Source organism: Brachypodium distachyon, chromosome 1 (genome assembly GCF_000005505.3).
Source record: "Brachypodium distachyon strain Bd21 chromosome 1, Brachypodium_distachyon_v3.0, whole genome shotgun sequence".
Classification (NCBI taxonomy): Eukaryota; Viridiplantae; Streptophyta; class Magnoliopsida; order Poales; family Poaceae; genus Brachypodium; species Brachypodium distachyon.
In genome coordinates this window covers 9,687,221-9,808,955 of record NC_016131.3, presented here as the reverse complement: position 1 = coordinate 9,808,955, position 121,735 = coordinate 9,687,221, and the positions used below count along the sequence as shown (strand labels likewise).

General features: G+C 44.5%; 14 protein-coding genes, 1 long non-coding RNA gene and 1 pseudogene across 17 annotated transcripts; 9 read left to right on the top strand and 7 right to left on the bottom strand.

Moving 5' to 3' along the window:
* The first annotated feature begins 1,409 nt into the window (after positions 1-1,409).
* On the top strand, positions 1,410-6,491 carry LOC100841601. The gene is made up of 6 exons (XM_003561432.4): positions 1,410-1,755; positions 1,860-1,976; positions 2,611-2,718; positions 2,846-2,944; positions 5,665-5,790; positions 6,237-6,491. Exons 1-6 carry the CDS (start codon positions 1,623-1,625, stop codon positions 6,368-6,370), a joined length of 717 nt encoding a protein of 238 aa, XP_003561480.1. The 5' UTR covers positions 1,410-1,622; the 3' UTR covers positions 6,371-6,491.
* Positions 6,492-8,419: 1,928 nt separating this feature from the next.
* LOC100840992 (ARF guanine-nucleotide exchange factor GNOM) lies at positions 8,420-15,289 on the top strand. Its single transcript, XM_003561430.4, has 2 exons — positions 8,420-9,277; positions 11,443-15,289. Exons 1-2 carry the CDS (start codon positions 8,564-8,566, stop codon positions 14,950-14,952), a joined length of 4,224 nt encoding a protein of 1,407 aa, XP_003561478.1. The 5' UTR covers positions 8,420-8,563; the 3' UTR covers positions 14,953-15,289.
* A 355-nt stretch (positions 15,290-15,644) lies between these two features.
* LOC100838255 (switch-associated protein 70) lies at positions 15,645-20,432 on the bottom strand. Its single transcript, XM_003561424.4, has 10 exons — positions 20,236-20,432; positions 20,038-20,142; positions 19,351-19,412; positions 19,179-19,262; positions 19,053-19,084; positions 18,868-18,949; positions 17,840-18,071; positions 16,777-17,004; positions 16,400-16,692; positions 15,645-16,265 (listed from the first exon to the last, which is right to left on the bottom strand). Exons 1-10 carry the CDS (start codon positions 20,257-20,259, stop codon positions 15,905-15,907), a joined length of 1,503 nt encoding a protein of 500 aa, XP_003561472.1. The 5' UTR covers positions 20,260-20,432; the 3' UTR covers positions 15,645-15,904.
* Positions 20,433-32,421: 11,989 nt separating this feature from the next.
* On the bottom strand, positions 32,422-34,296 carry LOC104581985 (trihelix transcription factor ASR3). The gene is made up of 2 exons (XM_010231214.3): positions 33,305-34,296; positions 32,422-33,185 (listed from the first exon to the last, which is right to left on the bottom strand). The coding sequence occupies exons 1-2, from the start codon at positions 33,906-33,908 to the stop codon at positions 32,764-32,766; spliced, it is 1,026 nt and encodes a 341-aa protein (XP_010229516.1). The 5' UTR covers positions 33,909-34,296; the 3' UTR covers positions 32,422-32,763.
* Positions 34,297-35,928: 1,632 nt separating this feature from the next.
* LOC100835493 (ras-related protein RABF2a) lies at positions 35,929-40,209 on the top strand. The gene is made up of 7 exons (XM_003561418.4): positions 35,929-36,086; positions 36,658-36,735; positions 36,819-36,986; positions 37,774-37,822; positions 38,311-38,384; positions 39,463-39,556; positions 39,767-40,209. The coding sequence occupies exons 1-7, from the start codon at positions 36,045-36,047 to the stop codon at positions 39,871-39,873; spliced, it is 612 nt and encodes a 203-aa protein (XP_003561466.1). The 5' UTR covers positions 35,929-36,044; the 3' UTR covers positions 39,874-40,209.
* Positions 40,210-40,606: 397 nt separating this feature from the next.
* Positions 40,607-44,319, bottom strand: LOC100838233 (transmembrane protein 56). Of its 2 annotated transcripts, none has more exons than XM_024458120.1 (9): positions 43,966-44,319; positions 43,202-43,333; positions 42,419-42,507; positions 42,179-42,314; positions 41,992-42,066; positions 41,699-41,820; positions 41,523-41,598; positions 41,195-41,254; positions 40,607-41,086 (listed from the first exon to the last, which is right to left on the bottom strand). In XM_024458120.1, the coding sequence occupies exons 1-9, from the start codon at positions 44,302-44,304 to the stop codon at positions 40,958-40,960; spliced, it is 1,158 nt and encodes a 385-aa protein (XP_024313888.1). In that variant the 5' UTR covers positions 44,305-44,319; the 3' UTR covers positions 40,607-40,957. The 2 variants fall into 2 exon arrangements, with proteins under 2 accessions (XP_024313888.1, XP_010231719.1); XM_010233417.3 differs by having other exon boundaries at positions 43,767-44,190.
* A 5,299-nt stretch (positions 44,320-49,618) lies between these two features.
* LOC100832726 (BTB/POZ domain and ankyrin repeat-containing protein NPR3) lies at positions 49,619-53,549 on the bottom strand. 2 transcript variants are annotated; one of them, XM_003561413.4, is made up of 5 exons: positions 53,340-53,549; positions 52,479-53,197; positions 51,510-52,278; positions 50,606-50,776; positions 49,619-50,131 (listed from the first exon to the last, which is right to left on the bottom strand). In XM_003561413.4, the coding sequence occupies exons 2-5, from the start codon at positions 53,016-53,018 to the stop codon at positions 49,857-49,859; spliced, it is 1,755 nt and encodes a 584-aa protein (XP_003561461.1). In that variant the 5' UTR covers positions 53,019-53,197; positions 53,340-53,549; the 3' UTR covers positions 49,619-49,856. The 2 variants fall into 2 exon arrangements, with proteins under 2 accessions (XP_003561461.1, XP_014752290.1); XM_014896804.2 differs by having other exon boundaries at positions 52,479-53,127.
* Positions 53,550-56,608: 3,059 nt separating this feature from the next.
* Positions 56,609-59,794, bottom strand: LOC100830895 (fe(2+) transport protein 1). The gene is made up of 2 exons (XM_014896530.2): positions 58,973-59,794; positions 56,609-57,180 (listed from the first exon to the last, which is right to left on the bottom strand). The coding sequence occupies exons 1-2, from the start codon at positions 59,618-59,620 to the stop codon at positions 56,725-56,727; spliced, it is 1,104 nt and encodes a 367-aa protein (XP_014752016.1). The 5' UTR covers positions 59,621-59,794; the 3' UTR covers positions 56,609-56,724.
* A 5,012-nt stretch (positions 59,795-64,806) lies between these two features.
* Positions 64,807-66,065, top strand: LOC112270217. Its single transcript, XM_024458132.1, has 2 exons — positions 64,807-65,335; positions 65,448-66,065. Exons 1-2 carry the CDS (start codon positions 65,172-65,174, stop codon positions 66,025-66,027), a joined length of 744 nt encoding a protein of 247 aa, XP_024313900.1. The 5' UTR covers positions 64,807-65,171; the 3' UTR covers positions 66,028-66,065.
* A 10,085-nt stretch (positions 66,066-76,150) lies between these two features.
* On the top strand, positions 76,151-77,516 carry LOC100837621 (annotated as a pseudogene).
* A 1,869-nt stretch (positions 77,517-79,385) lies between these two features.
* Positions 79,386-81,917, top strand: LOC106866274. The gene is made up of 2 exons (XR_002962568.1): positions 79,386-79,864; positions 81,551-81,917. It is a non-coding gene; the product is annotated as an uncharacterized LOC106866274 (long non-coding RNA).
* An 11,670-nt stretch (positions 81,918-93,587) lies between these two features.
* Positions 93,588-95,118, top strand: LOC100837320 (probable BOI-related E3 ubiquitin-protein ligase 3). The gene is made up of 2 exons (XM_010233403.3): positions 93,588-94,233; positions 94,341-95,118. Exons 1-2 carry the CDS (start codon positions 93,778-93,780, stop codon positions 94,878-94,880), a joined length of 996 nt encoding a protein of 331 aa, XP_010231705.2. The 5' UTR covers positions 93,588-93,777; the 3' UTR covers positions 94,881-95,118.
* A 4,853-nt stretch (positions 95,119-99,971) lies between these two features.
* Positions 99,972-102,554, top strand: LOC100825997 (acidic leucine-rich nuclear phosphoprotein 32-related protein 2). The gene is made up of 2 exons (XM_003561397.4): positions 99,972-100,791; positions 102,137-102,554. The coding sequence occupies exons 1-2, from the start codon at positions 100,114-100,116 to the stop codon at positions 102,290-102,292; spliced, it is 834 nt and encodes a 277-aa protein (XP_003561445.1). The 5' UTR covers positions 99,972-100,113; the 3' UTR covers positions 102,293-102,554.
* A 1,929-nt stretch (positions 102,555-104,483) lies between these two features.
* LOC100837014 (deoxyuridine 5'-triphosphate nucleotidohydrolase) lies at positions 104,484-105,657 on the top strand. Its single transcript, XM_010233394.3, is given in 4 exon segments — positions 104,484-104,668; positions 104,671-104,939; positions 105,023-105,114; positions 105,223-105,657. Coding segments are annotated over 4 exon segments (651 nt in total). The 5' UTR covers positions 104,484-104,623; the 3' UTR covers positions 105,468-105,657.
* Positions 105,658-106,525: 868 nt separating this feature from the next.
* LOC100823844 (guanine nucleotide-binding protein subunit beta) lies at positions 106,526-113,825 on the bottom strand. Its single transcript, XM_003561394.4, has 6 exons — positions 113,470-113,825; positions 113,292-113,386; positions 110,313-110,737; positions 109,057-109,420; positions 107,861-107,974; positions 106,526-106,893 (listed from the first exon to the last, which is right to left on the bottom strand). Exons 1-6 carry the CDS (start codon positions 113,576-113,578, stop codon positions 106,858-106,860), a joined length of 1,143 nt encoding a protein of 380 aa, XP_003561442.1. The 5' UTR covers positions 113,579-113,825; the 3' UTR covers positions 106,526-106,857.
* A 3,918-nt stretch (positions 113,826-117,743) lies between these two features.
* Positions 117,744-121,171, bottom strand: LOC100822299 (glucan endo-1,3-beta-glucosidase 7). The gene is made up of 3 exons (XM_003561390.4): positions 120,660-121,171; positions 119,195-120,481; positions 117,744-118,222 (listed from the first exon to the last, which is right to left on the bottom strand). The coding sequence occupies exons 1-3, from the start codon at positions 120,727-120,729 to the stop codon at positions 118,188-118,190; spliced, it is 1,392 nt and encodes a 463-aa protein (XP_003561438.1). The 5' UTR covers positions 120,730-121,171; the 3' UTR covers positions 117,744-118,187.
* Between the last annotated feature and the right edge of the window lie 564 nt (positions 121,172-121,735).

Sequence of the window (121,735 nt, the reverse complement as noted above, 5' to 3'; positions counted from 1 at the left end):
ACCGAGTCGAGCTCTAAACGAGCCGAGCACTTAACGAGTCGAACTGCTCACCGAATACCGAGTAAAATGTTCCGGCCTACAAGTAATTGGTCTTTCCCTCTAGCTTTTGAAGGAGGCACTCCCATTGTATTCATCTATTTATTTTTTATTTATTTTGAGCAAAATACTCCTCTAAATTAGGATTTAACATATTGTGAAACAAACGCAAAAAGGCTAATCTCATGTCCAGCCCAACAAGAAGAACCATCTCGCAAAGGCCTAAACAAAGTCCGGCCCAACAAGAAGAACCATCTCGCGAAGGCCTAAATGAATCTAAGAAGCCAAAATTATCGCCTCTTCTTATCTTCTGAAGCCGTCGGCCCACTAGGCCCAAGATGCCCCCACAACACCAACTCACCATGCCGAGGCTCTCGCAAGTCGCGCTCCGCCGCCTCCTGTCGCCGCCGTCCGCCGAGGCAACCTCTCGCCTGACTGCGCCGATAGCTGCGGAGGCAGTATGTTGAGGAGGAACTCCCATACTACGCCGCGGCAGTGGCACCGGGGTAAGCTCTCGGATCTTCTTATGATTTGGGGCTTTTGGCTCCAAGTTTCCTCACTCGTCAAGCGGTTGGAGTCATGGACGAAGCACAAAAATACGCGGAGGTTGGCCGAATTCGTATATAACACAGATAACATTAAATGTTTATTTTATGATTGAAAAAATGTATTCTAATGTGTTTAGTTTGTATATTTTAATAATTATTTACATTCAATATTTGTATGTGTCGATTTTCTTTGTTTTTTGGGATCCACTTTGATATTTGAAATAATTTTACATTCAATATTTGCACTATCCGAACTCATGCAAGTACAATGTCACATTGCATATAAGTATATATTGTCAAATGTGTAATAATCTTGATGCTATATATATCTTTCTAATAATCTAATGTTTTCCGGAATGATAAAACACATGGCGGTGGATTATCAAATTAGTTCTTTATAAGAGTAAATATATAGTTGTATTTTTTTATTTCCAAAAACATCTCCATACTTACATATTAAGAAAAGATATTCGGGTTTGCTATATCTAAATCACATGACTTTAGTTAGGGATAAGTTGATTGTTCAGTCGTTGGATGTACATTTTTTTTAAGATTAACAAAAGAGAAGGAAGTGACTCTGATACTATCGACTAAGAAGAAAACATGTTGTTTAAAAAATCAACCACTTGAGATATGGACACATCCGTAGATATTTGACACCATGGTCATCAGGTCGGAGGAACGGGGAGGGGTCAACCCAAGAGGGTCAGGAAGACTTCGAGACCTCAGACGGTCTTTGCCGGTGACGCTGAGAGGGAGGGACATGCTAGAAGAGGTGACTGTCGACAAAAACGGTTGCTGACGGCAGCCACACTAGCAGAGAAGAAGAGAGATGTGAGGTTCACGGAGGAAAAAAAAACAATGTTGGCCTGTGGTTGCTGGCGGCGACGGCACCAGAGGAGGGTAGAAGAACATGACCATCAAGAAAATCGTCGCCACAGCAAGAAAATCGTCGCCACATGGATGATCTGGAGTCGGGGTGGGGAGAACAAGATGTGACCGTGTGAAGTTCGGACGAGGTCAGACAGACTTGGAAACATGAGCCGCGTCGCTTGTCTTCGTCTTCGAGCGAGCGCCGCCACCCCTCCCTTCCCATCCCGCTGCCTAGCAGCGCCCCAGCCTCCTCGCTCCGTCTCTCGTCTTCCTCCTCGTGCGAGCGACTCCACCGCAGGTATCTATATCCCCTCGTTTCTCTCGCTCCCGTCACCCCACGAACAGATCCCGCCCTTTAGCTCCCCGTTTCATCTCCTTAATATTCGCCAATTCGTAACTCAGGCAAAAATCAAGGTAGGGCGACCGCCCTACCTTGCCCTACCGGGTCCTCCGCCCTCGGTTGGAGTGGCGAATCGGGGCTCCGCCTGTACCGCAGGTTCTGCACCTACGACGAGAGAGGTATAGCCAGTTCCCAGTGGGTTCTTTTCAGGTTTCACTGCCTCAAATCACTACTGTTTTCTGTTCATGGGACGCCTTCATGGAATGAAGTAGTTACTTCGATTATCTAGATTCGCAAGAAACGGTCCTTGAATTATCCTGTGTTATCCGCTGTGGATGGTGAATTTTTTTTATTGCTGTATGAATTTCATGCATGTGGATCAGACAATCAGTGAATGTAAGCTTGGTTTATAGGAGGTGAATACGGAAGTGGATGTAATCATTTCTCTCTGTCTCACGGTTATAATTTCTCTAAGAAATTGCATGTTAACAGTGCGATCTGATTGCGCTGCTCTCCTACCGGTTCTCTCTGAGAACAACCTGCAGTTGTAGGCTTTAAATTCACCATGTCAGACTGGTTGTGGCGCCTGTGGAATTGCCTTACTGGATCACTATGACATGGCAAGTTCTGCTTCCATAGATTATGCTTTATCTCCGCGTACTGTTATGTCACCATAGAGCTATGCCTTGCGCCCATTATAACGTATGTTGAAAGTAATTGGTGAACAAGAACATGTGAACTTCCATTATTTTGATATTCTGTGAACAGTTTTCCGAGTGAAATCCTGATATAGACTTGTGAAATGATGTACAGATGACAGGGCACTTGAGGAAGAATTTGAGAGAAAATTTGGATGGATGTTAAAGATATTCTTCCTAGGAACCGCTGGCCTTGTTGGTTGGCAATTCTTTCCTTACATGGGTATGATTAAGACTTAATGATCTGCAAATTGAGATGTTTTTAGATATTTGACTCGTACTATCAACTTAGGACATTAGTCTGGCAAGTGGCAAACCTGAAAATGTTGTTATGTCTGACAAGTTTTCAGGGGATAACCTACTTCAGCAATCCATTTCGCTTTTGCATGTCAAAGATCCCTTGTTCAAGCGGATGGGAGCTTCACGATTAGCTCGTTTTGCAGTTGATGGTAACCAATTTTATCTAAGCATTTTTTTAATTTCTTATGTGATTTCTCTGTAAGATTCACCTGTTTAGAGAGCAACATTTAGACTTGCCACATATTACTTCTTGAATTCTTGTTAAAGTTGTCGCTACACTGAGGATGGTTTAGTTTCTTTCAAGAAGGCGTTCCCTGGATTGCTTTACTAGTTCGTAACAACATGAATAGGGGAGCTGTTAATTATTTAAGTCTTTTGATCACTGTTGTACTGTAATCACAGATTTATTTTCTTTGCTGAAAATCTGGACAGTCCAACTATTTGTGGCATTTTTTCTATTATGAAATTAAGAACCTTGTTAATCAAGAACCCTTCGAAGCTGCATTTTTGCTTTTTGCTTTGGACTTGAAAATTGTACTCCCTCCAATTCATAATAAGTGATGCTGATTTAGAACAAAGTTGTACTAAATCAGAGACACTTATTTTAACAGATTTCCTTAAGGCATGATGATGATATGTCATATATTTTCGGTCAAAAAAAATGATATGTCATATATTGATAAGAGGAATAGAAAGAAAAAAATTAGTGTTGAAGCACTGTAGCATAACTGAATATGCTACCAAGTTCTGTCTGGATGCTTAGAGTCAGGTGGCAGAGTTAACTGATGAAGAATGTTTAATTCAAAAGAGCTGAAGTTAACTGTCATGTACTACTAATGTTATAGGCCACCAAGTTCTGTATGATAGGCAACTCAATGCTGTAACTCTGCTACCTGACTCTAAGCATCCAGACAGAACTTGGTAGCATATTCAGTTATGCTGCAGTACTTCAATCATGAGTTTTGATTCCATTAGAGCTTTCAATATGCTCCTTTCTCCAGTTACTTTTCATGCTTTGGTCTGGTTTCTCACTTTAATTGAACTATTGTTGTCCAATGGCCTACAAAGATATACCACTTTGACAAGAGCACCCAAAGTAATCAAAGGTTTTGGAACGGGCACCATAGTGTCCACAAATAGTGCTTCATTGATTCTCTTTCACTTGTTCCTCTTGAAAATATTAATACGGATGCTATGAATCTCCTCCAAGATGATCTAAAAAAAATGAAGCCTCCTCCAAAAAAGGGTGTTAGTTTCTCTAGCTTCCAGCAGGGTAATCCTGTCAATGCCGTTTTCATACGAAGTCTGCAAGAATTAACATGACTGAAGTTAAAGGTTGGAGGTAGTTACTTGACATCTAGTTGCCTCGGTCGTGTTTCCCCACCAAGTTATCGTCCTCACATAACCTGCGGTAACCTACCTGTACATCTTGCCAGTTACTTGGACTCCTACAACGTGGGAGATGTTGATTGATGAGCTTCTTGACAAGTTGCTATCACTTACCAGAAATTCTCAAACCTCAAAGACCACTGCTAGTCTATAACATGTGCCATTGACCTATTGCGGATTGATATCTATGTGGTGTATGGTGTAGAAGTCGCTAGAGTTCATCAGTGAACGTGCCATGTGGGTTGGTCACCCACGTGCTGGGCCCAGCCGGCCCTAGCTGGTTCCAGTTTTGGAATATAATCCATGTTATCTTTAAGTTAGGAATATTTAATTGAAATTAGCAAGTTATCAATGTAAGATAGGTTATCCTTAGCTTGGCTTAAGCCAATTAGAGATAGGATATTTCCTTAGATTTAAGTTTTGCCCAGATTTGGTTGTTAGGCCAGTTCTGTGTGAAGATGCTCGGTGTATCTTTTTCCTTGAGAGAGACGAAGTACGATCTCTCCTCTCTACTTCATCCTTCTAGTCACTAATTTGACCCTCTCTCCAATCAGTCGTGCTGCCCTCCCTAACCCTAGTTCACAGCAGAAGGATCTATGTGTTACAAATGCAGGTCATGTCTAAAAGGTTTGAGTAAATTTCACAGAACCACACTTTTTTGTGGCGGCTGTCTCACAAAACCACGGTTGTTTGTAATAGTCTCACAAAACCACAACTTTTGAGGAAGTTGGTCTCAGAAAACCTAATCTCGATAATTAAGCTAGTTGATGGTGTTTCCGACAACCTGGGGCCACCAGTCAGATGCCACGTCACCTTTCCCGACTCGTTTTGGACGCCACGTCAGTTTCTACCCAATCCAAGACATCACCAGCTGTCACTAGAGCAAAGGCAGCTGACGTGGCATCGAAAACGGGCATTGAAAACGGGTTGGTGAAGATGACGTGGCATCTGACTGGTGGCCCCGGGTTGTCGGGAACACCATCAACCAGCTTAATTATCGAGATTAGGGTTTTCTGAGACCAACTGCCCTAAAAGTTGTGGTTTTGTGAATTGTGAGACTATTGCAAACAACCGTGGTTTTGTGAGACAACTGCCACAAAAAGTGTGGTTCTGTGAAATTTACTCAAAAGGTTTTGAGCTGATGGCCAGTAGCTGCAGAACATAATCTGAGTGCCAACCCTTTCTAAAACATATGGAGTCTTGTAGTAACTAAATCACCCATAGTGTCATTCCTACTCCTAAAACATTAGTAGTACATCACAGTTAACTTCATCTCTTTTGTATTAAACCTTCTTCATCAGTTAATTATATTTCTTTTTTACTCTATGAATGTTCTTCCTCCGTCCAACAAAAGATGTCTCAAGTTTGTCAAAATTTGGATGTATCTAGACATGACTTAGTGTATAGATGCATTCGAATTTGGTCAAAGTTGAGACATCCTTTGTTGGGCGGAGGGAGTACTAATTTCCCATGGGCACAGATGAAAGGAGAATGAAAGTGGTAGAGATGGGGGGAGCTCAAGAAATCCTGAATGTGTTGGAAGGTGCTAAAGATGATAAAACACGTAAAGAAGCTCTGAAGGCTCTCGTGGCACTCTCAAAGTCTGGTGAGTAAAATATTACTAGTTATTTCCTTTTATCATTGCGAGTTAATGTTATCTACAAGTTCCACCTCATGGTTTAAGTTAACGTTAGTTCTAGAGAATACACACCGTCAAGAAGGGAATAGCATGTATGTAGTATCAAGCTGCCATTAATTGCTGGAATTCATCCATTTCGATTTCCAACTGTGGTCTCTAACTGATTATGTGACAGGATCACAGGAAGGCATGCTAGAAAGGAAGCTCTCTGTTAGACCCATCATACCCGATGACTGTAGGAGTTGATAAACTTATGTTGCTAATCTCACACTGTTACGTGTTACGTACTAGCTACAGCACGTCCCATGTCCAAGCTGTTGTGCTTATTTCTTGCATCTCTGCACTTATGTCAGTTGAGTTCTTGTTTCACATATGATTCCCTGAAGATTGAGCATCTTTCTTCTGATGTACAGATAAAGCTGCGGGGTTTTTGGACAAGGCAGGCGCCTACGCCATCGTCAGTTCCACTCCGAACTCCCCTGAATATGCCGAGATCGAGGCTTGCAAGACTAGACTTCTCAAAGCGTTTGATCAGCTGAAGTCATGATGGTAGATGGCACCGAGTAAATTGAATCCTTCATCTATATGTTTTCTCTAGACGGAGACTTTGATGGAATCATTTCTTTTTAATGAAACAAGAGAATCCAGCTCAGCACACCCTTTTTGAATTTCTGAAGGTACCCAACTTTCCTTGTAAGGTCAATATGGCCATTTGAACATGATCAAAGCCGTTGGACCTTCTCAGAATGGTAGAATGACTTCTCATACGAGTAACTATTTTCAGTGGTGTTCTAACGATTGGCAACCTTGCCATAGTATTCACAATTATCCCAAAAAAGTATGAGAGAGAAAGAGAGGCGCGAAATATGGTTGCACGCCAATTGCTTCTTGGCATCACGTGGAGCATTTAATTTGTATAAATTTCTATTTCGGACTAAATAATAAAGCTCTTTCTTGAAAAAAGTTGTTACTACTTTATGCATTTTAAAAACAAATTTGTTTTCTGTTTCTTTGTAAAAGCTAATTTGCAAACTTGTACCATATGGAAGGTCTCGATAGATGTCTCACTTATTTTAAACTAGGTGATTCTTGGCGTGTTGCTGCGAAAAATTCTACTCTTTCTGTTCTTAAAAAATAGGTGTATTTTGTTTCATTTGACCGAACATTTGACCAAGCAATATTCCGTCAACACGTGACTTATGTGATAATAACCATGAACAAGTACTTTTGAATACGAATTCAACTATTTTATTTCTTCTGAAAGCCTCGGTGCATTTTCTCGCTATATCTCTCCTTTCTTGCTCCAACCAAGTATCACCTAATCTCACCAATAATGTGTTTTCTCTATGTGACATCCAAGTACCTTATTTGTTTGATTCAAGGAATGGAGAAAAAAACACGGGATTTCTACAATCCACTTGGACCATTTTTTTTAATTCAGTTGCATGAAGAATAGACAATTGTATTTGTGGCCTCTTCATTTCATACGAAACCATAGTAATGTGGATTATTGTTTCCCTTTGACGGCACTATTCACCCGTTTAATTCAAATGAATGAAGCAAAGAAAAAATACATGATTTTTTCCTTTTTTTATTAGTTTCAAGGAAAAACATGGATTTTTCACAATCCACTAGACTTTAAAAAAAAATCTATTGCAAGAACAATGACACGATGGTATTTATTATTGGCATGTGAACATTACAACTTTACTTTCAGTTGTGGTTTGACCATGTTTATGAGGATTTTGATACTTTCCTATTTGTAGGAATCAAGCACAGCCATCTATAAAATTCTTGTGTTTTTTTTAAAAAGAACTATTTTATATATCATCATATTCGTAAGTCAAAGATGTCCTCGAGCAATTCAGTGCTTTTGATTCCCGTGGTATTTATATCACTTCATTTTAATCATACGTTTCTCGTATTCCCGTGTTTGTGTTTTTGGATTCCAGTGAGCAGAGAAACACTCAAGCCATCGAGCATCGGCATGCCGAAGTCTCTCCCTGTGTTAAGACTTGCGCTTGCGTAGCCTTACACACTCAAGGTCCAATCATTCAATTCAGCGTGGCTGTCGCATTTACACGCATGCGTGTTCATTGATAAACTGTGTGTACCACAATCCATGAGGTGCAGGATACACCGTTGCCTGGGTGTGGTGGCGGGATTGTTATGTGAAACCAAAATTGTGGTTAGTGATAGAAAAATTGGTACGATTAGTTTTTTTTAGCCTTTTTGGACTGCACTATGTGACCTAGCTTAGGTTTTTGAATATCTCGCTGCACGAATATTTGAAAAATACGAGCCGCATAACCGTAAACTCAGTCCTAGAGTCCTGGGTCTTGGGCGAGGATTAGGAAGCGAGGCGTTAACAACTTGGCACCAAGTAAGCACGAAACACGGGCTTGACGTTCAAGTCCACCGCGACTACGCGAGTTCCCCCTCCCCCTGCTTTCTCTTCCGATCTCCTCTGCTTTCTCTTCCCCAACAACGCACACGGCGCTACCTCTCCGACGCGACGCCAGCCAGCCAGCCAGCCAGCGCGGGCGAGCGGAAAGAAAATTAAAGCCAACACGAGAAGGGAAAAAGGCAAGCAGGCACGCACGAACTCCCACTCCCCACTCTCCCCTTCCTCGCCCTCGCCGTCCACCACTCCGCCACTCCCCAGATCCACCTCCCATGCCGCCTCCCCACCTCCAACCCTAGCCACTCCTGAGCTGCCTCGGGTCCGCCACCGCGCAAAATGGGACGCCCCAGGCTGCTCAACGCGGGCGGCATCGACCCCATCGCCGAGGAGCCGCACCCTCCCCGCGCCGATGCCGACCCCGGCGGCCTCGCCTGCGCGATCTCCGCCGAGGCCAGCGCCGTGCTCGCCGTCATGCGCCGCAGCCTACGCCACCCGCGCGCGGCCGCCGACGACGCGGCCGCCGACCACCCGCTCGTCTCGTCCCTCAAGGCCCTGCGCCGCCTCGTCTTCTCCCCCGCCGCCGCGGCCTCGCCCTCGCTCCCGGCCGCATCGCTGCGGCCCTTCCTCGACGCCGTGCGCTCCGAGGACGCAGGCGCCGCCGTCACCTCGGCCTCGCTCGCCGCGCTCCACGAGGTCATGGCGCTCACGGGGCCGTCCCTCCCGGGCTCCGCGCTGCGGGAGGTCGTGGACGCCGTCGCCAGCTGCCGGTTCGAGGCGGGGGCGGAGGCCGCCGCCGAGGAGGCCGTCCTGATGCGGATGCTGCAGGCGCTGCTCGCGTGCCTGCGCGCCCCTGCCGCCCCCGCGCTGGGGGACCAGCACGTCTGCACCGCTGTCAACACGTGTTTCCGTGTGGTACACCAGGCCGCCGCCAAGGGCGAGCTCCTGCAGCGGTTCTCGCGCTACGCTATGCATGAGCTCGTCCGATATATCTTTGCCCGCCTCCCTCAGATAGGCAGCGATGATGGAGCTGATGGTACAGCCATACCAGAGGTATTTGGTTCGCAATGTGCACTTCTGCTTTCGCTATTATTAGGATCAGTCATGCACCAGTTTACAAATGCCATTTTCATCTCTCCTGAAAATAGCTTTTGAACTTTATGTACTCCGTATTTTTTTTTTTGCTGTATCCAAGAATTCAATAGCATTGCGCACAGCAAATGCTATTGTAGTATACTCCGTACTTAAGAAGCTAAGTAGATTGTTCAGCAATGTGGTGAACCAGAGATATGGTTATACCATGTCGGTTCAAACTGAGGCTGTAAAATATGAAACACAAGATGGCAAGAGCCTTTATTGGAGTTAATTATGTTAAAGTGCCAGCATGGAGGGTTAGAAGTTGGAACATTGAGACACATACATTAATAAACCTCAATCGACCATGCTGTACTGGTCCAGATCAAGTGATACTCGGTAGAACCCAGCGGGTAGGCCTGAGAGGCAGTGAAGTTGATTAATTTTCATATTTCTTGAAATATATAATGTAAATACTGAATGCCATGATATTGTTGTGTTTGTGGCTACTGCAATTGATGTTTGAGCGACCAGTTTTTAGCCATTTACAGCTGAAACCGGTTTAAAGTCGGATGCTTGTTTGTGGAACTTTAAATTCATGCTTGCTGGTTAGTGGTTACTTCAAAGAGTATCTATATTCTTTTAAATTCTGTTTGTCAAGGGTATAATTGTAGAAATTTTGACACAATTATCCTTTGATTCTGTGTGCCACATGAGTTGGTTTTGCACACCTCAGAGTTCACCTTTAATATGTGCAAGAGTATAGGTCTACCATATGAAATCTAACAAGCAGAAGATTATATGTTTAATTTTATTTTATGCCTAAATGCATAAGAGAATGATCCTAACATATTTATGTACGTTGTTGTGAGATGTTCTTTTTAGAGCAGTAAGCCCATATTATTCATTTAAATACACCACAGCTCCACCCTAAGGGCCTTGGATCTTTTGCTAACATCGTTCACAACCTCCCAACACATTTGCCAGTGTCCAATCTATGTGGCTTTGCTGCAACACTATTCTATTGGACTGTTGGTTACTTTGCATCTTCTAGCTTAACTGCTGTAGCCTGCAGTAGTGTTGACAGTGCAAATCATGCAATTTACCACTCCGCTGCTAATTAGGGTGTTTTGGTTTACCACCAACGGTGACCTTGCCGAAAAGTTGGCTAGCCCATGGTATTTGGCAGCTGTTTGGATTGGCGCTGAAATTTTGGCTCAGCCATGATGCCCTGGCAGTCTGGCACACCCAGTGTTGTTCTCGCTAAAATATGGGTGAACTATGGCGCAAAACGCTCCGCTAATAAATCGGTACCGTGGCTCAGCTGCTCTTACCTGCATTTTCTCGCACACAGGCACAGACAACTGCTTGGAAGCCTTCTGGCATCAAACTTAATCAGACCACCTCCTCTGAAGTGAATTGGTGGGCATGGTGAAATATATGCTACTGGTTTGTGTTCTTTGTCATTCGGCATTTTGTAGTTAATTAAGATTGGCGTGGAACTGAATTGAAATCAAACCGACTAACTGAGTACTAGCTGATTCAAGTTACCAGATACTCCCTCCGATCCTAAATTGTTGTCGAAATATTACATGTATCTAGACGCTTTTTAAGAATAGATACATCCATATTGGGCAAATTTGAGTCAAGAATTTAGGATCAGAGGGAGTATTAATTAAGTTAGTTGGTTGCAAACCAAAGGCACGCCGGCTGTAATCTAAACATCAATAACTTCTAACACAATATTGGTTCAAACCAAACACATCCTAAGCCAGTGTTTGAAGCTGCGAGTGAGCAAAACAAGGTCATGCAGGTGCAGTCTTTTCGGATCTTCCAACCATTTGCTTCAGAAGGTTATTGATCATAAAGATTACATTACAATGTGTATGTTAGTTTTAAGAGTATGCATAAAAAAGCTTCGGCCCAACAAGTGTTTGCATTTACAGTAAGGTAATGAAACCCGCCATTTTACATGAGTGAATCATTCTGTTTTACCCTTTGAGTAAAATGGAGTACTAAAGGTTTCCTTGTGAAGTTTGGTTAGCTCCTGGGCATTTATTTCCATACCGTTTACCTTTTACCAGATAGCATTTTTGCTCCATGGCACAGTTAATGATCTGCTTTTTGTATTGTACTCTCTGTAGATGGGTGGCATGGATAAGAACCATCCATTTGGGATCAGGGAAATGGAAAATGGAAATGGAAACTATGCACCTGAGGCAGGTACATCTGATGAAAATTCTGTAGATGGTAGTGGCCTCATCGTGGAGCCTTATGGAATCCCTTGCATGGTGGAGATTTTCCATTTCCTGTGCTCTCTCCTCAATGTTGTCGAGCAGATTGGGTTTGATGAAGATCTACCTTTATTTGCCCTAAAGTTGATCAATTCAGCGATCGAGCTTGGTGGGTCTGCAATTGGGAAGCATCCGAAGCTGCTGTCATTAGTGCAAGATGAGCTTTTCCGGAACCTAATGCAGTTTGGATTATCAATAAGCCCACTTATTCTTTCAATGGTGTGCAGCATTGTGTTAAATCTTTATCATCACCTCCGAACTGAACTCAAGATGCAGCTTGAGGCCTTCTTTTGTTGTATAATTCTGAGGCTTGCACAACCCCGATTTGGAGCAACATATCATCAACAGGAGGTTGCAATGGAAGCTCTTGTAGACTTCTGTCGACAGAAGAATTTTATGGTGGAGATGTATGCCAATCTGGACTGTGACATAACCTGCAGGAATGTTTTTGAGGAGCTTGCAAATCTTCTATCAAAGAGTGCATTTCCTATTAACTGCCCCTTGTCTTCTATGCACATTCTTGCTCTGGAAGGCTTGATTGCTGTGATTCAGGGAATGGCTGATCGGATTGGGAATGCAACCTCTCGCCCTGAACTCAGGCCTGTAGAACTTGATGAATATGCCCCTTTCTGGACAGTTAAATGCGAGAACTTTTTGGATCCTCAACATTGGGTGAGATTTGTCCGTCAGAGGAAGTATGTCAAGAGGAGGCTAATGATCGGTGCTGATCACTTTAACAGGGACCCAAAGAAAGGTCTGGAGTTCCTTCAAGGCAATCATCTGTTGCCTGAGAAGCTTGATCCTCAGAGTGTAGCTTGTTTTTTCCGCTACACAGCTGGTCTTGATAAGAATCTTGTAGGAGATTTTCTGGGCAATCATGATGAGTTTTGTGTTCAGGTACTTCATGAGTTTGCACAGACCTTTGACTTCCAGGAGATGAACTTGGATACAGCTCTGAGGCTATTTTTGGAGACATTTCGGCTGCCTGGAGAATCTCAGAAGATACAGAGGGTCCTTGAGGCCTTCTCAGATAGATACTATGAGCAGGCCCCACAAGCTTTTGCAAATAAGGACACTGCTTTGCTGCTGTCTTACTCAATTATAATGCTGAACACTGATCAGCATAACATGCAGGTGAAGAAGAAGATGACTGAGGAGGATTTCATCAAGAATAACAGGAACATAAATGGTGGTAGTGACCTTCCGCGTGAGATGTTGTCTGAGCTATACCATGCGATCTGCCGAAATGAGATCAAGACCACGCCTGAGCAGGGTATGGGATATTTAGAAATGTCTCCCAGTCGCTGGATAGATCTAATGCGGAAGTCCAAGTCAACATCCCCATATATTGTTGGTGATTCTCAGCCTTTCCTCGACCACGATATGTTTGCTATCATGTCTGGCCCTACTATTGCTGCCATTGCTGTGGTATTTGATCATTCGGAACATGAAGAAGTTCTGTTGACCTGTGTGGATGGCTTCTTGGGTATTGCAAAGATCTCAGCATTTCATCATCTTGAAGACGTTTTGGATGATCTTGTTGTTTCTCTCTGCAAATTCACCACTCTTTTGAATACCTCGTTGGTTGAGGAGCCAGTTACTGCCTTTGGAGATGACCTGAAGGCTAGATTGGCAACTGAAACATTGTTTACTATAGCTAATAGATATGGGGATTACATACGTACTGGCTGGAGGAATGTATTGGATTGCATCCTGAGACTGCATAAGCTAGGGCTTCTTCCTGCCCGTGTTGCTAGTGATGCAGCTGATGATTCAGAAGTTTATACTGAAACTGTCCAAGGAAAGCCTGCCCCTAGCTCAATTTCCACATCTCATATCCCAGTGATGGGTACGCCTCGGAAATCCTCTGGACTTATGGGAAGATTTAGTCAGCTACTCTCACTTGACAGTGAAGAACCAAGATCACAACCAACTGAGCAGCAACTCGCTGCCCACCAGAGGACTCTTCAGACAATCCAGAAATGCCGCATTGATAGTATATTTACAGAGAGCAAATTCTTGCAGCCTGATTCACTATTGCAACTTGCTAGAGCATTAATATGGGCTGCAGGCCGGCCTCAAAAGGTGGCCAGCTCGCCAGATGATGAGGACACAGCAGTATTCTGCTTGGAACTGCTGATTGCCATTACACTTAACAACCGAGATCGAATTGTGCTCCTCTGGCAAGGTGTATATGAGCATATTGCCAACATAGTTCAGTCCACAGTCATGCCATGTGCTCTTGTGGAGAAAGCTATTTTTGGACTTCTGCGGATATGCCAGAGGTTACTTCCATACAAAGAGAACCTTGCTGATGAGTTGCTGAGGTCATTGCAATTAGTTCTCAAGCTCGATGCACGAGTAGCAGATGCATACTGTGAGAACATTACACAGGAGGTTGCACGCCTTGTCAAAGCAAATGCTGGACACATAAAATCACAGATGGGTTGGAGAACTGTAGTGTTGCTGCTCTCCATTACAGCTCGCCACCCTGATGCTTCAGGAGTAGGCTTCGAGGCTATCATGTTTATCATGTCAGAGGGGCACCTTTCAAAATCAAATTATGCCATCTGCATTGAAGCGTCACGACAGTTTGCTGAATCCAGGGTTGGTCTGACAGACAGATCCATCCGTGCCCTAGATTTGATGGCTGACTCTGCCATTAATCTTGCCCGGTGGTCACAAGATACGAAAGGGTCAGGTGAGGAAGCTGATAAAGGATCGGAAGCAATCAGGGAGATGTGGCTCAAACTGCTGCAAGCACTGAAAAAGTTGAGCTTGGATCAGAGGGAGGAAGTGCGAAATCATGCATTAATTTCACTCCAGCGATGCCTCACAGCAACTGAAGGGATATGCCTCCAGTCCACCACATGGTCACATGCTTTCGATCTTGTCATATTTGCCTTGCTGGATGACTTGCTGGAAATTGGCCAGAATCACTCGCAAAAGGATTACAGGAACATGGAAGGATCCCTTGTGCTTGGCATGAAACTAGTAGTGAAGGTCTATCTTCAACTATTACCGGATCTCTTCGGACTGAGCAGCTTCTGCAAATTGTGGCTTGGAGTCCTTAGTCGAATGGAGAAGTACATCAAGATCAAGGTCCGAGGTAAGCGAAGTGACAAACTTCAAGAACTGATTCCGGATCTTCTCAGGAGCATCCTAGCTGCGATGAAGAGCCAGGGAATCCTTGCGAAGAGGAGTACAATAGGGGGTGACAGCTTGTGGGAGCTGACATGGCTTCATGTGAATAACATCTCGACTGGCTTGCAGTCTGAAGTTTTCCCAAGCCAGGAGTATGAGCAGCCGAACAATGTTGGTAGCCCGAGAGGGCTCAACGATGCTGAGACTAAGAACTAGAGGTTCAGGTGTTTTTGTCTAATAGTCCGGTGTGCTGTGGCATGTGAAAGTTTGACCTGCGTGTTTGCTAATCCATTGAAACGTAAGGTTTTGATATTGTAACTGCATTTCGCCTCCATTGTAAGTTTTTATTGTATGTATTTATTCTGGCGAGCTCAAAGACCAGTCAGTCCTTGCTCAGAGTTGCTGTCGTTCTGTAAAACTGTGACAGCAATGTGACCAGATTGACATGTCCGAACCGCTAACCTGTGGAGTTGTCATTTTTTTCATACACGTATCCAGCACTAAAATGCTGTTGTTTCGCAAGAGAAGGATTCATATTACTATTATTTCGAGAACAGACAGTATGACCTGCGTTTTGCAGAAGGTTTAGTGTGCTGGTTTAGTTGTGTTTGGCCCCATTTTCTAATTTAGGACTTGTTTGGATCAATTGATTCTTAGAGCTGTTTCAGATATTTGAAATCATATAGGAATGAAGTCTTTTGATTGTAGGATCTGTATCACAAATTCGTATTATATTATGAAGGATTTCAAACATCGACTCAAATATCAATACCTCATATTTTCTTTTGATGTAGTCCGAAGGCAGATTCACCAGGAGCATATAAAGGACACTTTTAACAACTTCTACGTTTTTAGCCCGACCCAGGTATTCCATCTCATGTGTTCTTTGTATCATGTGGTTTCTAAAGTTTAACGTTCAAAACAGTTTCTATCATTAACAGAAGTTGAAAAGTCTGACAAAAAGAGCTGAAGTGAATAATTTACAATCACACAACCAAACACTACCATCTTTTATTGAGTTGCATATTTAAATACAATGGACACACAACCCGGAAGCAGTGCAAATGCCTGCAACACCAATTCTCGAGAGGATTCAAATCCCTGCAAGTCTCCTCAATAATCACAACCACCCAAGAAAGTATTTGGCAAAAGGAAGACATTCAGGCCTTCAGGGATGTGTTGCCCCTCCCTGAATACAATCATTGACCGGTGGGGGATTGACCACAGGAATATCCAAGCTGCTGCCTTCTGCTTCTGGGGAAACCTCCCGCACGTCGGCGATCAACGCTTCTGACTGCTGGAAGCCACCCCACTCCGCATCACCAATCGGACGAATGTCCACCCCATCCACGGCCAGTTGAACTTCAGTGCTATCATTGGAAACCAGGACTGATCTTGAATCACTTACACAGGCTTTGTCCACGTCGTCATCTGATGCATCCACGTGCTTGGTCAATGGAGGGGAGTTGTCGGCACCAGAGCATGATTCAGATCTCTCTTCACATACTTGTTTTGTGCTGCTTTGCTCTCTGCATCAATACAATTTACCATTTAATCATCACCAATTATGCATAATGTAAAATTCATGTCAATAAATAGGTAGATATTCCATGCAGATTTCACTTTAAACTTGTATGTACAAGGAATGGGATGAGACAAAAACCTCTGCACTTGTGATTGGAGAACACCAATAAGGGCTAGAAGTTCCTCCTTTTCTTTCTCGACAGCATACAAATTTTCAGCAGCTTCCTTTATCCGAACTGTTGCATCTGCTTCACACACCCTTACCTTCTCCTCTGCTCGGGCAATAGTTGCTTCCTGTATCACCGCTTGCTCTCTAGCTTTCCCTAGTTCAGTGCGCCACATATGAGCCTCCTGGAATGCAGCGTCTCTTTCCTTGAGCAATTGGTCCTTCTCTTTGCTCAGGCTAATTACCTTCTCTTCAGATAGTCTTAGCTGCCATATAACCATTAATCATATTTAGCATTGAAGTTCAGAGCACTTAAAATCCAAAATTATATAAAAAATAATAATATTAACCTTAAGCATAGATTGTTCCATTTGTGTTTCCATTGCTTTTTTCAGGCGCTCGATCTCTGAACATAGAAGACGTCTCTGTTCATCCATTGTATGAGCTGCAGAAGCTGCTGCTTCTGCTGCCTCTGCAGTCTCTGTTAATTTGTCTGCTATTTCCTGAATTGTAGCATCCCGAGCACGAATGTCCTTAGCCAAATGCTGCAACTCCTCATCTTTCACTCGGAGAGTCTCCTGTGGAACATAATCACAGTACAGGACTATCAAATCAATGCTCACGTATATAATAACAAGGATACCGAATCATGTACCTACTATTGCACACCATATAATTATTGGCCAAAGATGTAACCATCTACTCCCTCCGTCCCATATTAAGTGACGAAATATTACATGTATCTAAATGCTTTTTGTGTATAGATACATCCATATTTGGGCAAATTTGAGTCAATATGGGACGGAGGGAGTATTACGTTTAGCGATGGTGGTAATCGTTCAAAAGATTATGCTGACCAGTACAGAGTCGGAAGGACGCCATGGCATAAGATAAAGTGGTAATTTTAGCCACAAAAGAAGGCAAGTCGCAATTAAATATAATAAGCAAGGAGCGTTATGTTCTTCTACCTATGAATATGCTCCAAATTTATGGAGAATATATTAGTGGCCTAAGGCAACCGAGCTAAAATTATTACCAAAAACTGAGAGCAACGACACATTTGTAGTTTATGATACTAATATAAGCACAAGCCATTAGAGAGACCACTAACACACACTATCATTGACTGCGGTTTGCAACATGTATGAAATTATTGCTAGTGTGCAAAGTGAAGTGGGTTTGATCCGTAAGGTAGGAATATGCACATCTGTACATCTGTTGCAGCACCCCATTTAAAACATGAATATTTTAAATAACAAAATTAATGTTATCAACAAGTAACTCATAATAGATCAAAAATGACGAATCATGCAGATTATATGGTCACACAGCACCACTTATTAACAGTATGTGGCAAGAGATCCAGATGACGTAATTGTTTATCTAGGGCTAGGCAGAGGAACAGATCGATACCTTCATGATGGTTAAATCATCAAGTTGACCCTCATTCAAATTATTGGTACCCAACCCAAAAGCTGCCCTCATTGAAACCTTCAATGCTGCTTCTATCTCCTTCATGGCCTCCAAAGCAGTTGCATTAGCATTAGCAACTGCAGTAGCAACCGTGCCTAATGTAGAAGGAGAACCATTTCCAGCCAGAGAATTTACTGCCTCTTTATGTGCTTGTAGTACTAACTGAGTTGCACTGATAATTATAGATATCATTAGTACCAAAAAGTTCGAGTATATATGAACTCAGATTATATCAGAGGACATAATCCCAAAGTTGAAAGCAGTTCATGGCGACATATAACTCTTGAATTCATTCAAAAGCTTTATCTTCTAGCTGTGCCTTACTAGAATAAACAATTCAAAAGGGATCATATCTAGTGCAAACATCACGAGCTGTTCTATGAATCTGGGAATGCACCACGTCGCTTATATCTGCATCACAGGAGTGCTAGCTTATACTGGGATAGTAGCGCTACTAGCATCCCATGATCAAATATAAGTGGTAATTCTCCATCACACTGTTTGGATGGATCAGATTGGGATTTGTGAGTTTGTGCTGAATTGATCGTTTGCACTAGATACTAATATAAAATAATTATAGAAGCATAAAAATAAATCTGCAAACATCTGTACAGAGCATATCCTTGACGGAACTTCCCTTTCATTCTTCCTCTCATACGGCTCGAGAAAATGATTTCTGTTTATGTCTATAATAATAGAAATTAGACTATGGCGTGCATTAATTTCCTTGCAGAATTGTTTTTTTACATTTATACTCATGGCTCAAGTTGGCTAATTTTGACTAATAGACTTCAAAGGTAAAATCCTTCTAAATGATTTGAGTCGTCTCTAACCTCTCTTTTTTTGTCTCATTTCGAACGAATTGACTGTTACTCCTTATTCTGATCTAATTCTGTTGTTGGGACAATTATTTCGAGATTTCCTTTTTTTTTCCTTATATTGGACAAGTAGTGGATGAGAAAACTTACTGCAATGTAGATACCCAAGCTTTGGCAGCACCAGGAGTTTCAGCGCAAAGAAAATAATCCTTTTTCTGAGGAGTTCCAATGTCTACTAGAGTAAAGGAATACAAAAACTAGAAGTGCACACTTAGCTTGTGAAATAACATAAAGACTTAAAGCTATTTGAGAATCATGAGACATATATAGGATACAGAAACAGCAGCCGTCATACTTTGGCATACCTCTGCAAGAAAAAAGTGGTAGTTAATTCTAGACATACAACCATTAAACTTCAGAAGAACATTCCAAAATAGTATATGTTCAGAGAATAATCTTACTGAAAATTTACAGGAGACAAAGTGATGGTACTTGAAGCATCAAATAGAATGGTTCCCTTAATGGCAGTTTCATTCCTCCGAAGTCTGCAACAAGAAAAAAAAAACTAAATAACGAGACGGCTGCAGGAATTTACCTGGCCTTCTCATTTGCAAAACACACAAAGTTTTATACTTGTATTCCATCTTTCCAGATGTTGGGTCCAGTATTATCCATCTTTCGTTCCATTTCCGTAGCTGTTTCAAGGAAGACAATAGTCATTCAAAACTCAAATTAGTAGATAAGTTTTCACAGGCTGGCTATCAAATTGTATGCTCTAGGTATGTCGCAAGTACGTGAAGGCCAAAGAAATTCCTCCCTTGTATGGTAGGTCTCCCTAACAGTCTGCCCCTTCTATCACTATCATCTCACGGTACATCTCATAATACCATAACAAGCATTTCCATCAGTTTCACCTACGACAGAAAACGTCCTTGTACACATGGAATAAGGTCCAGTTTCTCTCCCTGCTTGAATCTAATACAACAACACACTAATTGATGCATAAGGATACAGCGCATTAGCGCAATGCAGTACTCCTAGCTGCTACTCTCAAATCTCATAGTATAATCCAAATAGTATATCAATCAAATTATATTGGGAATTTGAACAGATAAGACACTCTGCTCATCAGACCAAGAACAAATTAAATCAACCACTTACCCTAACATTAAATTGAACGACTTACCGGTTACCCTAACATTAAATTGAGTTTTGACGCCTAAACCCTACACTAGACCGAATCTATCACCGAAATCGAACATTTACACGCCTAAGTGACCCCCATATAACCCATCACCCCAAAGATGATCGGGGAAGTACCGTCTCAGATCGCTTCAGCAGGGGCCCCTGGAGCAGGTACCTCCCGGACCCCGACGACAGCTGCCGCTTCACCTTCTCCAGGCTGCTCTCCGTGTCCCTAACCCTCTGCACAATCCCGCAGGGAAATCATCAGAAAAATCACCAAGTCAGGAAAAATCCAGAAATATCTGGACAGGGTTGAGAGGCCCGTTGGCGTACCGGGGAGCTGCCGTTGGTGGCCATGGCGGGGAGCGGCGGTGTGGGTGGCAGGGCTAGGGTTTTGGGGTGTGGAGGGAGGCTGGAGACGACGGCGGCGAAGGGGCCGGTAGGTGAAGACGGGGAGGGGAGGGGCGCTCGACCGGCCGGTGGGGGCGTTCAGATCGATGGAAAACTTCGGTGGCGGAAATGCTTCTGCTACTCTGCACGAGGCTACCCCGCGAGCTGTTGGCGTGGGCCCGCCGCTGCTGCCGTGGGGGTCAGTGGACAGCTTCTTGCCTTGTGTGCGAAATCTTCATTTTTGTTTTCCGTAAACCTGATGGTTTTCTCCGGTTTTCACCCGTAGAAACAGCAGACGAGGATTCCATTTCTCGGATTATTGTGAGACCTCAGCTCGTAGTAGTAGTCCATATGTAATCCGGAATCGACATAGCGTGATTTTTTTTGACGCAATCACGGAGGGAAAATATTCTCCACCCGAATATATTACTTCTTCAAGAGCAAGAGTTTACAAAAAGAGAAGGATAGCCACGTCACAAGTCACCTTTTATCAAAGCGTATCAATCTAAATGCATATATCTTTCAAAACATCCTGCAATTGGAGACAAATGGCGGACACCACGCGGTTAACAGTAGAAAACCTCAAGTTATCATCAAATTAGGAGTCGCAGCTCATCGGTCTCGCACCCTCTAATACCCACCACCGGAAAGACGATATAATTCTGAAAAAAGTGACGAAAGTACAAAAAGTCAAGAGAAGACTCCGGCTCTTCAATCGTGCACAAGAAGAATACACAACTTCTCCAATGGAAAGACGATAGAATCCTGAGGGAAAGTGGGAAAAAGAAGCATGAAAAAGGTGACATGATCTAAAAGAGCACCACTGATAGACTTACCTCTACCAACAAAGAGATTTGAGCCCTACGGAGAGTGTAAAAGAAGGGCACCACACAACAAGGAGCCGAATAAAACAGAAGCAACCAAGCAACGGTAAGGTGGACACAGCATCATTAGTTGCCGATGATCAGAACATTCGGCAGACGATAAGCAATATTTCACGAGGCAGAATGTGTTTCTTTTGTGCTAAATGCGGAATTGTGTGCTTTAACATTGCTCTATAATGTCATGGCCTGCTCAATTTAGACAATTCATCTGAAAATCATTTGTACTGGTCATAAGCCTCACCAAATAAAACATAAAGAGTCAATAACCAATTAAAACATAGAAACATAAGCCTTGAATAACTGATTTTGAGATGAGAACACCGAATTGAGCAATGTTATAATGACCTTATGTATAAAGCGAATGTTAGAGGAATGAATCCGCTAAATACTATACAATGGTGATGGTCGGGAAATACATAAAAGAAAATCTCCTATTGTATTTTACTATTATTGTTACCATATATCTATTGTATTCACTAACACCCGTGTCCTTGTTGGGAGACCCACCCAGCATCATTTTTCAAAGCAAACTAAAGGCCTAACAGAAAAACTACGTGTGCGACAATTTAGTGTACAAAAAGTTTAAGATGAAAAAAAAAAGTGTATGATGGTGTGGTCAATGGTGGCTCGTGTTGCAAAAGATTGTTATGAACGGTTGATATATTGAGTGTATAAAAATTGTACACAAATTGTAGTACATGAAGCACCGAGCATACATAGACTCCACCGGTTATTTGGTTCGTTTATAATACGAGTGGTGCTATGCGTACGATGCTTCCACGTCCGATTTTTGTACGATGCCTCAAAACCATTGTTGGTTTGCATCATCTTTTTCATCCATGCAGCTAAGAGTAGTATCGTACCCCAATGGTACAACAATGTGTCGTACGCACAGTTGTTTCGTTATAATACTTTTATTACCACGTTAATTTGAATGACAGCATACTGGTAACCTGATCTTTTCTAATAATTTTAGAACATACTCGTTAGCCTGGATAGCAAGATAGCAATATGATTTACCAAATTTTAATGACAATATTTATTTGATTCTTGTAATAGTTAAACCAAAATATATTTCAAGTATCTTTAAGCTGCTTGCTCGTGTCCTTTTAAGCACTTGAATGATTGACTTTCTCTTACTTGATTGGTCCACTTGCAATGTCAACTCATTCCCAATTAAGTTAAGGTAAGGAGTTCCCGGTACTACGTCATAAAGTCACTCCGGTGCATCATATCTTAAAAATCGCATCTTAAATATTAGGTGTTGAGATATAACTCCGCTAATGCACTGTATCTTGTTCTCCTATCTTAAGAGCCCATACCAATTACGTTTGGATCCTTTTTCTCTCCTTAAAGTCCTTTTCTTGACTAGTGGACTTGTTGATCGGTCTAGGTTTCTCGATCTAAACTCATTGGAAGCCTGACCGGATGAACAATGTACTCCCTTCGATCCACAATAAGTGTCAGAGATTTAGTACAAAATTGTACCAACTTTGTACTGAATCACGGCACTATTAAGGACCGGAGTAAGTAGTTGACATAGTCTTCGCCACATAGAATTTATGGGTCAGCCGATATAATGATTTATTCTAGGCCAAAACCAATATTATAATTTACTCTATGGCAACACTTGCATTCTTTTTTTCTATGTCTTTGATCCCTTCGTCGTATGGCCCATATTTGACCGAAACTTGGATTGTTGCCTTTTTTTACCAATCTTTGCTGTCTTGACCCTTTCTAATTGACATCTTAAGTTCACCTCCAAGGTTAACACTCTTGTAGCAAAGCTCCAATGAGGTCGGGTGGACGGTGGGTGCCTAGGGTCTCCCGGAATTACTCTAGGAAATCATTGCACCGTTTGCGAAGTACACTCTTCGGCGTCCTATTCCAATTTTTATTTAAGATGATCCTAGACACATGGATCGTGCTTAATTGATTACATATACTCCCTCTGTTACATATTAGGTGACTCAAATTTGATCAAATAATGATGTATCTATATCCAAAAAGCGTCTAGAAACATGTCATATTTCGTCACTTAATATGAGGCGGAAGGAGTATGTTTTTAAGTTTACTAGGTTGTACCACGTTTCAACAACCTTTTTTTCATATGATCATTTTCACATTCTGTTGGGCCATATCGATTTCGTAGTGGCCAAAACCATACGTGGTGAATAAAATAGTAGCAAGGTAGGCTAAGATCCGGTAATGTACATCACATGTCTCCTGGTCCCACACACACCGTTCTATGAGGCTACATGAAACGATTTCAATACATAGAAGTGGCAAATTATGAAGTGTTTACTTCTAAAGCAGCGGAACGGAATGGAACAGTTTTATTCTTATAAGAATGGAATGTAATGAAACGTTTTTAGTTTATGTATTCCAGGGACCAAAAACTAATCACTAGTTTCACTTAGAGTCAACAGATTTCTATTTTTTTTAAATGAGATGATTAGACATATTGAGTGAATATTTTTCTTTTAAGGATTTCATTCCAATTTTTCATGTTAAAGAAACCAAACACACGAATCATTTCACTTTTTAAAACCGTTTCATTACATTCTGTTACGTGACCTCAACCAAACACTTTAGGGTCGGAAAGTACTGAACCTGTTTAATTATTTTTTTAAAGTGCTAACTTCGGCAAATGTATTTTGATCTTCACTAAACAAGGTCGTCGTACTTTGAAGTTGCGAGTAACCAAATATTAGCCCGAACCGAAACACACATGTCGACTCGTCGGGCACGGGCGGCTACAGCCTACGGCTGCACGCCTACACAGCAATGCAACAGCAAAACAGAACCCCAAAGATTCCAACCGCTGTCACGGCCCTGTTGTACGCGCACGCCACAGAGCGGAGAGAGCTAGCTAGCATCCGTCGTCAAGCTGCTGCGGCTGCTGATCGACCCACGTCAAGGAATCGCCGGGAGTTCTTTTGAGTTTTCCTTTTGGCGAGAAGGATCGCAGGAGAGAGACACGACGACGACGACGACGTGCGCCGCTTTGGACGCGAGCGCGCACAGCACAGCTAGCCTTGACGAGCTCCAGCTAGCTCTGGTAGTGGTGGACGTGCCATTTGCCATTGCTGAGGCGCAGCAGCAAGCCAGAGCTAGCTCTAGGAACGCAGCTGCGTGCACTGTCTACCTAGCTAGCCAGCTACGGGATCAGATTCCTTTGACCACTCCCCAGTCTTCATCTGCCTGGTGGCTCTGTGCCCTGCCATTGCGCCAAGTACTCCCCTCTGCCCCTCTTGCATCATCATCATCACCACCCACAGCCCACAGGCATCCTCCCCTCCCTCTCGCTCTTTCATCAAAGAGTTCTTTTTTCTTTCTTTCTCTCTGCTCTGCTTCTGGTTCCCCAGCATGGATGCCAGCGGCGCATTGTGCAGCATGCGTGATTGTGTGTGTGGTAACTTTTTCCAACCCCTTCACATTTCCATGATGCTGCCGCTGCCACTCCCTGGGCTTCTCCAGTTGTCACTGGCCGGTAAGTGGTAACAATTTTGTCCGGCCTCTGACCAACGAACTTGGACGAAAAAAAACTTGCTAGTGCTCCTGACGCCCTGATGGCTCCGGTCAGTTGTTGCAACCCATGTTGGCCGACTCTTTGGTCTCTTCCCCTTGGACGGAGTGCTTGGAAAAGATGGGACTGTTTTTACTCTTCGAATATGTTCCTTTTCTTCCTGACTCTAGCTTAGTTACTCTATCCGATTCTAAATTGTTGTTCAAATATTGCATGTATGTAAAAGCTTTTTAAGAATAATTACATTCATATTTAGACAAATTTAAGTTAAGAATTAGAATCAGAGTACCTTAATTTGTTTATGATTCCTCGCTTATCTGACCTAATTCGTTCGGCAGATTAGATGGCAGAAATGACGTCTGAACGTATGTCCTTTTGCATCCGTAAATAATTAATGTAATGTTGGAATTTTTTTTCAAATAATTAGTGTGTGGAGACAAGTTACATCTACGCTGCTATATAATTTCAACTCAAAATTCTATTCACATGAACCATGAGAAAAAAAAGAGAGGAAAAGGTCAATCGTTAATAGTAGCAGGAGGTTGAAATTTGATAGACTATTCATGGTTGGGTTTCTTTTGTTGTTTCTTAGTGAATGAATTAAATTTGGAGCTGTATTTTTAAGTGATCTAGATATATCTTGTGACAATCTATTTTAATATTTTCATAACTATTGGCTTGTGCTATGTTGACGCGGGTGCACGTGGAAAAAATACCATACGACCCCTCTCCGAAGACCCACGGTTTGACCTTTGCATTGACCGCACGATCTAGACCGATGGAGCCAACAAGTGCAGTTGGGATTCGAGTGCAATTAAATTGGATGATCCAACGGTGAGAAGTTTGATCCACACACACTAGGTCAGTCATGCAAGAGTCGTGTTAAACAGATGATTAGAGGGAACTGGCTCAACCCTCTAGGGGTGGCCTATCACATATATTTATAGAGGTACCAAAGGTACGTTTACATGATACACGTATAGGTACAAGTACAGATGCTATACATGTCTAACACCCTCCCTCAATCTTAGCCACTTCCTAAAGAGTCTAGAAGGGTAAGATTGCGCCTACAAGCCTCGAATTGTGGTAGAGACAAAGGCTTAGTGAAGATGTCTGCAAGTTGATCCTTTGAAGAGATGAACTTGATTTGTAGTAGCTTCTGAGAAACACGTTCCCTTACAAAGTGATAGTCAACTTCGATGTGTTTTGTTCGGGCGTGAAATATTGGATTCGCCGAGAGGTTTGTAGCACCAATGTTGTCACACAAAAGTATAGGAGGCTGCGGTTGGGAGATTCCCAATTCCTGAAGCAAAGACTGTACCCAGATAAGCTCTGCAATGGCATTGGCCACAGCCCTGTATTCCGCTTCAGTGCTGCTACGTGATACAGTAGCCTGTTTCTAAGCACTCCAGGCGATCAAGTTGGAGCCAAAGAACATAGCATAACCCCCCATGGATCGCATGTCATCTGGACTACCGGCCCAGTCCGTATCAGAGTATGCCGAGAGGACCCCAGAGGGGTTCGGCCGAAGGTGCAGCCCGTGAGACACGGTGAGTTGAATGTAGCGCAGAATGCGCTTGATAGCAGACCAATGAGTGTCGCGAGGCGCGTGAAGATACTGACAAACTCTGTTGACAGCAAAGGAAATATCTGGTCGCGTGATTGTCAGGTACTGAATCCCACCAACAATACTCCGGTACTCTGTAACATCCTCAGAGGACAGAAGCTCACCATCAACATCAGTGATCTTGTCAGTGGTAGACATAGGCGTGGTGGTCGTCTTGCACTTAAGCATCCTAGCTCGCTGCAACAGATCCAAAGAATACTTCTTTTGTGTCATAACCAGACCATCATCACGATGGGCAACCTCCAAACCCAGAAAGAAGTGGAGTTTACCAAGGTCTTTGACAGCAAAATCAGCACCAAGAGCACGAACAAGAGTGTCTGCAGCCAATGGAGACGAACTTACAAGGATTATATCATCTACATAGACCAACAAGTACATAGTAACCTCAGGCTTCTGTAGAAGAAATAGTGATGAATCAGCAGTGGAGGGTGCAAAACCATGAGCACGGAGGGCAGTAGCAAGACGAGCATGCCAGGCACGAGGAGCTTGCTTCAGACCATAAAGCGCTTTGGTGAGACGACAGAGATAATCTGAACGATCAAGATCAGCAAAACCAGGCGGCTGCCGCATATAAACGTCCTCCTCCAATAAGCCATGAAGAAAGGCATTTTGCACGTCAAGCTGACGAAGAGACCAACCTCGAGTAACTGCAAGAGAGAGATGAAGTCTGCTAGTTGTAGGCTTGACCACTGGACTGAAGGTATCTTCATAATCAAGGCCAGAACGCTGCCTAAATCCCCTGGCAACAAGACGCGCTTTGTAGCGCTCAATAGACTCATCAGAATTCTTCTTCACTTTAAACACCCACTTTGAATTGATGAGATTGACTCGTGGTGGTGGAGGAACAAGTGTCCACGTCTCATTGCGAATAAGAGCGTGATACTCATGTTCCATGGCTTCTCTCCAGTGAGGAATACTCATCATAGCTTGGTACATGCTCGACTCAGAAGAGGGATCCGCAAGAGCTGCTGCCATGCAGGCAGCATACCAGGCAACGGTCCCATCAGTACGCACGAGGGCAGAAAATGCCACTGCGGCTGCGTGTGTGCGGACGCAGAGCCACTGGAGACGTTGATGGCGAAGGAGCAGCTGGCTAGGGCCTGGGTGACGGCCCAGTCGGCGAGGGACTGGACATCATAGACGGCCCAGCCGATGAGGGGCTGGTCGTTGTGCTGAGGCCGGGCCGCGCGGGCGACGGGGAGACAACCTCCGGCCGCAGAAGCGGCGAGAGCGAGACGGGAGACGTGGGCGACACGTAGTCTCCCGACTGCGCGGTTGAAGACAACGGCAGCGTCGTGGGCCTCGAGTGGCAGGCCGGTAAGACGGATTCCACGGCCGGCCCAGGCGCAGAAGCAGTCGGCACTGCATGAGCGACGTGCTCTGGCGGCAGTGACGAGAGAGAGTCTGACTCGAGCAGCTCTAAACGTGCACCGCGCCCAGTGTCTGCACCATGGTTAGGTAACAACACAGGAGAGTATGCAACATCTTCAAATTGGTCAGCAATAAGGGAGGATGAATGCATAGGTGGGGACTCAGTGTTGGACACAGGTAATTTGGCGAAAAGAAAAACATGCTCATCAAACATGACATCCCGAGATATGTAGACACGATTAGTGGTGACATGAAGACATTTATAACCTTTATGAAGAGAACTATAGCCAAGAAAGACGCACTTTTTGGATCGAAATTCCAGCTTACGTTTGTTGTAGGGGCGTAAATGTGGCCAACAAGGACACCCAAACACCTTAAAGAAAGTATAGTCAGGTAATTCATGAAGGAGAAGTTCAATGGGAGTCTTCATGTCTAGAGCACGAGTGGGAGTACGGTTGATGAGAAAACATGCAGTGGTGAAGGCATCACTCCAAAATCTAAAAGGAACAGATGCATGGGCCAAAAGAGTGAGACCAGTTTCGACAATATGACGATGCTTACGTTCAGCAGAGCCATTCTGCTGATGTGTAAGTGGACATGCTAAACGATGCGCGATCCCAAGCTGCTGGAAGAAGAAGTTGAGGTTGCGATACTCGCCACCCCAATCCGACTGAACATAAACAATTTTGTGCTTGAGAAGGCGTTCAACATGTTTTTGAAACTGAACAAACATATCGAACACATCAAATTTGCGTTTAATAAGATAAAGCCAAGTAAAGCGACTATACGCATCAATGAAACTGACATAATAATTATGGCCAGTGACTGAGGTCTGAGCAGGACCCCAAACATCTGAAAACACAAGTTCTAGAGGATGTTTAACTTCACGATGAGACTCAAAAAAAGGAAGTTGATGACTCTTCCCCTGCTGACAAGCATCACACACTGCTACATCTTTATTGCTAGGCATGCTGGGAAGCTCATGACGACGCAAAACATGGCGGACGATAGGAGTGGCTCGATGACCAAGACGAGCATGCCACTGGGACGACGAAGCGCGAACTCCACTGAAAACCCGAGAAACTCCAGGCGACTCCAAGCGATAGAGACCATGACAAAGGCGTCCACTAAGGAGCACATCTCTAGTGGCCCGATCCTTAATAAAAAGATCAAATGGGTGAAACTCAAAAAGCACATTATTATCATAAGTGATCTTAGGAACTGAAAGGAGGTTACGAGTCACAAGTCACAGATGGAACTCTAAGAACATTGCGAAGCTGAAGACTCCTAGTGGCATGACTAGTGAGAAGAGATGCTTGACCAACATGAGAGATATGCATACCTGCTCCATTGACAGTGTGAACCTTGTCGGGACCATGATAAGCCTCATGGGTGTGAAGCTTGCCCAGCTCACTCGTCAGATGATCCGTGGCCCCAGTATCCATTACCAGTGAGGGTCGACGAAGTAGGACTGAGTATGTCCCTGCTGATCCTCCAGCGCCGGGCGGTCAGCCATGGGGGCTTGACATTCCTTGTTCCTCGTGTCCTTTCCATCGTTGTTGAGGCCGAGGAAGCTCTTCTGGAAGCAGCGATGACACTTGGAAGCCCAGTGGACTTCGCGCCCACAGAGCTGGCACACACGAGGCGGGCGGCCTCCCCCAGATGAGCTCGAAGACGAGGGGATGGCCGAAGGTGGCTGAGGTGGCGCAGCAGAACCCTTGGCACTAGAGGGGCCGCGGCCCCCTCTGTGAGCGACGTGCGCCAAGGGGGTGACGTGACCACGCTGAGCACGGCGCGCCTCCTCGCGCTGCTCGGTGAGAAGGAGGCGCGAGTAAAGCTCGTGTGCTATCATCGGAGTCTTGCGCTCGTTGACGACCTCCACCAAACCATCGTACTCCTCGTCGAGGCCGTTGAGGATGTAGGAGGTGAACTCGGTGTCGGTGAGAGGCTGGGCGATGGAGGCCAGTGTGTCGGCGAGCGACTTGACCTTGTTGTAGAAGGCAGTCACCATCGTGTCGAGCTTCTCACACTCACCAAGCTGACGACGGAGGGTGCTGGAGCGGGCCTGCGACTGCGACTGCGACGCAAAGAAGCGCTCCAGGATGGTCCAGGCCTCATGGGAGGTCTTGGCGAAGACAATCATCCCGGCAACCTCAGGAGTGAGCGACCCCTGGATGGACGAGAGGATGGCCTGGTCCTGCCCCGTCCAGACACGGTGCGCCGGATTGTAGACCGGACCGTTCACGCTGTCCACCAGCGCGGGGGGGGGGGGGGGCAAGGCAGGGTGCCATCGACGTAGCCAAGCAGCTAATGGCTCCCAAGGAGCAGAAGAACCTGCGCACGCCAGAAAATATAGTTATCCGGCGACAGCTTGACGGTGATGAGGTTGCCGATGTGGAACGGCGCCGGCAGAGAGCCAGACGTGAAGACCGCCGGATCGGCTTATGCTGCAGAGGCCGGGGCCGCCGGCTCAATGGCCAAGGATGGAGCAGCAGCAGTGGCCGAGGAGGCGGCAGTAGACGGGACTGACGCCGACGACGCCGGCCACGGATAGGAGTGCATCGAGCCCACCGACAGCGTACCGATCTGTGGCGTCGTCAGGGCGGCGCGATCGAGCGGAACGTTTAGGAGGGTAGCGAGGGAGGCCGGAAGATACCCAGCTTGGTGAGGCCGGCGGAGGCGGCGCTCGTCATGGCAGCGGCGGCGGCGGCCAAAGAAGGTTCAGCGGTGGCAGCTGCGGCAGTAGAGGGCGGAAGCATGGAGTTGGCGGCGGCCAGGGCGGCGGCGACCAGATGGTGGGTGGAGCTGGGTGGATCGGTGGGAGAGAAGGCGGCGGCGGCAGCCAGGGGTAAAACCCTAGGCGGCGGCGGCTGGGGCTTCTTAACCTAATCTGATACCATGTTAAACAGATGATTAGAGGGAACTTGCTCAACCCTCTAGGGGTGGCCTATCACATATATTTATAGAGATACCAAAGATACGTTTACATGATACACGTATAGATACAAGTACAGATGCTATACATGTCTAACAAGTCGTATAAGATTTATCTCCCTAGAGCACGTTGCAGTAGCTCCCAAACAATGGAGCACTTAGATGTTTGCATGAATTCTACTAGGATTTCATATGAAACGACAGCTAAATCTCTTTCATGAATCTCGAAAAGTCACATATGTTCCAACCAGGGCATTAATTAGCTTTTTAATAATCTCAGCTTGATATCTTGCAAATCCATAAGCCCGTCACGAGTGATACTTCAAACCTTCTTCGTGTTCAGATTTGACCTTTCTACACGGATAAATGGATTTGTGATCAAGGCATGCAGGGTAATGCATGGCTGAACTCTTCACAGTCTCTGTAGTCCTTAGCGCTACAATGCTTTAGTTCCTGGCCACATGCACGATCAAAATGGTCAGTTTGCCACAGATCTTACATGGGATAAAAGATGGACCATGCATGCCTGGTGTGGACTGTCAGGCGTATATACGTGCAGTCGATCTTTACTTTGAGTTCACACGCGGTGTTTTGTGGTAAAATAATTCTACGCGCTACCTAGGTTGCTAGCTATAGTACCGATCACGGCCGCACTGCTTTTACAGCTTCAGGTCAGGACAGCACGTACATGCATGCATGCATGCAAGCACTTTTTTGTTCTCTTATGCCACGAAAAGCTCTGCTCAGTTTAGTTCACTGGTTTGGACCCACGTGCCAGTGGGACTTATGGTGAGCGACTAATTCTTGAAAGCTAAAAGATGGAGTTGAAAGTTATTAATCCTGATCTTCTGCCTGCTTTTTAAAGTACCACGAAATACCCACTTTTGTCCTTTTTTTAGATTGCAATTTATAGTTTTGCAAGTTACACAAAGTGGCCGAACTGAAATTACATTCCTCATTTTCCCCTTTTAATGTTGCGCGGGGAAGGCGGATCATTTAAGCAAGGGCAAACAATGGCATTTTATTGCAACGTTATATCAAACCAGTTCACAAATCATGGGTTGCACAAAGTAATAATGTCTTTCTCGTGAGTTAAAAAATAGAATCCCAAAAAATGCAAAATACTCTCTCCATTTCGAAATGTAATGTGTATAACATTTGTTGATTATCAAGCTTTTTAAACTTTGAGCAAACTTATGACAAAAAAAAACATACGTAGTGTCAAACCAAGATATTATAAAAATGTATTTCACAATAAATCTAATGATCTTTATCTGATACCTAGATGTTAATATATTTTGCCAGGTAACAAAATTTGTATGCTCTAAATATTGGAACGGAGGGAGCATGGTTGAGTTATCATCTCTCAAGGTTACGCTGGCGCAAACCTCCGGTTTCATTGACTGCACACGATCTCACTGGCGATCAAAATCTAAATCTGCCACTCGATCCGTGCATGTGTCTCCTGGGGGCAGCAGAATTGATATCTTTTGTCCTCGAGCTCGCGAGAGTCCAAACTTCGGAATGATAAAGGGTCTGCATGTTGCAATTCATAACTGTACATACACACATACCTCTGACCCGATACATATCAACGAGCTAGTTGTGATTCATGTAAGACGCTAGACCGTTCTCCCAACTGTTTCAGTCTAGTACCTGTTCTACGCATCAAATCCAGAAAAAACGCACTTTCTGACACTGAGAATTCATGCACTTTACGTCGACAGTCTCAAAAGATACGTATTTGAGACGCGTTATAAAGCCCTTTGCGCATGCGCTCGATCGATCAAAGAACCATAGATCCTGCATTTATGCATGGCATTCAGACATAAATAATCCAAACGATCGATTAGCACATGAACAAATTAAGCTAGCTGCCCTCTACGCCGATCCTAGCTAGCGACACCTGTCGATCACATGCACACAGCTCCGGCGTCTCGATCGGGCTCGCCGATCGATCCTAGCTAGCGCGCACGCACCGATCTCGATATGCATGCATGGCACACTCGATCACTGCACGCGCGCGGCATCATCGTGCAGAGATCCCCCGTTGGATTATTGGTCTTCTCTCGACTACTCTCTCCCTCCTGGCTCCTGGTCCTGGCCGGGGGAGCTTTGTTTTTGTCTCACTTGGGCGCGGCGGGGCCCTTGCGCTTGGCGGCGAGCGCGAACATGGAGCCGGCGAGCTGGCTCACGGCAGCGGCCAGCCCGGCCACGCACTGCTCCCCGGCCTCGCGCCGCGCCTGCCGTGCCACGCTCCGCCGCTCCTCCACGGCCATCAGCTCCCTGTGCCGCCGCTCCTCCGCGGCCTCCCGGCTCTCCAGCGCCCCCGACAGGATGGCCGCGCCCCGCCCGATCGCCCCGCCCAGGGCGTCTTCGTCCTCGCCCGAGCTCTCGTCGTCTTCCTGCAGGGGCTGGGCTTCTTGATGGTGTATTCCTGCCGATGCCGATGCCGCTGCCGGCGTGCTGCTCCGGGGCTGCCCGTCCAGCGACTGCCGCAGCCTCTTCCTCTCCGGCGACTCGGACGCGCTGCAGTGCGTTCCTTGCTCTTGCAATATTGGCCAAGAAATTAACCATCCAACCATCAGCACACGGAGACCGAGAACTCGTGATCAAGAAGAGAAAAACGCATGCAAGGAGATTGCAGACAGACGGAAGGGCGCGTACCGAAAGGCCGGGGCGGCGGGACTTGGGCGAGCGGGGAGGCCTGCATGGCGGGGATGTCGGCGCCGACGTTGGTGGCAGTCAAGGGCGCCCCCAAGAACAAAACGCCGGAGCCGGAGCCGGAGCCGCCGTAGCAGCTCAACCTCCGCCGGCTCTCGACGATCTCGCCCATGGCCTCGTAGATCTCGCGCAGGAGGTTGGAAGGGAGGCAGCGCTCCTTGCGCTCCGCCCTGGCCATGGCCCAGTAGGAGCTCGCGGCGGCGTGCTGCTGCTCGTGGGCGCGCACCTTCTTGTAGTCCCTCATGAGGTTGTCCCAGCGGTCGTTGCACTGGTTCTGGCTCCGGCGGCACCCGGCGCGCCAGCAGTAGTCCTCCACCCAGCGCCACCGGGCCAGGCCCTGGTCCGCCGGGTGCCGCTCCGAGTGCACACGCTTCTTCGCCTCGATCAGCACCATCGTCTCCGGCAGCGTCCAGTTGCCCCTCCGGTACTCCCTCACTGTTGCCAGCGTCATGGCGCCAGCCGCGCTCAGGTTCCTGCCCGCGTCCTGATCTCCTTGCTGGCCTGATCGCTCCATGACGCCGGCGGATCCCTGCTGCTTCATGTCCATGCCTGGCTCGGCTGCTTGTGGAGTGTGGTGCTTTAGCAGACTGAGTGACTCACTCACTGTGCTGGAGGGCTAGTCAGCTCTCAGCTGGAGGCATATTATTTGATGGTGATGGCATGGTGAGATCTCTCAATTCAAGAGAGGGTGGACCGGTACTACATATCAGTCACACAGTCATGCAGTTAAGTGATGGTTTTGTAGTGGGAGGCTAGCTATATAATGGTGGCTGCATGAAGGCAACTTGTGCTACTAATAACTACCTCATGCATGTAGGATCACAGAACTGGCTGGCATTAAGAAAATAGCATGACATGATATGAAGAGAAAAAGGGGGCATGAGCTCACATTGATCTGTTTGGCTCTTTATGCATATGCCTTTTCATCACCTCACACTCTCACTCTAACTCACACCAGAGCCTTTTGTGGGCTTTTTTGACTTGGATTATGGGGGTCTGTTAGGGTTTGACTATCTTGCTCCCTGTCCCTAATTAATGCATCTGACGAGTTTAAGGTTCAGAAAATGGGTAGGGACTTGGCTAGCTAGGGTTGCATGCATCATGTGATTTGTCTAATATCTGCTCCTCCCTTCTCAAGAAAATTTGGTACATATGTATAGTTAACAACACCCCTCATGAAAGATCATCTCTTTTTGGGAGAATGAGGCAGAGCCAGCAACAGCTAATCATTTGGTCAGACAGTGAGTGTTATCATGTATGAGCATGCAAGCCCCCCATGTTAACACATAAGTGGCATCTATCTTTGGTAATGTTGGTCAATGTGTAGAAGGGTCTTGGGGGGAGCAAAAAATGCGTACAACAGGTTGATCAGAGGCATCACATGGAGGCCGTGGTGGCAGCAAAAAGTCTGGGAGAGAAAGGATGAAGGAGCAGTCTGGGTGTAGAGTGCAGACAGCTAGCTACCTCATGTGGAATTAGGTGCATGTGATCAAGTAGAAAGATGTGCTTCGACTGACACGCAAGATGGTCTTCAGCCCCCGGAAAGGTAGTAAAATTGTACTCCGTAGATGCTGATTTTTCAAGTTATTGCTTGCATGTTAGATTTGACTTGAACATCGATCCATGTATATCGATTTAGGAACAATGTAATTGATCAGTTTAGTGGTGTGCTGGACGGGTTATCCCTTCTTGCGTGTCGGGTTTGATCTTCTAAAACGAACCCTCACGATGTGCAGTGGCATCGATGAAGATCGCTGCAGCCGCAGTACAAAACCACAAGGTCCTGCGCCGCTGCAGGGATGCTGCATGCATGACTGCATCCATCACCAAGAAGTTACCAACTCACCACCCGTGCGTCAGAAACACGTGAAAAAACTGAGAGGGCACAAACCACAAAATGTTTTTACCAAGGCATATAACATTTGTTGCATAGGAGGACAACGAATCGAGCGAAAACTCAATGCAAACTTGCAAACTAACCACTCGTCATTGAGTTTAAGTGGTTGGTGGGACTTCAACTTTTTATTAGAGCAGTGCATTTTTTATCTAATCGCCTACAATGAGATACGTCATCTTCTAAGTATATGGTCGTAGGGACGAACGTCTTTTCTTAAGCGATCCAAGTCAATTCCAAAACATAATAAAACAAGTTGCGTAATAAATTACCCCTTTCTTGTTATCAATACATACATTGATACTAAAATTTATAATGGTTGTAATTCCTTTAGTTAAGAGAAATCAAACATCTTCTTTCATTTTTCTCCTATCAAAGTCGACGATTATCATACACAACACTCCTAGATAAATCCATTGTATACGCCTAATAGTCGTAGGATCTGATCACTTCTTTTTTTAGAGGATCGGATTTGGCAACTGAGATTCATGCAAGTACAAAGTGACAAGAAGATCGCCATCACATGACCTAACTATTTCTATGTGTTTGAGAAAGAGCAACTGGAGTGATATAATAATGGCAGGCTCTCTTTTTTGGAGAAGAAAAAACAGTGCTACGGTATTATGCAATTATGTAGCTCTACAAGGGTTAGAGTGAAAAATAATTTTTAAGACAAAAAATTTAAAGAATTACATTATTCCACACGCGGAAGCGAACAACTACAATTCCCCAATTCGCTTCCTTGCGTGCGATTTGATCTCGTCCAAGGTTCCGCGGCCGCCGAATTCGATGGCAGCCAACGCCGGCAACAAGATCCGCAACGCCAAAGTGGTGCGAATTCTAATCTCTAGTATTCAACCGCAGTTATTGATCGAATCGCCTGGACTGGATCTTGATCGCTAGCAGTATTTGGCTAATTTTGGTGTTACCTCGTGGGAGTGGTACCAGTCATATTTTTGTGTTGAATCCTCTTGATGGTTGAGTGAATTATGATTGGTCCAGTCCAATGGTGTCACCGCTATTATTACTCCTAAGATACATATTTACGGGGGAATTCTCCATTAGTGGTTTCTGCGCCAGTAGCCAGACTTCTTAAATTTTTGCCAGCTTAGCGACGCAGCTATTGTTTCTTGAATGCTAACTCGTGTCTTGGCGATGCAAAATGTATGCCAGTGAGTAATTTTTGTCAGACTTTAAATGTTTCGCAAGCACCTGTGTATATAGTATGCTTTTGAGCTCATAAGTCACAACTGATTCCAAGGTCATGTCTGACTTCAATTTTGGCACAGTCAATTTTACAGTGAATCACTCATTTATGCCGTAAATATTTCAAAATTCAGTGTTATATTAGAATCTCGTTGGTTTTGAAATGCTATTTTTATTATCGTGCTTGGATTGTCAGGTTCTTCTTGGTGATGTGGGTGCTGGCAAATCCAGCTTGGTTCTTCGGTTTGTAAAAGGACAGTTTGTTGAATTCCAGGCAAGTCTTCTGATATATTCCTTTTGTTCAACTCCAGGCAGTTTTGTGCTGAATGATTATTATGTCTGTCTATCTGTCTGCAGGAGTCGACAATTGGTGCGGCTTTCTTCTCACAAACCTTGGCGGTTAGTGACGAGACTGTGAAGTTTGAAATCTGGGATACCGCTGGGCAGGAGAGGTATCATAGCTTGGCCCCCATGTACTATAGGGGTGCCGCTGCTGCGATAGTTGTCTATGACATCTCAAATCAGGTTAGTAGAATGGAATTGGTTTACCTGTGATAGTGATAAATTGTAGGTCTTGATGATACAAGCTCGTGATTTGCATGTTGTCTCCTTTGGCGCATGAACAATGGTTATGACTCCTTATGGTAGTGTTACTGAGTTGTAAGTTCGATTTGGGAAATAAGAGGGAACCAAGAGGTAAAATTTGATGCTGGTCAAATTCTTGGTATACTTGCGAGCCATAAGCTGTTCTTGGTGGGAACATGAATACATGATACAAATATCTAGTAGCTTCTTTGCATTCTATGGAAAGTGCTGAGCTTTTAATACACTTGAGCACTAGAGTTTGTACGTGGTTACTAGTGGTGGATCACATAGAATATTCTTTGTTGCACATGAGTCCCATAATCCATAGTTGAAATACAGTGATAGATAATACTTCGTCAAAACTAATATACTGCGTTCCTCCAAATAGTTCTGCACTATGGGCGCATGACTGTAATTTGTTTGCTCTAGTACTGTTTGAACAGGTTTATTATTATTATTATCATCATCACATGATCTGTATTTGAATGTCGTATATTCTAGCATATTCATACCGTGTATGCAATTATCCATGTTTGCTAAGTATACAGCTTCCATATTGGCATTCAATGGTTGAAATATGTCTACCTTAATTTTGAAGCAGTATAGCTACCATCCTGGTTAAGAGTGATCAGTAGTCGTTTTATCTCTCGTCCCCGTCTTAAGTGAAACTGCACAGAGAGGGATGCTCCAGTTCAAATTCTTTTAACTTTGTCATTCCTACCTTTAGGCATCCTTCATACGTGCGAAGAAATGGGTTCAAGAACTTCAGGCTCAAGGTACTCCACTATGATTTGAGGACATGACATCGTTCTGATGCTTTATATGTCTGTTCAGCCTTCTTTCATCACATGACTAACCAGCTCCTTAAATTGTTGGTTTGTGTGAAATCCATCTTGTATGTCCTCTGCATTTCTGGATATGGTGATGAGATTAATAAACAGTTTAAATAACTTCATATTTATGTTTTCCACAGGGTTATTCAGTTAATTTATGCATTGTTTAATTTTCCCCATTGACTTCATTTAGTTGTACTAGACTACTAGTTCTTCTATTCTGGGTATGTTTTTGTGAATTGACTTCTTATTCGCATTTGACTTCCTTACTCATTTCATGTTTGTGTTACTGGATCTTCATGTTTTTGGAATATTCATATTTATAAATCTGATTAATGGTGGTGCAAATATGAATAATCAACATTATCAAACCATATGAAGGTTATGTACCTCGTTTAAACAAATGTAACAAATTTATCCCTTTGATGTAGGAAACCCAAATACAGTAGTTGCTCTTGCTGGCAACAAAGCCGATTTGCTAGAGACAAGGCAGGTTCAAATAGAGGTATGCAATTTCTCTTCTTCCCGATTTCTCAGAACTTTCCTGCTTTGCATGCAGTACTGTGTCTATGTTTCACTATTTACATTTACAGAGGTATAAATTGTCTTATTTTAAAACTGATATAGTGTAGTCAACTAGTGATTTAAGTTTCTGCCTTTTCAGACTATAATATATACTACCAGCATCACAACAGATCATTCTTAGGGTACGAAAGTTGAATACACAGAAAATACTTCAGTAAGGGGATTAAATGCACCTTGCATAAATTAATCTGTTGGTTAGTTTGACAATGAACTTTATAATTGGGAGAAAATACTTTGATGATATTACACATTCGAATTGGTTTTATTGTTCAATACTCCCTACTGTAGCACATCCTGATGCACATGTCTGCTTTGTTTGTTGAAGATGTTATACCACCAGTTAATCTTGAATGCGCTTTAGTCATGACAGGGACTGATATCACCTGTCGTTGCTGCAGCATCTGAATAAAGTGTAAAAAAATTGCAGATTGTAAAGATACTATTTAGTATACGCGCCCATGCTGTCTGAATCTGTGTTGCTTTGAGGAATTTCTCTTGTAGCAATCCCTTATAATTTAATGGCGCTCCTCCCATTTAAAGTTAAGGCATATAATTTTCTCCAATTCTTCTCACAATAAAAGGCATGTTATCTGAATGTATTGATATTTTCTTGTTTTTTCATTTACCACATCTCTCATGCAATTGTAAGAAACACTCCCGCTAACAATCCCTTCGATTCCCAAGGTATCTAACTATCTATGCAAGGCTAACCTTTTATTTTCAGAAACAAACAAGGATAGCTTGGTCATTTTCTCTTTTTTTCCCCATGATTTTATAGCATTGTTAACTCTTGTGCCCACTTGGATTATGCCTTGGTGTTACAATTTGCCATGGAGGTATTAAAGACCTGAGCAGGCGACTCGAAGCTATGACATGAGAATGCACTGCTTCATTTTGCTTGTAGCATTTTGTTTGCTTTGGGTGTTTCTATCACCTGAGCTAATTGCTATCTATATATGTATATGCCTGAGTCCTGACATGATGTTAATTTTCTGCAGGAAGCTAAGACATATGCTCAGGAGAATGGCCTCTTCTTCATGGAAACATCTGCTAAAACTGCAACCAATGTGAATGACATATTTTATGAGATTGGTGAGTTTTACTTCCATACTGTTTGTGGGTTGCATGGTTGATGGTCTGAAAATATGTGCACAGTTTATATAGGTAGATCTCTAAGCTGTAGCACAACCTACCATGACCTCGCTCTACTTTTCCTCGCTTACCAACGCTAGATGATCTTGTTTGCATTTAAGCCATGATATCAGGTGTAACATTTTTGGCTTTCATGTATTTCCGTTGCAGCAAAGAGATTGCTTCAAGGGCAACCGGCTCAGAACCCGCAGGCAGGGATGGTTCTCTCCCAGAGACCCAATGAGAGAGTGGTCAGCTCTGCTTCGTGCTGCTCCTGAAGCATAGTCTCAACCTCATATGTTCGTGTGAAATCTAGGAGCGGAATTTCGGCAAAAAAAAATCCTGAAAGGCCATCGATTGGGCTGCCTTCATGGCTGATCTGATACACTCTGAGAGCTTTTCTCTTCATTTTCTTTCATGCGTTTGTGATGTAAATGCCCATGCTAGAATGCTACTGCAGAGATTCGCAAGGATTAATGAAGTGTAAACATTTGCTGGTCCCTACGTTGAGTTTTCAGATTTGCATGCTAGCAGAGATGCAAACTGTGGTTACTGTACAGAAGTACTCTCGCTCCATTCATAATATAAGATGTTCTAACTTTGTTCTATTCAAATTCTTAAGGTTTGACCAAATGTATAGAAAAAATTGCCAACAACCACAACTCTAACTTAGTTTCATTACGTCCGTCATGATATATATTTTCGTAATATACTTATTTGGTATTGTAAATACTAATATATTTATCTATGAACTTGAATAAGTTTGACAGATAAAGCTAGAATGTCTTATATTTAGGAACTACCTGCGAGCAGAAAATTCAGAGGAAAGGTATTTACTTCTCTTAGGTTACAATAAAAATTTATTGCCAAATATTAGGGGTAAGAATGGAAGCTACAAAACAGCCAGAAATGTGTGTTCACTGGAGGGGAAATCATAATCCAAGTCCACATGAAGTTTGGAGTAAGAAACTCGTAAAACATTTCATCCAAAATTACGATCAATTACCAATATAAAGAACTGCTAAGGTATTGTCACAAATCAGATTTTCGAATTAGCATCGGAAGTCTTACTGTGGATAAGAGATGCACTGGAATTTTTACTGGTATACACAAGACTTAAGGATGGGAAAATGAAGTACGGAACAGCATGCTGGAACTACAGTACATGCCAAAGTGGCTAGGAAATTCCAGCTCACTGAAAAATAGCACAATTTTACCTAATAATCTAACTTGTTTACTACTAGTATTTTACATATTCACTTTCCCTAGTTATGCTTATATTCTTAACTTTACACATCGAGAGCTCACGCAGCACCAGCGGAACACCAAGGTGGATAGTTCTGGTCTGAAGCCCCCAACTGATCATGACCATTTTGCCAGTGTTTTCTTCACCCCTTTCAATATCTTCATAAACCACATTGCGTTCATGATGAAGAGCACAGATGGCACAGTCAATGTCAAGTAGTATCCGAATGCATGCATCTGCGTTATCTATGAAGTCAATTGTAAAAGAATATCAGTAAGAATGTGCCAGGCTGATAGGGATGGTGTGTACTAAGGACAACAGAATAAATGCATTTACAATGAAGGCCGTATTACCTGACTGTAGTGCAAATAGATGTGGTAAAACACGTACACAAACAAAAATATCCTTGCCACCTGGAATAAGAGGTAGACCAATTCTATGATCAAAAGGAAAGCTCCACTACCAAATAGTATTGTCGGCTCCATAATGCTATATAGATTATTCACAAACTTCTGAACACAAAGCAACTTTTCTATGAATTCTACTGATCTGATTCCTTTATTACACATTTTACTGAAATGCTAAAACTTTGCATTTTCTTTCTACAGAACATTGAGCACAGTTCAAAGAAACGCTGTGTTTTAAGTTAGTCAATGCTGTATATAATCAGATCGAACTCACCAGCCATACAACAAATATCATAATGCCATTAACCAGGTAGGCGCTTGACTTTTTCAGTCCAGCAGTGTCAAGGAACCTTCAAATAAAGCAGACCAACAATGCATTACAATCAATAATACTGTAGACCATGAATAACTTGTGAGGAAAACAAAACTGAAATTTCTTCAATTGCTTACCATCTCATGTTGATTTCAGGGGTGGTTGTTTCTGAAATAAGAATCATGTATGTGTAAAACTGTCCCTCCCCTGACAGCATTGTGTAAGCTATTGCAACTAGAGAAAGAGTATGGTGGAGGACCTGAAATGGCAACAGACAACTATAAGCTAATGCTAGGCAGACACCAGTTGACAACTTTCTAGATTGTTGCAAATTATAACATGTGAATTATTTCTAACCAGACTAGATTGAAGTAAAATCAAATTCACTAGCAATTTTCTCAGCGCAAATATGCAAAAGTTGAGCACCTACATATTCCATTCCACCAAGGGAAGGATACAACCAGAAGATCATTGCAAGATCGGTGATGAAGTAACCCACAGAGACCTGACAATCATATAACCAGGACACACATGTTAATTGAAAAATGGAACAGAAGTCTAGAAGGAAAATTAGGAAATCAACAGTAAATGGTTTACGGTTGAGCTTTATCCAGTACCCCTAATGCAGAAGTGGAGACGACAGAATTACGGTATGTAATAGGCCCCTTAAGGCGATCAGAGAAAAGATCTGTTGACACAACAAGATATAATGATATAGCTGCAATAAAGATCGCATGTGCACTGGACATACCCCTGAAACAGGTTAATTTCCTGTCAGTTTGCATCTATAAAATTTATTGGAAACAAAATATCAGGACCAGAGCAATGTAGATATAGTAGCTAGCTCTAAGACTGACCTGTTGTTCCATTCAACACGCTGTATCTTTGTCAACGAAGAATAGCCCTTGAAGTAAAATGAGCTTAATATCCGTGTGAGATCATAAGCCTACAAGGATAAAAAAAATACCATTTATCACAGGAAGAAACTAGAAATATGCTCACACATAATCACGAACTGGTTTATGTGATGTAAAAAGTGGTTGATGCTGGTCCAAAACTCCAAATTGATATGGATAGAAGCCAGCAAATACTGATGAAAATTGTGTTGCATCTGAAAGTTCTGAGAAGATTGTATTGTCATTGACAAAGACAGAACAAACAAAATCTGGTTGAAGGTTATATGACATAACTACTCAAACTCCAAATACCATCTTTGTCTTGTTCTGTGCCCTTAAATGGACACACGTTCATTCACCTTGAGATTAACAAAATGGATTTATGGTGTTTAAGCTTTAGCAAACTTATTTAAACAGTCACTTGTTAAAATTTAGTTGAATGATAAATTGCAATGATATTCAGAATAGGTGGAACGAACGGGAAACCGGTATATTCAACAGTACATACCTGTACCCGATCACTCTAAAAAGGTAGTGATTTTTTATTTTGCATACACAGTTGATCTCTGTTTCTGCTATTTGTGGTGAAGTCAATTGAAAAAGAACATTGTGTTGCCAAATCCCTAAAATGAAACTCTTATTCTCATTAATCGATAAGTAAGAAATACGGATCGCCGGTTACAAGCAGTACGTCAATGCAGTCACCAATCCCAACTTGGAAATCAGAAAGATGGATAAAATTACCATCTTGCACAAGAAAACTCCAATGAGCACCGAGGTGTACGGAACGAGTGGATCAGCTAGCAAGTAGTCCCTCATCATCGCCTGAGCATGATACTTGTAGGCCGTCATCGCCATCCTTGCGGCTTGAGACACCTACATGGATAGGCATATGTTTAGATGAACCTACATACAAAGAACATCGCACAAAACACAAAAGAATCGTGCGGTGGCTTGGCAACATAGATCATGGCACAAAGACATTCTAGACAGTGTTTCTCCCTGATGCCAGAAATAACCCCCCTAATAAATCAGTGTCGATCAAAAGGTGTAAGAACCCAAAACCAAGGTATTAAGCTCTGTCTATGAGCAACCACATTGAGAAACTCCTATCGCGTAAATACTACAGATAGTCAACAGGGCGGCGCTGTGTCGGTGCCACAAGCGGATCTCCATGAACGGGAGCACTACACGCAAAGCAAGTCCAGGGGCGGATCTACATGGCGTGCCGTGTGAGCACCCAAAAAATTGCGGATGCTAATTGGTTTGGATTCAAGTAATCACTAGATGAAGAAGAAAAAGCTCATACCTCGAAAACCAATGCCCTTGCGGACGGGGTGGAGAAAGCAGGGGGGCACGAGCACGAGCACGATGTGATAGAACGGGATCAGCAACGCGCGTAAGAGGTTTGAGGCGGCGGCGGCGGCTTGGGAGGATTGGAGGTTGGGTAGGTCAGAGCACAGGAGGCAGGCGAGGAGGAGGAGAAGAAGAAGAGGGGATTGCCGCACCTGGTAAAGAAGGGAGGGAGTCAGGGAGGAGAAGCCGCGCAGTGAGGGAGGGGAAGCGTGGCTGCCGCTACACGCGCGGCGCAGGGACGGGCAAGGAGAAGGCGGCGGGGAGGAAGGGAAGGCGCGGCGGCTCCATTTCTCTCCCGGTGGTGCGTTGCGCTGGCGCTGTTCCGGGTTGGCGGTGAGCACCAAGGCAACGCAAGGCAAGCCAAGGGGGGAGTGGGGCAGCAGTAACCAGCAAAGAAAGTTTCTTCCTTGAACAAGGAAAAGCTCGGTGCCACCAGACCGTCCGGCCCCGCCCGCCCCGTGCTCCGGCTTCCACATTTGTAACAACCGCATTCATTCGCTGATTTGATGCGATGAAACCATCGTGTCATGTCATCATCCAGTGAGATTAACTGGTAATACTACTGCTTTGTTTGGTCGAGGGTGCCGTGCTGAGCTAATCATTGGGTGCGCCGAAAAGTCTGGTGCCGAGAAGGGGGCAAAATGGTCATTTTCAGATGACGATGCGGGGCACCTGTTAGCTGCGTTTCGCCATTTGATTTCGCCGTATCGCTAAAAAACCGTGCAGTGCAGCAAAATTACCACAGTACCCAGCGAATCTCCTGTGACCAGCTCACTGATGTGCTAGCCCACGACTCCAGGTCGACTCGAACCACTCTGGCCATAAAGAACTCATCCAATAATCGAAGAGCCGAGGGTTTCATGCGCCATGCACCACAGGAAATCCTTGATCGAAGAAAAACAAGATGAAAGAAGGGGCCGAGTGCTCTCTGTGATGTGAGCCGATACCAACGTACTTGTACTAGCTAGCAGTCTCGCTCTCACTCCTTGGCTCTTGCTCTCGGGTACCAATTGTTTCCGGGCCCCTCGAAAAGTACTTGCAAAATACGAGACCACCCCATCCTGCTTGTTCCCTGCCGCTACTCTTGCTCGTCGTTGTTGGGACCGTTCCAATCAAGACCACATGCGCTTTTGCCACGATCCACGCAAAGCCGGTGGATTGGATTAGACTCCGCATCAGGTTACGTGGAGGCGACGGGATGGGGCACCCCTCATCGGTGCTTTTCTGCGACGGGTGGTGGCCTGCGCTTCCTCTGGAGCCCTGGTCCATAAATCCGGGGAGGGGGATCCATTCCACTGTGCATAGTGTGAGCTGAACTCGCCTGAAAAAGTCCGTGACTCCACTATGTGCCTGCCTGCCGTGGCACGTACTCGTGTTTGCGTGTCGGTGGACATCCCTCCAAATTTGATCTTGCTTTTTTATTTTTATTTTTGCCTTGGTTTGTTTGCAGTTGGATTATGGGTTTCAGCGTCGTTCTGGCATTATAAAAGTGGGTTCAGCGACAGAGTGGTGGTAACGTCGGTGAATCAGCCATTGCAAGGGAATTGTCTTTGCCGCATGTTCCTCTTTTCTATCTTGGGCAGGTTTGCAGAAGGAAGGGGATCTGAAGAGCTGCGTGCTGACGCCAAGCAGCTTATTCATAATGCAAAGGACATGATGCGTTAGCTGGGGGAGGGCGCGAGGGCTGTTGCTGGACCAACTGATGTGCTCTCAGCGCTGCGGATCGCTGAAGCTTAGTCATGCCTGCCGGTGGATGCTTTTGAGATGCTTGCTGTTGGTAGATAGATTGTTGTGGTGCTTGTTGTTGGTCTGTAAGACTTAATGCTGTTTTGCTACATTGAACTCTCGGTTGCTAGTAGGGCTAGATCTTAGGGAGTAGATTTTTGTCTCGTAGTCAGTCCTCGATTGATAGGGCTGGTCAGCGAGTTTCTTACTCCATGTAGTTTCCTGCGTGTTCTTCTCCCCTCCTTTCGAACTTCCTCTACACTTCTCTGTAAATGGTGGGGTGGACGGCGTATTTCCATTTGAATGAATGGAAAGGTGAGAGATCCCAGGTTGAAAAAAAGATAGAGATGGCGACTATCTTCAAAGAAAAAAAAATGTTGACTAAACCAGCTTCTTAAGACCTTTTAACTGTATAAAAACGTTATAAAATAAGAACCGGTGCATGCGGCCTCTCTGCATCGATTACTATCAAATAATTAGATCATTTTGTGTCTAGTCATACCCGTACTGTGTTTCCAGATCGGTCTCTATAATTTATAATTTCTTGACTGACACTTTGTTAATCACTTCTTCAGAAAAAAAGAAATGTCATTCGTAAGATATTTTTAGTAATGAAATTGCTCGGTGAATTATTTTCTTAAGTCTAGGTGGATCTAGCTTTACCATCGCCCTCACCATGGGATTCATGTTTGGGCGAGGTGGAGCACTCACCAAAGACCCTAACGGTGACAGAAAAGGATGGAACTGGCCGATGGGACCCCACTAGTTAGGTCTTAGGGTTGGGTTGTTTAGCGGTGCCCGAAGGACTAAGGCCCATGTTTTCTTGTTTGAGCTTTTAAGCTAACAGTAGAACCAAACGGTCGACTTATTAGTGTTACCCGGACCGCATCCCCGGTTTGGGTGCCCGGCTCCGGGTATGGTATGGCCGGACCCGCCCCGAACCCTGCAGGTGCCATCCATAATCACTTCTGGATGTGTTTTTTTTCTTCCAAACCTTCTCCTCGGATTGCCCCATCTTTCACCTTAACCCCCTCGTTCTCCATTGAACTGACATGTCATCGCTAGAGGGGGAGGAAGTAGGCTTCTGGTTGCATCCCTCACCAAGGCTCCGGCAAGCCCCTAGAAAACTCCGGCAAGCCCCTAGAAAAAAAGGCGGCACCAGCTCCCTCCAACCTTAATCACTTAGATACATGGTCTATTAGCAAAAGCAATTGAAAATTCCAAGATGGAGGCTGCGATGATGTGGATGCGAGCTTCGATTGGAAGCCAACGATGGTGATGGAGGTTGAAGACCAAGGAAGAAAGTAATGGATATGATGTTACATCCAATGGTTGAAAAATGTAAGGAGATTAAAAACCAAAAAGGATGTTGATAGTCCTCTTTCATCAAGAACACGTCAAACTAACACAGGAATCAACATAATACTCCCTCCGTCCACAGATAACCGACTTGGATTTCTATAAGAATCTATACAAATACAAGTCACTTAATGTGAAACTTTATAAGTGCCTCCGATATACTTGCCAGGCACACCAGCCTTGCAAATTGTACAAGTGCGTAAATGATCACACGATCTTTGTAGTATACTCCCTCCGATCCTAAATCCTAGTTCAACAACGACAAGAATTTAGGATCGGAGATAGTATTATAATTGAGTTCCTTTTCGATCAGTTTTACAATGGTTGGCGATTTTAGGAACCGTTCAACCTATTTGATCCAACGGTGGGAAAATAATAAGTACTGGAAAGTACTAAAATAAAAGTACTGGAAAATACACCGCTGCTAAGATTAAAAAATTTGATCCAACATATTCCCTCCTTTTTTAATATAAGGGGGTAGTTTTTCCCCAGATTTCCTAAACTGTAAGACGCACAACCTGTTGCATGTGGTGAGAAAAATCCGCAGCCACAAAGCCGTGCTGCATGCATGCGTGGAGAAAATCAGCGGTTTCCTTCATTAGTGAAGAAAAATCAGCAGTTCCCTACATTAAGGGGCAATTAACGGAATACATGCACCGGAGAAGGCGTGTTTCCTAATCAATCTAAGCTCCTGCGGCTCGCCGGAGCGCAGTTGGAGCTAGAGCTAGAAATTAAGAAGAATCAAACCGTCTCCATCTAGCTCCGGCAAGAGAGAATGGCCTCGGTTGATTAGCTAGATTGATTCTCTCTGCTCCGCCGTTTGGCTGAGATTTTGGAATACCGAAACGCCTAGGGAGTACCGAGAAGTACTGAAAAGTAATTGCCAATCAGCCTTCCATCGTTTCTTCCTTATGTGAAAAAAGTTTGACCCCAGTCAGAACCAATATACGCGTATAATCCGTTTTGAATCTCTTGCTGTCATCCTAGAGCCTTTGGAACAAGCCCCACTTGTATAATTGTATTCATCTCTCTCCCGCCAATACCTAGACGAGTTTTTAAAAAGCTGGTTGACTTGGTCCTCCCACTCCGACGAACATGCCACGCAAACCGATACCAGTTCCCTTCCCTCCCGCCGAGCCAGGATAACATCGTGGGTAGGCGCGAGCATGTGATGCCCAACGACTCCAGCACGAGGCCACACGCGGTCGGTAGATTAGTGGGTGCCAAGCGCTCGTGCGAAATGGACATACGACCACAAACACCTCCCGTATATTTTTGCCTCACGTACTAACCGGGTGACGGGTGTTTATGTTAATGTTAGCGGGCAGTACTTGGCTGGATGGCTGCCCGGACATCGACAGCAGCAACTGCAGACGGAAAGCAGGGCGCCGCACAAGCACCAACGAGCATCGATGATCGATCTGCCTTTCTCCCCCGAACTGCGCAAGATACTCTTAATTATGCGCGTCCATAATTTACAGCAGTACTACCTTGTAGCATGTCGGGGATCCTCAGCTTCTGCTTCAGCTTAAATGTCCTTCAATTTTAAACTTTTCTAATGGCTATTTTCCATTTGTTATGTGACAGATTTGAGTTATAAAATAGTGTTCCCTTTGCCATTTTTGGAGGAGCAAATGCATGATTTGCAAGTTTATGGACTAAACTAACGAGTTTAAAGACCTCTGGCGCTATTTCTTCTAGATAAAAATATACTAGAAATCACAAAAATGTGAAAAATCATGGAACTAATAATCATTAAAATAAATCGAAACAATCAGATTTTTAGGAAAATAATTTTGAAAACCGAAGGATTTTTTTTCTGAAATATAACAAAGCATGTGAGTTAGCCCCCCCCCCCCCCCCCAATATTTCTATCGTTTGAGTAGAAAACTTCCTAGCAAGATAAAATTAATTACTATAAAAGAGCTAGACACGTGCATCTAGCGTTCATGATTCTAAGGCATGTTTGTTTGGGCCTCTGTTTCAATTTTTGATGCTTCTAACCCTCTAAAAGGCACTTCTCCCGTTTACACATGAAGTTTAGAAGCACGTTCGGAAGTGAAGTGCTTTTTAGAGGGCTAGAAGCACCAAAAGCTGAAACACAAGACTAAACAAACAGGGCATAAATATGCCTTCAATAATTTTATTTGTACAAGTTTTATTATTTCCCAAATTTGTTTATGGTTACTCTTGTTTTCATGATTTTTAAATTATTTCTCCAGTTTGTACTTTGTAGTTTTCTTATTTTTGTATTTTTTTGGATATTTTATGTAGTTTCAAATTTCTCTTCCTTGAGTGCGCCAATGTTCTAATTCCACGGGCCTCTTCATAATTAGTGAAAGAGATCCGGTAAATAGATTTTTGTGTGTCTTTTAGATCCAGTAAGTAGATAATATTCCCTCCGATCCTAAATTCTTTTCGTGGTTTTAGTGAGGGAGTACTAGGTAATGTCTTCAAATTTGTAAATAGAAAAATCTGGAAGTCCAGTAAAAAGATCCATGCACAAACTAATCTTCTGACCACGTGTTTCCCAAATTCTTGTATTACAACTTGGTGTATTTCTGTTGTGCTTTGCACAAGTAAGCAAAATGCACATTCCTGCTCGAGAAAGGAAGAAGTTAATTATTCATTTCTACATGCTGGAAGTTACTTCATACCAAAATGCTACTTTACCCACATTAAACTGATGCACTAGAGCATGCAAGACTACTAGAAATAGAATCATTGTGAAACTGGCCAGCCACCACAGGCGATTGGATTTTTTTTACTAAAGCGTGTCATATGTCAAAGCACAATGATTACAAGAAATGCCCCAAGCAAGTAGTACAATATAACCGATCTGCTTACTGAGCTATATAGTTTTTCACTGCACTACACATTGTCAACAAGGTCCAAACCTTGCTTCCCTACCTTTCTGAAAATCATGTGTGCTTGACACATTGGATTTAACTGACCGATATTACCGCAATAGCTTTGCTCTCTTATTGCCATGCCTAACCTTTCCGTCATACCTCGGCGAAGAAGATGAGGACGTTGAGGAAGCTATGGCTGCAACTGCCTTATCTTTACTGAAGGCCTTCAGCACATCCTCTTTGAGTTCAGAAAAGCGCATCCTCTTGATTCGTTGGTCCTCGGGAGTGCCAGTTTCAAGGAAGAACAACTCAGTGGATTCTTCGTTCAGGAACTTATCAAGAACTTCTGAACAATGCGGGAAATACCCTCGCCCTAGTTCAACTGAAGCATAGGAAGTTTGTTTAACAAATAATACAGATTACAGAGCATCAATTTGTCTATAGAAAATACCGGGAAGTTTTTAAAGGGTCTTGCTTCAGACTCCTCTTTTCAAATAGCTATGAACTTAAAGCAAAACAGGTAATGTAAGTTGAGGGAACATATGGTACACAAAATCTAATCAAAGCAAGATTGAAGATCAAATATCTGTTACTTCAAGCAAACAAGAGTATCTTATTAGCTCCTATTTCTATCCTAGTCAACTTAACTTGTGGTTTCAAATATATCATTGCATACAAGCACAACAGTGCAATATACATGTTCCTTTAATTAGTTCATATACCGATAGAGTTAACTATCTCATAAGCTGTATATATAACATATAAATTTGTCCCCGCCCTAAACTAAAACCTTCGCAAACAGAAATACTGAAGAACTCCCCATTTTGTACTACATGCATGATTATGTTAAACCGACCTGTCTTTGTCAACGCGTCAAAGCGTTCACGCAACTTGAGGTCATTTAGGTCATCCTTCAGTTTAGCGAAATTAGCCAATGTGAGACCAGTAAACTCTTCGGTTGAGTCAGCTTGTGCTATGCGCATGACAAGCTTGGCTTCGGAAGGGAAAAATATTCTTGCAAAGGAAACTGCAGACACAAAGAAATATATTTTAGCAATGACTTCAAGAACCAAGGCTGTCTCAAGCTGGAAAAAGATAAAGAAACAAAGTAAAAGCCCACACTCATGGTGCTTTCACAATTAAGAATTCCCATTTTTGTGCTACATACCAGTAGTATTACACCACGAAAATGAATAAATAAATCTTCTTTTGATAAAGAAGAATACTAGCAAAGTGTTCATTCTTCCCTACCGAACCGTAAAAATAAGAGAACCTCTAGATAGTAACCGCATAATAGTTTGGCATAACAGTTCGATGCAAGAATTTAGAGATGAAACGACAATAAAGTGAGACCCGTCAATATTTACATAATTCCCGGTTACATCTACTCAACATCTACTGCAAAGTACAAGTATCATCAGTTCACAAAATTGCAACAACTTCCTACTATTCTGCAAGGACAGAGAGACAAGTAAGAGTTGTGGTGTACATGCCAGTAGGAGTAAAAGAGAGGAGCGAACTCACGACTAACACCAAATTTCATAACTAGGAAAGATATATATAACACGCTTCTGCTAAAAGAGCATATTGAGAAAGTAGAGCAAGAACCAACTAAGCCTGTCAGAACTTATGCTTCTAAATTCATGAGAAGGGAAAAGTACCTTAATAAAAATATCATTAGGCACAAATACACCGAACAATGTTTTTGCCGACATGGCTAACTGCAAAACATTAAATCAAAATAAATAATATATGCAAACCTCTGTTTTCCAAGTTCAAGAGTCTCATGTGAAAATTATCTGCCAGCAAAGGAGTGGCAATTTGAACCTCTTCACATAGACGCTCCTCTGAGATGGACGACTTTGTCTTAATCACCTGCTCCAAGATGTCAATGCACAAGTAGGCCTTGCTTCTCTCCTTACATTTCTCTAACTTCTTGCGGCAGTCTTTCTCCCTTGTTAATCTCTTGCAAATGGTAAGAGCATCACGTCCATCTCGTGTCCTTTCCAGCACGGAAGCTCCCTTCTCTATAAGTGAAACAATGATATCTGGTTCTCGCCTCATGCAAGCTATATGCAGTGGTGTATATCCACTGTCATTCTTCAGGTTCACGTTAGCGGAGTCCAGATTCAGCATTCCAGCCAACACTTTGGGCTCACAATAGGCAGCAGCATAGTGTATGGCATGTGCATCATCCAGAGTGATTGCAGATTCTTTTAGGAGCATGCCAACAAGGGCAACATCATCAGAATCCAAGGCCTTGTGAATGTTCCTTACCCTCTTGGCATGCTCAGGGTCCAGAGTGGACTCATCTGTTTCATCATGCAGGGAATACCGACGAATCTCCTTGACCCTGGAAAATGCTTCACCTGGAAGTTCCTTCTCAAGGTAATGCCTGTCAACACTCGAGTCTGCAACCCTTTGAATACATTGATTGAGCAGGTCTGGAAGCTGGCAGGTGGAAGCAACATGAATAATCGGCAAGATATCCTCCGCCAGAGCTTCGTTAACAAAGTCGGACAGGCGACGCTGCAAAATTAGAATGTCGCAGTTATAACTTAGGATTGCAACTTCCACACTTCTAGATGCATAACTCCACAACTATTTTCAGCAAAAAGGATGAGGAACAGTTACACATTTCCAATATAACTGGGGCAATGCAGTGTCAGAACTCAGACGACTCACATATGCACTGTGCAATTTCTCTTGGAAGTATCTCTGCTTATTACCTGGAAGAGCGAGACGAGCTCGGAGATCTGGAAGCCGGAGGCGGCGTACGTGGACTCAACAACGAAGTCTATCGCCGGACGGCACGCCTGGTGCCTGCACCGGTCGTCGACGCAGATGGCGGCCTCCTGCGGCGGCGGCTTGAGGCGCCCAGTGTAGAGGTACCCGAGAACGGCCACGAGGGCTTCGTGGCCGACGTGGCGCCCGCCTGGGACCAGCTCGGCAAGCTCCAGCCGCGGCTTGCCGCCGCCGGCGGCGGGGGAGGAGAGCGAGGAGAAGTGGTCGAGAAAGAAGTTGCTCCTGGCGGCAAGGATGCAGCGGTGGACGGGGACGGTGGCTTCGTCGCCTCCATCCGCAAGGACGACCTCGGCGTCCGCGCAGTTGAGGAAGGCCGGGTCGAGGAGGCGCTCGAGGTTGGCGCTGAGGCGGCCGAGGCTGACGGCGTCGAGGTTGGCCGGCGGAGCCTGCGGGGCCTGCGGGGACGGGGACGGGGATGGGGATGGGGGCGGCGAAGAGGAGGAGGTAACGGTCGACGTCTCCATGGAGGACGACTAGAAGGTTCTAGAAGCTCATGATTCTTGCCCCCAAATAGCAAAGCCTTTTGTCACATGCTCTGAATGAAGCCTTCCGCGCAAGATAGTTTATGACTTGCTGGGATCAAATGATTGCAAAACTGGATTGGAACCAAGTCTAAAAAGGGGCAAATTCTCCAAGAACAAAACTAACATGCAAAGAAAAGACAAAAAAACAAAGGTTTCAAGTCAAGAAGGAAGCATGAATCTCTTCAAAGAGAAAAAGGTCAGCAACTTGCAGATTTCTCGCAGTCGCAGCAACCGGGGCCCGGAGGAAGAAGAAGAACTAACCCAAAAGAACCCCAAAATTCAGGCGGATTTGGGAGCAAGGTTGCTGCTCTACCACAATCTGCACCCAAAACACATGAAGAACCAAACGCGGAGGCGCCGCCCGCGCTTGCTCTTATCAGGAAATTTCGCGGTTAGTCGGAAAAAGGTTATCCGCGCGTTCCCCTTGTTATTTCTATTCCCCTCTTGGCCAGTTTTCCACGAGGTAAAGAAAGGAAGAAAGGGACGAGAACGTGCAACTTTGCTTGCAGTGGTGATCAGGCGAGGGGGCCAGGGCGTCAGCCAGGTGACCCCTATTCGACGTCACCGCGTGTGACGTCGTCCGGAGAATAGTCGTGTGAGAGGAATACTACTCCGGTAGAATTGCGAGGTGTGTCGACTGAGCAGCTCGCATCGGCAGAGTGTGGGCGCATCTCGCCGGTACGGCCGGAAGCGACGACCTTGACCAAGACTTGATGGGAGGTGTCCCAGCTGAGCTTGAGCTGGGTGGGGAGTGGTAACTGCAGAGCGGACATGTTCGCCAGCCTTTCCTCCACACACACACAACACAAGCACGTGCTGTAAATCAATGCACATCGGCGCAAACTTCCAATTTTAGTGTCTCTTCGGATCGTAGAATTTTCGAGGAATTTTCATTGAATTTTTTTTCTTACATGACTCATCCTCTAAAATTCCATCGATTGATTTCCTACGCCCCTATAGGAACTATAGAAAGAGACTATATTTTTTGAAAAATTCATTTGTGTCCATGACAACTATGCAAAATTCATGAGTTTTTCGTGTGATGCAACCAAACAATTACTACCGATTTCTCTTTTAAATTCTGGAGGGTTTACTATGTCATGGCATCTTATTCTTGCGCCTTTCAAATTTATGCGTTTAGAATTTCTTTGATCCAAAGTGGCCCTTAGGATTTTTCCACTCACGTCTTTACGTATTTATATTGGATTTAACGTAAAAATAATAATTATACATTTATATTGTGGCTCAACACAGCTCACCGCAGTTTTAACCAAGTGCAAGTATGCAAGTATCCCTCAATTTCGAAATATTTGTACATTTTGGAATTGTCACAAGTTAAACTTTGTCATCTCTGATTAGGTTTGTACGAAAAAAAATTAACATATGCAACACAAAACTCAAACTAGTATTATTAGGACCATTATCAGATATTTTCCATATTGCATTTGTTTGTATTTGCTATAATGTTTTTCTCAAACTCGATCAAAGTCAGCAATGTTTGACTTAGGACACCCAAAAGACATTAAGAAACCGAAGGAGTAATAATCAAAGATTCAATGTCAATCATGCAAATAGAATAGAAAAGTTGGTGCCTTATATATATATTTCAAAAAATCAACATGTTCTACCTCTCCAATGATACACTGATGTTTGATCTATTTTTACCCTCAACTTCTATTGTTGCACTAACAGTAGAAGGGGTACCGATGCATGCTGATTAAAGCGTAACAGTATGTATACGACGGCCTTATGGGCGAAGGTCATCGTATAGTCAGCAAGGTTGACACAAAGATGGTTTTCGAATAGGTTTTAGTCGCCTCCATAGAGTGCGACCTAGTCCTATGTTAGGAGAGAGTCAAACGGATTGTTAGCCTCGAGCTAGGACTGAATAAGTCTTTTCGGTACGAGACAAGAAGTACTTTGGGCCTCTTGGGTTCGGACCAAACGGGTCTTTCCGAGCAACGAGGTAAGGACACCCTCTGAATTCTAACGCAAGCCGACCTCAAGTCTAGACCGAACATGTCTTCCCGAATCTCGAGAATACAGTTCCTTTGGAGTCCTAGCCTTTTCCTTTGGTTTTTATTCCATGTGAGCGTGAATGGTTATATGCCCCATGTGGGGTTATATAAGATATGATCCATGACAAAAAAGACCATGGTTACACTTAATGTGTGAGAGAAAGTGTGGGCAAGAGTGAAAAAATCGGTCCAGCCTTATGGTGGACAAAGTGGATAAGGGATATGGTTCATGGTCCATAGGGGACCATTTTGCTTATCAACTCGAACATATGCCACTCTTGTTTCTAGCCTCTCCTTTTTTTTCCTCTTTTTTTTAGACCTTTCAAATTTACCATGGCTTGCCGATGCCTTGCTGGCTATTGCCATGTCTCGTTAGTACATTGATCGGAATTGATTCTTGTCGACTTATCGTTTCCACGTTGGATTTCAAGGTCTAATCCATATAAGAGATTTTTTTTTCTTACTACCGTAGGAGCCTCCTTGAGCTATAAGAACTTGTATAGCTCTAGCTTTGTTTCTTGGTCTTGGAGATTTTTCTTTGAATTTTCTGGAACTTTCCTGGCTTTCCTAAAATTTTCTAGGTCTTTTTTGAATTTTTCCAATGTTTCTCGTTTCTTCTGTTATTTTTCTAAGTTTATAGGCCTTTCTGCAAAAACTTGTCTCTTGAGCTTCTCGGCCGAGATTCCTCCGCAATTTGTTCCAGAGGCCCATGGCGCTTAGGTCGGGTGAGAGGCCTAATGACCTTAGGGTGCGTTTGGTTTGGCTTTGTTTTTTTAAAAAGATGCTATGCTTTTTTTCTCCTAAAAAACTGCTTTACTTTTTTTACTGTGGAAAATCACAAAAGCTTGGTTGGTTCAAATTTGCTTTTCTTTTTTCATCTCCTCCGCACCACCTCTCCCCTTCAAGGATCTCCTCCGCATCGGCCAAATCAAAACTGGAATTGATTCCCCAAACAGTCCCAAATCAAGCCTCTCAGCTTCCTGGATTTCATCACATGCCCAACCATCTCCTCGCTGCATTGTGGGGCCTGCGCATGGGAGCATCACTGGATCCCACGCGAGCCAGCCACGCCGTCTCGGCGCGCGGTTGCCTCGGGACGATGCCGGATTTTGGCGGCGGTGGAGGAAAAAGGAGAGGTGGAGGCGGGACTCATGGATGGCAGTGGGTAATAAATTCCAGAGTTATAAATTAAAAGCAAGTGAAAGTATCTCTGGAGGTGCTTTGTGAAATGCACTACAAAAAACAACTTCCTTTGCTTTGCTTTGCTATTCAAAATAGCCCTTTGGTTAGTTTTTTATTGTTTTCGAAAGCAAAAGTAGAAAAACAAGCTAACCAAACGCACCCTTAGCTTGCCGTGCCTCTTGCTTCCTTTTTTTGTTTTATTTTGCATTTGCTTGGCTGCTGCCGGACTTTTGCCCACCAATGCTATAAACTTGGTTTAAATTTAATTTTTTTAAATTAGAACAAAGATGGAATATTTTATATTTAGAAATGGAGCAAGTGGGCGTCACGGAGGAGAATGCATACACGTACACGTGCAACGTAAAGATACACAGGTACAGGGTGCGTACAAGGAGCGAGCTGCGTGCACACGGGGACTCGTGCATATTTGCCCCATACGTGGTCGGTCACGCCCACTTGGCCATGACGGACATGCCGCCGGCGCCGAGGAGGACGGCGAGGAAGCAGAGGAGCTGGAGCCTGACGCTCCCCTGCAGCTTGGGTCCCATGAAGTCGGCGGCGAGGAGCTCGACGAGCGCCATGTAGTGTAGCAGGCCTGCGGAGGCGGCGTTGAGCAGGCCCACGACGATGAGGGCCGTTGGGCTGTTGTCCTTGTAGACCTTGGTGAGCGCGAGGCCCAGCGCGATCCCGAAGGGCGTGGTGGTGGAGAAGAAGAAGACCAGGCCGGCCTTCATCTTGGTGCCGTACTCGGCCTGGAGGATGCAGCCGCCCAGGCCCATGCCTTCGAACATCTGGTGGAAGCACATCGCCGCCACCAGGGGACGGATGGTGCACACGCTCTGCGACGCGCCCATGCCCAGCCCGATCACCACCGAGTGCACCACGATGCCCATCTCCAGAACCTGCGCGCCCAAGGCCCAACCGGACAAATTAAAATTAGGCTCCATGCAAGCATCGGTAAATTAAAGAGAAAAGTCCGTTTTCAACCCTGTAGATTGATTGCTTCAGAACGAAAAAGCTCAACTAATTGCAAGGTTTCAACAGTAACTTCAACTTGATTCCCACAAAAAAAAAACTGTAACCGCAACTTCAAGAGTGTTTAAACTTTTATTAAGTATTTTTTTTAGGCCAAGAGTGTTTGAAAAGTGATTCGAAAGCTGCACATATTTTGCTGCCCTATTTGATTTAAAGATCACCAAACGCAATTCCCTATTTTGGTCCTCACAAAAAAGGTGTACCTACTAAAATTTTCAATGTAAAAAACTAGTAACAATGTAAGTGATCTGTTGGAGTGTGGAGTGTTGGAGGAGGCGAAGTACGTCTAAACTGAAAGTCAATCGATAAGAAGACAAGTTAGTATGATCGTGACCGCTAATTAGTTCGATTTATTTTGGCAAACCTAAGTCAAATATGCAATATATTCCTAGCTTAACGGAGCTAATTTAACTTATCTTGCTAGTGTTGATATGTCCAACCAATACTCTATTAGGCAGACAAATGGAAGATTACACCAAAATCTTTGATTCAGTTGTCGATCGATTTCTAGTTGCGACAAAAAATGGCATTAGCTGCCTTGGTCAGGGACTCAGGGTTGCTCCTTGCTCCAAATAGATGTCGACACCAGTCGGAATAATTAATCAGACGACTAATTCTCGTGTTAATAAAATGACAAAGATTGATGCTCTACAGGAGGGAGATATATACTAATCTACGCGTCCCCTTCGCCTCCTGAAGGTGTCTCCAATTACTTAAAGGGTATTGCACACTTGTACTCTGTGCATACCAGTTTGCATCTAGCCATATATGATAACTTAAAGCGTCGACACATAGTTGTTTAGCCAACCTTGACTTTTTGTACTCATTCATTCAGACATTTATATGAGGCATGTTCTCAGACTGTTCAAATTTAAGCTTTCATTGTACAATAGTTACAAAAATCATTACACGAAGTACATTTTTCACAATTATGGATGTATCTGCTATGCCTAAAAAAAACGTCTACATACATGTAATAGAAAATCATTTAATATGGAACGGAGTGAGTATCACTTATGAGTCAATGTGCTTGGTGGTCAGATCTTAATCCAACGATAGCACGTGGGAGAGAAAAGAGTGAGGATGAGCCTCGGATCTTAATCCAATAATACGTTAACATTTGTACATGGAGAGAAACGTACTGTCTGAAATGGGTGGGCCGCTCTTGGTTGTGGACGTACAGAAGGTTAATCAACTTACTAGGGGTAGATGGTTACTCCTAGTAGTAAATAAAGCTATCTATACTCCTACAGCAAAAAATTTGTTGAAGAATATTCTCTCCGCATGGCATTTCCCCCCTTCAATATCTGTATTCTGAAACGGGAGAGGGGGGGGGGGGGGGGGTCTTAATACGGAACGATGCGTCGCTCTCTTGTTGTGGACTTGAAATACTAGAAGGCTAGCTACTTCGAGGCTTCTTCTGCCTAGATGGTGATTTGTGGAAGATCGAATTGCATTCCTAGTAAATAAAGCTATGTACCGCAAAAGATTTCCTATGCGGTACAGCCGTACGTACGGAATCCATCCCCATCTATGGTTGACTTTATCAATTTAGACCCAGGTTAGAGGTACAAGTTCATTGATTAGCGTCAGGCCGGCTGACAGAACGAGAAAACCAAACAATTATTAATTGGCGCGCAACTTGCAACACAAGATTACCTGAACGACGACGCGGTTCCGGCGCAGCTGCATCTGTGCGGCCTCGGCGTCGTCGGGCTTGGCTACCGCCATGCCGTGGCCGTGTCCATGGCCGTGCCCATGACCGTGCCAGTGTCCTCCACCCTGCTCATCAGGGCTCTCGTGGTCGGCGACCACAGCGGTGCTGGGCACTTGGCCGCCGCCCTTCTTCTTCCGGTTGTAGAAGGTGAGCATGAGGGAGTCGACCATGAGCGTGAAGAGCGCCGCGAGCATGGCGACGAAGGCGGTGAAGGGGAAGTCCCCCCATGGCTTCTTGGGGAGGCATGGCGAGCTGAGGTTGTTGAAGGAGTCCGGGAGCACGTGCATGTACCCGGTGGCCAGGATGACCCCCGACGCGAAGGCCTTGACGACGGAGAAGGCGGCGCGGTCGGGCTGCAGCGCCGGGACCGACCGGGCGAAGAGCGGGAGGCACACGCCGATGATGCTCGAGATGAGGATGGTCGGGATGGCGATCAGCTTCAGCCGCAGCGCCTTGGGCACGTTGTGGCACGCGCCGTCCGCCGCCGCCGGGTCCGCGCACACGTCCGCCTCCGTCTGCGCGTAGGCGAGGAAGGGAAGGAGGGCGAGGAACGAGAGTAAGGCTAGTGTTTGCGAGGACGACGACGCCATTGCTCGATCTTTGGACTTGGCTTAGTTGCGGCTTTACCCGTTCCGGGATGAGTATTAGCTTACTAAGTGAGCAACTGTACGTCTCCTGTTGCCTTTTGGCGTACACAGCTATATTAGCTAGCTAGTTGTACTTCAGTACTTGTACGGGTGTGTACTTCTGCTTCCTATTAAATGATGAGTAGTGCGGTTTGAGCTTTGTGTAGGCCAGCGAGCAGGTTTATATAGGACTTGGAGTGGGCAAGAAGCTGGAGTGATCTTGCGACCAGCGCGCTGCATACGTGGGTTAAAGGCCATCCACAACAGACATAAGGACCCCACTTGCAGGCTGACGTGGACAGCCAACTAGGAGGCGTACCGTACGCAAGGCGCTTCCGATGTGGCTAAATGGACCACCCCAGTTCAACTGAACCGGTCCCGAGCCGCACGTAGGGTGTGTTTGGTTGGTGAGTATAGGAGGATGGATTGGCCCTAACCAGATTTTAGAAGCGGGATCAACCAAATTTCATGTTTGGTTGGGGTGGGTGAAACCAATCGGTTTTGGTGTTTGGTTGGCTTTTTTTTCTTTCTCCTCTCATGTTCCTCCTCAGGCCGGCCCCGACAACTACCCCAATGCCCTCCTCCACACCCGCCCCAGCCACTGCCCCAATGCCCTTGACCACACCACGGCATCCACCGGTACCTGCTCCACGCCGTCCTCCCACCGCTCCCGCCGAAGGCCGCCGCCACCGCCAGCTCGCAGGGCCCTTCACCGGCGGCTGGCCTCGCGGAGGTAGCACCGTGGCTGCGACAACCGACAATGCCTCCTCGCTAGTCTCGCGGAGTTGGCTTCCCTGGCACAAGAAGGTATCCTCCTGTGCTCCCCTAACAAAATAAAAGAAAGAAAATGTGACGCCATTGATGCGTCGGCCGAAGCTCCGTGTCTCCTCCGTTGACCGCGGGAAGCAGCAGTTCGTGCATGAGGGGAGGAGCTCCGGGGCGACGGGACGGGATCCGACGGTGACGGGAGAGCTCCTGCGGCGAGGGGGCGAGATTTCACGGCGATGGGAGGAGCTCCGGCGGCGAGGGGGTGGGATCTGGCGGCCACAGGAAAAGCTCCGGCGAGGAGGACGGGATCCGACAGCGGAGAGAGAGAGAGAGAGCGCGCGCGCAGCCAAGCGAGAGGAACGACCGAACGTTACGAGAGAGCGGCCAGAGCCGCGTCAGCCACGTGAGCCGGCCAAAAACATCGACTCACCCGAACCGCTGTTTCGAAGGAATATTCCCTCGTGGGTGGCATCGCTCGGGAACCAAACAACTGAAAAAGGGATCTGGGCCAGGTGACACCGCGCGGGGCGGCTCGACCCGCTGAACCAAACACACCCGTATTGGTTGGGCTCATCGTGCTCGTGAGTCGCGTCCTATCTTTCCCCTCAGTCGGTCCCTCCTATCTCTCTCTCGCGTCGTTGGTCTACGCGGCGGCGGCGGCGATCTGGCATCGGAGGAAGCGAGGCCGGCGGCTGCTGGGGCGAAAGCGAGATCGAAGAGCTCGTTGATCCGCTGCTGCTGCATTTGCTCCATTGGTGAACCAAAACGATCGACTAGATCTTCCGTAGGCTCTATTCTCTGCATCCACAATTTGAGCAGGTCTTCTCCCTACTCTTCCAGCATTCTCTTTTAGCACTTGAAGATGCTGCCTGCGAATGAATTGCATTGCAGCCTTGCCCCTGCTCCTGGACCCTTAGGACGAACAGCAGGAGCAGAGCAGCCCTGCCTTTACCCCTGCCCCTAGCAGCAAATTTAGGACCTGAAGCTGCTGGTGCAGCCCTGCCCTTGTTGTTCATCGGAGAAACGAGCCAACTCCGGCTGCTGTTCGTCCGGCCGGCAGTTTCAGATGGGTTCGTTTTGGGCAAGCGCGAGATGTGCTGGGAGAGATGGGTGCAGGATTCTGTTTAGGCTCCACCAGGAGAAGGGCGGGACCGGTTCGGTTCACTGGGGTGCACGGGTTCGGCTAGGTCCATTTAGCCACATCGGAAGCGCCTTCCGTACAGTACTGCCTCCTAGTTGGCTGTCCACGTCGGCCTGCAAGTAGGTCCATATGAAGGAATTGGGCAAAATATAAAGTGGGGGTAATTCCTGGTACAAGTTTTGTTAAATGGGTCAAAAAATAAAAACCTTACTAAATGGGGTAAAAGCTGTAAAAAAAAACTGACATTTGAGGATAAAAAATAGAATTCACTCTAACATTAAATATGTGATGAATGCCGAAAAAAATGTCTCTTAGCTTACTTCTAGTCGATTCTTGACTAAGAGTTTGATTTTTCACGATGAGTCAATCCTTTTCTCTCTTCTATTTCTATTTTTTTCACATCAATAAAATTCAAATAAAAGTAAGCTAAGAATCCACTTTTGAGGATTTATGCGAGCCCGTCCAACCACAACAAGCCGTAGTATCAAATCCAAGTAACTTGTTGTCAAACGGAGGGAGTACCAAAAATCCTGATTAGCTAACTTTCGAGATTTATACTTGACGAGCGATCGTTTTTCCATCTCTGATTCAACCGATTTGATGCGATCGATTTTTGGATCCTATTGCATGGGCATGCATGCGCTAGCTTGTTGAGGTTGCGGACTGTTCATAAATCATAACCACCAACTCGGCGCGTCGTAGTTCTTATTGTTTACCTCTCTCTGAGCATGTGATTTTCTTTTCGTTGGTAGAAGTGCTTTGGGTCTTTTTTTTATGGGAACTACGGTTGGCTTTAGCCAGCCTGAACAAAAATCAAACCGAAGTTCGAAAAGAGTATTCGCAAAAATAATTACAAAAGCAGCACCTAAAAATCAAACTACGGTTGACGACACTAGCTTAGCCAAATGGGACAACATCGTCCCCCAATCTTGCAGAATGGATTTACGGGGAGCCGAGTTGCATCTGTGAGTAATGAGACCAACAAAAGATCCTCGGAGCATCGTTTAATTGCCATGTGATTGTCTTCATCTTGGTTCCTGAACACTTTGGCATTGCGTCGCTTCCGAATATTAATTCCAGAGAATTGCTATTAGCACCGTTGACCTAACTTTGTCGAAAGGAGGAGGACTCCACAGCTCGAGGAGGGAGAAGCAATTAAGAGGTTGCACGTTGAGAGCTTGAACGCCATCCCAAGTTTCCAAGAGGGAGGGAGTCACAGTGGAGAAGCATGCGTGCCGTTGATTCCGTAGCGGCAGAAAGGGCATTAATCAGAGGTCACAATGGATATTATTACTAGTGAATATCTAGCCAGATTTAAGAATGAATTTTAAGTACATTTTATCCCGAACTCGTTATGTTGTGTCAAGCTTTATTTTTTAGAATCAACATGTCATCAGTTATGCACTTATGCTCCTTGTTTAACCGGAGCTCATTGCAATCATGCGTGGTTAACCGGAGCCACCCGTATTTAATCTGCCCCCTGCCGCTACCACAGCACCACTCACCACTAGGCCCTAGCTTAGAAACTCAAGCTAGCCATCTGCGTCCTCCCTGGATCAGACCTCCTCGCCGTCCACCTCTCCTTCCATCATAAAGTCCGTGATGTTGAATCTACTAGTTCTTCCTTCTGCATCAGATTACGTTTCTCCAAAATTAACTCCATGGCTCCATGCGTCGCGCTCGACGTGCATTTGACGTACGTACATATGCCGCGATGATACCGGCGTAAACGGCGGCCCATTGAGAACCACCCGGTGCGTCCTTAAAAAAAGAGAGCCACCCGGTCGACCAACCCAGATCATGCTGCTTTGCTTCGCTTTACAAACGGCGAGAGAGTTGACCTGCAACGGTGGCTAACTAACTGCCCTCGTTGGAATCTTAGCAGTTGACTTCTCGTTTTATTTTTTTTCTTGATTATATCTCGGGCATCTCCGTATGATTAGGGAGGCCCAAAGAATTGTGGGCTGAATTTTTTTTAACAAATTAATCCGTGCTTGATCGAGATGTGCAGGTACCATGTGCGGTTGGGTGTTAGCGTCGATCGGCCGGCCGGCACCTGCGGGTTTCATTGTCCTAATCCTGTTTGACTTTCCGGCTCCTCCCCGTAGACATACTGTCCCCATCACTACAATGTTAATTATGTCTAAATTAAGTTCCTCTTGAGATGACGTCGTGATTACGATCGCGCCGAAATGGCATCACCCGGTTATCTGCATCAAGCTAGCATCTAATGCTCCTTGGTTCATTCCTTTGTTAATTTTCACTAATAATGGTTTAATCAAATGTACTTTTACTGCTTTGCTGTTCCTTAAGGCCTTGTTCGTTTAACAATTTTCCGGTGGGCAGGGATTGTTGGGATTTTAGTGCAAATTCCTGCCAATACTCTCCAATCCCCCGAGGGATGGGGAGAACCGAACGAGGCCTAAAAATGGTTGTTTTTCCCCACGGTCGATTCATCAGGCCTCTCAATGCTTAGCTTACGGCATCTCCGGTCCTTATTTCAGAACTAGCCATAAGCTGAATCGATCCCAGCTTTTGTTCTATAACAAACTAGAAATCTGCAATGTTTAAAATCCAGAGTGGATCTTAAGATGGCACCCACCTCCCAGTATTCCCCCCTCCCCTCCCTCATAAAGCCTCTTTGGGTCATATAAAATAGTATTTCCTATTGATTCAATAATTGGTACAATACAAATATTATAAATATCACTCTGGATTGTGTGCGGGAACATTGGTGTCCGGCTTTGACACTGCGGATGAAAAATATATGAAAAAAATTTAAACGACCATTTATACACACTTCGACAAGTTTGGGACAAAAAAAAAATACTTTTTCTCTAGAAATACACAATAAATAATGGCGCACACGCATTTTGAGGTCGAATTTTGACCAATGATTAGACTAATAATCTGTAAACTACTCCCTCCATTTCTAAATTCTTGTCGTGGTTTTAATTCAAATTTATACTAAAACCACGACAAGAATTTTGGAACGGAGAGTATACATTTTATAAAATGTGTTTCAGTCATGCCAAGATTTTGCTTCTATTTTATCTATGTTTTTCCGGTGTAAATGCTTCCGACGGAACAAATATTTGTTTCCATCTAATGGTGAATCCAAAAAGATTAGGCTGGCAGTGTCGTTGTCGCCGAGTGCATACCGCAGAGGGCAGACGGTGATGATGATGTTCATGGCATGAGGCGCTGATCGGAGCGCAAGGTGCAGGGCGAAGGCAGCGAATAATACGACTGAAATTTGGATTTCAGGGCAAGATCCACGACTGCCTACCGCCTGCCGCCGCTAAGACTCCTGTCCGGGATCACTGCAACGGGCTCGTTCTACTCCACAACGACTACGTCGTGAACCCCGCGACACGGTGGGCGGTGCTCTTGCCTCCCTGCCCGGACCCGGGCACAACGACGGAGGCTGATTTCTACAACAGGTACCTTGTTTATGATCCCACGGTATCAACCCACTTTGAGGTGTTCAGAGTTCCTTCGGGTTTTCGTCCCAAGAGAGAGCCTGGAGATGTCTACTACGACAGTTCTATAGATGAATTAAACCATGCGTTCGAGGAATCAGAATGGCCGCCATCTTTGTATACCATGCATGTCTACTCTTCAAGGTCAGGTCGCTGGGAGGAGCGGCCTTTTGTCCGAGAAGGAGACGCTGCAGGCACCGTCTCTGATTCGCGGTTCTGTGGGAGGAAACGCTACGCTGTATGCTGGCAAGGAGCACTTTACTTGGATTGCGAAAATCATTTTCTTAGGTACACAACACTTATTAATTTTTTACTCTATTCTACATTATTCTCTTATTGAAACGACCCCTGGCTTCTTTTAACTAATGATGTATTTTGCGTGCATAATCTGGTATCGCAGGATGTCCTTGTCAAATAGTAAATACCAAGTAATTAAATCAACAATTGGACTTGGAGCACGGATAATGTATCAACAAAGATATCTAGGAAAATCAGAGAAGGGAGTGTACTATGCATCCGTAGATGATAGTTTGCTCAGGGTTTGGTTCCTTACTGAATCATCTGGTCAGATGGAGTGGGTGTTGAAGCTCAACAACCTTGACATACGAAGTCTTTACTATGACAGCCAAGCTCATGGACCCTGGGTACTACAGGATGTTAACTATGAATCTTATTTTCCAGATGACGAGAAGAAAGCACAAGTTGAAGAGAATTTTGAATGGAGCTCCGACAATGATGATGCACTTAACAGTGCAAATAGGCCGGTGAAGGAATATGGCCTAAGAGAAATTAAAATACTCGAGTTTCATCTTCATAAGGAAATTATTTTCTTCAGTGATTCTGTGAAGACAGGATACGCTTATCATTTAAAGAGCTCAAAGATTCAAGCCTTGGGCAACATATACCCAACACGTTATGAAGATATTGCATTTCCAATTGAACATGATATACGAGGGTTTTTTCCATACACGCCCTGTTAGATTTAGACGGCCGCCTAGGAAATTTAGCATATATTCATTTGTCTGAACACGTGTTTTTATAATATAATTATTTTCTTGTAAGTGAAGTTTGGATGTTTCCCTAGTTTGGTCTGAAAATATATTAATATATCTTCGGTTTCCCTTTGTCCAATTGTTTTGAGATTGGTGCACTTATTTTCAATCTCGTAGGCCATAGAATGTGCTAACATCCAAAGTGTATTATATATGTGTGTAAATGAGCGTAAGTCTGTAGAAATATATTGGACACCCTTCTTCGCCGGCTCAAACTTTTAGTGAACCTAAGGTGCATTAAATATGATACGAGAACCAAAAGGTCTCAAGTTCAAGATCCGGCCAACACACCATTAATAAAAATAATCATGGTATTTATCGGAATATATTGAACACCATTCTTCATCAGCTCAAACTTTTGGGGTAAACTGATTAATAGGTACGGATCCATCTTGCATCCTACCGGTCAGGGATATCTATTAATCACACTACCAGGATCACAGAGTATGATGGTGCACAACCATCATAAATAACCCAAAAACCCACGGAAATATAATTCGTGTCGGTCAACCGTCACACAAATGCCGATAGAACTGGCGCGTCGGAGAAAAAAGAATTTGTCACAAATATAATTTCCAGCAGATAGGTCTAACGGTGGCCGACAAAGAAACATTTTGGCATATGGTTTCATCAACTTTTGTTTTGTCGACTCATCCGTCAAAAATAATGACATGAAAATAAATCGTGTTAGTTCACTCGACACGAATATGGTATTTTCTGTAATTCAGTGACCGACAAAAAAATAACAATGCCGTGAGAAAAAAGTGCTTTCTGACGTTGTCATAATTTATATCTATATAAAAAGTACGGACCGTTTCTTTCACCGTCGTCAGTCAAACTTTCCATACTGAAGCAGCAGGAATTATACGGTCAAGATTACGTCAAAGTTATCATTGGGTCAAGATTAATTTGACAAATAAAAAGTCGATATCTAATTAGAACTAGCGTCAGGCAGCCGAACGGGTCACGATACAAATTGCTAATTACCGAGCTGTCAGGCAGCGGCCAGCCGGTTCACGACACATCGCTGCCCAGCCGGTTCACGACACAAATTGCTAATTACCGTTCCGGCTGAGGAGTTGTAGACATCTGCATATGCTGACATCAGCATGACATCAGCACATTAACATACTTCTTTTTGCGAGTTTTTTTCTATTTTGTGAATAGATTAAATTATTTGACCTATTGACAATCAATGTATAGGCTGAGATAAAAAAGAAGCATACTCATGTAGTCCACGTATGTTATGTGATGCATTTACGTGTTGTTTGCACGTACAAATCTTTAGCGGTTCGGCATATTAAATTTTAAATAAAAATAATATGTATGTCAGTATATTGTTACCATAACAACTACGTATGCCAATAAAATAACAAATCTTTATCGGTTCCGCATATTAAATTTCCGTGCAATATAAATTGAACCTACTATGCATAGGCTTTCCCAGGCAAGATGAATTAAGTTGCACGCAAGGGCATATCTTCGAGTTATCATTTTATTTTGTTGTTCCGTTGCAACGCACGGGCATCTCGGCTAGTCAACAAAAAAATATAGACATTCAGGAAAATGGAATTTCATAATTTCGAAGCTACATAAATGAAATAAATAGTTCCAGATCATTTTTTATAGCAAGATATGTATGCACAGCCATTAAATGCATGACATCAACAACACATTGCATTCATCCAAATCAGAACCAATAGAAATCATACACATAGTTTTGTGTCCATACATCATATTACAACTGCTAGGTTCAAGCATCAAAATAAATACTAGATTCATGGGTAGCTAGAAGTTCCACACATCCAAAAGTCAATGGTGACTACACATGACCATTGTTAAAACTCAAGTCACCAAAAAGAAGACATTTTGTGATCTTCTACTCAGTGGGCACGTCCAGCCAGCACTAGCTAGCATCACGATCAGCTTCACGCCAACATGAGCATCATCATTGGCTTTAGATCAGCAACTACATTTTGTTGCACCAAAAAACATCAACTAGATTGACGCATTTGATAAACTAATCCGTGCTTGATCGGTAGTGTCGATCGGCCGGCCGGCACCCGTGGGTTTCATTGTACTAATCCTGATTGACTTTGCGCTCTTTCCCGTAATCATACTCTCCCCACCGCTACAATTTTAATTAGGTCTAAATTAAGTTACTCAAGATGACGTTGTGATTGCGATCGTGTCCAAATGGTACTAGCATTTTCAGTCACAACTTGGAGAATTTTCTGAACCTAGGGGAATAATTTTTATGTTACACGACGAACCAAGGAGCTCCGACAACGATGATACACTTAAGTTCTTAACAGTGCAAATAGGGTGGAGGAATATGGCCTAGGAGAAATTGAAATACTCGGGTTTCATCCTCATAAGGAAATTATTTTCTTAAGTGATTCTGTGAAGACAGGATACGCTTCTCATTTAAAGAGCTCAAAGATTCAAGCCATGGGAAACTTGTACCCAACGCGTTATGAAGATATCACATTTCCAATTGAACATGATATACGGGGATCTTTTCCATACACGCCATGTTGGATGAGAGGGTTCCTGGAAATCTAGCATTAGATGGTCGCCTAGAAAATTTAGCATATATTCATTTCTCTGGATCCCAGTTTTTATAATTTATTAAAAATTGATACTCCTGCTAGACAAATATAATTTCTTATCTTTGTATCTTCTTTTCTGAGTAAATTTCAAAAAACCACACATTTGGGGGTTAGGATTTCATTCGGGCTCAACCGTAGGGGTTTGTAACAGAAAACAGATTAGCGAATTTGACAGCAAAACCGACAAGCCGAGCCCACATGTAAGGTCTTGCATGGAAAAATAATTGCAAATCCATTTATTCAACCAACCTCATGAGTTCTTCTATATTTCCAATCCCTAATCTTTTCTTATTGCTCCTCATGGTTTTCCCCGAATCCCCAATTTCTCTGTTGGCCCGCGTGAACGGTGATTGGCAAGTCGCTTCTCGGCCAGAGGCCGAGCAAGCCACACGACCGCCGCGACACTTCTGCTCATGCTCGTGTTGCCGCACTTCTGCATAACACCATGGAGATCCAGGCGACGGCGCTTCACCACTTCGCTTACGAGGGGCGTGTCCGGTCGTTGTCACTCAAGCCGCCGCCGGACATGATGGCGCAGGTGAACCTGTGCTTTCACGTTCCTGCTCAATTTCATCCGGATGACGGCATGTGCCAGGTCTTTTGGCGATTTGTCTAGAGCTTCGGCAGTGTAGACAACTTCGACCTCAACTTCCAACTGCAGCGTAGCGTAATCACTATCATCTCGACTTGTGCGGCGGCCGCGCTGGCTTCCTCCGAGGAGGAGGACGGCTGGCTTGGATGGCAGCAGTGGGTCCACGGGTCGGCAGCGGCGGGTCCACGAGGTCGGCGGCTCGGGTGGCAGCAGAGGGTCAACGGGGTTGGCAGCCCGCTCTGATGGCAGTGGCGCCCCTGCTATCCGGAGCCCCCGAAGAGCTCGCGCTGGTCGGGGGCCGGGGGGGGGGGGGGGTCTGCAGATCTCCGGGAGCGGGGCAGCGGCCTCTAGGGCCTGGATGCGCACGGTCGAGATCCTCTCCTTCGCCGGCAGGGAGGCAGAGGCCACGGTCTTATGTGTGTGAATATGGAGGAAGCCAGGGATGGGTTGATAAGTGGATTTGCAAGTCAGTTTTGCTGTCAGATTCGTTAATTTTCTGAAAATAATTACCATTGAAGTTGTGATTTTCTGTTACAAACCCCTCGGTTTGTGCTTGAATAGCCTCAAAAGGTGTGGTTTTTTTAAATTTACTTTTCTTTTCTTGTAAGTGAAGTTTGGATGTTTCCCTAGTTTGGTCTCAAAAGATATTTATACATATCATCGGTTTCCCTTTGTCCAATTGTTTTGAGATTGGTGCACTTATTTCAATCTCGTAGGTCGTATTAACACAACATTGAAAGTGTATTACATATGTGTGTAATGGGCGGACGTCTGTGTTGAAATATATTGGACACCCTTCTCCGTCGGCTCGAACTCTTAGTGAACCGAGGTGCATTAAATATGTTATGAGAACCAAAAGGTATCAAGTTCAAGACCCGGCCAACACACCATTAATAAAAACAATGGTATTGATTGAAATATATAAAACACCGTTCTTCATCAGCTCAAACTTTTGGGTAAACAAATTAATAGGAATGAATCCCTCTTGCATCCTACCGATCAGGTTATTGGAAGACTAAGATATTTACAGAGTCTTCTAGTGAATATGAAAAGATTTTAATATTCTAGAAGGCTTGAGAGGTTATATGAAGAGGGATGCTATCTGCCATTGAAGGTCTTAAAAGAAGTTTCGTGAGTAAGTAGGAATTCTCTAGAACTAAGATACTTGTAGAGTATCCTAGAGAATTGTAGTAGAATGTTTAGGATGATGATGATACTTGTCATACATCTCATGGTCTTGTACAACTATAAATATGGTTGCTCTCCCATCCCTTGAGGTGTACCACAACCACCACAACAAGTAATGTATCACTACACAAAGAAGAGAAGTAGGTTGTATGTGTAATACTAGGCTAGCCACTAAAAAAGAATGATATACCAACATTGAGATTTTAAATAAAGTGTTGAGTTCCCACAAGTGTGTTATTTCAAATAGTGTACATGTGCGAACGTCCTCAAGAGTGGGTGTTACGGTCCCCGCCGAAATCTCTACACATGCAATGAATGATTTTGATCCTATTGTACCTTACTCTACCATGTTGCCGTTTGGGCAAACCTACGCAAATCTCTTAGGTCACGGAAAAACACGTACTTCCTCCGTCCCAAAAAGAATGTCTGGAATTTGTTTAAATTTGGATATATCTAGACACTAAAACATGTCTAGATGCATCCATATTTTGAAAATTTTGCGACATCCTTTTTAGGACGGAGGGAGTATCGATATTTATAAAGTATCTTTGGGAAGGGCTTCGGCTTTATATATGCATTTAAAATCCTCTCCGAATGTTGCCATTTGGGAAAACCTACGCAAACCTCTTACGTCACGTAAAAACACATAATGATATTTATGAAGTACCTTTGTGAAGAGCTCCAGCTTTATATGCATTCGAAATCCTCTCCAAATACAATCATCGGACAACCAATTTTGCAGACTTGAAATCGGCATTGGTCAGGTTTTGTGTTATGATTTCAGAAGGCATTACTTCTATGGTCAGATTGAGATCAAATTGGAAAAATGAGACTAGGTTATTTCGTGCTCTGAGAGCTGTTGTCACGGTCGATTGTAGAGTTTGACAAAACTTACAAATGGGATAGTAAGTTCAATGCCGAATTGAAAAAGATAGGAGTTACTAATGTCTTGCAAAATCTCGACATAATTGCTTATATAAGAAATGATGCACTGTAGTTTATGATACTTACCATTAAATATGTTTTCAATTGTTGTATGAGTTGTGGTACATGTGATATGTTCAGTTATAAAAAAAAATATCGTCATTATTGTTTGAGCAGAAGGAAGGTGTCTATACTTCTTTTTTTAGGGTGAAAGGTGTCTATACTTTTGTTTGTGTTTATAGTTACGCGGCTTTGGCATCTCTGCAACACTCACTTCTCAGACCGTGAGCCTAGTAGGGGGCTCATCCCTATCTTGCCGGAGCCGAAAGTGCTTCTGATTGTGCGTGTTAGACTCCCTCGTCCATGGCTCCATGCGTGAAATCACGATTCCAATAGTCCAACTTCTTGGGGAGGTCACGGAGGTGGATGTGAAAAGATAAGAGTCCTGTAGCAGTCTAAGTTGGCGAGGCGGCTCATCACTCGTTTTTTAGTGCAATCACACGGCCTTCATTAATCAATTACCATAGGAATACAGGCATCCTTCCAAGACTGGATAAGCCAACTGAATCGCCCATGCTGACGAGGAGCTCTTCACAATATCATGAGCATCCAAGTTTGAAGATCTATTCTTATGAATAAATGAAACATCTAAAAAGTCTTTACCGCGAACTACCATCTCGGGTTAAATAGCGTCGTGGCTGCATTGATTACCCTCAAGAATACCCTTGATAACAGCTTGAGCATCAGACGACACACGAACTCGTCGGATAGTCAAATCTTTAGTCAATGCCAAAGCTTCGCATCATGGACATGGAAGAGCTTCCAATCTGTGATGATTCCGTCTCAACAAGACACCAACTTAATTTTTTTAGTGCAACGATTTGGCTTTATTGATTAAAAAAGAAAGTGCAAGATACCGATACAAATAGACCAAACACAGACCAAACACAACGAAGACACAATAAAAGTTATATTATAGTCCCTCGAAATCAATTTCTCTAGATCCATCATTCGCATCTTAACGTTTCTCCACGTATTCGGTGATAGAATTGCAAAATATCATACTTGCACAAGCTGAACTAACCAAATAGGTTTTGAAAAGCCAGAGGGGTCGCCCACCTCAGACAGTGAGAGCCTAAAATCATTGAACACGCGGTTACCTGAAACATGGCCCTTGCAAGACAAACTTTGAAATCGCTGCTCCGTTGGTGAATCAACAAGTAAAAAGAGCAAAAAGCCAAAAACATGAAAAGATGTGCTGAGAGAACCATTGCTTCCATGAAATAAGTTGCAACACCTAGACCAGGACGAGGACGGATTTAGGGTACCAATCTTCTAAACGATGATGTCTCCATCCCAAGATGCTACCACGAAAAACACACAAACCTAAGTACCTAACATAAAAGATAATAAAACTTAGGTGTCAGACATTGATTCGTGATTTCCTCTATCTCTCATCATCAAAATCGGTTGTAAAAAACGTGGGAAACCGTCTGAGATTTTGAAACTTCCATAAAAAACGGCAGCGGCTGGGGTTTTTCTTGCCTGCTCTTGCACGCAACGCTATGGTATCTTTTTTTTAGAAGAAAACAACTACGGTATCATTACGGGAGCAGCACAATACTACTCCCTCCGATAATAAATTCTTGCTGTTGTTTTACTTCAAACTAGCAAAAGACCCGTGCGTTGCTACGGAACAACAGAAAATTGTATCAAAAAATCAAATTAATGTTGACGTGTTTCATGAGCACATATGTATATAACTATTATAATATGTTTATTTTCGTAGGCTATACTTTGCTCTCTTTCTCTTTTGCACATGTCTTATTTTTATATCCCGTGTAAAGATAAAGTGACACATGCTCAAGTCTTTTGATTTCTACCTCCAGGTTATCATTGTTCTCACATACACCATACTTGAAAAGTCATGTGTGAGCGTTTTTCAACTTTTTTGTTGAATTCATGAAGTGATTCTCAATATAATCATGAATAATGAAAAACATGTAGCAATGATAACGTTTATCACTCTCGACCTCCCGTGTGGTGATGATTTAAACAGTAAGCATCGGTATATCAATCAAGACAACAAACAGCAGCAGCAACACATAAAGCAAGCGGCAATATAAATTTTTGCTTAATGGATCCTTGCCCTGCTCTCCTATTACTCCTACTCCGTACTTTATTTCTCAAATCCTTTCTTCCAATTTCTCTCGCTCTCCCTCTGACTATCCTCTCCATTCACCCGGAGTGCAAACTCCTCTTCTTCCCGTCCCGATTCATCCCGTCACCGAACATTGTGCCACCATGCGCGGCCCCCCGCTTGTGCGCACCGCCTCCGCCCGTAGATTTCTGCCGCCCATCCACTCCCGTGCGCTGCCTGCTACCACTTGCCGCCCGGTACGCCTGTGCGCCGCCCGCCTGCGCCTCTCTCGCAACCTTGTCCGCCCGCGCGCTGCCCACACATCGCGTCTGGCCACTGCTCGCCGTCAAAGTCTCGTGGGGAGCCACCAGCACGCACGAGCCGGTGGAGGCGGCGGTCGGGGCGCACGACGGAGCCGCTTGTCCGCAGCCGCCTTCCGCACATGTATGCCGCTGGTGCGCACGAGCTGGTGGAGGCGGCCAAGAGGGGTGGCAGGCGTTGGCGAGATCCGGATTGGCAGGCGGGTGGGGGTGAGATTCGTAGGAGAGGAGGAGCGAGGAGGGCTCTGCTTTTTCTTTCTTTCTTTTTTGGGCGGTACATGTTTTTTCTGCGCTTGAGTACCGTGGGAGCCGAGATTAAAAGGCGCGTGGGGACAGCGGTGCCAGATTCATAATTTCGGTAAAGTGATGTACCGCGACGCCCTGATCATCATCACACTCTAATTTAATATATTGATATAGATTTGAAAACAACAACAATAATTTAAGATTGGTGGAATATCATTTTGTTGGGCCCAGCTTCCCGGCCCAAGTCTCCCTACCGATCGACCCAAGGGCGCTCGGTTTTCTCAGATAAAAGAAAAAGAAAAACCAAGTGCGCTCGGTTCTCCGACCTCCGCTCCTTACACGCCGGAACCAGTTTCTTCTCCGGTTCTCCGCCACCTCCCCTGCAGCTGCTGACTCCCGCTCTATGTCCTTCATCCCTGGTGCCTTACTGGTTGTAGCGCGGTAGCGCCACGGCCGCAATCTCCCGGAGGGCCGAATCGCTCCTCACCCACCGGACCAATTTATTCACTCGATTGCCGGCGTACGGTGGCGCTACAGTGTCCAGTCGGCCGCTCCGGCTCGGCTCTCGCGCAATCTCCTGCGCGCCTGGCCACGCCGACACCTCTATGATCCACCCTGCCGCCGCTTCTGCTCCGTGTACTGGAGTTCGCGAGGTCCGTCTGTTGTCTCCTCACTCTCGATTACATTGGCATTTTTATTTGTAGCACGATAGCAATTGCTTTTCTATCGCGCTAGTTTTGTTTACTGCTCTCTCCGTCCCGAAATAACTGACGTGAATTTGTATAGGTTCTTATACAAATCGACATCACTTATTTTGGGACGGAGGGAGTATGTTTTATTTAGGATTGTTAGAGCAACTCAACTTATTTCCTACTCCCTCCGTTCCATAATTCTTGTCTCAAATTTGCTCAAAAATGGATGTATCTATTCCTAAAAAGTGTCTAGATACATGTAAGATTTCGACAAGAATTATGGAACGGAGGGAGTAAATTTTATTCTCTACTTCTGCATATAGGAACCACACAAAGGATTCAGTTCTCTGTTTCTCTTTGCGTTCCAACCTTCCCTGCATCTCACTATTTATTCTCATTGCTTAACTATTTTATTACTATCTTGTACAGTTGTACTAACTACTAAAACACATTCGTTTTCCAAGTTTTATATAGAGAAACACATGAAAGTATCAAGGAAAACCTTCACTACCTCAGTTGATCTAGTTTTGCTAGACTTCATGCCAATGTTTTTAGATAAAGCTTTGTCAATGCCAAGTAACATGTTAGGATTGGAAGTGATTAAGCATAGGGAACATGAGTTTGAGCGTTGTGAGATAGAAAATCTTTTTTCAAAGGTGGTTCTGAGATAGAAATTATCTGTTTGGTTTGTGGAACATGAAATGAAAAGGAGTTGGACATCAGAGTCTTTTGTCCAACTCACACCGTTTTAATAACTGAGGAGAGGTGGGAGTTGAGGGAAAAATTCAATGGTAACTTATGGTATCCTTTCTAAGCTACTGATTTCCCACCAACCAAAAAAAAGGCGAGACTATCCCTCTTAAATTTTCATGAGTAATTTGAACTTAAAAACAGTTTCCTCACCAAATGTATGTTTTCCTTTCTAATATTGACAAGCACACTGTAAATGAAATTAGTTTCACCGCGTGCCCCAGTCTCTTAAATAAGCACCCATGTCTTTGCTCTCTGTCTGGATCATTTCCAATCTCTCTCCCTCTCCCTCCACCGATTCCCCTACTCCCCCCATCCATAATAGTGGTGTGCACGCATTGTGAAATTTATCTTTGGTTATCAATTACATCATTAATATGTGGGTTTCATGGCATAAAAACTACTAGCCAAAATTCCCGTGCGTTGCAATGGAGCAACGAAAAAAATGATACTCCCTCTGATACATAAAAAGTGTCGCCCATTTTGTATTAAGTTAGTACAAATTTTGTACTAAGTGGACTTTCTATTGATCAGAGGGAGTGCAATAATATACATGCATCAAAACATTCTCGCTTTGGTCTTGATCGCGTAGAGGGAGGAGCGTGGTGTGGTTCTGTTTTTGTTCCATTCCCCGAATTCTCCCCTTGGTACAACTGAAGGCTATGTCCTCATTCTCGGCTCGTCATGGGCGACGACCGGAGAAGAAGCTTTATCACCGAGCCTGGCCTCGGCAAGACCATGGACCTCCAAAAGAAGCCTGCCCTCCTCATTCGTCTCCGCATGCTCATCCTGGCTCAAAAGACAGGTTCGCTACTGGTATGAGACCTTAAAGGGGTTGGCTTTGTCCAGAAATGGAACTTTGCATCACTTATCAGCGCCACCCCAATGTCTTCCACGTCTCTGGTGGTCGTGCATCACGAAAGCCTATTGCTGTCACACTTACTGAGAAGGCCAAAAGTATTTCCAGTGAAGAGCTGCAAGCACAAAAGCTAATGGAGCCAATCTTGGCAAGGAATCTTAGGAAGTTGCTAATGATGTCGATGGACAGCCAGATCCCTGTAGAGAAGATTCAGCTCGTCCAATCTGAATTGGGTTTACCTAATAACTTCAAGAATAACTTTGTTCCTAGTACCCTGATTTTTTTTCAATTCGTGATGTACGAGGATTGGACCATCTGTGTTTGGAGTTTTGGGATTCTTCACTAGCAGTCACAGCACGAGAAGGAAAATTGAATTTGGATGACTTTCAGATGCGCTACAGTGGGATTCCTAAACATGGAAATATACAAGGTCCTTTTGCTTTCAAGTTAAAGTATCCAGGAGCATTTAGACCCAACAGGAAGTACCTTGAAGAGGTGGTCTGGTGGCAGAAAATGGCATTTCCTTCACCATATTTGAATGCTAGGTGAGTAGAACTTGCAACTCCACAGGCTCGGAAGCGATCTATTGCTGTTCTACATGAGATTTTGAGCTTGACAATGCAGAAACGACTGACATGACATCTGATAAGCTAGAAGTCTTCCACAATGAGTACAGGCTGCCGTGCAAAGCTGCTTCTTTGTTTAGTAAAAAATCATGGGATTTTCTACATAAATAACAAGGGAGCAAGAAGCACTGTCTTCCTCAAGGAGGCCTATGATGGCACAAACCTTATTGAGAAGTGTCCTCTGTTGAAGTTCCATGATCAATTTTCATCTTTAATTGGCCGACCATGCTCCGACACAAACAATCCATTGGCAGTACAGTTGCAGTATTGCTTTACAGTTGGTGTGGCTGGCGGATGTAATTTCCTTAGTTGATGCTCAGCTTTGGTATATAGGGGTTGGTATGTGTTAGGTTTAGGTATTTTCCCAGAGGATTAACTCCAGTTATGTAGCTTATAATTCCAAAGAGGAAGTTATAGCGTCAATTTACCATTATGCTAATATACTTTAATGTTGAGTTACTTCTCTTACTTGGATGGCTTCCTGACCATTTCTCATAGATTCAGTCAGATATTCGTTTATTTGAAACTGCATTATTGACTTGGTCTCATGTGATTCTCCTTACAGAAGGAGGTTATTATAGGCAGCTACATACATAGACTTAATGCTGGAGATAGTATTGTTCATTTTAGTCAGAGTAGGGCAGCATAACTCATTGACATTTGTACTAATTTGATGTTTCCGTACATCATTTGATTTTAGCCTGAACTTATAAATGTATTGTGTTTCAGATGATTGAGGTTGGACCTTGATTAGTTATGAACAAGTTTTTTCACATCATTGTGTGCCAGATGTCAGATATTTTGCTTACATAGATTAAAAATGCAGGAAGAACATGAAATGGTGATTTCCTACAGACTTGTCGTTCTTGTGGAGCAACAAATATGAGTATCCCACGCTGATGCTGTACATGCAAAATATGATGGCTTGTGCTACAATAATGGGCATCAGTTATTCCCAACATGTGCTCAACCATGTCTTTGCACTGTTATTTATAATTTTCTTTGTTTCCAGGTAATAATTATCTCCATGGTTATTTGGTACCTATCTTGAGTTTTTATCAGAGTGTAAAATGATGTAGTACTTATTTGATATTTCACATGACAATCATGATTTGAAACAAAATGTGAGTCATCTTAGTTAGTTGCAGCTTATGTACATAACTTTGTTAGATGAACTTATGTACATAAGTTTAGTTTCAACTTCAACTATAATTGTGTTGCATTAGCACATTCATCATATGCTCTATGGCACACTTATGGGAGGATCAGGCCTATTCAGTGCTCCATGTCGCTGGTCGTGTTGCCCTACTCTGTTGTTTCTATAGTATTCAGGTTATTTCAAATTGCATTGACCCCGTAGTATACCGACATTCCATCTGGTCTGGTACAGAAGGTCTGTTTCGTTGTTGTGTGTTTCTGAACTGTTATTGCAGCTCGAGCTGCAGGTTTCTACTATATGATCAACCGTGTAATGCACATAATCTAGGTGCAAGCACCTTCTTTCCTGGCATTCTGCTACTTCTGTGCTCAGTGTTTTATATGGAACAACAATGACGGACAGGTATTTTAATACAAAACTGTCAACTAGGATTACTAGTGGTTTGATCTATTCTGTGTAGATGGTTCTGGTGTTCTCCGGCCTCATTCATAGATTCTTCCTTATCAAAGGCCTTCTAAGGTTTACACTGATAGCTACAGCCTGTGAATTTGAACAGTCACCACACCTTTTTTTTTTGCTACAGTACCCTAGAATTTTTGGCTACAGATTACCCTAGATTTGTTAAGCAAGACTTGGGCACGTTAGGTTATGGTCCCTGTTTCACATATTTTTGTAATCTATGTTCGAAATTGTTGAGCAGAGGGACCTCACAGAGGGTCAACTGTAAGCACTAATGGACAGCCAATTACCACACAATCTATATCCAGCAGGGACAGGTATGCAGCAAGCTAACAACAATTTTTTTTTCTCATTAATGTCCTAGTTCCAACATAGCAATCCAGTAGCCAAGATCAGTCTTGTAGCATGTGTTTGATGCTTTTAGATTATTCTCTGGCAAATGTTTAGTACTAATGTTGTTTTTGTGGCTTTGTGTCAAAATCAATATGCTGTGGAGTTGTCAAGGACAGAGACATTGCAATGTAAGTGCTTTGACAGATTGAGGGCTGAATAATGGCATCTTCGTAAAGCCTGTAGGTTGGTCGCTTGGTTCTCAATAATGACTGGTGAAATTGGGCAACACTGCTTGCTGTTGATCTCGGACCAGATTCTAGACATTGGGGGCTTTACCAATTGTTATGCCGATTCCTGCAACAGGCTATTCATCAGCACAGGTTTGGATCCCTTTCAAACATTGCGAGTATGTTCTGATATTCCTGCATTGAAGTGGTTGTCGACATAGAAATTCTTGGTGGGGGATGCATCGATACTTAACTGCAACGCTAAACTAAGCTCTCAGTGGAGTCCACTGAAATAATCAGATGAACATATGCTAAGTTAAGATCAAGCGACAATGCATGGTGCAGACACATGCCGGTGAAATGAGACCAACTGGCTGCTGCTCATTGTGCCGCTCAATTATAAACCCTGAAAGTGAAGAGCATGAATGGGTGCAGTGATTGAGACTAGATTCTGCAGACACTAAGAGAGCACCTATGAGGCTATGATAGTGGCCACGAGCCTGGTCAGGTGCACTGAAAGCTAGATTTGGATGGGCGTTAGTGGCTATTAGTTTAGGAAGGCCTACCCAGAAAAGTCATGGAAATACAATGGATGGAGACTAGAGGCCCTTTTCTGATCCTTTTTGCTTCTTCTCCTGGTAAGCATTTATCCCTCCTCCTCTGCAATAGCCTTTTCAAACGATGTTACTTCCACAACATCCAATGTGATCCTTGCATTGGCATGTCGTAATTTTTTTTAGCTCTATTATTGGCATCCAATAGCGCATGCTTTTCTTTGCCCTCCAGTCACCTTCGGCTTCTATTGACCCATCTTGATTTCCAATTGATGCATCTTTCTTGTACACCAGTCTTTGCCTCTCTGTCCTTGTCCTTGAGTAGCATTACCTGTTCCATAAACAACTTTTTTGTGTGGCTTGGGGTGCCTTTTTAAGTTGGCAACTTCCACAAAATCCATGAGTTGTGACTGCTTCAGGAACCGGCTTGCTTGCTTAGTGTTGGTGTCCCTTTCTCCGGACCCTGCCTTGACTTTAGGAGGCTACCATTATCTTTACTTGTCTTTCACTTTGATTCTCATAGTTACCACTGGATTTGGACCTAAATCTTATTTTATCTATCGAATTAGGTAGAGTTTTAGTTTCTTGCAGCTTATTTCTTCGATGGCATCATTGGTCTCTTCATTTATGATGAACTAGCACGATGGCCGTGCATCTGCACGGCTAGATTTACTTTAAATATATTTTCATATTTTGTATTACTATTTATCTGTTGATTATGTGCACTGTGATCCACTATTGTTTGTTTTTATTGGGCACTATATTGATAATTAAACACAATTTGATCTAGCCAAGTATCAATTATCAAGCTAGGAGTGTAGCATATATATGGTGGTGCATGCGCAAACGTGAGAAGGTAGAGTTCCTATGTAGGAGTACTTCCTCCTGCATGGAAATTCATCTGGCATTCTACTTGTCCGATAGATTATATGTAGATGGCTGTGTGTGTGTGTGTTTTTTTGCGAAGAGCAGATGGATGTGTTACCAGAAGTTATGTAACAATTGAATTTAAATCACAGCCGTTATAATTTATATCTATGGATATAGATATTTCAGCATGTGTGAACTGGTGGCTTGTTGTCCTTTTTAATTATATAACAGATGTCTCCGTTGCTTCTTAACTTTTACATTGGGTGTCTTTTACCTTTTCTACTCTTGGGTATAGTAGGTTTTCAAACTTTAGATAAAGTTGGCAATGAGAAGGTCCTGTGAATTCTGCTGTTCGACTTCTCTTTGATGGTCAGGCGTCACAATTAGAGTGGCCAGTCCATACCTCCCCTGTTTCGGTCATCATCTTCCCGGTGTCTATCCATTAGGAGGAGAAATCACCCCGTTTAGGTTGTGTAACAATCTCTATTGCTTGCTTGAATGAGCAAATTGGTGCTTAGCAAGCAATGAATCCTGAATTGGAACATCAGAACGACCTGGTCAGCTATCACCATCCCTCGTTCTGGACAAATGTTTGGACGGTCTATCAGCATCATGCTGGAGTCTCATCTCTTCCTACTACTCCATAGTCTCTACTCTAGCAGCAAATTATTTTTATAATTGTCTCATCTGAACTTCTGAAGAAAATAATGTGTGCCTGGGTATATCCGTCTGGAGGTATAGTGGTACATCCATCGTGGCGTAGCCGTGTGCAAATTAGTTGGTTCAGATTTCGCAATCTCGGCATGTACTGAGTCTGTCTGTCCCTATGCATCCAATTCCTTGTTCCCGTTCTGTTTGCAAGTCTCCCTGATCTTTCTTTATCTGTGTCATGTCTGTCAGGTAAAGACGTACTGGAGGAAGATTATTCGAGCCCAATACTCAAGAAATGATTTTATTCCACGTCAATCAGAATTGCCCGTGCCATGCTTAGCTCACCACCAAACCCACAAGCCATGTCAATCAGTTCAGTTCCATTCTGTGCACATTTTGTAGGGGAACCCTTTCTTCAACTCTATGCTATATAATTATATTTTCGACTCTAGCCTATAAAGAAAATAGCATTGTTATACCACCCATGGATTATGGTTGCCAAACAATGTTTTGGTGAGGTAACGTGCAGTTTGGATGGTCATAAACTTGCATAGATGAATATAGTACAGTGCAAGGCCACCTTTTGTTAAATCTGAAACAGCTCTTGTCGGTTTTAGCTTGGTTTCGTTGTTGGGACAAGAAGGTGATGACCACCCGTAATGCTCTACCATTAACCGCTAACTACCATTTGCCATCTAACAACGACTTGTGCAAAGCTGCACTGCGGTTCTTGTCCGGTCGCTGGTCGATGAAAGCCACACCTGCATCTTTCTGCCAACGAAAAATTCTCGGAACTGTTTGCGTTTTGTTGCCATGCGTTTGGTCTCTCTCCATCTTTCTGCTACTTTGACATGAATGAATCTACCTCTCTCTTCTTTTTTCTGGAGGCAGTCCTCTTATCCTGCAAGGCCCGTTGTCATGGCCGTGCTAAAACACTGGCCGGTAGCATTCACCGATGTGGCATCTATAGTCCATTTCCAGGGTTATTTCGTGTGCCTGCTGCGACAATTTGTGGTGCTCGGTCAGAAGAAGAAGATAAACACTAAACAGAGGGCGATGATGGATGGAGACCGACTGTTGACGGAGGAGGCGTGTGTGGTTGCGCCGTGCACTGCATGCATGTCTGTCTGTCTATCTATCCACACGGCATGATGCATGTAATGTATGTGCAGTACAATACGACAATACGAGTCATATTCGTCGTGTATTTCAATCTTTCTTTTCTCTGTACGTGTTGTGACTCCGAGCCTGACGCGAACGGTAGGCGGCACCCCGCTGCCTCTTTCGGCAGCACCACAACGCAAGCGTTTCTTTCTTGGCTTTTGCGAGGGTTGCAGCACGGCCGCTGCCCCGTACGTACTCATGCGGCTGCCGTGTTGTGACATTACCTACATGGCTACAGGTAAATCCAAATGTGGATGCTACGCTATTTTCGTCCGCATGAGGCTGCAGGAAGCAACAAAGCTCATGAGGTCTGCTGCTGCTCTGGACTCCGGACCGCTGATTGCGATCTCAGCAGTCAGCACCACATACCTAAGATGGTCCCTCCTCCCTCTTGGATAAAGTGATAAACAGTCGAGAGAATTGCAAAAAAGTATGTGTCTACAACTATGTGTTTATTTCGTGGGAATAGATGCTAGCTCCAAATCTAGAGTGTGACTTCTGGTCGCAAGGACTCCGGGGGCCGTTTAAAAGTGGGGATTTTTCTCCTTCTTGTTGTTGCTGTCGGAAATTGAGTGAAATTCTGCGCTTCGTTCCAAAGGCCTCGTTTGAAGCTGGGGAAACTTTTTCCAACCTGCTAGGCTACTACAGAAGGAAATGAACCGAGTCGCGTGAAGTTTCTGCATTCCACTTGATAGATGGCCTCAGAGATGTACTGTTTGACTGATACAGTGTGCAATCTAGTTACAGTGTGCCCGCCGACGGACACGCGTCGTCCCAGTGTACAGCTTCTGCAGAGACGGCGGCACTCTATTGTCGTCAACAGGCCATGCATGGTGGCCAGGTCAGCTAGCTCAGGATATGGATCATAGTACAACCTTAGCCCTGAAACGCATCACGTACTCCTGGCCAAAGGGTTCCCAACTCGCGCCTTTTTTTTTTGTTGCGCTGGTCTCGCGCCTATTTTTTGTTTGTGGAACCAAAGCATCTGATCTAGGGGAGACAACAACAGGAAAAGAAAAAAAGAGGAGGGAACTGAAAATGATGGAAGAAGTAAAGATGGTGGTAGCAAGACCCGAGGATGAGGTGATTCTCACCAAATGGAGGGGTTGGAAGAACGAACGGATGGCGTAGTCATCGTTTGTACCAAAAGGGGCAGCTAGCCACCCATCCAACTCACAAGTTGGATTTGCATTTGGGTTTCTTTTCAAGTGGGAGTGTATGTGTGATCAGGACAAGAATATGTCTCTGTTTGATGCCAAATTGCGCCTTAGATGTGGGAAGCATGCACGAGCGCAAACAATAATACTGGTATTATTATTTTGTGTGATTCTTGGCTTTTGCGAGATGGGGTGCAGGAATCCAGTGATCTACACATAACCACTTTCTGGTCGAGTCAGATCTGCTAGCTATAACCTCTCTTTAGTTTATAACCTCTCTTTCTTTCCCTTTTCAGAACGTTTCCTAGTCTTACTAAACTTTCTTTCATCCTCCATTAGGTTATCATGATGAGTTTTCTTCCTTTGTTTAGCACAAGCGAAGTGGAGGGTGATACGGGTTGGGGTCCATATGGGAGGAATTTTTGCGAAATTGAGGAGGAGAGATGAAACCCTGTCCCGTTCTTCACCTACGTGTCTACAATCTATCTACGCATGTTGGGAGATCGGCGTGATTTTTACATGCCTTTCCCTTCTCCTTTCGGTCTCTCTCTCTTTTTTTTTTGACTTTAAACTGTAATAGCTGCGCGATTGCAGTCCGACAGTATATAGATATATAATTTTTACAAAGTGAGACACCGAATTACAATCTTCGAGAATCGAACTCTGGTGGGCTACCAGTACACCTGACTGGCTGACCACCCAAGCTATGCTTGGTTCTCTTCGGTCTCTCTCTCTCTGAAAAAAAATACTCTCTCCGATTCTAAATTCTTGACTCAAATTTGTCCAAATATGAATGTATTTATTCTTAAAAAAACGTTTAGATACATGTAATGGGAGAGAGTAGTTCCCTCTCCCTTTGTTCATCTTCTCTCCCTTTGTTCATCTTTTCATTCATCTCAATTCCCTGTCTCTTCTCCCATGGCAAAAGGCTGAAAAGCAGAGAAGCGATTCCATTGGGGCGATACTACTTGCCTGCATCTTTGCGCGGCCCTACCGTACATCGATCCATCGGTCGATGCTCTCGCGTGGCCGTACGGTCTTCGTATCGCAATGATTACGGATGATTAATGGTAATCTTAAAGCACAAGTTAATACAGTTAACCTCATTTCGAGTTACGGCAGTGTCACGGAGCATTTAGGTACACCAGGAGGAAGGGGAATTAGTTAGTGTGGGGAGCAATGCTGGTTACTGGTACTAGCTAGCTTAGCCACCAACTCTATATATAACATGCATCTCAACCATGAAAAGAGGTGGGTGGATATAGGATAAGTGATGGTGTTTTCTTCATGATCGTGCATGCTCTCACAAAGCAGACTGATCTGCACTTGGCACATCGCACGGTCGATATAAAATTGTGGGATAATCTTTGCCTTTTTGCTGATCTACACATCGATGCTTGGTAGATCCAAAAAGGATAATAATTAGCGTTAGTATATGGACACGAGAACAAATATGTGCCATCTTTGTTGGCAGGAGTAATTAATTACTGCTAGTGGTCTAGAAGCTATACATGTAGTAGTTCTCCATTTGTGTAGTCAGCATGGTATGTGTAGGACGAACCAGGAACCAAAGATATTTCTTCCTTTTCATAGAGCGAAAATTCTTCCCGTCAACCTTTTCTATTGTCAAACGATGTTCCATCTCTTTCCTTTCACCCACATATTATTCACCTTTGAGCTGAAATAGAATATGGTCCCTCCTAAATGCATTAGGTTTAGATGTGACGCTTGCTGAAAAAAGGAAGAAGCACCGGTAGCAATATTAGGTGAATTTGTTTTGTTTTGTGAAAGGTCATTCCATCACCTGCGGGAGCTTTATTTTGAAATGATTCTGTCCAGGCGTACCCTGTCTGATTCCTGAAGTAAAAGCATTTAATCTTCTCTCTAGAAAAACTAAGCCCTGATATTCCTCAAAAAAGAAAAAAGAAAAACTAAGCCCTGATAAAGCATGAAGAACACGATGGACTAGGATATAAATAAAACCAAATATAAATGGCTGGAATGGTTTTTCAGTGGTAAAAGCCTTGGATTTCAAATCACATGCATTTAGTGTGGCGCTCGGTAAACATTGTGGTGAGACTTCTTACAAAATTCATAGACTCAAAACTAACACATAATGCCACTGCTTAAGAAAAGACATTGTGCGCCTGAGAAAAGTGTAAAGTTAACCGTGGCATTTTAGCTTGGGGAAAATTTGTAAATACGTGTTTATCATTTGGTTTGTGCGTTGCGCATGCCCATGTAAACTTTCATGAATAATGAATTTATGCGTCATGGGTAAAAAAATAGAGGTTAAGCATTAAACTTATTTTGACACGGAGCACAAAACTTATCCTTTTGTGAAAATTTGAAGGCGTATAAAGAACATAAACACGCACCTGTACGTGTGAATTTTTGAACTTCTGGAAAACGTAATTTGCACTTTGAATCACCGGATGCTATTGCCATCTACATATAGCCGAAACCACACAAAACCAGTTGCACACCGAGCTGGAATAAGCGGCTTCGGCAGCAACCACCCAATCGCACGTTAACCCAGTAAAAAAATCTCGGAGGAACAAAGCTATTTGGCTCTCCTTTCTGCCTCCCTTGCCTTTATTTATTTCGTTACTCCAGATAAACGGAAGAATCACGGTCCCTGATGTTGATATAGGAGAAGTGGACACACGGGAAATATTTTGCCGCCATGGGCATGAGTGACGAGCGACCGTACGTGGACGATACATAAACATGGGGATGATCCTGACGGTTAACCACATCTCGATTATCCTTTTGCTGGCCGGCCGTGCGATTAAAGGGGGGCTCGCGAATCACGAGCGTACATGCTAAAAAAGACAGATCAGTAGTACAGATGTGCTAGATTGGACCCTGTGTGGCTGTGTCGACACCTACAAGAAGAGCCCGAAAGGCGCGCAACCGGGAAAATGACAGCGTCCGCGCAAGCACGTATTACCTGCGTCTGCGTGGTGTACCTGTCTCCACATTTGCACACATGTCAAATCGGTGTTTAGATGTTCTACTACTTACTCCTGATGTGGATTGATATATTTACTTCAGTTAATACCGCTTCCTGTTCTGCAAAGGAAGCAAGAGAAACAAAAGAAAAACGTGTAGTACTTGTTATTAGTGCCTATTTGTTGATGTCTGTGGTTCTTGGAAGGAACATGGAAGGCAACCGATCGACATGACACCAGGTGTTAATTTACCACTCTGTTAGGGCTATGACAGGAACATTTTGATTAGCTGCTCTCATTTTGAGTTCAGGCCATATTTTCCTAGTGTTCTACCTTTTGCCCTTTGTTGTGACTTTGTGATAATTCGTACCCCTTTTTTTTGCCATATTTTACCTTTTAGTTGTCACTTTGTGATAACTTTTCCCCCATTTTATTAGTTTTGTTAAAATGACAAGCTGGATTCACATGTTGCGATGGCGTGAGAGCTAATTAGACAATATTCACATGATGCTCTCATTTTAAGTTCGGACCATCCTTCAGTACGTATCAAAATTTGACAAGATAGTACATGATAAATAAAAATTGATGAAATTCATCATAATTCATTGATTGTGCTTCTAGGTGTCAGTTCCTACATCATCTTTATACGTGGATGCAGTTTGTCAGCCTGAAAAAATAATTAAAGGGGTAACAGTAGAGGACAACCATCATCTAGCCGTCGACATAACAGATGCTTCATATATAATTCATATCATGAAAAGTTTAATTCATACACGTCTCTAAGCTAAGCTGTTCCAATACTGAAGCAACTGCACTGAATACTTGTCACCAAATCCTTTTTTTTTGTCGACCTGTTGTGCAATGTAATAAACAAGTTAAAGAAAATAAAATGAAGTCAATGGCCATGTAGATAAAGCTTGACATGATATGATTCCACTATAATAAGTAGCTAGAATCAGCTAGGGGCCTCTAAAATAAGATTCAGCTAGGGGTCCTGATTTAAAATAAGACTAAATCTTACCTCAAACCCCTTTATATTTTAACAGCCGCGAGCTATCCATGCTCCATACACAAAAAGATAATCACGTAGGCACGATAAATATAATACAGTACAGTTGAACTGTTGTGTTGAGATGGGAATATATCCATTGATTCATTAAGGAGACGTAACCTAGTCGCGATTAACCCCATTCCCCAGCTTCAGTGACAAACTTGACCAGATAGACTTGGTTCTACGGCTAGTACTGCAGGTGCAGGGGCTGGTATACGTGCTCCATGACGCCCGGGAAACTAAATTAAATGGCGCTGAGTTTGATGCGCCAGAACGGTCCAAGGACGCCGTACGTCCAGCTAGCTGATGACCAGTTGGGACTTTGGATGAACTCTCCAAGTTTCAACATATCCAAGCGGTAACCCGGCCTCGACGGATGTATGATATTTGATCGAATCATTCTGCGCGCTTCTGGTTTCTCTCTCTTAACTAATCTTAAATAAATTATGTCATAGAAATAAAACATGTACTTGTTTCAACAACAAAAAAACTCAAGCATGTTTGATATGATTGGTATTTGGTATCAAATATAAAAACGCTTTGATAGGATTGGCATTTGGTATCAATAGTTTTGCCATGAAAATATATTTCTAACACGAATGTTCATTTTACTCCACTAACTTATAAACCGATTGTCGTTAGTCCTGAAGTTGGCATCTGTGTGCACATCACAGGATCAAACGTTAAATGGCCATGTGTGGCACCTGACGTGGCATGGGGAGAGGCACAAGAAGTTTTATTTGCATAAAATCTTTCGCGTTTTGCCTCTCCTGAGATATTATTTCAGTTCGACCTGCCACCCTAAAGTCTCCAAGCATGGAAGAATAGGAACTTAGATTTCAAAGTTGGAAAAATAATGCAGCAGAAATTATACTAAGATTTCAAATTACCTATTAAACACTTCACAGGTGTTGTTAGCATGTCACACTTTGAAAATTCTTAGAAAAAAACCTTCACCCAAGTATTTGGCTTCGACTGTTGAACTGAAAAAATATCCGGGGAGCAAAATGCAAAAGATTTTATGCGAAAACCCCCTCCAACGCCTCTCCCCATGCCACGTCACGCACCACGTGGTCTTTTAACGCGGATTCTGTGATTTGGACTAACGGCTCACAGTAATGCCGAGTTTAGGACTAACGGTGATCGATTTATCAGTTAGTGGGGACTAAAGTGAATATACGTACCAAGTTCATGGACTAAAGGTGCAATTTCTTCGAGAAATATTTATCATAATTTTGTACTCGCTCTGATCCATATAAGTGCCTCAAATTTTGTACTAGCTTGGTACAACGTTGTACTAGACTTGAGACACTTATTGTGAATTGGAGGGAGTAAGAACCAAGCATTGCCTAGAGTCGTACAAATTTTCATGAATTTTGTGTTCGGCCGTGTACCCGTACTTATATTCTAGAGTTACAAATATTTGGCTCAAAGTTCAAATCAATATCATTCTTAATTAGTCAATTTGTATGCGGAAGGTGATGATGGATCCGTCAACGAGCCACCATAAACAAAGGAGAAAGGCGACGATGTTGTGAGCAAAAGAGGAGTGGCATTTAGTGTTAGGTTATAAGAAAAGAACGGGACAGATTGATTCATTAGATTAAATTTTGAGAATCCAACAGAAAAAAATAGTGACATGAAATTGCCAAGTTTGTGTCCTGGATGTCCATAAAAGAGCCCATGGATTGCTCCAAGACAATGGCGTCCTTGGGGTGGAGAGTTGGTGTCGTATAGAATAAAGGTCTCTTAGCTCAATTTCTATTCGGATCGTCATCTAGTCTACTCTACTAAAAATTCGGTGCTATCGTGATTTTGATATTCTTCCTAATCAGGTTGGCGTTGAAGCAACGTTTGGTAGCCTACCGTGCGACGAGGTGTGTCACTAGGCACAATAATTCATTTAGTCATTTTAGGTTCTTGCCTATTGTGTCGGACGGCTCATGCGGCTCTTCAAAATTTATGAAGTTACCCCAGCTTGTGCAGGTTTAGCCTTCTTCAATTTTGTCATCAGAAAATGGAGTAATATCAAGATGCAAAACATGGAGTTAGAGATGATGATTCAAAGAATCACGGTGTTATTCTTGCTTTTATTGTGGCTCTTTGTCGTTATATTCAGTTTTAATCCATTGGCTTTGTTTATTGAATCAATGAATCCAATTGTTATTCCAAAAATATAATCTTGTTCATAACACTATCGTAATCAATATCTCTTTCTCTAGTTCTTGGAGGCTTTATGTGTGTTTCTATTGGCTAGATTTTTGTGCCCTCTCAATTAAAACCATACTAATTTATAGAGTTGCAAATATGGGACTGTCTTGATGACAATTGATGCATGAAATACTCTTCTTATGTGCACTTGTTAGGCCTTCAAGCACAAAATGATGTAGAGCAACATCTAATTTTATCCCAAGTAGTTGACCTGGGTATTATCAAACCATTAGAGCACTCCACACTCAATCAATCATGCAATCAAGATATTAGAAGTCTCTTGTGTCCACAACACACCTAAAAATATTTTCAATATTATAGGTCCGCAACTTTGGCCGAGAGATGGATGAAATATTCGATAAGCCTCATGAACATGATCATACCATGGGTCATAATGTCATATGATCACTAAAAGAGAATAGACCACTTGGATTTATGGTGGCAATCAAGGGGGGCAATCAAGGCGTTTTATGATGGTGATCAAAAGATAGAGATTGCTACATAGCCATTACTTACGAACACATAACCTCGAGGGGGCAATCAATGCATTTTATGGTGGCGAGAAGAACTGGGATTGGATCGAAAATTCTCTCTCTCTTTGTTGACCTTCCTCTAATGAGTTGTCATCAGTTATTTTATAGCGAGAGTTTTCATAAATCGGAATCATGTGAATTCTTACAGGCACCATCACAACTACGGGGCTCGGCTAGGAAAAGGGCACTGACATTCGAGGTTTGAGGCCCTGGGGAAACTTGCCTAGGCGATTTGGACTAGTTGTACAACCAGGCTGCCTAGGCCCTTGTGTGGTTCCAGGTTTCGTCCCACCATGTGTCCTTCCATCATTCCATGTATATCTCCATAAATTGATTCATTCACGTTCTTCTGAAGTTTCCTACCCACATGCATACCAAATAGAATATGTTAGGTTCTAGAAATAGTTAGTAGACCCATCATAAAAAACAATTGCTTTTATATGAAAATATATCATTAAATTTTAAAAGTAATTGGTAAGTCTTTAATGTACCAACAGTGGATTGTTTTTAAGTTATATGGAAGTACTTTTTCCCCCTTGGTTTGATCCCCTATCCTTGGAATCATATTGATTTGTTTTATGATATATCTTTTGTTGGCCTTAGAAATCTGTGTTGGCCTTATATATTTCGAAGTAGATATATAGAACCATTCTAAAAGTGCAATCGATGTCCAATGGAGAGGAACAAAAACATAAGCCATTCCAACTAGCCTGCACGATGGATCTCCTCTCGGTATGGTAGCACAATAGTGGGACCGGAAGCACCAATCACTGCTAAAACTAGGTGCAAAATTGTTTTAAACCCAAAATTCATATGCAGTTTTACCTGAAATTTCTTAGACACAAATTGCATAAAAATGATTATATGTAGTTTTAGCCTTCATTTCTGAACCTAAAATCACTAAAAATAAAACTATTTCATGGAATTTCAAGCTTAAAAAGTGCAAAAAAAAATTGCACATCGAACCAAAATTGCAAAAAAAAGTTGCACTTTTAGCATTTATTTCTAAACAAAAAATGACTCAAAAACCATATTATGTGTAATTTCAAGTTTCAAAATTTGCAAACACAATTACCCATTTTAAACCCAAATTACATAAAATAAATTGGCTATACGGAATTCATGCACCATAGTCTGCAAAAACCCAACTGCACATTTATAAAACAAAAAATGCACCAAACAATTATGTGTAATTTCATACTTAAATATGCGAGCAGTAGAATTTTAAAGATATTAATTGGAAAGGAACATAAAAAACAAAAGTGAGGACAAGCTAACGCAAAACTAACTTACATACACAAAACTTCATAGCAAACTAGTTATGATCTAGTCTAAGTGTGCGTCAAGGTGTGAATCCAATTGATAGAAGTTCAATTCCACTAGACTCTATAATTTTTCCCTTTTCTTTTCCAATACGAGTATAATACAAAACATGTGCAGATCGCGGTGCAAGATATGACTTCTGCAAAATCGACTAATACGAGTTAACAAAAGTGCAGTTTACTAAGACATAGCAATGCCTTTCAAATATTTTGTTCAGATTTCAAACAAGCACACACTTATTCGGTCCAACCTTCAACAATATTTAGATCATTTTTTTTAAAAAAAAAGGCATAACACAATCAATCAACAATTTGATAACTACGGGATACTACTGGCGCCAGACGCGGTCCCCATGCGTGACACGTCACCTCGGTGCCACGTTCCGGGGCCCGGCCAGCACGGCGCAGCGCCGGTCGTGCGTGCCAGGGTGGCGGGCGCCGGGGTTATTCGAGCGGCGCGCGACACGTACGTACCCCCGCTCCCGTCCGAGATCACGATTCTCCCGTGCGTCTCCGACTCACTCTCTTGTGCGCTTCCTTCTCTCCTTTTCTTGAAAGCTGTTCCGTTCCCTTTTCATTTTCGTCCCTTGCAGGTCAGCTGTTTTGTTCTTCTTTTTTCTAGAAGGAATTAATTTTTTCTTTTAAAACGTATCGATACGTGATGTACGCAGCAGGACCTGTACGTCTTCTTCCTTTGGCATGTCCTTCTTTCGGCATACAAAATCCGCAGGGAATTAAAAGGAAAGGAAAATCGCAAGATATAAAGCATATGCACCGATCCGATCGCACTTCCAAGAAAATACTTATTTTTCATTAATTATTAATTTATTATTTTCCAATGATAGTATTCCGAGTAACGCGTTGTTGTACTAGTAGTTTGTATATATCTGCGCTGTGTCAGTACTGTACAAGTAATGTTTTCAAGGGGCTAATTAAACCGGTGGCGTGATTCTATTTTGGTGCCGATTTCCCCTATACCCGCACAATTATCTGTATCCCGCAATAGAAAGACAGGACACCTTCTCAGGGAAGCAAACTTTGCAGAGATTTTTTGGTATACTACCAGTTAAGAGCTGTAGTTTTCTTCCAAATTAAACGTACAGATCGATAGACCGATTTGGATGTCCAGGCAGGAATGAACCGCCTGTCTTTCTGTTCCCACCGAATCGTTAATCAGCTCATTTATCTCCTTCCTAATTTTGAGCCATTGTGCGTTACATCTCATGGATTGATGTGTAAAGCTTTAACTTGCTGCCTTATTTGCCTCCCATGTTTTCTTCCCAGCAATACGTCCATAGCCAGCCAAGCAGCCAAAAAAACGCTTGTCTCAGCACATTAATGTACGTGCGTTGATTTTGATCAGGCATGCAAATATTGCGATACGCAACGCGCCAGGGGTGTAATTTCCTTCCGTATTGCCCTCCAGTAACTCCGGTATTGTGATTTCCGATCTTTTTTGCCGGGTCCAGGGTCGCCCTGCAGATCGAGCGCGTATAATTTGTTTTCGTCCTTCTTTACCAGCCCCAAGACAAGATATATTCGTGCAGAATCGGAGCTGCTTAACCACGTAATGCTGATTCGGCGCCAGATAGAACAACTCCGTGGGCGTTTCCCTTTGCCAAAACAGACGCCAGCTATTCCCATGCGTGCAGATTTGTAAAGTAACACGGGCGAATTCTTGGTTTCTACTCCAACGGGGAGAGATTTGAACGGGGGGGCAGAAACAAAAGGCAAAATCTCCCCTGAAAAGGAGAAGGATTATTTGGATCGATTGGGTCAATCTCATTTTCAGTTGCTTCTTTTCACTCCAAGGCACGTTGGCCAGGCCAGGCCAGAGGAAGGGAGCGTGGAGCCAGCAGGCCACAACCGAAACCCCCCGCCATAAATACGCGGCCCCTGCCATCCAAGGACCTCGTTTGCCACCCTTGCCGTTCAATTAGCACCTCACTCTTCCCACATCTGAATTTCTGGCCGGCCGGGGACGCATCGATCGTCCTTGGCTTTATATATACGTACCGCGCGTCCACGCCTCGCCTAGCTATCCGCGAGGCCAAAAGGAAAAAAACGGACGCACGCCGATCGCCATGGCCGTGGACGCGCAACGCCTCAACCACATGCTCGCCGCCACCGCTCGCCGCCAGCCCGCCGTTCCTCAGGGGCTCGCCAACCGCGCCGGTGCCAGGAGTGCCGCCGCGGCGGCGCCTTGGCATGGCACTGGCAGGCTGCAGGCCCCTGCGGCCGGCGTTGCGGGGAGCAGCAGCCAGCAGCAGCCGTTGGCGTACATGGGCCTCGGCGCGCCGCGGCCGGCGCCGGGGGCGTCGTCGTCGTCCGGAGCGGATCAGTATTCGGAGTTCCTGAAGCTGGCCGCGGTGGACCTGGTGCAGAGGGGCGTCAAGCTCGAGGGCGCCCAGGAAATGGTGGCTGGGGCCAACAAGCGGAAGAGCGCCGCGCCGGAGCCGGAGCCGGTGCTTGGGGCGGCGGAGCTCGCCGCGTTTGCCCACGGGCAGCTAATCGCCGTCGACAGCCTCCTGCTCAACCATGTAAGTGCCTTGATCGATGCTTCTTCCGTTCTTCGCCTTTGCGTACTTAATTATTTGGAGTAAGTCTTGATTTGTTTCTTACGTCTGTACGTGATGGATGGATGCAGGCGGCGAAGATGTGGACTGGTCTGGCCGAGCAGAGGCATAAGCTCATGAGGACGGTCGCGGAATCTGTGGAGGCCAAGGCGGCGAGGGATCTCAAGGCCAAGGAGGAGGAGATCGAGAGGGCGAGGAAGATCAACTGGATGCTGGACGAGCAGCTCAGGAACGTCTCCCTCGAGTCCCAGATGTGGCGCGACCTCGCGCTGTCCAACGAGGCCTCGACCAACGTGCTCCGCGGCGAGCTACAGCAGATGCTCGACGCGCAGGCGTCCCGCGGCAGCGTCCGGCGCAACGACGTCGCCGACGCCGGGTCCTGCTGCTATGGGGATAACGACGTCCGCGGGGATCAGGATCAGGAGGTGACGGCCCCAGTGGCGGCGGCGGGTTTTGGGATGTGCAAGGGATGCGGCGCCGAGGGCGCGGCCGCGGTGCTGCTGCTGCCGTGCAGGCACCTCTGCCTGTGCGCGTCCTGCGCGGCCGCGGCGACGGCGTGCCCGGCGTGCGGATGCGCCAAAAACGGCAGCGTCTGCGTCAACCTTTCTTGATGAGGCTAGGGAGGAATAGTATTAGGAGTCGTCGACTTTTTAGTTTTTTGTTTTTCTTGATGGGGGATGATGATATTGGGCGATGGTTGAAAATGACTTGGATGTATGTGAGAGGATGAGTTTCTCCCCTCTGTTGTTCGGTTTAGCTTTTTTCTCAGGCTGTTGGATCAATTGTTCAACAATGAGGAAAACCAGTTAGTAATGTTCATTGCTTCAGATTGGATTACATTCGTTTGAATTGTTTTGACCATGTCGTTTTTCTCGGTTTTAGAATGCATCGATAACTCAATTTGACCGGTCAGTAATGTTCATTGCTTGAGATTGGATTCCTTCCTTTGAATTGTCTTGACCATGTCGTTTTTCTCGGTTTTGGAATGCATTGATAACTCAATTTGACCGGCCACAATCGAACCCCGCCGAAGAGGCGGTCAGCCGCATTTGTGACCGGAACGCGACAATGGGGGATGGCGTGTTCAATGCCATCGAGCCATTGAAGACGAGGTAGATGTCGTTTTGCGATGGTTGGACGGCGATGGATGGGTGGGCTTATGAGGACCGGTGTAAGCTCCCTTTGGAGGCGGAGGCACGTTAGGGAGATTTGCTCGGGCTAGGGTTTTGGTCTTTTCTATATAGCGGCGGGGGTGGGAAGGGAAGATAGGATCCAACGGTCCAAACGCTTGACTGATGTTCGCAACATGTGGACGGTCTAGATTTAATACACGTATCTTCCTCCATGGTGGTGGTGACTGACACGTGCCCCTGTGTGCGGCATACCATGGTCCAAGACACAACTTGTTTCCTTTTTCTTTCATTTTTTATGTTTTCCTTGCCTAATTTATATGAGGCATCCCTTCGGAAAAAATAGGCAGTAGGATTTTTTTTATCACATTTTCTTTTTTGAAGTGTTTCTTGTCTGTTGAAATTCATGCTACAACAAATGAGCTCCTCTCTATATGAGACCAGACGAATGGTGGCGTTTCATCCCTGTTCAATGCTGACCTTGGGCCAAGGCAAGAGGGGCAACGGCCTGGGGCCCAACCAAACCAATGGTAGTGTCCGAGTGCATATATATGTACACAATATGTTATTAGGGACACAGCCCAATGTTGATGTAGAACGATCCATCTATCCATCGGGTCTTTTATAAATTTACAACGATTTCACCTATTGGTTAGATGTCATCGATTTTATTTCTCCTCTGCAGCCGCTAGGCCCATTCATGGAGTTTGTAAAAAAAAACGCATTTATGAAGTTCGTTTCAGGGTCTTTGAAACTCTTGGACCGGTCCTGTTCCCACGTGTGCAACCATGGAAAAATACACCGCATGTGGTGGACGAAGGGGAAAGCCGGGGTAGAAATGGACGTATCGCGCATGGAGCTATTTGAAAAAGAGAGTGATGTGAGATTACAAATGTTCCGTGGCAAAAAGTGCACCACTTGTTTTGGCATGTGTGGAGGAAATGAAGGAGGTTAAGTTAGGCATGTGTTTATGGCTTTACATATGAAGTGAATAAGAGATATGTCTGCATCTTCCTGAGATTTAGTACATAGCCAACCAACTGAGAAATAATTAAATTCGCTGTCAAAAAAAGAAAAATTAATTAAATGGGGTAAAAAAAAAGAGAATGACGTGAGATTACAAATGTTCCGTAGCAAAAAGTGCACAACTGGTTTTGGCATGTGTGGTGGAAATGAACGAGGTTAAGTTAGCATGTGTTTATGGCTTTACATATGAAGTGAATAAGAGATATGACCAATTGGATCTACATCTTGCTGAGATTTATTACATAGCCAACCAACTGAGAAATAATTAAATTCGCTGTCAAAAAAGAGAGAAATAATTAAATTCCTTTTTCTTACGGGCTCTTTGATGATTCCCAGGGAACCAACATGTGCAAAACAAAGAATTAGTAATCCGGAATCTCTTATTTACCGGCACCACTAGGTACCGGCAAAGGATCGGCCACCCATTAACGCTGGTATCAGCTGGGGATTCGTGCTGGTCAAACCACACATGCAGGAGACATCAGGAGGGATGCTGATCTCAGCTGATGAACGGAGTATACGGTGCCGGTAGGTACCGGTACCGGTACCGGCACCGGTATATTCGCCGTTTTGATTAGTAACCACACGAACTTGTATGTTTTCTGCAATACAACATTGTTTGACAAAGACCCACACGAGCTTGTATGTTTTCTACACTATTGCTTGACAAAGAACTTGGGATGGATGGATTCATTTGATTTCAGACAGATAATGTTACTATAAACCCCAAAAATTGGATTGGCTGATTCCTTTGGATCGGTGATCGTACACGCACGGTGCAAAATTAGATGCCTTTGAAATCTCTTCAAATAAATTAAGAGCCACTTAATCCGTTGCAACCGGAAGTAGATGCGAACCGATATCAATGTACGTGCGTGGGGCTACGTTGAGCTTTAGTTTTGATTTTGTTTATCACGACTCAAGGATCTAAAGGTTTTGTTGAGATTATTTTTCCTGGAGATTGCCCGGATCGAGCAGTATACAGAATACCACGAACAAGAACAATGAAGGAAGAGGAACGATCAGCTAGCTGTTAGAGACAGAGATCGATAGGGTCTGAGATGCATGAAACAAACACACGCACTTGCCGACACGCATCGCACGAGAGAAGACGACAAGGAGGAAATAGCCATCTCATAGCTAGAAGAATACATCGATCATGCATGCCGCTCTATCATACAGTGCTTGTTGCTAAAGCAGTGAGGCGCGGAGAGAGAGACTTCCTGCCTGCCTGTATATCTGTATGACTGTATATATATTGATATCGACTGCTTCCTCCTTTCTCGCAGCGCAGACAAGGCCGTCAGATTTAGATTCAGATCGTCCAAATACCCGCATGCAGTCATGCAGAACGATTCAGAAGGCCGGCCGGCCGGCCGACACCATGCATCCAGTATTCCAGTTTATGATCTGCATGCAAGTCGATCACACACGCAACGCAGTCGTGTTCTCTGAGATCCCGGCTTCTCTCAGCCGGCCGGCCGGGGTGCATGCATGCATTGCGCGCATGGACTCTGGCGCTCTGCTAGCAGATCAGAGTACGCGGTGCACGAATATACGTGCGATTCGGGCTTATAGCTGTGGTGGCGTGGCCAGTGTGGAGTCTCTACTCCCTTCCCATGCATGTCTCGCCCTCCACGCGCGCACGTACGGCATGCGTCCCCGTCTCCCCGATCATGCTCCGGCCTCTGCATGCGGTCCAAATTAGCCCAGACGACGACTCTCATCCATAATCAAACACCATGCGTGTGCGTTTTTCGTGCTGCCGCCACGATCCGGCCGGTAACACTGGCGATCCGCTATCGCCTTCCCCATCGTAAACTTCGTAAGGTCAGCTCGGCCGGTCGCTTTTTTCTTCACATGCATGCAACCCACCCACGCGTCACTGAACGTGACATGGATCGAGTAGTATATGCATGCACCGGCCCGGCCGGTACGGCGACACGCCCGTACGCGTTCTACGGTGCCGGGTTGGCTCGGGAACTGGCGATCGATGTGTTGTTTGCTTGTTTTTTGCCTGACGAGAAAAAGGGCCTCTATAGCTAGTAATTTGATTGCGGATTTTGGACCGACGTCTCCTCCGGGGTCGCTGTACTAGTATTTGCCAATCTCATGCATGCGCGCGCATGCATACGAGAGTTGTCACCGACGATCAATCGATGGGGAGAGCGGCCGTGCGCGTGCCGGCTGCACGTACGTACGTGGTAGAGCAGCTTGTAGCTGCTGACGGCCAAATTAAGTCGTCATCGGTCGTACGTGGTCCGCCGGTCGGTCGAATTTAAACCACCGAAAGAGAACCCTTGCATGCAGCATGCCCATTCTTCCCCATGCCAGCCGATCGAGTACCGACGTCGCCTTTTTTACGCGGTCGATGATGATCCTTGTGGGCTGCGTTGTGCTCCTCTTCGAGACACGTACATGCATTTCTCCTGTACATGACCTGCACGGGCAGCCCACGCCCGAGTGCGGATCGAGCCTATATATGCCTTGGACGCAAGCTAGCACAAAGCTGAAAGCCGCAAACAAAGTTGCCAGGCCAGTACGTTAGTCGGTCGATCACCTCGAAAGATTTCGTGTGCGCACACTGCTCCATCCGGTTCCTCCACTGTCGATCTCTAGACTCTAGTGGCGTGCTCTCTGAGGTCTCTCCCCGCCGCGTGAGATCGGTATACGGTGGCGACGGGGGTTTGGGTGACCTGACGCAAACTCTCAAAAGGCACCTGGATGTAGCTTCGACAGCGCAAAAGCTCTATCTAGATATAGCTTTTGTAAGCTTTGCTAGCTCGTCCTATGCATGCACGCGTGATGCGTGCTTGGATAGATGCAGCCGCCCGGTCATCTCACGTACGCCTCTCGATCGCGTCCCACTCGCGCGCTCGTACGCGTGCGGTGCACCGGCGCGTGTGGTGCCCTAACTGATCGAGTTGGTTGATGATCCGTGATCCGACGTGCGGCACGTACTGGATTAATTTGATCTCATCTTGTTTCGTCTTGTCAGTTCACAAAAGGATGATGACAAAGCTAGCTGTTTCTCCGCACTACGATCGAGATTTGATGTTCTCTTTCATTCTAGCTTGCTTTACGTAGATGCATGAGGTCGACTCTGTTAGGATAGTTAGGGCATGTTGATTTTGTATCACGCCTTTCTAGGGGCAATATGCTAAACCTCTCAAGGGACAGAAGAAACGTGCCGCATGCGCGGAACATTGTATTTACATTTTGTAAAAATTATAAATTATGAGGTAAATCGCAATGTTAGTCCTCTGAACTAAATTTGCCTTCCATCGTTCATGCAAGCAAAACAACCTATGGAATCAATCCCAGTACGATTATTTGTAGTAGTATCGATGGTCATCGTTCAATTCGTTTCAAGTTAAAGAATATATAATTGGATTCATATGCCAATTTCAGCCGGAACGTTAGTGTTTTTTTTTGAGACAAGTTAGGTTTCTTTCAAGTTGGGTCTGTTGGGCGTAGTCCACAGCCCAAGCCCATCCGTTGCCACCAAAGCCCATCAGTATCCATTTCCAACGCTTGGACGAACAGCTCTCCCCTGTTTTCCACCACACCACCTCCATTTCCGTACTTGTCTAGTCTCTAGTTGTCTTCCCCACCTCCGAAGCTTCCAGCTCCAGGGTTTAGCTAGGGTTCTTCTGTTCTTCATCTATCCCCAACCACAACAGCAGCCATGGAGGATGACTCCGCCTGGGAGCGCGCCATTAACGCCGCTGTTAAGAGCGCCCCGCTTTCCCCCTTCTCCGCCCCCAAAACCCTAACCCTCGACGGCGCCGTCAAGTCCTCCACAGGTCGCCTCCCCTCGTCGGCCCTCTTCGACCGCTTCCCCTCCCTCGAGGAACTCTCCATAGCCGGCGCCCGCCTCTCCTCGCTCGGCGGGCTTCCCCGCCTACCGGCCCTCCGCCGCCTCTCCCTCCCGGACAACCGCCTCTCGGGCGCCGATTCCCTCGCCGCCGTCGCAGAGTCTTGCGGCGGAACCATCCGCCACCTTGATTTGGGCAACAATCGCTTCGCCAAGGTCGAGGAGCTTGCGCCTCTCGCACCAATCCAAGTCGAGTCTTTGGACCTGTACCAGTGCCCTGTCACCAAGGTGAAGGAGTACAGGGAGAAGGTGTTCGCGCTGATTCCCAGCTTAAAGTACTTGGATGGCGCGGATGTTGAGGGTAACGATCGTGTGGAGACCGATGAGGAAGAGGACGAGGACGAGGAGGATGAGGAAGGGGACGAAGAGGAGGTGGAGGGAGGTGAGGAGGGTGAAGAGGAGGGAGAGGAAGAGGACGGAGAGGGAGGGGAAGGAGATGAAGAGGATGGGGAGGAAGAGGAAGGAGATGACGAGGAAGAAGGTGATGAGGTGAGATTTTGTTCTAATTCCTATCCACAAAAAATCAGTGTCGATTATCTAATTAAAGGTTTCTCTTTTTTTTGCGGGTAATAATAAGAGGTTTCTTGTATGATGTACGGAGTAATATATATAACCTTTACATAGTTATCTATACTAGTGTACTGCATGCTTCGAATTTCACTTGATCCATATATTGTTGCTCGTAGTTGTAAGTTGTAGAAATGGTCATACGAGGATGCGTGATACTACCTTGTACCTTGTGTAATCTTATAGCTTCAAGTGATTGGGTTAAGCATAATTCAGTTTGTAGTCCTTACATATATCACTCGTCTAGTGAGCTCCTCTAAATGTTTGTTCACTGTGTATCAAGCTATTGGTTATTCAGTTTTTTTTTTGCTGTATCTTCATGTTCAGCCCATTTTACATGTTAAACAGCTGCCTGTTGTAGCAATTCTCCAAATTTTCTGATAATTCAATACTGTAGTATGATGTACATTAAAATGAATGGCTAAAGTGACAATAAATGAGTTGACAATTTTACATTAGTGGCAGACAGAAACCAAAAGTATAGTAGTTCCATGATTATGAGTCATGTTTTTGGTATGGAGAAAAGTTGCCTCCTTTTTCTTCTTTTGATAGTTCTAGTAGCAAAAGCCACAAATTAGATAGTTGCTCTACTACATTGTGCTGTTTGTCAGGGCTGAAAGTTGATTTAATACAAAGTAGGAACAAATGATCCAAATATTTTTGTATTCGTTTTGCTGAGCAATCTGCAGTAAAATCCTATAAGGAAGATTTGCCTTGTCATCTCAGTAGTTTGTTAATTCTTTTGTGTTTCCCTACAACTCAATTACAGTGGGAATTGTAAAGTTGTGAAATGTAATTTGCTCTGTCCAGTGTTATGCATTTCAATCTCTATGACCTATTACTTTCTTGTTTGTCCTGAAAAATGCTGTTGCACTCCATATTCTGAGATTATAGTAGCAAGACCTCCTGCTCTCGAGCCAGTTTTACTGTTATGATTTTATTACATCATGCCTTCTTGTTTCTCAGCAAAGGTTGTAACAGTGACTGAGCTGAGTTTACACATTTGTAGCTTGCTCTTGTTGTTTCTTTGTAAAACTTGTATCTACATGGTCCATGGCTCTATACATGGCCAAAATGGGAATGTTTTGATAGAGAACCATTTGTATATAGTTCTCAATCGGCTTCCCTGCATTTATTTCAACGGATAACCGAAACTTGATTTTTTCTGCGGGGTCATATAATTTACACAGCCTGATGGTGTAATAATACACATTACATTTTGCCTATTTGCTCTATACTTCAGGTAATTCAGTTGTCACTTTTGCAGGTTGAAGACGAAGATGGTGAAGCTGAGGACAATGAACCAGATTCTGGTGCGCATGAGAAAAGCAAAGTAACCAACGGAAGCAAAGAGTCCACAGGATCTACCTTGCCAAGCAAGAGGAAAAGGGACACTAAAGATGACGCTGAAGGAGACAACTAATTTGGTTTCGGCAGTGGTTTTTGTTTGCCCTTGCAAAGGTTTTGGTCTCTGCATTCTTTTCAGAGGCTCCTTTGCGGTGAGTGTACAAGACTTGGTAGTTTTTGTTAGATGACAATTGCCAAAGGATTTTCTGAAAGTTCTCTAATTCATGCTCCTTCCTGTGTGAATCTTCCGATGTTACAACTGAAATGCTGGTTCATATTCTGCTGTTGCTGAACTATTATCATGAGTGTATTATAAAAGGTATTCTGTTTTCTATCTAGCCTGCGTCAGTTTTAAATTTGCTGTCGACTATGAAATGTCTTGTTTTTTCTGACTATGAATTGGGCCGTGCGTGTTCTGCACATCTGCGCACATTAACTTTTGCGTTTCTTCATCGAGTGAAACAAGCTAGAGCAACTCAAATGCGATCTCACGTGGAGTAGGAGCCACTGGATATCATAGATCTGGCGATGGATCGCTGCCATGCGTTGCTCAGATATATCCACGCTGGCGACGAGGTTGGCAGGCTGGCGACGTTTTCCCGGCACAGTCAAAGCCCGCGTTTATGTTTTCGCAGACTGAGATGGACTTCGGAATCTCAGACGCTATCCCTGGATTTCCTTGAACGAGATGTCCGTCTCTGGTTCCGTCCTAGGTAATGCTCGAGTATATAGGCGGGCGAGTGAGGCAGAAGCGCGATTTATGAAGCAGTAACATTCGTCCTCTTGTTCGACGCTACACGGTTGCTGGATCCTCGACCGTGTAGCATCAAGTGATATTACCAACAGCTGTTGGCTCATACACGAATACACGATTAAGGGTAGCATCAAGTGGCCTTCTTAAAGCTGTTGGCTCATACACGAATACACGATTAAGGGTCACCATCAAGTGATATTACCAACAGCTTTAAGAAGGTCAGGTGCTTCTTCCTCTCCTTTTTTTTTTCATCATAAACTTCCTTTCTGTTTTCACCAACCGGTTTCTTTCTATTAACAGTTAACGAGAATAATGCGCAAAAATTAGATCCCCCGCCACACACACCAGAATACGCCTAAGGCATATCGTCGATTAAAGAAGAAAGTTTGCTGCGTCGCAGCTACAGGCCCGAGGGCCAACAAGAACAAAAGGAACTAGCTAGCCAGTGTCTCTCCACTCCACAAGGAATCCTCTAAAACCACTGAATCTAGGACCTCTAAATAACTTTGCCGCTAATTTGCTTTCTTTTTCGGCCACAAATCTTGCAATTGACTGAGCTTGAGTCACATCTCTATCAGGATGGCAATGGAGAGGGTCTGAACCGGCAGACCACATCCAATCCATATCTCCATCCATTACCCATCCATGAAAGTATCCATCCATGGAGCAGTAAAAATGTCTTAAAATTGCAAATCAATAAAAAAGTTGCGGCGTCAGCGAAGGTAGGGAAGGGGCAGCGGCTCGAGAGTGAGCTAGGTATTGAGAACTGGGACATTTAGAGTTAGAGTTGGGGTGTGAACTTATATATATGAGTATGATTCAATGGGCCCATATGTCAGTAATTATTTAATTTCTTAAATAATCAGATATCCGTAGAGCAATTTAACTATACGTGCCCGCTCCACCAGTTGGCTGGTATCCATCCGCGGATATCCGTGGAGCGGAACGATGCTCCATATCCACGATCCATGGACGAAACATCCGTGGATATCCATTTTCTAGGTATCCATTGTCATCTTGACCTCTCTACCACACCGGGAAACAAGAATCCAGATGTCAAAGCAGATGGCAGCACGAAGAATGCAGGAAGGATTTTTTTCACTATGTGTAGCATTAATTTCATAAAAATGGGGACATTAGATTCTTAAGGATTGTGTCCAAGTTGGTCTAGTTCTTAAGGATTCCGAGCATTACATAAGACCTCATTGAAAAAACATAAAAATTTAAATGTACTCTCTCCGTTTCATTTCAGTTTATTTGTTGTATTAGTTTTCATGGTGCGAAAGAAAATTCTAACACGATGTATAATTTAGGAAGGAGGGAGTACATAACAATTCAATTCTCCACTTTTGCTATTTCTGTGATTTCAAAACCTTATGAACCCCGGCAACTTAATAATAAATGAAAAATGGCATAACCAAGAGGACGCTTCATCAATTCCCTTCAAATCCTTCTTCGCAAAAAAAAAAACTCCCTTCAAATCCACAAATAAACCACCATCAACGCGAAGACTGGAACCACACCCGAGTAGACGTTCGGCATCCCCACGGGCCACGCCGCCCGCGAAAAGAGAGGGGGGATAGGAGACGACGACGCGTTGAAGACCGAACCACCCCGCAGCCCGGCCGATGCATACTGGAGCGGGAAAATTATATGGCGGGAGAATTTGGCGCCATCTCTTCCACTTCCCGCCCCGTCGCCTCCCTATTTATCTCCCGGAACAACCTCGTCGCCTCAATTCCTCAAATCAAACCCCTCCTCCACAACTCCCTTTCTCCCGTAGCCGCCGCCCAAGAATCCCCACATCCATCGCCATGGCCGCCACCAACGGCGCCGCTGCCGACTCTGTGCAGGAACCGCCTCACAAGATCACCAAGATCGCGCCCCTGCTCAAGGTGAAGAAGCTCTCCGAAAAGGCCATCCTGCCGTCCCGCGGATCCGCCTCTGCCGCCGGCTACGACCTCTCCAGGTACTCGATTGTCAAGAACCCTCCCATAATGCCTCGCGGGTAATTTTTATTGGTTCCTTACCGTTTTTTGTTTGATCTCTCAGCGCGGCGGACGCGGTCGTTCCGGCCAGGGGAAAGGCGTTGGTGCCTACTGACCTCAGCATCGCCATCCCGGAAGGCACCTACGCGCGCGTCGGTGAGTTTGCTACTGCGCGAGATGACGAGATGCTTCTTTAGATCTGTTTTTTTGGGTCTCCTTGTGTGCGCCAAAGGTGTTTGATGAATGCTTATCCGGTTTTTGCAGCGCCAAGGTCAGGGCTAGCGTTGAAGCATTCCATCGACGTGGGCGCTGGAGTGATCGACGCGGATTACCGTGGCCCGGTGGGCGTCGTGCTCTTCAACCACTCGGAGGTGGACTTCGTTGTGAAGCCTGGCGACCGCATCGCGCAGATGATCATCGAGGTTATCGTGACGCCAGAGGTCGCTGAGGTGGAGGACCTCGACGCCACCGTCAGGGGAGAGGGAGGCTTCGGGTCCACTGGCGTCTGAACTCTGAACCTTGCTAGTTTTACCTCTAGAGTCCTGCTCTGTTTGGGATGGTTATGGAACCCTTGGTGTCTTTTGATGCTTGCGTGCGTGTGATGAAGAATGGAATCTTATGATCTCTTCCTAGAGAAGATTGTGTTTCGTCCATTAATGCTGCAAATGATAAGATGGTTGTGATCGGAGTTTGTCTGCACTGCCTGTTTGCCTCCACATATACTAGCAATTTTGTAGCTATCTACTCCGTACAAACCAGCAACACATAAAACATTTAAACAGTAGTTTTTCTTTTGCGGGGAAGGCTTAACAGCAGCAGTAGTAGAATTTCCAAGTTTAGTCAGTCAGTCAGTCACTATCAAGGTTATAAACTGCTCGCATGCTTGGCCTGTTTGGGGCCAGTTCTGGATATTGACCTGGACAATAGGTGCGGTGATAAGGATTGGTGAGAGAGATTCATAGGATAGTACCCCTTGCACCGACATTATAAGAGGGTGGAAAATGTCAGTCCTATCTTTTTTGTAGGTCTTGGTGACTTGGGTGTCTGGAGCCCTCTCCTATTTGACCAGTGGCTTTAGACCGAACATCTTTTATTCGACGACCACAGTGATATCCTATCCTATAAAAGCAGAGCACTGAAGGTTGCTCAGGCGTGCTCTTCAGAGCGAAAACCAGAGGACGAACGTTGCTCCCTCGCACAAATTGCCATCACTCACTCTCAACCTGTCCATCTATGGTCTTAAACTTAATATCTGGAGACATTGTTCGAGCTTATGTCGCTCTGTGGAAACATAAACACTGGCTTCGTCGGCACCGGGAAACCCAGAAATATCGAAGTGAAGCATGAGGACGCTCAGGTGGCAGGCGCCCAGCATCGTGCGCATGTTCCTCGAGCAAGGACGCGGCTAGAGTAGAAGAGTGAGGTGAGTTATACCCGGGACGGCCTGACCTGCTTTGAAGTACTCCCTCCGTCCCTAACTAAGTGACTTAGATTTGCATATATTCTTCGACAAATCCACGTCACAATGATAACATTTCAACATGGCAACCAAAATAGCAAATAACAATGCACAGAGAAAATGCGGATGATAATCCTTGCTCGAGGAACGAACAAACTGATGATAGTTTACACAAGCCAATTAAGGTAGTACTTCTCTACAGCTAAAATAATTGTACAGAGAAGGGGCAGAAAAGATGACGTGGATGCTGATTTCTGGTAACTCTATGAACAGAACGCTGACTTAACCAGGTAAGCCTCGGGCAACAGACTGCATTTTCAGTTGGACAAGGTATGATACAGAAGATTCTATACTACAAAACAAACAACTTACATCTTCCGGATCCTGTTGAGTTCTCAACACACAATGAGGAACACACAACCCTGGGAGAAAACTGCCATTCAAACTATTTTGCGGTGTCCACTGAAAGCCCAAATCTGAAAATTTTCAAGTAGCAACTTGAAGGTCAGAATGCTGAAGTTGACTAAAAATAGCAGTAATATTTATTCCACTGTCTCTCAGTGAGTGCATATGGGAAATGCTGAACTCAAGACTTTGAAATTCTCTGGGATTTCAGTTAGTGGTTAAATACCTTGATGAAAGGGAAAAACTGTATATGGACACTGAGAACTGAGAACTGAGAAGTAATTCCATTGATACTCGCTAACACTAGCTAACATTCAAGCATGCAAGACTAAACATTACCGCTAATCTAGCAAAATGTTGAGGACTCAAAGTATCCCTTCATTCAAGCACGCAAGACTCAACATTACTTCTTAACTAGCAAAATGTTGCAGACTCAAAGTATCCCTTATCTAAATATACCGGAAGTGTTTAACCAAACAACACATGTACCTTTTCAGTATGTTAAGATGTACCACTCCCTCTGATCCACAATACGTGCCGTTGATTTAGTACAACTTTGTACTATCTTAGCGACACTTGTTTTGGATCGGAGGAGTACAAAGTGCAAATTGATTAAAAATAAATTAAAGCAATGGACATGTGATTAACTTGGATAAAAGCATAAGATGTCCCTCTGTTCCTAAATATAAGATGTATAAGTTTTGTCCTAAGTCAAACTTCCTGAAGCTTGACCAAGGTTTATAGAAAAATCTACCAACATGTACAACTCTAAATTAGTTTTATTAAACCCGACATGATATATCATGTATTTCTTCATAGCATCTTTATTTGATATTGTATATATTAGTAAAAATTTCTATAAACTTAGTCAAACTTTAAAAAGTTTGACTTAGGACATAGCTAGAACATCTCATATTTAGGAACGGCAGGAGTAATAACTTTCCGACAACTGATAGTTCCAGTCTAGCACAATTTTGAGTGTTACAGCACCGCAGTTCATGCCATGCTATGCGATCGATCAAGTAGTCACTTCCTTACCTTCAAATTTTTGTCCCAACTTCCTGTACACAATGCGCTCCCATCAGATGACAGCCCAAGGCAGCTTATACGGCCATCATGAGAGTTCTGAAGGGTTCCCAAATTAAGCACCACCTGGGCCGTTTTCAAATGGATTCACCAGTCAATCACATAGTGGTAACAGTACTAACAATACAGAAAGATGGATGATGCATCATGTGAGGCAGATGTTGGCCCCCTTCTTTTGGGTTTAATTTCAACTTATCCCAGAAACTGCCCCTCCCCCAGCTTCTCCCATAAGCTGAACACAAAATTCGTTTAGGCTTCTAAACTAGTGATGACTGATGAGCCCAAAAGAAGGGGGCCGTTATATATTTCACCAAACGCCTGGTCCTAGTAGCCTGAGCTCACAAAAAACTGCAACATGCAATTCAACTAAGCTTTTTATGGGCACTTTCTGCCTGATCAAGTATACTTGGTATATGAAAGAGAGAGAAAAAGGGGGTTCAAAAAGGGGCCTGAGTTCCAAAATAAAAACATGGCCAGGATTTGCTGCAAAAAACGACAGCTAGCTATGGATTAAACATTGAGGTCACAACCATATCAACAACTAGCCTAACCAAACTGCACTGGGGATAAACCGAGAACTCTAAACAATAAGGGATCAGCTCTCTGTTGCCTATAGCGTTTTAATACAAGGTAATTTGCAACAGCATCCCCCAATGCATGAATTGCATTACTGCACATAGAGATGCTGCAGAAACTAGTAACATATGATGGGACATGTACTACTCAAGCAGATTATAACCCAATTCAAACAATTATTACCTGTAGTCATGATTGTTATTTGTAAGGTGTATCTCAAAGAGAAAAATGCAGCTAGTTCTTACTTTTTGCATGTGGTTAACATCTACCGAGTACTTGCTAATTACAAAGGTATGATTGCATCTAAACGGCTAAATTATTGCTGAACTGTAATGGAGTTAAGGCTATGCCATTTAAAGATTAAACTAGTAGTGCTACTAACTAGGCTTCACAATTTTAACTTTAACCCATCTTTTACAGTAAATAAACATGTATCATTTCCTTTTCAACAAAATAAAATCGCAACTGTGGCGACACAGTTAATAATGACCAGTCTTATTTTTATGCGTCTGGTTTTCTTCCCATTATCTAAGCTGTAATAAAATTTATGGAAAACGGCTAACAATACAAACCTCAGCAAGAAGTGTATCCCACACGTAACAGTCACCATTAGAGTATCCAGCAAAAAGAAGCCTCCCGGATATAGAAAATGCAATTGAAGTAACAATAGGGAGCTCATTATCATTTCTATCTGGCTCCCTGTTGTACACTTGAAGTTGATGCCCTGTTCTCATGTCAAATAGTCTGCATGTACCATCATCTGAACCAGTACCAAACCTCTGCCCATCAGGGAAAAATTTGACACTGTTAATGTCACCCTCATGTCCATGATATGTTCGAACTGCCCGGCTTGCAATTCTGAGATCCCAAAGTCTTACAGTCGTATCACATGAACCAGAGACAAACATATTTGTGTTTAACGGGTTGATGGACAAACTGAAGAGGTTAAAAAAAGATCAGCGCATGGTTAGAAAAAAATCAGGGCACTTGAAAATCAAACCAGTACGTGAGCAGAAGTATAACAACTTAAACATTTCAAGATTAAAGATCAAGTTAGACCAGCACTTTCCGCAGTTCATTTTAAAGCTGCAACATTACTAACATAGCACTGTATTTGCCTCATGCACAGAGCTCATTCATATTTAGTGCGTCAGCCCTGTTTAGAGTTCAGGCAATTCTATTACCATTGATGATTTATATCACCAAGATTGAAAGGAAAGTCTCACAAACCAAATGCTGGTTGTGATATATGCAACAACATTTCATACTGTTACTAAAAATCAGTTTTATTTTCTTTTTGACTAGCTAGTTTCATACTGTTAGTTTATTACTCCCTCCATCCCAATTTCGTATTAGCAAAATCACATATACCAGGGAGCAGTTTGAAACGCTAGAAAATAGGATCTTAGGATCTTGGGTATTAATTAAGTGGCGAGAAACGCTTCAGCCGTTGAGCTCGCACTTTTCCTGCGCCTCCTCCACACACGCATGCACCTCTTAATCAATGCATGCAGTCCTCTAACCACTTCTGACCACTAATCGCATGCATGCCGCCTCCCCCGAGCCAAGTTTTTCGCTGCTTTTCATCTAGAAGTTGATGACCACGTCGGCCAGCACTAGTACAACACATTGGGAAAAAAACAAAAACCTAATACAACATATAAATTGGGATGGAGGGAGTACTAATCAAACCCAGCTCTTAAAAGAAAAATTGCACCATCAAAGGTCTGCCAAGTTGGAGCAGGTGTAGACTAAAAGGGTGATACTGTAACACGAATACCATGAAACTTTTATGTCCAAGTGAACAAGTCATAAAAAAAACAATTACCTCAGCACATCAGCTGTATGCCCTGATGGAAATTCACCTCCAAATATTGATATCCTTTGGCCAGTAGTAACATCCCACAGGACACACGTTTGGTCACCTGAACCGGTAATTAGCCGGGTTTCCTGATCTGGGACATACTGACAGGATGAAACATAGCCTTTGTGTCCAGTAAGTATTCTTGACACCGGCATGTTCCCATCTCTGTCTACTTGTGAGTTAAGATTGAATATAGAACATGCACTATCAAGACCACCACAGGCAACAGATTGACCGTTGGGTGCAAAAGCACATGTCATCACCCATGGACAGTGCAGTTTTATGGCATGTGTTTTCTGGCTTGTTAAAGCATTCCATACAATTAATCTTCCATCTTGCGAGGCGCTGACTATCCAGTTCTTTTCAGGAGTCCAATCAAGAGAATATACCTGTGTTGAGTCAGAGCAAACACTAATTACAAAAACATGAATCCATTCGAGATAAGCAATTTTGCAAGGTAGTACTCTACAAAGAAATCTTAAGTGCACAATAACAAACGCAAAATCACATACTCCCTCCGGCCAGAATTACTTGTCTCAGATTTAGTACAAAGTTGTACTTAATCAACAACAAGTAATTCCGGCCGGAAGGAGTAGCATAAAATCAGGCATGAGAGAGCAGTTGGAACTTGGAAGGATCAACTGGTCATAAATTCTTAGCATCATGCCTTTTCCTGTTAACTGGAATGTTCTAAAAAAACATGAAGACTCGCCTGCCACCTTCTTCAACCTTAAGTTTTTGTACAATAAGCAGTTTACATTTCAGTTGGTTTTCAAACAATTATATGACCTTAAATGAAAAGAGGGATTTACACGGACAAACTGCAAATAACATAGTAGCAGTACTTTATAACAAAAGAAAAGCATTCCCAAGGAAATGGATAGATTCAAATGAGTCGCTCAACCTTGAGCTGTGGTGATTGCAGGTGGTTCTGTGTGGGACAGCAAGTAATGGATTGCAGTTTGCATGCAAGGCTGACAACTTGCTCAATGCAGATTCTGTACAAACCTAAGTACAATAACTGATGTGCTTGCATCATGCTTCGCCCTACTTAAATGCAATCCAGTAATCATGATGAGCATCTGATAGATTTTTAGTGTTAGTATTTAACCTCTTATTTGTAGTGTTGACTGATTGACTGAGGGATGGAGCAGTGGGAGGAACCGATTTGAATATATTGCTAATACCCATTATCACTTGTATTATAAATATCCTAAAAAGGTAAATCATGACAATCAAATTACAATCTAATTCAACCTAGTCGCACATTCTATCCATGGGAAGCATTATCCGATTAGTTATACAATGCCAAATTAGTTACTAAGAACCAATGCATGCCTAAAGCCTTAAATACTTCAGTGCACCAGTAATTTTAGAGGAGATTTTGCTCAAAAGCATCCTGAAGATTGATATTTTGCTAAATAACATTGCAATTTTCTAAACCAAGTTACGCATCCAAAAGATGAGCAATCTGAGCATTTGCATTGATTTATGTTGCCTAATTACCATGCACCATTTGGTTTCCAGCAATGTCATTTGGCACAATTTCACGTGTTTAGGATGCTATAGTGCAATGTGAGACAATTGCAATATTATCTGGCAACATATCAAGCTTTGGGAGCTACAAAGGCAATTTTCCCTATTTTCTTTGACATGATATGGTTCACATAACCTTCTAGAGAAGTCCACTGATAAATATGACATATATGCAGCAACTGTACACATGGTGGCCAAATTTAGTAAATGTTTACATAGGTTTGGCATACTTTGAAACAGAGGGAGCACCAAACGTTCTCAAAAGCAATCGATGGACACTCAATGTCAATGAGCAAAGCTTGAGCAAAGCTCCAGCAAATACACCAGATTCTGCCCGAGCTCGATTCATACCTTGAGCCGAATACTGAACTCGTGCTCAGCTCGTCGAAGCCTAGTTCAGCTGTCCAAGGATCTTTACCGTTAAACAATTGTTTCACGCCTAGCACACCTCCATCCAGCCCAAGTGTTTGGTTAAACCAAATTTTTGCCCGCACCTTAGTTTACAGTTGGTGCTCTAGCTACGGGCCTAGCGCTTGGCAAGGTGGTACTAAAGATTACATGTGTTTGTTCTACTTGCTCCAGACTGGCACGGTAACAAAGATGGGCCAGGCCAATTTGAGGATGCATTTTATAGTCTCCACCAAATGGGCTATATGTGCTTGGGCCTGGAAATTTGAAATGTGAGGTGCGATGTCTCAGGTCTGGGAACCTTAGCGCTGAACTGAATTCTCAATCGAGCTCCGACAAAATATTTGAGCTCAGTGCGATTAAGCTCACGAGCTTCACATCAGGCTTGAGCTTGGTTTGTTACAAATTTGAGCCGAGCTCGAGCAGAGCCCATAGCGAGCAGAGTTCAAGTAGCTCGTCGAGCTCAAATATTTTTGACACTTTAATTGACTATCCATACATAAAAGGGTTAAAGAATGGAAAGAGTTTAATCGAATGACAACCAAACTTTGCTATTCCTAAACAGCATGCTGAATTCAAATTATTCCTACAACCATCCCCAAGTTAACTTCACTATATGCTACCACAGCCTGCTTCAAGAAAACTCAAGCAAATGCTAAATTCACACCAAATTAGGGCAAATGTCAAATGTTTTACAAACAAGCGTCCAGCTCGATGTCAAGGTATGCCACTGGAGGGGCTGAATCTCGTATCCTTATCAGATGCTTTGTCTTTACATTTCAGAGTTCAACCTATGGCCAAATCTTACTCTCCACGATCAACCTCAGTTACTAATTGACACCTACCACCCACCAGCTAGTTCTAATTTCCACAATTGGAGGCGAGTGAAAATTATGAAATCGAACTCGTCTACAATTCCAAAATTAACTTCTAAAAGTGCGCAACTGAAAGAAAACTTGGGAAAATGTGGGAAGAGACCAAAGTCAACTAGTCAACAACCTTCCCGCTGTGGCCCTGCAGCGTGCGGCAGCACACCAGATCCGTCTGGTTGAAGCTCACCGCTGTCCGCCCCTGCGCCTTCGAGTACCTCTCAACTGCACAGCCGCCACAAAAGCAGTCAGCAACTGTTCCCAAATTAACGAGCCCTGAGCTCCCTGCCGGGGATGGGAAGCCTCACCGTCAGTGTCGAGGAGCAGCTGCCGCCGCTGACGGAGCCTCTCTCTCAGAGAGTTCACCGAGGCCGTCGCCGCCGCGTGCTTCTCCTTGAGGTCCGCCACGGACGCCATGGCCGGCCGCGCACCAGGGTCTGTCTCGGGATTCGTGCGCTGGTGGGGATCTACTTGGCTCTGGGCATGTAGGGAGAAATCGAATGACTGAGGTCAGAGTCTGAAAGGACTCTGGAGCTCTGGAGGGAGAGGAAATGGAAGCGGCGGCGGCGGAAGGAGACGAAGTGGCCGACGACGAGAAACTGACGAACTGGTCGGGTCGGGGTGAGTTGTTGGGGGACGCGTTGGGTTTAGGAACGGGAGGGCCGGAGGGGGTCTTCTGCAGTTCTGCTGCGGGGGCCCAAGTACTTAGTACTAGGCCCAGTTGGCATAGGCTTGATTTATGGCATAACCCGGGAAGTTTTCATGGGGATGGGACCGGAGGGAATATGACCGTTGATGCCTGCCTGAAGAAAAGATTTTACCGTACGAATACGGGGAGGAAGAGGAAAACCAGATCTACCGCTAATTTTAATTTTAGTTGTGTCACAACATTGTAGTTTGTGTTTTGTTCATTGTCATATCTGTGTCTTATTATAATTTGTTACTCATATGGCCAACATGTCACAAATCATGTCATACTTATGGTGGCTATTTTGTTCATCATATTTTTCATGGCAACCAAAGATGCCTAGATCACACGGTGAGATGGTGAGGCAAAATAGGAAAAGAGGGGGACGACTGCCAGATGCGGGAAGAGAGAAGGGGATAATGATGTGGCAGAGAAAAGAGAGGGAGTAAAGAAAAGTGAGGGTGGGTGGCGGCCAATATGCAGTAGCACATGCTCTGCTTCGAAAGGTCGTTAGCACATGCTCTGCTTTGAAAGGTCATGGTCTGATGGGAGAGGGCAAGAGCAAGGCGAGAGTTTTCGGGTTAGTGCGTGGTAGAAGTGGCTAACATCCATGACAAAGAATGAGGGGAAAAAATCAAATTATTCGGTAAGGGGCTGGATGTCAGTGACAGCTTGTGTTCAGTAACTTGTTACAGGGGTTTGTGATAGGTTGATGGAGTCATCATGGCGAGACAGACGGCCTCAGGTTTTTTTTTTGTCGACTTTTTAACATTATTGTCTAATGTTGCCTGCCATTTTTAATTTTTGAATAATATTTAGTTCACGTTACTTCCGACAACCATAAAACCACCGCAAGGGATTATTTGAACATAATTTAACACGCTATAGCAATCTGGCTACATGCATGGTTCCGTACATAGAGAGTAAAGTAGTCGAGTGACCGAATGAGCATATCTCATAGGAATGTAGAAGTTAATGAAAAAACCCTTTTCGCCTCAAAATGTAATCCTCACTTTGTCTTTTACAAGCTCCTATTTTTTCGTGGTACAAAAGAAATTAATGGATTAGTTGATAATTACTGATGGCTGCAAGGTTCCAAGCATGCATGCATATATATGACATGAAGAAATGCAACAAATAAAACGCCACCCAACACTCACAACTCTAGACCATTTATCTTCGGCTTGGCTGCTCTTTGGGAGCTGTAACATAGGCTCATTTGGATAATTGGAGGGTATATTTGTTAGATATATATTGTCTAAGGCGTAATTTGTAGGCCCATTTTGCATCGGGACCATACAAACAGCTGAGTCATCCATGTTGGTAGTAATCTAATACTTCCTTCGTCCGGAAATAATTGACTCATTACAAGAAATGTGTTGATTTGTGACCTTTATTTAGTGACGGTCTCTGAACTGGTGGAGCACTTGGGAAGGTTTAAGCCCAAGATGTTTATGACAATTTGTGATTTCAGTTTATGTTCCTACCTATTGTCTGGATATACCAAGAGAAATCTACGGTCTAATGAGGCTACTATGAAATATTTACTCATGGGTGGACAAGCTCTTCTATTATGGTTCATCTGCGGTGTGGGCGGCAGGGCGGGGATCTAGCTTCAAGAAATTGTGAACTGTCTTATCAATACACAGATGTATAACTCCCCACGAATTTCAATTGCGCTTATATCCATCACTGTAGGACTTGGGTTCAAGCTTTCCCCAGCCCCTTTTTCATCAATGGACTCCCGACATCTACGAAGGAGTGTGGTTCGTTTGATAAAAGGTCATAAAATTCACAACTCGGATTATAACGTTATATCTTGTCGATTATGACCAATTTAGATGGGAATATATATAACGAAGAGATAAGCGGTGACCTCGGTGATCTCATGAGCTATGGAAATGCGTCCGGGGAACGCTACTATCTTTTCTCCTAGAACCGTGTGCTCGCGGTGTGTTTGTGGGCGTAATACGGGTGGTAGAATGACATCGCGTGAACTACAAGAACACGTCCTTAACAAGGTACTATGTATTTTTTTTCCTGAAATCGATCTAAAAGTATATTGAAAAGATATGCACCAACCTGTTGATCACATGAACAGTGGAAGCGTATCCAGATTCTAGGATATGTTGCTCTCTTTTCTCTTGAAAACCGATTACTCATCACAAGATTGTGGACGTAATGTCGATGGCATGATAGAACATTCATTGAACAGTGGAAACACCTCAGGAACAAGCTACTATTTTTTTAAAGCCACTCACTCGGGCCGGTGGGCATAACCGCGTAGTGTCAATGGTATATTAGATTTTATTAAAAAAAACATAGTATTACTCACACAAAAATATCACAAGCGGTGAAAAGTCATTTCCATTTTACTTTTAGCAATATGTAAAGTATATCATAAGGCATGGCATGGTGGAGCTCGACGTGAAAACTATCTTACAACTCTCATTTCATTTTAGGCCGGACAAGGCAGTGGCGTGGTCAGACAGCGATGAAGGAGAGCTCGACCGAGGGCTTAGACTGTCGCCTCAGGCCGCGTTCTGCATCGCTGTCGCGATCATTGTCGTCTGCACGGTACTCATCGTCATCATCTGCTTCCTGTGCGCGTGCGACTCGTGGCTGAAAAGGGCCGCCGCTGCTTGGGTACACGACGAGGAGGAGTTGCAAGACATCGTCGCCACATGAAGGGCGATGAATTTGTTAGACTAGAAAGGATACACATATGTATCCTTGCAACTAGAGTTATGTTTGATACATGTGTAGGAGATCGGTTGAGATAAGGCGATCGTACTGATGCTCCATAGTTTGTGAGCTTGCACCGTGGTAGATTTGAAAAGCGGAAATTCTGCAATGCACTTAATTAGCAGCTACCTCTGTTTATTATTCCACGCTAATTTCGTCTTTCAGTCCGTGATAAGCGGTTGTCGTCTAAACACTGAGCAATCCGGCGACATCAAAGACACGCAGATGACTCCAATAATCTCAACTAGAATTCTTCGAAAGATAAGCTTACTTTTAGCGACTATTTTGTTATTCCATGGCGGGGGGGCGGCGCCCCCCATGCTGAAAAGTAGCTCCGCCGGTGGTTACACACACAAACTAAGATGTAAGTGACCAAATTTGTCCAAGTTAAATTTGTACAACAAGTCCTAACTTTGCTCCAAGTTAAAAATTTCCGTGTTGAACCAAAATTATAGAAAAAACTACCAACACTTAAAACTGAATTATTATTTTATTAAATTCGTCATTATATATATTTTCATACTATACTCATTTCATATTGTAAATCTTACTTTCCGTTTTTAATTTTGTGCAGGTTTCAACATGAGCAGCGGCAGCGATGTGGACAACCAGGCAGGCGACCTCGGCCGATCACTCGGTTGGCCACCTCGGTCAGCGCTCGCCATCGTCATCGTTATCGTCGGCATCAACGTGGTGGGATTTGTCATACTGTTTTGTGTGTGCGCGGGGGAGCAGAGGCAGGAGAGGGTGGCTGCCACCCGGGTCCATCCCGACGGCAGCGACGGCGGCGGGGCATATCTTGTAGGATTTTGTACTGCAACTTTATTAGTTATGTCACTTATTTCCGGACAGAGGAGTACAGCCAGTCAAAATATATGTCAACTCAGTGAGACTGAGAACTACGGTTTACATGACCAAGAATCTGTTAGGTCCCATTTCGATCAATCACAATGTTACACCTCAGATTGGTGTGGCACAAAGGCAAATGAAATCCGACAAAACAATAAAATGATCAAACCTCAGATTGGCCTACAAGTATCAACTGTTTATCCCACAAAAGGACAGTGCACGCCAGCAGTTACCTTTTCCTTTGACAATCAACTAAACTTTTCAGATACTACCACAAAAAAGAGAGCCAGAAACAGCAACGACATCCAACTGTTTAACGCTTATATGAATAAAATAGTGGTAATATAATACAGCAGTATAGCACATCGAATTCTGGCTTAGCTAGTTTCAGACACACACGGAGAACAAACACACAACACTCGTGGACACGCACACCAACCAGTACACCACCCACCACCTATGCAAACTCGGCCTGACAACAACCACTCATACTACATCTTTACAGAGTCACAAAACCAAACTGCCCCAGATAAATATCCCCAATTAAAGGACTAATTAGCATGTACACAGGAGGGCAAACCAAAAAGGAAGTAGTAGAAAAAAAAAAGATGCATCCCTACAGGCCTACACCCAACCACCATCAAACCACTGTTTGTGGCTTTATTATTTCAATCAGCAGATCAATCATGGTACTCCCTGAAAGAATTTGTGCGCGTCGGGGTCAAATTGTCCATCCGTGCCACATCATTGGCCTCCAGTGAACACACATGAGCCGTAGCCTGCAGAAACCATAGATCGAGGAGGCGCTTTGAGTAATTCATCGAACAATATGGTTAATTACTCTGAAAGCTCATTTGGCACCCATCATTTGGGCATAGAAATCTGAAATTCATTTTGAATTTCAGAAACCAACTTGTTTGGGTGGCACGGAATTGGTCATAGGAATCCAATCTCAAATTCCGTGAAATTACTCTATAACTACCTCAATTCCTCTCTAAAAGCCATCATTTTTTTAGAATTGTCTCACTCCACATGGTAGACAAACATGATTTTTAAACCGGAACTCAAATTTAACCAAATGAAATCCTATCAAAAATTGGTTTTCATTTCATTTCTACCAAATGAAATGAATTATTGGTCGCCAAACGGGCTGTGAGAGATTAAACAGAAAAGGTTATGATCGTGTACGTTGTTGATGCAAAACATCTCCAAGAAGAAAACAGTCATGGAAAGGACAAAGGAGGTGAGCAAGAAAGTTGTAAACGTGTAGCAATCATGTTTTATCAGTATTGCAATCTGGCATAAACCAACAAAATGTACATGGACACCTAGATAAGACGACGCAAGGTTAAGAAGACTGAAGACCTGCACGGTAAGTCAAGCTAACTTGTGCACTACCACATCACACAGAGAAAATCAATAATGGGTATGCAATTCTACATGTGAGGTGTGCGTGAAGCATCTGGGAAAGCCTGCTGGATCGAGTACCTCCCGGCCCGCGTCACTGTAAGCCGCGCCAGCAATCGTCAGTGGGCACATGGACAATGAGTGAATGAAAGAAGAGAAGAAAGCTGACTTCCTTTTGGTACCAGCTGCTAGGACGTGCACATGCAAGCAACGGAGCGCAATGGGCAAATGCTTGATGAAAGAACAGTGCGCAGGAAATCAAACTCTGTTGCTTGCAGCGCATGATGAACAATTACAGGGAATGAAGGAAGGGGGAGCCGGGAGCGTGGTGTTGTTATACTTACTGGGGTTGCTGGAGGTGAGGGTGGCGGACTGCCGGAAGTCGCAGTTCCAGGGGTGGGCACCGGCGGCGTGGTAGAGCTGGTTCATGGCGTAGGCGGCGTGGGCGCGCACCGTGTTTGGCTCGAAGCACGCGCCCCCGGGCTGGATGGCGCCGCAGTCCACCCCGACCTGAGCGCACGCGTAGTCCATGTCCGTCTGCAGCTGCGCGTCCGTCGCGGCCACGCTCGCCACGCACCACCCGCCCTTGGTCGGCTGCACGGCCGCGCCTTGGCCATTGCCATTACTGCCGGACGCCGCCGAGGCGGCCAGCCCGGCGTCGTACGCCATGCTGAGGTCCGTGTGGTACAGGCCGAACGACCGCTCCGACGCCGGCCCCGGCTTCAGGTCCTCGTCGTAGAGCGCGAACAGGTACGTGTCCACGGCTTTCCCCGGCATCAGCGGCGTCCCGGCCCCGGACCTGAGGTGCGCCACCAGGTTGGCCACGTACGCCTTGGCGTTGTCCACGCTGGCGCCGGCCTCCGTCGGGTCGCCCTTGGTGGGCCACCCGGTCTCCGCCACCACGATCTCCACGGCGCCGTACCCGGCCCGGCCCAGCGCCGACTTCACGGCGTCCACCTGCGCGTCGAACATGTTGGTGTACTTGATCTTGGACCCGCCGTCGACGCGCCCGGCGTTGGGCTGGAAGAGGCAGAAGGCCAGCGTGTCCGGCCGCGGGTCGGACTGGTACGCGAAGTACGGGTACGGGTTGATCATGAAGGGCGCGCTGGTCTTGCTCAGGAAACCCAGGATCTGCTGCAGCTGGGCGGCGGCTTCCGGGCGGAACGCGCCCGTGGAGGGCGGGTCGGACTGCGCCAGCACGGCCATGGTGTTCACGGTGGAGAACTTGATGCCGGCCGCGGCGTCGCCCGCCGCGACGGCGGCCGCGCGGAGGTTCTGCAGGGCCGGGAGCAGCGCGGCGGCCAGGGAGGCGTCCCCGGACTCGAGGACCTCGTTGCCCACGGCGACCACGGAGATGGTCGAGGCCGGGATGAAGGGGAGCACGTTGGCGGCGAGCCAGCCGGACGCGGCGTTGGGGTCCGCGGCGAGCGCGGGGATGTCGCCGTTGGCCACGCCGACCACGAGGGAGATGCCGGTGCCGGCGAGCGCGCGGATGACCCCCGCGTCGACGCCGTACAGGCGGACCTTGGAGATGGTCGTGGACTTGAGCAGCTTCACCGTCTCGTCCGGCGACGGCAGGTTGTCCGCCACCTCGCCGTAGTTCACGCCGATGTACGACTGCGCCGCCGCACCTGGAGGACAAACCAAATCCAGTCCATCATGCAACTAATCCAGTTAAAGGCAATAAAATTCCTGCGCTTTATGGCTCGGAAAGCTGGTGTCACTCGCTAACTTTCCCTGCATCCCCCACTTCTAGTTCTGGGGAGTCGTGATGGAGATTTGCTGGGAAAAGCGGGAGAAGTTACTTACCCGATATGCCCAGGAAGCAGCAGAGCAAGATTGGCACGACGAGGAGGGGCTTTCTCGACTCCGCCTCCATGGATTCGCGCTCGGATTTGGATTATGTCAGAGACCAGAAAGCAGAAAGGGAGAGGTGGGAAGGGGGGGCGAGTGAGCAGCAGCAGGCGGAGGCAAGCGTGAGAGTGAGTGTGAGTGGAGCCGTTAAAATGCGGACGGGCACGGAAACGGAGGAACGGAAGCCGACCAAAATCACCCAAGAATCATATGCCTACGCGTACCCACCGCGCGCATCGGCATCGCTACGGGCTACGGCGGTGGTAGGCGCCCGCCGTTGCCGTTGCCGTTGCGTGCGCCCACGAGGCCGCGGATTCCAGGCAAGGTATTGGGTGTGGAAGGGGACTTGGGATTATTTGGATTCTGGAAAGGGAAGGACGTCCGGTGAGCTGTGGCCACGTGCCGTGCGGATTGCGTTGGGCGGAAGCTAGGCGCGTCGACAAGGGGTTCGGCGTCCGCGCGTGCTCCGACAAGGGTCGCAGACGACGACGGGGGTGTCTGAGAGAGAGAGAGCCGTTAAGTGCAGGCAGCTAGCTGTGCGAGGTGGTGTGACGAGAGCTGGACGGCGACAGTGCTTCCCACATTTGGTTTTATTTACTTTTGACGATTTGGTAGATTTGGCAGTGACGTTTTCCCTGTGTCGTCTGGTAGATCGGTGGCCAGAGAGGGGAGCAGGGCTATGACACGCTTCTGCACTATTTCGTGCAATAATTTGTGCACTAACTGTCTAACCACGGTCCAATACTACTCCTACTTCAACTTCCCAGATTATCTCCATCTGAGTTCACAGGGTTTTATGTTTGGAACTGGAGTGGTTAGCTGCGGATTGATACAAATTTGGAAAGCTACGTTGGAGTACCTTTGAAGGTGGAAGTTTGTCAAAATGCAAGCAGGTGATCCAGCTGAAGAGAAGACGTCGATCCGGTGGTGAGCTGTGCAAGTCGTGCGGCAACGTTCACACTACCAACCGTATTCTGTTTCGTCGTCCACTGGCAAATTTAGCGTGAGCTGCGACCAATCTAGCTTCTGAA

What these genes read in the sequence shown, in the direction of transcription:
- LOC100838233 (XM_024458120.1), bottom strand. Translation starts at nt 44,304, where the DNA reads ATGCGGTTGTTACAAATGTGGAAGCCGGAGCACGGGGCGGGCGGGGCC. An exon ending in GAGTTTTCTTGTGCAAGATG is followed by an intron (nt 42,508 to 43,201) that starts GTAATTTTATCC and finishes TTATCCTTGTAG; the next exon opens with GCTTATGATCTCACACGGAT. An exon ending in CCCTTGGTGGAATGGAATAT is followed by an intron (nt 41,821 to 41,991) that starts GTAGGTGCTCAA and finishes TTGCCATTTCAG; the next exon opens with GTCCTCCACCATACTCTTTC.
- LOC112270217 (XM_024458132.1), top strand. Translation starts at nt 65,172, where the DNA reads ATGCATGTCTACTCTTCAAGGTCAGGTCGCTGGGAGGAGCGGCCTTTT. An exon ending in TGCGAAAATCATTTTCTTAG is followed by an intron (nt 65,336 to 65,447) that starts GTACACAACACT and finishes CTGGTATCGCAG; the next exon opens with GATGTCCTTGTCAAATAGTA.
- LOC100837320 (XM_010233403.3), top strand. Translation starts at nt 93,778, where the DNA reads ATGGCCGTGGACGCGCAACGCCTCAACCACATGCTCGCCGCCACCGCT. An exon ending in ACAGCCTCCTGCTCAACCAT is followed by an intron (nt 94,234 to 94,340) that starts GTAAGTGCCTTG and finishes GGATGGATGCAG; the next exon opens with GCGGCGAAGATGTGGACTGG.
- LOC100825997 (XM_003561397.4), top strand. Translation starts at nt 100,114, where the DNA reads ATGGAGGATGACTCCGCCTGGGAGCGCGCCATTAACGCCGCTGTTAAG. An exon ending in ACGAGGAAGAAGGTGATGAG is followed by an intron (nt 100,792 to 102,136) that starts GTGAGATTTTGT and finishes TCACTTTTGCAG; the next exon opens with GTTGAAGACGAAGATGGTGA.
- LOC100830895 (XM_014896530.2), bottom strand. Translation starts at nt 59,620, where the DNA reads ATGGCGTCGTCGTCCTCGCAAACACTAGCCTTACTCTCGTTCCTCGCC. An exon ending in GGAACCGCGTCGTCGTTCAG is followed by an intron (nt 57,181 to 58,972) that starts GTAATCTTGTGT and finishes TTGGGCGCGCAG; the next exon opens with GTTCTGGAGATGGGCATCGT.
- LOC100840992 (XM_003561430.4), top strand. Translation starts at nt 8,564, where the DNA reads ATGGGACGCCCCAGGCTGCTCAACGCGGGCGGCATCGACCCCATCGCC. An exon ending in ATGGTACAGCCATACCAGAG is followed by an intron (nt 9,278 to 11,442) that starts GTATTTGGTTCG and finishes TACTCTCTGTAG; the next exon opens with ATGGGTGGCATGGATAAGAA.
- LOC104581985 (XM_010231214.3), bottom strand. Translation starts at nt 33,908, where the DNA reads ATGGACATGAAGCAGCAGGGATCCGCCGGCGTCATGGAGCGATCAGGC. An exon ending in CCCGCCGCCCCGGCCTTTCG is followed by an intron (nt 33,186 to 33,304) that starts GTACGCGCCCTT and finishes CAATATTGCAAG; the next exon opens with AGCAAGGAACGCACTGCAGC.
- LOC100823844 (XM_003561394.4), bottom strand. Translation starts at nt 113,578, where the DNA reads ATGGCGTCCGTGGCGGACCTCAAGGAGAAGCACGCGGCGGCGACGGCC. An exon ending in TGCAGGGCCACAGCGGGAAG is followed by an intron (nt 110,738 to 113,291) that starts GTTGTTGACTAG and finishes GACTCAACACAG; the next exon opens with GTATATTCTCTTGATTGGAC. An exon ending in CATACAGCTGATGTGCTGAG is followed by an intron (nt 109,421 to 110,312) that starts GTAATTGTTTTT and finishes TAACCTCTTCAG; the next exon opens with TTTGTCCATCAACCCGTTAA.
- LOC100838255 (XM_003561424.4), bottom strand. Translation starts at nt 20,259, where the DNA reads ATGGCCACCAACGGCAGCTCCCCG. An exon ending in TGGAACAATCTATGCTTAAG is followed by an intron (nt 16,693 to 16,776) that starts GTTAATATTATT and finishes GTTATATGGCAG; the next exon opens with CTAAGACTATCTGAAGAGAA. An exon ending in CTCCAATCACAAGTGCAGAG is followed by an intron (nt 16,266 to 16,399) that starts GTTTTTGTCTCA and finishes GTATTGATGCAG; the next exon opens with AGAGCAAAGCAGCACAAAAC.
- LOC100822299 (XM_003561390.4), bottom strand. Translation starts at nt 120,729, where the DNA reads ATGGAGGCGGAGTCGAGAAAGCCCCTCCTCGTCGTGCCAATCTTGCTC. An exon ending in CTGCTTCCTGGGCATATCGG is followed by an intron (nt 120,482 to 120,659) that starts GTAAGTAACTTC and finishes TTTGTCCTCCAG; the next exon opens with GTGCGGCGGCGCAGTCGTAC. An exon ending in CCTCACCTCCAGCAACCCCA is followed by an intron (nt 118,223 to 119,194) that starts GTAAGTATAACA and finishes TGGTTTCTGCAG; the next exon opens with GCTACGGCTCATGTGTGTTC.
- LOC100832726 (XM_003561413.4), bottom strand. Translation starts at nt 53,018, where the DNA reads ATGGAGACGTCGACCGTTACCTCCTCCTCTTCGCCGCCCCCATCCCCA. An exon ending in AGCTCGTCTCGCTCTTCCAG is followed by an intron (nt 52,279 to 52,478) that starts GTAATAAGCAGA and finishes CTAATTTTGCAG; the next exon opens with CGTCGCCTGTCCGACTTTGT. An exon ending in CTTGAACTTGGAAAACAGAG is followed by an intron (nt 50,777 to 51,509) that starts GTTTGCATATAT and finishes TTGTGTCTGCAG; the next exon opens with TTTCCTTTGCAAGAATATTT.
- LOC100841601 (XM_003561432.4), top strand. Translation starts at nt 1,623, where the DNA reads ATGAGCCGCGTCGCTTGTCTTCGTCTTCGAGCGAGCGCCGCCACCCCT. An exon ending in TGCGAGCGACTCCACCGCAG is followed by an intron (nt 1,756 to 1,859) that starts GTATCTATATCC and finishes TTCGTAACTCAG; the next exon opens with GCAAAAATCAAGGTAGGGCG. An exon ending in CTGCACCTACGACGAGAGAG is followed by an intron (nt 1,977 to 2,610) that starts GTATAGCCAGTT and finishes AATGATGTACAG; the next exon opens with ATGACAGGGCACTTGAGGAA.
- LOC100835493 (XM_003561418.4), top strand. Translation starts at nt 36,045, where the DNA reads ATGGCAGCCAACGCCGGCAACAAGATCCGCAACGCCAAAGTG. An exon ending in AGATCCGCAACGCCAAAGTG is followed by an intron (nt 36,087 to 36,657) that starts GTGCGAATTCTA and finishes TTGGATTGTCAG; the next exon opens with GTTCTTCTTGGTGATGTGGG. An exon ending in TCTATGACATCTCAAATCAG is followed by an intron (nt 36,987 to 37,773) that starts GTTAGTAGAATG and finishes TCCTACCTTTAG; the next exon opens with GCATCCTTCATACGTGCGAA.